The sequence below is a fragment of the Haliotis rufescens genome, unplaced genomic scaffold, assembly GCF_023055435.1.
Source record: "Haliotis rufescens isolate VD_foot unplaced genomic scaffold, xgHalRufe1.0.p SCAF_18, whole genome shotgun sequence".
NCBI classification, from domain to species: Eukaryota; Metazoa; Mollusca; class Gastropoda; order Lepetellida; family Haliotidae; genus Haliotis; species Haliotis rufescens.
The window spans coordinates 11,672,158-11,816,336 of record NW_025963868.1 but is presented as its reverse complement, the minus strand read 5'-3'; the positions used below and the strand labels follow the sequence as shown (position 1 = coordinate 11,816,336).

Here is a 144,179-nt window from a genome sequence, read left to right as displayed (position 1 = left end):
TGTTAAGATTGTTTTTGCATACTCCCCCATAAACGATGGAGCCATAATTCAGTTTTGAACGGATGAGAGTTCTATATAGTTGAAGGAGGGTCTTCTGATCACCTCCCCACTTTGAATTTGAAACGACTTTTTAGAAGTCAAGTGCCTTCAGGCATTTAGTTTTAAGGTATTTGATATGGGGTTTAAATGTAAAATGGCTACCAAAAATAAGTCCCAGGAATTTTGCTTCCTTTACAATTTTGATAGGTGTGCCATTGTAATATAGTACAGGGTCTTGATGTGGCCTATATTTGCGACAAAAATGTATACAATTTAAAAAAATAAAGCCATTTACCAGTGACTATTTTTTAATATTATTAAGACATAATTGTAGTTGTCTTTCAAATGAATGCATATTTTTACCACGACAAGATATGTTAAAATCATCCACGAAAGGTGATCCATCTGTAAAATCAGGCCAAGCGGACTTGAAATTGTCTGTCAGTTAAAAATTTGAATATTAAATGAGGCATACGGCCTGTTACGACGTAAATTGTAAAAAAAGGTAAATTGTAATACTTGCAGCAAATTGTAATAATTTTTACGTAAATTGTAATAACAACGTAAAATGTAATAAAATTTGACGTAAATTGTAATACGCAAATTGTAATAAAAATTGACGTAAATTGTAATAATCTCAACTTGCGGTAAAATGTAATAACTTTTTACGTAAATTGTAATAACCTTATAAGTTTAGTGTCAAAGGCGTTAAATGACTAGAACCTATCCTTGTCAGGGTTGCAGTGTTGGAGAAAGAAACCATCTGTCAGAGTGGATCAGCTACCTGGTTTGAGTACAGAATAGGACGTTTAACTGCCTCTAATTTTGGGAGTATTTGTCATTGGCAGTGTAAACCCAGTTAGGTTTCATTATTGAAAAAGATAATGCAATACGATCAAACTACTGACTCTGACAGTAATAGACATAACCAAGCTAGTGTGTATGCTCCCTGTGAGTGGGGTTTGGACCATGAAAAAGACGCTCTTGATCAATATAAAACTATTATGATTTCTGGTCATACCAACCTTGTCTTACAGAAATCTTGTTTTGTCATCAACCCAGATTTCCCCAACTTAGGTGCTACACCTGACTCATATGTGACATGTGACTGCTGTGGTAGGGGTCTTGTGGAGGTTAAGTGTCTCTTTAAATACAGAGACCAGCATCCTTGTGAAATTTGTGATAATCAGTTCTATCTAAAACCTCATGTAAAATATGATCCTGTTTGTATAAACTCTCTTCAAACTAGCCACAATTATTATCATCAGGTGCAAGGACAGTTACATGTCTGTGATATGAATTATTGTGACTTTGTTGTCTGGTCCAGAAAGGGTATCCATATTGAACGTGTCATAAAAGACACTACATTTTGGAACTCATTGAAAGTGAAATTAGATTTCTACTTTTTGAGAATGGTTTTACCTGAACTACTGACTAGAGCACATGACCATAAGATGAACCATGCTCACCCAGTATCCAGAGAAAGGCGTCACTGCATAAAGTACGAATAATACAATACAATGAATGTACATCAATGCTTGTCGACTAACGGGGATCGGGTGGTCAGGCATGCTGATGTGTTTGAACTATGTCATCGTATCCCAATTGCGTGGATAGATGCTCATGATGTCAATCACTGGATTCTCTGGTCCAGACTCAATTCTTTACAGATCCCCGTTATATGGCTGGAATATTCCTGATTGCAGAGTTAAACAACAAACAAACAAATGTACATAAATGCATTTTAATGTTGCTGTCAATTTATGGTACCCTACAAAGCCAAAGTACATTAAATTAAATCTAAAACTTCATCAATCAATTTTTTTTTCATTTGTCTGCCAATATCCCCAGTCTTCATCATGTTCAGTTGTTCATGAACTTATTGTTACACATCACACATCAATACTTGTGTTTGTAAGCACTTAAGTTGTAGCACCTGTGTGAAAAGAGTGATATGCAGCAGGTATATACATCTCATTTCTTAGTTTGTTTATATGTGATAAACAATTATAATAATAATATGCTATTTATATTGCACATATTCCACACCACTCAGGGGCATGCTCAAAGCGCTATTACCCCGGTCACTGGGTCAATGTGCACGCAAGAATCATTCTCAGCTCCTTGGGGAGTATACAACCCAAGCTGCCTTTTAGGCGATAGAAGGTAAACAACCACCATTGCCTTCTCATCGTACCGGGTAACCATTCACTGCTAGGTGAAGAGAGGAACATTTCAAACAAAGTCACTTGCCCAAGGAGACGCCACACATATTACATGTGCTTCAGTCGCTATATGGCTGGCTGGAATAATGCTGATGCGACGTTAAATTTTAACTCACTCACTCACATGTGCTTCAATGCGTATATAATTCACCTGTCATGATAAGTGAATTATGAAGACAAAAAGCTGAATATATCTGTACATCCATAAATCTAGATAACATCAACAGTTCCTTTTTTTATATCAAAAGGTGTTTACCATGTACCGGTAATTTAACATCTACTTGTTCAAAATTAACTTAGCAGAACAAGGATATAGAACATAGCAATAGTACTCGGATCAATTAAGTTTATCATGTCAACTGAAATTGATCCACTACTCAGCGCAACTTCATTACCAATTCTTATGTTATATACATCAGGTATACCATGTAGACCACTATTCTAGTATTGGAGGACACAGGTTCACAAGAGCTGCGCATACTTGGATCATCTTTCCAACAGTGGTCTCTGCTGTAGTGTTCGCTTTCTTGACAAACGTGTGATAGGGAGAGGACCTTTCATCACACCCCAGTCTTTCAAACGGTTAATCACTCGCTCTACAAGTATCCTCACATTTGAATATAATCTGGATGTTTCAACTTCTTGTCTAGACAGCTGGTTCTTGCCTTTTGTGTACGCTGGTATCATAAGCTGTGCCCCTCGAGTTGCTAATTCAGTGTCGATGAAAAAGCCCCTGTCAGCCAGAACAACATCACCTGTAGAAATGTATACCACTTTTAGTTATATAATAATTACTGCCTACATATATACATGTACAAATACACACCATATTTTAAAATATACTATGCCAAGAATGTAATCAAAATTTATTTAAGATTCCTTGGAACATTTGCATTAATTATTTTATGAAATCTTGCTAAAACCATCTATATGCAACATTGATTCAACGCTTTCCAATTGATAAAATTCCAACTTCCTCGCGAATAAAACTATATCAGGAAATAAAACATATATACAAATTATTTTACAAATACCATTGTTTCATGTGTACTTGTCAATGATGCCACTTATGAGAGTTATGATCTTGTCACTGGCTCGTCCACCCCATACAGGGGACAGAAAGATGATGGCTCCTGATGGACCGATACCAATAAGGAACTTCACTGTGTTGTGCTGCTTGTACCTTGAGTAAGTCTGGGATCTGGCTTTGTTGTTACTGGCTCTCTCGATGAAGATTTCTGTACAGTCAATGATGCATCTTACTCTTCTGAAAATCTTGTTGCGGAAACACTTGGGTAGGTGCATTTAAATAGTATCTGGCCACTTCACTAGACTTCCAAGTTGGATGTACAGTATATCAAGCAATGCGTGAAAGATCCTCGTAGCCGATGACTTCGATATACCAAACCTGTATGCCAAGTCCTGTATGCATAAATTCTTCCTCAATTTCATCAGAGTTAGGAGGAGTTCATCCTCAGCAGAAAGCTTGTTCTTCTTCCTATTGACGTGATGAGAAGTCTCGCTGCAAATGTCCATAAATACACTAACATTCTGTAGACCTGTATAAAATGATAACTGTTTGTCATTAGTTTTTTTAATGTTCTCCATGCAGCATACTCTGGTATTTTCAACTTCAAGTTCTGATACAGTTTTCTTCAATTTACATATGTCAGCTTGTAAGGACTGAACTAGGGTCTGTGTACTTCTCCTGGACACGGTTGGTCATCTCAAGTCGCAAGGCATATTCTTTCCAGGAAAGCAGGTCTTCCATCTCGCGGTTCTGTATGTTAGTCTGCGATGATGCAGGATAGCAAGATCGAGCTGTCATCATTGGATCAGTCTGGACACTCGCACTGACAGGGCTGTTATCATAAGCGATCTGCAGAACCAATATAAGTCTTTACAACTTAGCACAGACATGCTTTGTAATTATGCACATTATCAAACTCCTTTTTGATACACATACTGTCTTTTACAATCAAATATTTGTTGACAAAAACAACATACTTTACAATTACATTATTTTAACATAATATGTGTATTTCTAATTTAAACAGTACAAAATTATCTTCAACATGTTCAAGAAAACAAGTAACTGTGAGAAGATCAGGGTTCACTCTAGGGATTTTCTGACATGGGCCCGTATATGAAAATTTCAAATAACCAGAGGTACAACCACAGTGGCCCGTACAGCACAATGTTAAAATGTTCCATTATGTTTGGAAATGTGGGCTTTTTTTAAATTTAGGAGCTTAAAGCACAAGGCCCCACCCTAGAAGATTACTATAGTATGTAAAGTATAATTTTACTTACACTAAACTAAAAGGCATATGGTATTCCATGAAAGTAATACATCAGTGAGAACTTACGCTAGCAATAGACAGAAGAGCTGATGCAGCTACACTGCGCTGAACGTTCTCTTGCCTCTCTTTCAAACGGTTCTGTCTGTTTATTCTCTGTGTTGTGGTAGCAGCATTCTCTGTTTTGAAGGAAAACAGACTTGGCACATACATGTAGTCCACATCATTTGGATCCTTTGAGGGACGACCTTTGTAAGTAAAAGAAAATGCACAATTTATAAGAAAGTCTTAAGACAAACGTACTTTAATTCTAAAATACCAGGTAGATCAAAATAAAAATCCATTTACCCAACCTTGATCTATTAGGCAAGCAAAAACAGTAGGTCATTGTTGTTAGTGTTAATAAAAGAATTGATTATATGTAATTAAAGCTGCGTCATAACAAACATAATTAAATACAATTATACATACTGTTCTTCAGTTCCTAACACTCTACCGTAGCCACAGGCCCAGCTAACAAAGATGTTTATGAGATACCAACTAAGGAGTTACTTCCCTTCACGTCAGTTTGAACGCCATATGATCTAGGTCATGACAAAATAAATTTTGTAAGCAGACCTTCTTCATTTTATGAAAATATCTGCCTTTTAGATGACGAAAAGAATGTACCATCAAGTCAAAAGATAAAATATATATTGCCTTACCTCTCTGAAAATGCTCGTTGCAAATGCGGGAATATTCGGTTGGTATCCAGTCTTTGCGGCGAATGGAAAAAATTCATTTCTTACGAACATCTTCCATTTTCGGAATTCGAAAGAACTTATTGTGATTTTCCCCACCCCCACGATTACTGCAGTCGATAGCGCAGCAACTGGCAGGCATTTGGTACGGAGAAATGATACAATAGAATCGCTGGTTTGACGTTGATTTGTGGCGGAAAAAAACGTAGCGCACTTCCGTGTGTTTTTGCCGCAGAGCGAAGCACGCATGCTCGGAAGTTCCTGTTCTGCGCGTGGGTTACTATGGTTAATGCTGAGTCATTGCGGATCTGCAACTCATCTATAAAACGTGACAATGACAACCAAGCTAAAGCATTAAGGCATATCAAAACAGGTATAAACTGCCACGAAATCCTTAAAATCCTCTATAGATCTAGCCCAAGTTTCAGTAAGACAAATTATATTATGTTTAATAATATATCTATTAAAGTCATCAGTGTTTAGCTTGGAGTGTTGTCAATTGACATCCAACACAATAGAGATATCATATCTCGTCGGCCGAGGTGCACGTGTTTCTCGAGTCCGTGACTTGTTGATTCTGGATTCTGCTTACCTGGGTCACGGCAACCTCGCTATAACACACCCTCACTGAGCCCCGTAACTGAGGCATCCACGTTCTTTCCATAGTCTCTAGATGCAGTGACTGGAATCAACTTCCCTGTGATGTCATCCAAACACAAATTAGGACCATATATATATATATATATATATATATATATATATATATATATATATATATATATATATATATATATTGTTTGGTCCAACAAATGTACCACCAAATCCAAAGTCTCAAGCAATTACCATCATCCTTGATACAATAAACAATTACCTTCTTCATAATCACAGACAGTATTTGAGTAAGGTGGATTTAATATCATTAAGATTCTAAAAAAAACCTCATTGGATTTGCTTGATTTTTTACAATCTTAGAAAAGAACCAAGTTCAATTATGTCAAAACATTGGATTTTTCAACTGTACAAATACTATCCTATATGTCAAACTCAGGGAAAACCTTCAATCCAAGATCAATGGGGCTTTTGTTACAAAACGTGGTGACCATAGATACAGTTGCATATCTATCTTTAGAGGTTCAGGTCAATTTGTGAACAATTAAAGCAAATGCTATGTGCAGTATCCTGAGAAAATAATATATGAAATACTGAACTTACTCATTGATAACATCTACGTAACATTTGAGGGTAAGACATTTAGGCAAGAAGTAGGCGTCCCCATGTTGTGCTCCCCTTCTAGCTTCTTTTATACATATGAATCGGAATTTCGGCTCGTTTAACTTAAGATTCAGATACATCGACGATCAGAAATAGATTACCATCAAAAAGCCATTTCCTTTCTATCTGAACTAGAACTAGAAGCGACTCACCGACTCATCTGTTTCATGATTAGATCTATGCATAAAGGTTCAGATGATTCAAAAGTAAACATTCTCCGCAAGACTGTATGACAAGACAGACGACTTCAACTTCAAGCCATTGGTGTCTACATTTATAACTTTGGAGGTACAATCTAATATGATCTTTATACCAATTTCGAAGACTCTTACTCAAAAGTCTCTTGACCAAGGTTACAACTTTCAAGGCCTAAATTAAGCTTTCAAAGCTGCTCTTTGGAAAACGTGTCCAGGGCACTTCCAAATTTGACGCATCAGTGACAACAATGATGCTCGGTGCAATTCCCTTTTTTGACATGTTCCCGTGTGTTTATTCAGGCTCGCCTATTCCCGAGCGCCTGGTATCATCATATTCTTCTGATACAATCGGAATCGTACAATGGAATGAGAAATATTCGCCATCAAAAACAAATATGCAACTCTGATAACCAAAACACACTATGTACAAGGTTGTGGGCAGTTTGGAATGTAAACAATAAAGGCCGTATTGAATATGTTGCGAACATTTATGCATTAAACCTTTCCATAGCCATATGACATATACGCTATAATGAGAATGTGTGTTCTGCGTGGGTTTCATGAACCTAATCGTACTTTATTTTCACTGGGTTAGAGTTCACTCGGGTTTGTCAATTTTTGATGGAGGGGGTTATCGCATCACATAAAAGCAAAGCTAGCAAAGCTAGATACACTGATTTAACGTAAAAGTTTTTTTTCCACATGTTTGCATACAGAGTATGCAGAGTCCCTGTTGGAGGATGTCGATAGTTGGACAAGTGCATGCAAACATACCATAGGGGTCTATTATGTGTTTTGTTTCACACAGCATCCAAACAGACAAACTAGTATATGTCAATCTATTTTTGTATTTTCACATAACTCACTTTCCTATTTGTCATTGTGCCAAACAAAAATGGCCTTAGTTTTATCTACGTTAATCTAAAACAGCCGTGAGGCTTGATTCTGTTCCATCTAAAAACGATTCGGTATCATCAGCATACTGTCCAAGTGTATGTTCGGTATCGTTGATATTTGTCCCACATTTAAATTTGGTTATATCTCTAAAATATCAGGCATAAGCGAGTAAAGATGTGGAGAGAGAGGGTCACCCTGCCTGCAGCCTCTTTCGTTCTGAAAAAATGTGGATAAATGCTCATTGTGAATTACACATGAATTTGAGTTACTTATGTATATAAATAGTCATCCATTTTCGAAGAACTGGGCCAATACAATACTTTTCTAGGACTAACATTAAAATACATTTTTGATACAGTATCAAAAGCTTTTTCAAACAAAATTAAAATCAGAAACTCAGCCTTATTTGGTTTCCTTGTCTCATAGATAAAATCATTTAGTATACCCAATTTTATCGCTCATGCTCTTTTCGTGTATCAACGCGTGTTGTGTCTCCTTTGTTCTGTTAGTATTACATGTGCTAAATACTTTGTACAGCGTGTTTAAGCGAGATATTAAGCGAGATGTATTAGCCTTTGGAACACAAGTAATAGTCAACACCTCTACAGGTCGTAGTAGTAAGCAAATTCTTCAAAACTTTTACCTTAATAACCTGAAAATCCAAATTCCAATATCTTTGCAAAAGTATTTGAAAAATTCTACAGGGAAGCTATCAGTGCCGGGGCTCTTATTTAGTTTCACGGAAAATACAGCCTTTTGAATGTCACCCATTCCAATTGGTTCAGCTAAAATAGAAGGATATATATTATCGAGAATATCTCGACTCATTTCATCTTAGTGATCCTAAATAAAAATGTTTTTGCAAGAGTGTTAATTTGCCTGAGGCAGCCCTTGCTAATATATGTTTGATTGCAATGTGATAAGACGAAACTCCTAGGCATGAATAAGAATTTCAGTGAATTACGGCAACCATCTTAAAACATCGTATGTGAGTCAAGAATATGTTTCTTGATAAATATGTAGTGTTTCCGAAATCCATTCACAATTAATGCCAAAAATGAATTCGTCATGTTGGAGATAAACCTCCTGTGTTTATTTGAAATGTGGTGTTGTCCCACTGCAGAGAAAATTCCTCTTAGTTTAATTTAGAACCGATTGAGGTTGTAAATATCAATGACATTTTGTGCATTTCATTCGGCTAGGCTAGGCAAGGCTAACTAATTCAGTGTCAACACGTCACATTTCCATTTTTGGTTTCTTATAGACATAAGTTATAAGTATTATTACTGAATTTCTTTCTTTCTTACATTTGAATATCTTAAGTGTTTTTATTGGTGTTTTGTGCCTTCGAGTTTATCACTGTAGAGTTCATCTTATCAGTGTCGAGAGTCACTAGAAGAAGCTGACGTCATTTCCTCGCTAGCCAGAGGAGGGCCTTTCGCTTCTATCAGGGTATTGTCGGGACCTAATTTACAGTAAAAACGTTGTAGGTAAAGTTTACACATACCTGATATTCGTACAAAATATTGTCATGAATGACGTTTTTTTCTAACAAATGTATATTTGTATGCAAAAGATATTCCTTCTTTGAGTGTTGCCGACTCGTCCATTGTATCTCCTCATCAAACCTCTTGGATGTCAAAATCGTCGCAACACGTCCTTCCCAATCACGCAACATGCGAACGTCCAGAAAAGGACAACGCCCGCCCTCACACGGCAAGACTGACAACAACCATTTTCAGGAACGACAACGGCCAGGTCGCCATGGCCATCCTGGTCTCAATATTTACACCCGGTCGAAAATGTATTGGATGCACTGGATCAACGAGTGCGAGCGCGTCAGCAACAGCCACAGTTTCCAAGGGAAGACGATGTCAGTCAGTTTTGAACTCTAATGGTGGCCATACAAGATATTAGGAACAGATGACCTTCACCTTGAAAATATACTGTTCCATGTGTGCCGTGTGGAACCTGGGTCGTCAATGACAATGTGTGCCAATTTTGAACAATCGATTACCATCTGTTGAATATCTATTTGATGTATATTTGGCTAAGATAATGATATGTTTCTCAGGCATTAGCTTGTCACTTAAAATCCATCAAACGTATTTCTTCAATTTCCCGCGTCATATCGAGTAACTCACATCGCTACATTGGACGAAAGGCCACGTTTGCCGTCTCAGTACAAAGACATGTCGGTTGTGATGTTTCTTTGTTGTTTAACGCCGCACTCAGCAATACTCCAGCTATATGACGGCGGTCTGTGAAAAATCAAGTCTGGACCAGACAATCCAGTGATTGATAACATGAGCATCGATCCACGCAATTGGGATACGATGACATTCATCAACCAAGCCAGCGAGGCTGACCACCTGATCCCGTTAGTCGCCTCTTAGCATAATCGCCTTTTACGGCAAGCATGGGTTGTTGAAGACCTATTCTGCCCCGGATTTTCACGGGTCTATCGGTGTTGCTCCGAAGTGAAAACAAAAGTAGATACATTTGACGACATATTTCTACCGGGGAGAATCGGCAGTTTTTTTCCTACTACATATCACTTGTCAGTTCTCGTGCTGATAGTGACTCTTGTAACAATTCCAAGAAATGTGCATTTAGGTACACAATCTCGTAAGCGACGCTCTAATTGGTCGGATTAAAGGTCGTTCTGAGTAACGGTTGCAAGCACTAAATCTAATATTAGTGTACCAAATCGTGGCATTGAAAAACTGAAGAAGTTGAAATCCTTGAATCACAACACTGATTTAAATGATTCTTAAATGCGATGAACCATGTTGTCGCTTTCTTCATTTGTTTGGTGTCATTAACATCAAACGTATTGGACAGCAGTTTACAGGAGGGGCAGCATATCATTCTAAATTTCGTGCTATTTAGTCTCAAGGGTTGTTAACTACCGAATAGCTATCATTTCTAAAAAATATCATCCTTATGGAAATAGTTGAAATCCTTTCTCTTCATGTCAAAACAGTTTAACTTCAGATAGTTTGAACACTGGAACCCTAGTAATTGCGAGACACTTTGTAAGAAATGGACGTTGATCGATATGTACGTGATTTCATTAACGAAGAGCTGATTGATGAAAATGATATTATCTTGTCAATAAACAATAACCACGCCAGTAAATAACCAGTTTCAGTCATTCGACAAAACACATTCCGGTGAGCACAATAGGCAACACAACTAAAATTACACTCTTAAAAAAAAGAAACGCACAGGTAGATTTTTAGTAAATTGAATGTACCTTATAAAGTCGATATATTTAATTTAATATCATGGATACCAATATGAAGTTTTGGAGCTCTATAGTCACATGTTGCCGTTGTACAAAGACATTGAAAACTGTTCATTGTCATGTCACATAAGGCCACGAGGTTGCGCTGAACTCAGTTTCTCGTGTGACCGCCCCGGGCAGCAATCACGGCACTGAGTTGATAAGTGTACGAATTCTGTCCTAGGGGATTCTGCGCCATTCTGCTTGTCAGTTGTGGGAGTGTCTGCGGCGTTGGTCAGTTGTGGGAGTGTCTGCGGCGTGTCCTGACGTTGACGTACACGTTGAACGAGTACATCCGAGAGGTGTTCGATTGGGTTGAGATCTTGGGATCTCGACGGCCAGGACAGGGCGTTGATGTTGGCCTTAGTAAAGTAGTCTACCGTGACACGAGCTGTTTGCGGTGGAGCGTTGTCCTGTTGAAACAGTTCCCACTGGCGGTCAATGATTGGAAGAAGGTGAGGTTGAAGAATTTGATTCATGTAGCGATTTCCTGTCAAATTCCCCTGAACAACAACAAAGCCAGATTTCGTGGTGTAGGATATGGCCACACACCCATGACACTACCGCCACCGACATTGTCGAATTCACGTACATAATGTGGGCAAAACGCCCATTTCGACGACGATAAACACGTTGTCTTCCATCTCGCTGGTGAAGAAGAAATCGGGATTCATCGCCAAACCACACTCGTCTCCAGTTTCTCAAATTCCAAGTTTGTAAAGTATGGCACCAACGCAAGCGTCGCTGTCGATGGTTCTGTTGCAAAACAGGGATGATAACTGATTCGTTTGGGTCGGATTCCAGCTTCGCGAAAATGGTTCCTGACAGTCTGGCCCGATATCCTACTCAAACCAGGGATGCGTCCTGCAGTCTCCGTAGCTGTGGCATTGCGATGACGTAGGTGGAACAGTCGAATGTACCGATCCTGTGGAGGGATGGTAACTCTTGGTCGGCCGGTTCTCGGACGGTCTGCAGTGGAACTGAACTGTGTGTATTGGTCACAAAGGCGGCAAATGGTGCTGTGGTTGACGTTGAAGTGGCATGCAACAGAAGGCTGCGATACCCCTCTTTGGCATTTTCGAACTTGAAAAATTTTGACGATTAAATGACAAGTTATTGGCTCATGCTTGCCTTTTTATAGCCACTACCACGAGTTACGAATGCCATAACTTGCAGGTGCACAATGCCGTTTTCCTCCATGACATGTTTTAACAAGTGTGAAAACAATGGCATTTGAGCCATTGCCATTTGTCGAAAATATGGCCACGAACATTTTCCTTGAACATATATCCAATTTATATACCGGATTTGTTGTGTAGTCAGGTTCAATGAACTACATACTACATGTGCTTTTCTTTTTTTGAAATGTATATGGATGGATCGTCACAGAACTGAAGTACTCCTGCCATGCGACGGCGGCATGTAAACAAACCAGACAATCAAATGATGGACCAGAAATACGTGATACTACTGTTCATTTACCCGCGGGAAAGCGCTAGCTTAATTGCCATCACAACTAAGTTCTTTGAAAATGAACTAGCTAAACCTTTTTACATCTGTTTGTTTGTTGTTTAACGTCGCACTCAGCAATATTCCAGGTATATGACGGCGGTCTGTAAATAACGGAGTTGTGGACCAGACAATCTAGTGATTGCCATCATAAATATATATTTGTCATAACTTCTTGTCCTTTATTCGGTTATGGCCTGATGAGACTCATACGTGGTACGAGATGAAAGCGCTAACCAGGAGGTTGTGATAAGTCGCAGATAAATATTAACAACAAAAGGCAATTGATAACAACTAGCACAGATAATTGGATAAAATACATAAAGAATTAAGATGGTCAGACGTTGTTACAAGCATGGTTGGGTGCTATTTAAAAGTAGTTGCTATCTATAAAGTTGTACGTTTTCTTATTTACTCACCAACTTGTAGAATGCCAATCAAACATTTCATTTGTGATTCCGAACTTGCTTCGGCCACAGGCCTTTGCACAGAAGGGAATCATTTAGATGTCATCCTTTGGAAATATTAGAAATTATTCCTAGGAAAATGTAATTCGCAATTACATGAAAGCAAAGTGATTTTCTCTCGAAATTATCAATGCATATAGTATTGCTACATGTAAAATACGTTGTTCTAACCTTACAATGCTGATTGTACAGGGTATTCGATAGCCTAGATTAATTAGTCTGAGTGCAAAGCAGTACTGTGTGTAATCCGTAGAACTGGAACAGGGTAACATCCGATCTTTAAGATCATTTAAGAAAATACCTCTAACAGTAGGACCAGGACTTATACCCTTCGAGGAGTAAGTGAGTCAGTGGTTATGGTTTTACGCCGCTTTTAGCAATATTCTAGCAATATCACGGCGGGGGACACCAGTAATGGGCTTCCCACATTGTACCCATGTCGGGAATCGAACCCGGGTCTTTGGCGTGACGAGCGAACGCTTTAACCACTAGGCTACACAACCGCACCGCCCCTCGAGAAGTAAGTAGTTGACGATTGTAATATGACCGAAATACTGATCAAAGTTGCGTTAAAGCCCACTCGCTCATACACCATTACTCTCCCTCTACCTCTCCCTCCCACTCACTACCCCCCCCCCCCCCCCCCCCCACCCACACACACACACACACACACACACACACGCACTCCCTCTCTCTCTCCTCTCTCACTATCTATCCCTCAATGTGGCGCTAAAGCCCACTAGCGTCTACACCATCTTTCGTGAGAATCCAAGATAGTGGTAGCAGTATTGTTCTGTCTCCACGTATTTAGGTGCAAAACAAAGGCACATCTTTTCACACGTAATTTTTTTCTAACCTTAACAGCCGTTCTCTCATTGAATAAACGATGACATTTCGACGACAAAGATTGTCTAGTCTTTTAGTCATCAAAAATTAACATAAACTGTTTTATTTGTTTTGCTTGGCCTCACATCTATTTTTTTGAGAGGCATTTTCTTGCTTTGAAATCATATACATCTTCTTGATTTGAACGCACGGAGCTATAACGGGAATTGGTCATTGAGGCATCCAGTATCATTTGACACGAAAGTAATGGTACTTTCTGAAATATAAACTCCAAATCAAGAAACACACAAAGCCCTCTGGGCCCCGACTTATTTTTTTAGCTGGCGCAATATGTTAGGTTTACAATCATAAACAAGTGGGTGAAATTATTGTACCATCCCGTATATTTGAATTATTGTACCATCCCGTATATTTGCCAACAGCAACTATGGGCGGTAGCTCTAATTTACTCACTGCTACCCTCAACACTTCACCAGCGCTTCAATCAGCTTCTGCCACAGATACTCACTACAATTAATTTTACAAAATCTCTTTTGCCACGAAACCATAATATGTGTTTTCGAAAGGGTGAATGCATCCTGCCGCACTGGCGGCACCCGCCTCAAATACTTGAACAAGTCAACTGTTCATCTGAAAAACAACTCGGTAACACATGATACGAGTCAAAATACAGAATTGCATCATACATCAAGGGATCAATCGAGAAGAACGAATTAAGCGTAACGCGTTCCCTTTATGTTGAGCATAAAGCCTTCGATGTCGTCATTTGGCTAACCTTTAAGATGCTTCGTCTTTCCATGAAGAATAAAAAGGTCGGCACGTGCACACGCCTCTTACTCCAAAGCTCTTTGGTCAGGATTACAACATTCAATGTACATAATGTGGAAAGAGATTTCAAAATTTCCCTTTTTTTGACATGTCTCTTGATTATGGAAATAGCTTTTGTTACTTTTATTTTACAAGTGGTAAAATGATATTCGACCTCGTTATACCAGCTGACGATGTATGATGTAATGCTCCCAACGTTGTCAGTTGTGCACCCATTTGTGACCTATACTTCCGATTGTTATATTTGGTTCATTTTGTTCTCTAAAGAGTTAAACAGCAAAACGGTTGTTCAGTGACACCAGTCAACTAAGTCATCATGGTTATGTACTGGTTTTGAATGCAATGCTGTAACAACGAAAAGTTCATTCTTCTGAGGTAAAATCTAAGGTAAAAGACAGATGCATAGCGGTGCATTATCCACGTCAGTTGTCATCAATGTTGTCATCACGGTTGTTGTTATAAAGCTCCATCCTCCCGTAGGTTATTGTATAGAGTCTGTTGTCAAAAGCAACCATCCTCATGGTGAAGTAACTAAGATGTTTGAAGATTTTGCTGGTGTTCCTCGACAATGACCTCATCATAATGTCTATGGCTACGTTAAAGTAAAGTATATCTCTAACTGGGTCCACTGCTAAGGAATTCATGCCAGGTTCTTCAAGCAGTTTGTTAAGAAGCGTACCGTTGTAGGTAAGTGACATGAGTTTGGAAGAGAACAAAACATAAAGGATGCTCCGATAAGTGTCAACAGCAAGTTGAAGTTGATTTTTCCCCGAAATCGTATAAATCGTTACGAGATTGACGGGATTAAAGAAGCTTCTGCAGATGTCACTTTTACTGCTGATGAACAATAACGCTTCAACATCGTCTACCACAAAAAAGTCTATCCTGACACCTGTTTTGATCTCTGTAGATCCTTGTCCGTCCAAGCGTGCAGACAATAAACCTTGTCTTGTTCCTACCAGTATTTGCCTTAGGGAAGGGATGAAACAAAGATCATTGATTTTCTCTTGAGTCATCTTAGGAAAGGTTTGTATCGAGTTGTTGTATATGTTCAGCTGAGAAAAGTGGTCACTTGATCGGCGTGGTATTATGAAGATGTGTCCGCATCTGCAGTGTTCTTGATGTTGTCAACACCTTTCCTGTATCGTACATAAATGCCAAAGGGTAAAGAAATCAAACCAAGGTACAGAAAACACTATTTGAAATGGTATGATAATGTGTTTACAAATTGATTTATAATTTATAATTATGTTCAATCAATAACTTATCATTTGATAACAGGATCATAAACCGCTGGACAATTTATTCCATCTTGTAAAAGGTTCTCACCATTCTGAGTGGATTGATGACGTAGATCTGCCTTATCGGTAGGATCCTGTGTTCTTAATGCAGGCTCTTCATTCACAATGGTCATTACTGTTTTAAACATGAAAATGTTGATAAATTATATGTGTACGCGAATGGTTTGACCATTCCTTGAATCCGGTTATTTCATGTCTGTATACTGTGGGTAAGGTGAGGTGAAGTGGGGTTTAACGTCACTTTCAAGATTATTGCACTTTCTTAGCGACGTGCATGTGGCATTAATGTCTAGATAGGGTATTCATATTAAACTGCGGCATGGTATCTCTGTGGGCCAGCACTACAAATCAACATTAGTACTAGTACACTCAGACACACACACACACGTCGCTATATAAGTGCAATAATCGTGGACTTCAAGTTAAACCCCATTTCACCTCAACTCCAATCGACTGACTGTTATATTTACAAATCATTGACATGCCAAATAAACTGAGCCAAAAAAGAAACGTCTGATTTTTAAAATGACTTAACTGAACTATATCTTCAGCAACCTAGTTGATTGATAAAACAAGCGTGTTCGGGTATCAAACCTGCAATTAAACTGAGCATTATCAAATGTTACAACCACAATCCTAAAACCATACACGTGTGTAACATGTCGTATGCGTGAATCTTAGGGTGATTGGTTATCATTGACGGCAATTGTTTAGAACACACGTGAAAACACCGTGAACAGTCTCCTTTTTCACAAGACTATCTTTAAAATAAATGCCAGAAATCCCCAATAATGTCCGTGACAGAGTCATAGGATTGTTGCACTTAGGCTTGCGTACTGCAAAGTTACAAGGTGGTACCTAAGTAAGCACTGATCGTCCGAGTAGTGGACGTCTACGTGAAACAACACCATTTCAAGACTATTATATTATGACGTCATATTTATGCAATCTTTTTCTCTTAGGAACCGTTACTGCACAGAACACTCAACGAACTCACAACAACAGAATCAGTGCTACAACTGTTCGCAATCGGCTGCGACAATATGGTCTGAGAGCCAGGAGGCCATACGTTGGACCGAGTGTGGGCTCGTGTACTTCTACGTTGGATTCGACGCAAATGGCAGGGAGTGTTCTTCAGGGATGAATCCTGTTCTTCACTCTCCAGAGGTGACAGTCGACATCGGATCTATAGACGTAGGAATGCATGTCATGCTGGCTCTTGTGTTCCTGAGAGAGATAGGTTTGGAGGAGCTGGATCTGTAATGGTTTGGGATGGAATTGCACACGGCCATCGCACAGCTCTTGTTCCTATTCGAAGAAATCTGAATGTGATTCGCTACAGGAACGAGATTCTTGTTCAGCATGTTGTCCCTCACCTCAACGCCAACGCAAACATGACGTTTCAGCATGACAATGCCACAAGTCACACCGCACGCATCACAAGGGACTTCCTGCAGGTTCATCACGTGGATGTTTATGCCTTTGCCAGCCAAAAATCCAGACATGAATCCAACATGGATTGAACTTTTGTTGGACTCTTTGGAGATACGCCAGAGTCAGCCTCAGAACATCCGGGAGCTTGAAACTGTCTTGTTTGCAGAATGGAATTACATTCCACAATTAGAAATCCAGACATTAGTGACGTCAATGAGACGGCGATGCATAGCTCTAATTAATGCAGCCGGTGGCAAACAAGGTTTTGATGATGTGACTTTCACTTGTGATACCACTTCCACCGTAACGTCAGCCACATCGTTCTTCTGATATTTCAATAACTGGTTTCTGTTGATATGTACCCACAAGGCAGTGCATGTTATAGAATATTGTATCATAGTTTACATCATCAAGACGATGAGATATAATTTGGGTTAAAATAAAATCCGACGCTTCTTTTTTGTTCAGTATACGTTTTCACCCAGCTAAATTGTTTGGTTTTCTGTGTCATCCCTGCTTCATTTTAACTATCATGCATTTAGTATAGTGAGTATGTAATGGGGAGGTGTTTACTTTTCAGTTCTTCTGCAATCTTCAGAGGAATGCGTTGCAGAATTGGCAGATCTACTAATAACATCCATCGCAGCAGTGGTAGCAGCATTTATACTAAAAGTTGTATCCACACTGACAGCATGAGCGTAGTAGTAGCAATTAGCAACACTGACACCAATATGTTTTAAAGTAACATCTATAGCAGCAGAAATAGCAGTAGTAGAAGATGCTAACATTAACATCAGTATCAGCAATAGAAGCAATTGAAGCAGAAGTAGAAAATACCAGTATTTTCACCAATTAGTACAACGATGAAGTGATACTAGCAGTGGCAAAACTAGAAGCAAATATTCATGTACTCAAGAAGGTGCAATAATCGTAATATGGATAGCAGCAGTGGCAACGGGAGTAGAAACACAAAGCATTTACACCAACATCAGCATCTAGCGTATCATTGACAGCAGTAGCGGCAGTGCAATTGATAAGCCAAACTTACATTTCACGCACTTCATTTTCTTCGTTCTGCTGAGAATCAGTTTAGAGTTTTCTGCACATTCCATCAAAGGGGGTTGTTCCTTCAATGATAACCAATATGAAAACAGATAATTTATATCAAAATGAGTATTTAAAAAGAATTGATATTGAAAACTTGATCAACCCTAAGTTACCCCAAAAGCAATTGAACACTAAAACAGACAAACCCGTAGCCAAACCACCGAATCAGAAAAAAGACCGCAATTTGAAATTTGCACACAAGTGTTCCACAATATTTAAGACATCAGGAACCACCAAAAGTTCCAATATGAATGCCATTTTATCAAAGTTATTCAGACATAGGAAAGATGAGGAGCACGTGGAAGTGGCAGCTCTGGATGTAAACTCAACCACACACTTTTGGCTGGCAAGACTGTTGGTAGTGGTTCCTACAGAAAAAAATCCTTAAATAATATACTACTCAAAACAAATTATGAACCTTCCAATTCTTTCATATTACAATAGTAAATCTGTCATGGAATGACAGAGTTCTTCCTTTTGACTAGTATATAACCATTGTTAGTAACAAATAGTATAATAACTGTTTGATCAAAGTACTTGGTAAAGTGGTATATCAATTAATCGCCCAGTGAAGATTCCGGGGTAGAATAGGTCTTCAGCAACCCATGCTTGCCGTGAGAGGCGACTATGCTTGTCGTAAAAGGCGACTAACGGGATCGGGTGGTCAGGCTCGCTGACTTGGTTGATGCATGTCATCGATCCCAAATGCGGGGTTCGATGCTCATGATATTTATCACTGGATTGTCTGGTCCAAACTCGATTATTTACAGACCGCCGTCATATAGCTGGAATATTGCTGAGTGCGGCGTTAAACAACAAACCAACCAATCAATTAATAATTAATATTAATTAAAATATTATTCATAAGGCCAGTATGTTTATTGATGAAATCTGGCGAAAACACGCATCATTGCTGTCAGCGTTTGGCTTGACTCTAAAACCCGGCTTCGTTTGACTCTAAGATATGTCCACTCCTCTTCTGGACTGGGTTCCAAACTCCACACAGTTCCTTACATAGAGAGAATATTATTGACCCTTAATACAATCAAGGAAGGACATTCTTAAAGTATTTGATACAAGGGGAATAAATACAGTGTTGATTCTAAAATACTCCGTTCAGTTCTGTCAAAACACTATCTATGGAACCTTAGAAGGGACAGTGTCGTCGTTTACAAAACCAAGATGAAAAATTAATTTCACTCTAAGCACTATACATCAAGGAACCATTTAGAAATTTATCGCATCGTGGTGTTGTCGCCCTTTCAATAATATTGTTTATTTGCACCAAAGGGTGACAATGAGAGAACGCAACGTTTTTTAAGGTAAACATATGTCATGTTGTCACATTGCCGCCCCATCTAAAATGTGTGAAAAAGCCTATAAAATGCATGACAGCTTGACAATGCGACAATGCAAAGTAGTGATAATGTCGCATCGCCGCCCTTTACCATAAATGGTGCGCGTGTGAAGTCAGTGAACTAGTCTAGGCCTCATCAGGCAACCCTTTCAAATTTCATAGGTCGTGTTAAACCCAAATCATTCTGAAACCAAACCGCCAATGGCAATATGCATGTAGGGTTACGTTTCTCAAGACGAAAACAAATCGTTGATCATTTCTCCACCATCTATTTCTTGTATTGTTGGTGTCGTTTTATAAACACTTTGTGTTTTATTAAACTGCTTAATCCCAACTGCTTTTCAAATCAATGAGAGGGCACGGTTGGTCCAGTCACTGAGGCAGTGGAAAAAATGCAGTTGCGTCCCCTAGGCCTGCCAGAATCCTATGATCGTAGGTTGGAACGCTTTATATTTACTTGAACTGATGTTTCTGCTGGTGGACCGACGTCCCCGAGTTTCACCATACGCTCAGTAGCATTGATCAATACAACAGTCATTTGTCAAATACAACAGAAAAGTTGAAACTGCCCCAACTGTGCCCCAACTGTGTTGCAAAAAGATCATATTTCTCAAATGTGTTTTCTTTACTTTTAAGCTGCAGAATGTCTACACAACAGACCTGCTTCAAAATGAACATGTCGTTTTAGCTTTAACAACACCAGTATCAGTTTTTGGCTTCAGGCAACGAACGCATACCTTTTTATGCAAATTGTGTGAATTTCTTCGGCCAGCAGTATGACAAGACATGCTTACATTTTTCCTGAACACCTTGTGGCATCACTGATTTTCAGTGATCCGTTCATATAATTTTCACAGTTATATGCCTATTCCGCCCAATGGAATTTTTTTCGTCGGATTAACGTTTTATGTACCACAGGCGTGCTAGAAATTTAATCGTTATTTCGAGTTGTAAATCTGCAAGATACCCACTCTCGCTTGTTTTCACTGGTAACATAGAAAACGTTTAGAACCTGCATCAGTTCGCTTTTTCCCCTTACATTAAGCTGCCACGCCATTAACTGAAATACTGTTCAATGCAGCATTAAACCAAACTCACTCACTTAAATAAGTGATATCTCTTTTGCCGTCGAAACATTAAGACAGCTTGTTGAATTAAGAGCAATAATATGTTTAACATGTCCATACATAATAAGTGAACTTTCAGATAACCCACGACCTTTAACCCACTGAGTAAGCCCTTTCTTCACAGGGGTGCAAAGCACATGCAATTGCAGTCCTTCCTCGGAGTATATTGTGTTTGAGTGGGGTATCCATGTTAATATGCAACATTGTATCTCTGTGGGCTAGCACTATGAAACCATGATAAGTCTGAACTAGTATAAGCAGTATAAGCACACACACACACACACACACACACACACACACGTATACATAAATGGGGAATCGATGTTAATATGCGACATGGTATCTCTGTGGGCTAGCACTAAGAAATCATGATCCATCTGAACAAGCATAAGCAGACATACATGAACACACACACACACACACACACACACACACACACACACACACACACACACACATGTATATATGCACACTCATCTCATCTTGCGAATAAACATCTGCTTCCTCTCAGTCTTCACACTGTTGTTTGATCGAGGTTCGCAGGTCAGATAAGAAGAAGAGTACGTGTAAAACATGCATCCACCCATATGGCGACACAAGTCCTCATACATTTTTGGGCCAAATAGTCAGTTGGCCACCAGCGGAAAAGAGGCTTAGTTTAGATTTTCGTTCCCACATTTTCCTGTATACCTTAAACCTTTTCTATTGCATAAAGGAGGTATCTGTACACAATTTTCATTGGGTAGTAAGCTTGCAAGTGTGTGCGTGAATTTTCAGGGGGTCAAAATTGCATAAATTGAAGGAAAAATGCATAATTTGACAAAATTGGCTGTAACATTTTTATTAAGTCATTAAACTATCCAAATTATGTCTTTTATTACAGGTAATAAGTTCGGCTATCTGCATTTGGCAAACATTTTGTTTCATTTAACTGTTATTCTAATTCTCAGTGGAAACATTGGTAAAAATCATGTTTTTTTACTTCATTTTCAAATCTTGTGAGTAGGTAAAACACTAATTCCATTGAATTCTTACAATAAAACCACTATAACTGGGTATTAAAATCTGCCTTAACTATTGTACTATCCTATACAAAAATCAAAATGAAAATATATTACATAGGGGTTGAGATATTGTATACAATGTTACCCCACCCCCCAAAAAACAATTTTGACAAAAATTGCTTATTGAGATATGGTGGTATATGATGTTGCTGTAGTGGATGAGTGAGATAATTGCAACAATGCTTAAAAACAGCAAAATAGTAAACTCATAAAGAAAAATGATGTTTCAAGTTTTTCTGTGAGCATTTATGGTGGCCATCTTGAATTTCAAGATGGCCGCCATTTTGACCTGTTTTCAAAATCAAGATCTTATATAGTTCTTCAACATGGTCATGTAATATATCATATGAAAGCTTTTAAAATTGTCTTTTCAATGGTGTACATTATTCACTGACTCCTGTGGTAAATTGATTTCCAACAATGAAAAAAGGAAATATTGAAAGCTAATTTCTCTCACGACTTAAACCCATACCCAAATTTAGATTTAAATTAAAATGGACATATTTTCACTCAAAATTGTATTGTAGATATACAGCACTTTTGTCTGAGGATTTCACTAGTTTATAATTTGAGTGAAGAAACAAACATGAGAATATTTGTAGTATTATGAAGTATTAAAAATAAAATGTGAAATAATGTCATCTCTAGTCACCGTTAGAGTCCGTCTCATCTGGAGAGGTAGGTAAATAAAATTGTTTCTGTTTAGGCATGACATAGCACAACTGCATCCAAGGGAACATCCCATGATGTTCTTGGCGCAGCTACACCTGAATGAGGAGCATCTGCCTGTTGTGCATTTACAGGTGAGCAATTCTAGACACAGTGCTGGCATTCATTCCTGGGTCATTGGGATGGATTCTATGACATCGTCTGTAGACGTCCACCTATACCCTCCTGGTGGTGGAATGTCAGCCTTTCCTTTGTGTGCAGAACACCACGTGATGCAAATATGTTGACATCTGAGTAGAGGTCGTGTGGTGGGAGTTCCTCTAGGTCTCACACTCTGTGAAACATGTCAGCTGTAAGTGTATTAATGCTAGCTGCAGTCGATGCTGGATTGTACGCTTTGATGACAAGTGAGTCTGTCTCTTTCATGTTGAAGGCACCAGTTTCTTCTGTTGGTTGCAACAAATATGGTTGTGTGATAAATATGTTCCAGGTCCACAACCTGTGACTGCATGGAATCATGGTAGAGCTGCTACAACATCTGAGAGAATGAGAGATTGATGTATCATCAACTGATATGCACCCATTCATATCTGAGCAGAAAACCGATGTTTATGTTTCAACTGTACTAACACATCAGTGTCTCGGCTGTGAATGACAGTTGTATCCATTGCAGGAGGCATCCATGACACTAATCACCATTCGTGTAGCTGCCTCTTTTTGTGTTGACAGTAGATTTGGCATTGCTTCAGATTGATCTATGGAAGACACTGCTGTATGTGGGCTGCTTAATCCCCTTGCAATGGTGATGATTTGATGATTATGATAGAGATGATGTGCCTGTGTGTGCAATTCTGTGGTCAAGAATTGTATCAAATGTTGCTTGTTCCTTTCAATAAAACTGGACAATGAAGCCAGCAGAAGGATGTCTCATTTATCTATTTTTCTTCAAATTTTCTTTGATCATCTCTTTTTGTCCGAGTTGCAGATTTTACTGACTTTTTAACATATTGGTCAAAGACAACATCGACTTAAGTACAAGTTTCATTGAAGTTCTTCAGCACATTCCAATTGTTAACATCAGCCAAATCTCCAAAGGTCCTATCTTGCTTGGTTTTCCTATAGCCTGTACAAGAGCCATGCCAGAAATAACAATGCATGTCGTGTCATCAGTTGATGGTAGCATGAGAATCTGCAAGCAAATGTGATAATGCAGCTTTGTTGCAGGCCATCATCTGTTGTTGCCAGGGAAGGTGGGGTCTGGGACAGCTCATGTGTTAGAAGATGTGGTACGTTTACTTCTCTTCCACTGTGGGTGGTACTCAGCAACCCTCTGAAAAGTTTTCTTCCTTGCTTACAGGTATTGGTTTGAGTTGACTTCTTTGATACCTGCATGGTGTACAGTGCGGAACATGTACTGTTGGAAATATTTTCTGATATTTTGTCATGAATACTCTTAGCATTATCCGCCAATCGATTGTCAATGAACTCTGACAACAGCTTCTCACCTCTATTCATACCATATGATGTAATATCTTCCTTAGATCAATCTGCAGCAATACCAAATCTACCAAATTAGATATAGATGGGTGCAGGTACTGCAAAGGACCCTCTATTCACACAAGTTGATGATGTACATCAATCTCTCACTCCAGATGTTCTAGCAACTCTACCAGCATTCCATGCGGTCATGGTTGTGACACAACAAGCCAGTTCAGTGGTTATGGCAAGAAGTCGACCTGGAACATATTTATGGCACAACCAGATTTGTTGCAACCAACAGAGGAAACTTGTGCCTTCAACATGATAAGACAGAAACATTTGTCGTCAAAGTGTACAATCCAGCATCGACTGCATCTAGCACTAATTTTAATACACTTACAGCTGACATGTTCCACAGAGTTTGAGATCTAGAGGAACTACCACCACACAACCTCTACTCAGATGTCAGCACCAGGGGATCACGTGGTGTTCTGCACACAAAGGAAAGTCTGACATTCCACCACCAGAAGAGAATAGGTGGTCGTCTACTGAGGATGTCATAGAATCCACCCCAATGACCCAGAAACGAATGCCAGCACTGTGTCAAGAATTGCTCACCTGTAAATGCACAACAGGCAGATGCTTCTCATCCAGGTGTAGCTGCGCCAAGAACATCATGGGATGTTCCCTTGGATGCAGTTGTGCTATGTCATGCCTAAACAGAAACAACTTACCTACCCTTCCAGATGAGATGGACTCTGACGGTGACTAGAGGTGACATTATTTAACAGCCCGTGACTCTGTGATGTAATTTTTAATACATCATAATACTACAAGTATTTTCATGTTTTTTTCACTCAAACGATAAACTAGTGAAATGCTCCGACAAAAGTGCAGTAAATCTACAATTTTGAGTAAAACGATGTCCATTTTAATAAAATACGACTTTGGAGGTTGGTTGGTGTTGCTAGAGAAATTAGCTTTCGATATATCATTTGTTGTATTATTGGGGGATAAGATTACCACAGAAGTCAGTGAATAAGGTACATCATTGAAAAAACAATGTAAAAAAGCTTTCATATGATATATTACATGACCATATTGTAGAACTAAAGTGCAGTATATCTACAATTTTGAGTGCTAATATGTCCATTTCAATTTAAATCTAAATTTTGGTATGGATTGAAGTCGAGAAAGAAATTGGATTTCAATATTTCCTTTTTTCATTGTTGGGGGTCAATTTACCACAGGAGTCAGTGAATAATGTACACCATTGAAAAGACAATTTTAAAAGCTTTCATATGATATATTACATGACCATATTGAAGAACTATATAAGATCTTGATTTTGAAAACAGGTCAAAATGGCGGCCATCTTGAAATTCAAGATGGCCACCATAAATGCACACAGAAAAACTTGAAACATCATTTTTCTTTATGAGTTTACTATTTTGCTGTTTTTAAGCATTGTTGCAATTATCTCACTCATCCACTACAGCAACATCATCTACCCACATATCTCAATAAGCATTTTTTGTCAAAATTGTTTTTTGGGGGTGGGGTAACATTGTATACAATATCTCAACCCCTATGTAATATATTTTCATTTTGATTTTTGTATAGGATAGTAAAATGGTTAAGGCAGATTTTAATACCCAGTTATAGTTGTTTTATTGTCAGAATTCAATGGAATTAGTGTTTTACCTACTCACAAGATTTGAAAATGAAGTAAAAAAACATGATTTTTACCAATGTTTCCACTGATAATTAGAAAAAACATCTAAATGAAACAAAATGTTTGCCAAATTCAGATAGCCGAACTTATAACCTGTAATCAAAGACATAATTTGGATAGTTTAATGACTTAATAAAAATGTAACAGCCAATTTTGTCAAATTATGCATTTTTCCTTCAATTTATGCAATTTTGACCCCCTGAAAATTCACGCACACACTTGCAAGATTACTACCCAATGAAAATTGTGTACAGTTACCTCCTTTATGCAAAAGAAAAGGTTTAAGGTATACAGGAAAATGTGGGAACGAAAATCTTGTTTTTCACCCCTGGCCAACTGACTAAAATTGACTCCTTGCATGTTTTATCTGGTCAAAAGTTCTTAACTCAACAATTTGGATAAGAAATCCAAATTGCAATATTTTGAGAGCATGCATATCCTTCGTTCTGGAGGACAGGCTGTTTACTTGTGTATCTGGTGGTCATGACCAATTGCTGACAAAGCAATATAAGTAATTCCTATTTATTGTAGATGATGTGAAGAACGTGGGATGTATGAAAATCTATTGACATTTGACAATTGAAACTTTATAAAAAAAACCTGAAATAGAAAACTGAGCTTGAAAGACCATTAAGAGAAAAAATTGTAAGACGATCCAAAAGACGGGTTTTGCTTTCTTTATATGGACAATTAATCTTTATATCAATAAAAATATAACCATCCCTTTGGAAAGGTGCGACTATGTATTATTGAAGTTACCATTATGGATTCAAACGTACTCAGCAACCTATGCCTGTCTTAAGAGGCAATTAAATGTATCGGGTGGACAGGGAAGGTGACATGCTTTCTTGGAAAGAGGCAGTTAAAAGTATCGGGTGCACTGTTTCCAGTTTCGTGGATTGTTTGTTTGTTGTTTAACGCCGCACTAAGCAATACTTCATCTTAATGACGGTGGTCTATGAGCCTCACCACCCTATCCCGCCAGTCGACTCTTACGACAAGCACATTTGCATTTTACGACAAGCATGGGCTGCTGAAGACCTACTTTATTCCAAATCTTCTAGGGTGTTTTCGTGGATTGATGCTCATGATGATACTTACTACATAGTGCCCAGACTGAAAAATTGCTGAGAGCAATAATGAATTATTATTATTATTATTATTATTATTATTTACAGATTAAAATAAAAATGCATCAATGGGGGTTTGGGTGATCCTGGCACAGTGAAGCTGGTCAGGCTCATCATCAGTTCAGGGCCGTTGCCCCCTCTACAAGCAGCCCAGACAGCAAATGGGACTTCTCCCAGGAAGTGATGCCTAGTCAAACCCACCCAGAACTTTTCGGAGAATGTGAAGACTCCCCAACACTGCAACCTTCTGCATTACCCAGATTGTCAGAAGGGCTGTATTCCTGGTAGCAAACTCGGATACTCTCCTAATGTCAGTCAACAGATTGGGAGGTACCAAACCTAAGGCACCGAGAACAATGGGGAGTCGAACAACTTCGTACTTGGGATGCAAGCGTGACATTTCGAAAGTGAGGTCTGCATATTTGCCATGTTTCTCCTCAATCTTGTCAATCACATTACTGTCAAAAGGGACAGAAAATTCAATGATATAAATGATTTTATTGGATTTATCAAAAAGGACAATATCAGGTTTGTTGGTCTTGATATGTCTGAGGCTGTGAATGGGCCTATTCCAAAGAATGTTTTATCGATAGTTTTCCATGACGTCCTCTCGTATTTGGTGTCATGCCATAGACGGACCTCTGTGTCCAAACCACAAGCATGCCAAAGACGGTAATAAACTGATCGAAATACACCATCCTGTAAATCCCCTCCTGCCAAATCTTTAAGGTGGTGGTCTACAGAGGTGACAATGAACATCGATCACAAAAAGGTTTGCAAACAACATGATTTCATGAATAAAATTTCCACAAACACATTTCTAAAATGTTATATTTTTCTTTCATTGTCGGTTGTTGCAATGACGAATTAATCAAACATGTCCCTAACAGTTTCATAAACATTTCATCTGTTTGCTAAAGTTATGCCTTCGTAAAGTCATGTAATCTCATCATCGAAGAAGTCAGGGTTACGGCCTAGAGCAGTAAAACATTGTATCGTCGCCACAAACATCCGACAGCATACTGCCGTATTTCCTCTATTAGACGCCAAGCCGTCCATTAATTTCGCGAGAGCCGTTGACCCCGCATGGATTAGAGACCCGGCGTGCAATAGAGGAAATATTGATAAGTTTTACAGTTCCAATGGGTGATCGATCGGTTGCCATATTTGTATTAATCGATATGTAGGCCCTTGATGTATTCATGCGCACGTTTTTGTGTGTGTAAAAAGGCTTAATATATTTAAAAGGGGTTTCCGTAGCCAAAAGGAAATCCCTTTTTAACCAATCAGAATCAAGCCGACTTCGATGTCATGTTAGAAATATATTTAAAATTCAATAAGTAGAGTAATATTGACCACAGGGGGTTAATTGGCCAGCGCTTTCAACTCGTACCACGTATGAGTCTCATCAGGCCATAACTGAATAACCGACATGAAGTTGTAACATACAGTTACGTGACGTCATAACATTTAGGAGAACTATGACGTCACAATACCAAGGTAACAATGGACAAATAATTTACGCCTTTATATTTCACTTAGGCTCGTATTTGTGAATGAAACTCTTTTTTAATAATGTTCATGATCAAAATTTAGCTTATACAGCGGAAAAAAATTAAAAGTTTCCGCTTCCACATGTATGACTGTTCTGTGTGTGTGCAATGAAATGTATATTGGAAAGACAAAACTTAAATTATAAAAAAGAATGAATAATCACCATTCACAAAGAAAGCAGCCACACAACCACACGATTCCACGCCGTTAAGGTGGAAGTGGCAACATTTTAGTTTTCCTGCTATATAAGTTTTGGGTGCTATTTAAAAGTAGTTGTTATCAATAAAATTGCACGTTTTCTAATTTACTCACTAACTTGTAGAATGCCAGTCAGACATTTCATTAGGGATTCCAAACTCGCTTTGGCCACTGACGTCTTTTGCACAGAAGGAAAACACTTAGATGTCATCCTTTGGAAATATTGGAAATTATGCCTAGGAAAATGTAATTCGCAATTAGATTAAACCAAAGCAATCGTCTCTCGAGAGTGCCAATGCATATAGTATTGTTTATGTAAAATACGTTGTTTCTCACCCTAAAATGCTGATTGTAAAGGGTATTCGATAGTCCAGATTAATTAGCCTGAGTGAAAAGCAGGGGGTGTATTGGGTGTAATCCTTACAGCTAAAACAGGGTAACGTCCCATCTTTACCATGATTTATGAAAAGACATCTAACCGAAGGACCAGTATTTATACCCTTCAAGGAGTAAGTGGTTGTGGATTTTGATATGACCATAATACTCTTCAAAGTGGAGGTAAAGCCCATTAGCGCATACACCACTACTCTCCATCTACCTCTCCCCTCCCTATCTCTCCCTCTCCCAACCTCCCTCTCCCTCTCACCTCTCTCTCTATCTATCTATCCATCTATCCATCTATCTATCTATCTATCACTCAAAGTGGCGTTAAAGACCACTTGCGCCTACACCACTACTCTCTCTCTCTCTCTCTCTCTCTCTTCATGAAACTTGTCACCAGATATCCCATGCGTTTTTCTTGTTTCATTAGCATTCAAGATAATGGTAGCAGTATGGTTGTGTCTCCACGTATTCAGTTGCAAAACAAAGGCAATTTTTTTCACACATAATTGTATTTCTAACCTTAACAACAGCCGTTCTCTCAAGATTTTTCATTTAATAAACCTTGACATTTTGACGGGAAAGATTGTCTAGTCTTTTCGTCATCAAATATTAACATAAACTGTTTTATTTGTTTTGCTTGACCTTATATTTACTATTTTGAGAGGCACTTTCTTGCTAAAACATATACATCTTCTTGGCTTCAAGATATACATGGCCTGTACGTACAGAGCGTTAACGGGAATTGCTCGTTGAGGCATCCAACATCATTTGACACGAAGTCAATCGTACTTTCTGATATATAAACTCCAAATCAAAGTTGCTTAAGTGAGTGAGTATATGTGGCATATACTGAAGCCAACTGTATTAAAGCTTATAGCCTTTTTCCCATGACCATAAGGTACACCTGATGGGTTTTGGGATGCCTCTGATTTTGGTCAGCGTTTGGGAAGTTGGTCGGTTGTCTGAGTATGTTGGTTGGCACAGGGTCGCAAGTTAGCGCTGCACTTTGCTGTGCAGAATTACATCCTGCATTATGTATCTGTATGTGTAGCGGTACTTTATGCTAGAGTAACGCTTCTCCCACAGAGGAGACAATTCATAATTGTCAAGAGACAGTAATTAAGAGAGGGCGTAAATATACACACGTGCAATCGAACAGATTGATTACATTAAGGTGCATTGACAAAGATAAACCATCTGATGTTCAAACATTTATTAAAACGAGACATTGACAACCAAGCTAAAGCATTAAGGCTTATCAAAACAGGTATAAACTGCCACGACACCAGTCTATGTAGATTAACAGACATCGGATCAAATCACAGGTTATGTAGCCAGCTTCGATATGCACAGCTTGACAGCAAATCTAGCCTTTGAACTTCAGTCAGAGTCAGCGATGTTTCCGAACAATCTGAAGTCTCTCAGAGGATACAGGGCTCAGTAGTCTTTTACCCCTAGTGACCTGCCAATGTGTTTGATTGTGATTTTAACAAACTTAAATGCGATACCACTGATTAGCATTTTAACTAACGTAAGTATTAAGACCACCACATTAAGGAGCAGTGCTTTTAAAAGAGGTGAGATCCCTCAGTCTGAATCTTGTCACAGTCAGTACATGCCCAGGTACAAAGAGTAAAACGTCTAATGCCTGCATCACTTTGGGTTTTCCTCCGACATCAAAATTACACCCCGTGACATAACAAGCTCACTTGCAGACAAACAAACTAAATGCAGATTGGTCTGTGTTTAGAATGGTATCGAGGATGTCGGTAGATCTTGTGCATGTCGATGTTTGTTTGTTCTTTAACGCTGCACATAGCAATATTTCAGTTGTGTACACGTGTAGAAATTCCACTGCTAACAAGTGTAACCAGATAGGTATCCCATCCACACTTGGGACGTATATAACAGGCCGATCAGGTATACCTGATACCTCGAGCCGCCCTTATGTCTCTCTGTATATAGGTACAGGAATCCTGCTGTAAACTGTACCATCCTGTACATTTGTGAACACTACTAGGGGCGGTAACTCTGATTTACTCACTGCCGAGAGCCCTCGACACTTTACCAGCGCTTCAATCAGCTATGGCCATAGACACTCACTACAAATAATTTTTCAAAAATCTCTTTTGCCATAAAACCATAACAGGTGTTTTGCGAAAGGGTGAACGTATCCTGCCGCACTGGCGGCACCCGCCACAAACACTTGAAAAGGAAAGTCAACTGTTCATCTGAAAAAAACAATTGGTAACACATGATACAAGTCAAAATACAGAATTGCATCATACATCAAGGGATCAATCGAGAAGGACGACTTCAGCGTAACGCGTTCCCTTTTTGTTGAGCAATTAACCATCAGCTCCAGCCTTTGATGTCGTCATTTGGCTAACCTTTAAAATACATCGTCTTTCTACGAAGAATACAAAGATCGGCGCACGCCTCTTACTCCAAAGCTCTTTGGTCAGGATTACAACATTCAATGTCTGGATGTGGAAGAGATTTCCAAATTTGACGCATCATTTTGACTAAAATGATGCAATTCCTAATTTTGACATCAACCTATGTTCCCATTTTCTTTCACGTGAGAACTTGCCATCGCATGTGTTTGTGATTGGTTCACCTGGTAATAGTGATTATTTGCAGCATTGTACAATGGACTCTCCTTTTCTGAATGTCTTATGATTATAAAAATAGCTTTTGTCACTTTTATTTTACAAGTGGTAAAATGATATTCGACCTCCTTATACCAGCTTATGGTGTAGGATGGTAGTGCTCTTAACGTTGTCAGTTGTGCACCCATTTGTGACCTATACTTCCGATTGTTATATTTGGTTCATTTTGTTCTCTAAAGAGTTAAACAGCAAAAAGGTTGTTCAGTGACACCAGTCAACTAAGTCATCATGGTTATGTACTAGTTTTGAATGCAATGCTGTAACAACGAAATGTTCATTCCTCTGAGGTAAAATCTAAGGTAAAAGACAGATGCATAGCGGTGCATTATCCACGTCAGTTGTCATCAATGTATTCGAACGGTTGTTGTTATAAAGCTCCACCCTCATGTGGGTAATTGCATAGAGTCTGTTGTCATAAGCAACCATCCTTAAGATGTAGTTACTAACATGTTTGAAGATTTTGCTGGTGTTCCTCGACAATGACCTCATCATAATGTCTCTGTTTACGTTAAAGTAAAGTATATCTCTAATTGGGTCCACTGCTAAGGCATTAAGGCCATGTTCTTTAAGCAGTATGTTCAGAAGCGTACCGTTGTAGGTAAGTGACATGAGTCGAGAATAGGACCTAACATAAAGGATGCTCCGATAAGTGTCAACAGCAAGTTGAAGTATATTTTTCCCGGAAATCGTATAAATCGTTACTAGATTGACAGGATTTATGAAGCTTCTGCAGATGTCCTTTTTACTGCTGATAAACAATAATGCTTCAACATCGTCTACCACTAGAAAGTCTATCCTGACACCTGTTTTGATCTCTGTAGATCCTTGTCCGTCCAAGCGTGCAGACAATAAACTTTGTCTTGTTCCTACCAGTATTTGCCTTAGGGAAGGGATGAAACAAATATCATTGATTTTCTCTTGAGTCATCTTAGGAAAGGTTTGTATCGAGTTGTTGTATATGTTCAGCTGAGAAAAGTGGCCACTTGATCGGCGTGGTATTATCAGAAGATGTGTCCGCATCTGCAGTGTTCTTGATGTTGTCAACACCTTTCCTGTATCGGACATAAATGCCAAAGGGTAAATAAATCAAACCAAGGTACAGAAGACACTATTTGAAATGGTATGATAATGTGTTTGCAAATTGATTTATAATTTATAATTATGTTCAATTAATAACTTATCATTTGATAACAGGATTATAAACCGCCATCTTGTAAAAGGTTCTCACCATTCTGAGTGGATTGATGACGTAGATCTGCCTTGTCGGTAGGATCCTGTGTTCTTAATGCAGGCTCTTCATTCACGACGGTCATTGCTGTTTTAAACATGAAAATGTTTATTAATCATATGTGTACGCGAATGGTTTGACCATTCCTTGAATCCAGTTATTTCATGTCTGTATATTGTGGGTGAGGTGAGGTGAAGTGGGGTTTAACGTCACTTCCAAGATTATTGCACTTTTATAGCGTCTTGCAAGTGGCATTAATGGGTTAAAACAAGGACCGATCGGCTCGGTGTCAATATACTTTATCTAAGTGTGGTATTCATGTTAAACTGCGGCATGGTATCCCTGTGGACCAGCACTACAGATCAGCATTAGTACTGGTACAAGCAGCCACACACACACGTCGCTATATAAGTGCAATAATCTTGGGCATCAAGGTAAACCCCATTTCACCTCACCTCGAATCGCCTGACAGTGATTAGTGCTGTAATGCCAAATGTACGGAGCTAAAAAAGAAACGTCCGATTTTTAAAATGACTTAACTGAACTATATCTGCAGTAACCTAGTTGATAGATAGGACAAACGTGTTCTGGTTTGAAACCCGCAAGTAAATTGGGCATTATTCAACGTTGCAACCACATTCTTAAAAACATGCACGTGTAATACATGTCGTATGCGTGAATCTTAAGGTGATTGGTTATCACTGAAAGCTATTGAGAAAACACCGAGAACACAATTTTTTTCCCACGATTATCTTTAAAACAAATGCCAGGAATCCCCAATAATGTCCGTGACAGAATCATAGGAATGTTGCACATATCGTGCGTACTTCAGACGTTACCAGGTGGTGGATCCGTGAGGTCAGTACAATGCAACCTGAACAACCGTTACTGCACAGACCACTCCACGAACTCATAACAACAAAAGCAGTGCTAAAACTGTTTGCAATCCGCTGCGATAATATGGTCTGAAAGCAAGGAGGCCATACGTTGAGCCAGTTGTTACTCAACGTCATCGACGTTGACGTTGAGTGTGGGCTCGTTCACATCTACATTGGACTCTATGTGAATGGCAAGGCGTGATCTTTAGTGATGAATCCTGTTCTTCACTCTCCTGAGGTGACAGTCGACATCGGATGTATAGATGTAGGAATAAATGTTATGCTGACGCTTGTGTTCCAGAGAGAGATAGGTTTGGAGGAGCTTGATCTGTAATGGTTTAGGATGGAATTGTTCACGGCCATCGCACAGTTCCTTTTCATAGAAATTTGAATGCGATTTGCTAAAGGGACGAGATTCTTGCCAACATGACGTTTCAGCATGACAATGCCACAAGTCACACTGCACACATGACAAGGGACCTCCTGCAGGCAAACCTCCAGACAAACGTCCGGACATGAATTCAATATGATCTGGTTGTTGTTTAACGCCGCACTCATTAGTATTCCAGCTATATGACGGCGGTCTGTAAAGAATCGAGTCTGGACCAGACAATCAAGTGATTAATATCATGAGAATCGATCGAGACAATTTGGATCGACGACATGCATCAACCAAGTCACCCTATCCCGTTAGTCGCCTCTTACGACAAGCATAGTCGCCTTTTACAGGAAGCAGGGGTTGCTGAAGACCTATTCTACCCCGGATCTTCACGGGTCTGTTGATATGTACTCACTAGGCAGAGCATGTCTTAGAATATTATATCATAGTTTACACCATCATGACAATGAGATGTAATTTTGGTTAAAAAATAGTCCGACGTTTCTTTTTTTGTTCAGTACACTTTTTACCCAGCTAAATTGTTTGTTTTTCTGTGTCATCTAGTCTTTATTTTAACTGTTATGCATTTAGTATAGTGAGTATGTAATGGGGAGATGTTTGCTTTTCAGTTAGTCTGTAATCTACAGAGGATTGCGTTGCAGCAGAGGCAGATCTAAAAATAACATCCATCGCAGCAGTGGTAGCATTTACACCCAATCTCATTAAAATAAGATCTCAGTTTTCGCTATCGTTAAACGATCTGAGGAGATCCCATTACGGGTCACGTCAGAATGACCTTTCACCCGACCAATCAAAGCGTCGCTTACCAGATCATGAAAGTGACAGTCGGAATGTGTTTCCAAATCATGCAACCACAAAAACGTTAACACGGGGTAATCGGAACGACAGTAACGGCCTGTACGACAGATTCCGTCAAAATTATCGTCTGTCTCTCGCTTCTGTGCGATAAACATTTGAACGGAGGAGGCGTTGTACAGCACGGGGGAAGCACTGCCATACAATCTCAACCATATATTAGACATTCCAGAATGTTCGTTTGTTCAGTTTTCAAAATTTTAATCGAGACCTATGTCAACATATTTTTGAATCGTAGTCTGAATTAGAGTCGCCAGGTTGTAACGAGTGCCGTAGAGCTCGAGAAAGCTACTTTCTATTCGTTGATGTCGACTTCTTGTTAGTCATTTCAATGGTCGGTCAAAGTCAATCTCATTAAAATCAGATCTTAGTTCTCGCTTTCGCTAAACAAAGATCTGAGGACATCCCATTACGGGTCACGCCAGCTCGACCTTTCATCCAACCAATCAGAGCGTAGCTTACCAGATCCTGAAAGTGACAGTCGGAATGTGTTTTCTAGTCATGCAACCTCGATATATTTAACAGAGGGTATTCCGAACGACAGTTACGGGTTTAATGATTATATCTATACAATCTATGCCATCTATAAGCCATTCAAGAATGTTGTTTTGGTCATTTTTAAAAATATGTTTCGAAGCGTAGTCGCCAGTTTGAAACTAGTGCTGTAAAGCTCGAGATAGCTACCTTCTGATTGGCAAATGTCGATTTCCTGTCAGTCATTTCATTGGTCAGTCAATATTCGCGAAAGGTCGTTCTGACATGACCCGTAATGGGATGTCCTCAGATCTTGGGTAAGCGGTAGCGAAAACTAAGATCCAATTTTAATGAGATTGGGTCAAAGTTCGCGAAAGGTCGCTATGACGTGACCCGTAAAGTATGTTCTCAGAGAACTTAGATCTGATTTTAATGAGATTACATTTACACCAAATGGCGTATCCGCACCGATAGCATCAGTGTTAGCAGTAGTAGAAAGTAGCAGCAATGACGCCAATATCTGTTTTTAGAGTAACATTTACAGCAGTAGAGGTAGCAGTTGTAGAGATACTAACATTAACATCAGTATCTGAATCTATAGTAACAGCAATAGAAGCAATTGTAGCAGAAGTAGAAAATACCAGTATTTTCACCAATTTATGCAACAATGATACTAGCAGTTGCAAAACTAGAAGCAAATATTCATGTACTCAAGGCGCAATCATCGTAATATGGATAGCAGCAGTGGCAACGGGAGTCGAAACACAAGCATTTACACCAACATCAGCATCTTGCGTATCATTACGGCAGTACTTTCGATATACCAAACTTACATTTCACGCACTTCATTTTCTTCGTTCTGCTGAGAATCAGTTTGGAGTTGTCTGCACATTTCATCAAAGTGGGTTCGTCCTTCAATGATAAACGATGTAAAAACAAATGATTTGTATCAGAGTGACTATTTAAAAAAAGATTGATATTGAAAACTTGATCAACCCCTAAAGAAATTGAACACTAAAACAGCCAAACCAGAAGCTTACTGCGGTATTAGAAAAAGACCGCATGTTCTTGAATTTGAAATTTGCACACAAGAATTCCAAAATATTCAAAATACCACTAATTGCTTCTAACTGTATATGAGTTCAATTTTATAAAAATTGCTCATCCAAAGTCTGGCTACCCTACATGGGAAGTTTGTAGTGGTTCCTTAAATCCTTAAATAATATACTACTCAAAACAAGTTGAGAACCATCTAATTCTTTCATATTACTATAGGTAATCTGGCATGGCATGATAGAGTACATCGTTTGAGTAGAATATAACCATTGTGAGTAAGAAACAGTAAAATAACTATTTGATCAAAGAAAATGGTGCAAGGGGTATATCAAATAATTAATATTTATTAATATTATTCATAAGGCAAGTAGAAATCTGGTCAATACACGCATCATTGCTGTCAGCGTTTGGCTTGACTTTAAAACCTGGCATGGTTAGACTCTAAGATATATCCATTCCCCTTTTGTACTGGGTTCCAAACTCTATACAGTTCCGTACAATATTATTGACCCTTAACACAATCAAGTAAGGACATTCTAAAAGTATTTGAGACAAGTAGGATTAATACCATGTGGATTCTAAAATACTCCGTTCAGTTCTGTCAAAACACTATCTATGGAATCCTAGAAGAGACAGTGTCACCGTTACAAAACCAAGATGAAAGTGTCAATATTATTCTAAGCACATTACATCAAGGCAGTATTGTGACATTAATCGCATTTTGGTGCTGTCGCCCTTTCAATAATGTTGTTTATTTGTACCAAAGGATGACAATGCGAGAACGCAAAGTTTTTCAAGGTCAAAATATGTCATATCTTCGCATTGCCGCCCTATCTAAAATGTGTAAAAAATAGACATTAAAATGCACGACAGCTTGAAAATGCGACAATGCAACATACTGATATATCGCATTGATACCCTTTACCATAAATGGTGTGCATGTGTAGTCACTGAATGAATCTTGACATGCGCAGAAAAGGTTACAACCTTTTCAAACTTCATAGGTCGTGTTTAACTCAAATCCTGAAACCAAACCACCAATCGCAATATGCATGTAGGGTTACGTTTCTCAAAACGAAAACAAATCGTTTATCGTTTCGCTAACAACTACTTCTTGTATTATAGGTGTCGTTTTCATAAACACTTTGTATTTCATTCAACTGCTCATTGCCAACTGATTTTCAAATAGATGAGAGGGCACGGTTGGTCCAGTCACCTAAGGCGGCGGAAGGTTGCAATTCCGGCTCCTAGGCGTGACAGAATCCTCTGACCCTAGGATGGAATCCCAGATTCGCCTTAAACAAGCTTCTTCTTGCATGCATTGTGAGCACCATACTCCTGCCTGTGGGTTTCACGCTAACAATAATTGTTTCTACGGTATATCTGAAAAGGGGGTAAGTTAGGACCACCCATCCACAAACAAAAGGCACTAAAGTTGTAAAAAGATGAAAGAGCCTTTGTCGTAATGAGTTGAAGCATTTTATCATTTGCTTAACTTATTTGAATAATATATTGTAGAAATTTGCACCAGTGTTTAGAAGCTGCCTCAATTCATGCATAATTGTTTTAACCCATTAATGACGATCGCAAGCCAGGGTAAAAACAAGTACCATCTTTTTAAGTATTTTGGTATGAAGTGGCTGGGAATTAAACTGCCGACATTCCGCTCTCAAAGCAGACAACATATCTACTAGACCACGGAGACCAGATCCGGACAAACCACCAAGTCGAATAACTTCAACATTTTACTAGTTGCATTACTTGCATTACAAAAGTATAATAGATTACTGCAAATCCAGAATGCATGCAAGAGCGAGGTGGCCAATCAGGTCGGGTCGTGGTCAGAATATTGCGTTTGAGTGGGGAATCGATGTTAATATGCGACATGGTATCTCTGTGGGCTAGCACTAAGAAATCATGATCCATCTGAACAAGCATAAGCAGACATACATGAACACACACACACACACACACACACACACACACACACACACACACACACACACATTCACACACACACACACGTACACACACACACACACACACACACACACACACACACACATGTATATATGCACACTCATCTCACCTTGCGAATAAACATCTGCTTCCTCTCAGTCTTCACACTGTTGTTTGATCGAGGTTCGCAGGTCAGATCAGAAGAAGAGTACGTGTAAAACATGCATCCACCCATATGGCGACACAAGTCCTCACACATTTTTGGGCCAAATGGACTCCTTGCATGTTTTATCTGGTCAAAAGTTCTTAACTCAACAATTTGGAGAAGAAATCCAAATTGCAATATTTTGAGAGCATGCATATCCTTCGTTCTGGAGAACAGGCTATTTACTTGTGAATAGATTCAATCCTGTATCTGGTGGTCATGACCAATCGCTCACAAAGCAATGTGTATTTTTCCTATTTATCGTTAATGATGTGAAGAACGTGGATGTATGAAAAACTATTGACATTTGACAATTGAAACTTGATAAAATAACCTGAAATAGAAAACTGAGCTTGACAGACAATTCTGAGACAGGTTGTAAGACGATCCAAAAGACGGGTTTTGCTTTCTTTATATGGACAATTAATCTTTATATCAATAAAAATATAACCATCCCTTTGGAAAGGTGCGACTATGTATTATTGAAGTTACCATTTGGGATTCAAACGTACTCAGCAACCTATGCCTGTCTTAAGAGGCAATTAAATGTATCGGTTGGACAGGGAAGGTGACATGCTTTCTTGGAAAGAGGCAATTAAAAGTATCGGGTGCACTGTTTCCAGTTTCGTGGATTGTTTGTTTGTTGTTTATCTTTATGCCGGCGGTCTGTGAGCCTCACCACCCTATCCCGCCAGTCGACTCTTACGACAAGCACATTTGCATTTTACGACAAGCATGGGCTTCTACAGACCACCTTTATTCCAAATCTTCTAGGGTGTTTTCGTGGATTGATGCTCATGATGATACTTACTACATAGTGCCCAGACTGAAAAATTGCTGAGAGCAATAATGAAAGATATTATTATTATTATTATTATTATTATTATTATTATTTACAGATTAAAATAAAAATGCATCAATGGGGGTTTGGGTGATCCTGGCACAGTGAAGCTGGTCAGGCTCATCATCAGTTCAGGGCCGTTGCCCCCTCTACAAGCAGCCCAGACAGCAAATGGGACTTCTCCCAGGAAGTGATGCCTAGTCAAACCCACCCAGAACTTTTCGGAGAATGTGAAGACTCCCCAACACTGCACCCTTCTGCATTACCCAGATTGTCAGAAGGGCTGTATTCCTGGTAGCAAACCCGGGTACTCTCCCAATGTCAGTCAACAGATTGGGAGGTACCAAACCTAAGGCACCGAGAACAATGGGGAGTCGAACAACTTCGTACTTGGGATGCAAGCGTGATATTTCGAAAGTGAGGTCTGCATATTTGCCATGTTTCTCCTCAATCTTGTCAATCACATTACTGTCAAAAGGGACAGAATATTCAATGATACATATGATTAAATTGGATTTATCAAAAAGGACAATATCAGGTTTGTTGGTCTGGATATGTCCGAGGCTGTATACGGGCCTATTGAAAAGAATTTTGTATCTATCATTTTCCATGACGTCCTCTACATATTTGGTGTCATGCCATGGATGGACCTCTGTGTCCAAACCACAAGCATTGCAAAGACGGTAATAAAATGATCGAGCTACACCATCATGTAAATCCCCTCCTGCCAAATCTTTCAGGTGGTGGTCTACAGAGGTGACAATGAATATCGATCACAAAAAGGTTCGTAAACAACATGATTTCATGAAGAAAATTTCTACAAACACATTTCTAAAATGTTATATTTTACTTTCATTGTCGGTTGTTGCAATGACGAAATTGCCTGTTTTGTGTCTGTTCGTCATCTAACATGTCCCTAACAGTTTCATAAGCATTTCATTTGTTTGCAAAAGTTATGCCTTCGTAAAGTCTTGTAATCTCATCATCGAAGAAGTCAGGGTTACGGCCTAGAACAGTAGAACATTGTATCGTCGCCACAAACATCCGACAGCATTGTTACGACGTAAATTGTAATAAAAAGAAAAATTGTAATACTTGCAGCAAATTGTAAAATTTTTGACGTAAATTGTAAGAACAACGTAAATTTTAATAATATTTGACGTACATTGTAATAGGCAAATTGTAATAAAAATTGACTTAAATTGTAATAATCTCTACTTGCGGTAAAATGTAATAAATTCTTACGTAAATTGTAAATACTGTGTATGATGACAAACGTACAAAACTGTTAAGTAAGGGATGGTTGGTATAGGCTTTATCGTACAATCGTCATTAAAGGGTGGTGTCAACATCAATAAATTTAAATGACTGAAAGATCCATCCTCGGGTTCAAAATGACGGGTTATACAACCGTATATTCGAAAAATAACTTAATTGTGACATATTATTCAATACTCTTATGAGGCTATTCAAGATGTTTTTGCATGACTTGCTTCAACAGTACCTTGACCAGTTCGAAACTACTGAACGAGTGATCACGAAGGGTACAAACACAGGCTGGTCAACCAGTGTGTCGATTTGCAGTGGAAACGCTATACGAGTTGATAAGGAGTACATGATCCTTTTCTTGAAACAAATGAGGGAATTTAATCATATTGATACAATTCATTTTATTTTGACGAAGAATTCAAATACAACAAATGAGTTGACAGATCCCGTGCATACACAAATAACATCCGGTATCTTCGGATAACTCTTGTACAGTTTCAAAGAGTATACGAATTATCATAAATTTCTTGCAATCAATTGCTGAAATATATCTGCTTGTATCCAAATCGAAAGGAATTGAAAATTTATAATGAAAATATGTTTGTCACTAAAGTAAATGTTCTCTTTGACCTTGAAACTTACTTGAAGACAATTAAACTCGACAATCGTTGGTGGATTGTGCCAAGAAACCTTTATACGAAATATATACGTACATTAATCCCCTGAAAACATAACCTCCTCTGAAAGATTAAGAGGATTAAAGTAATTTGGGCTAACATCAAACACTGTAATAACATACTCTCTTAAAATTCCAATGAAATGACTGGTGACTTACCAAAAAGTCATATTATATTTTGCTCCGATTATTTTTACCTAGTTCTAATTGCCTACCCTTATCACCTTTTTCTGAAATTGAGTTAAAACTTCTAAATTTGAGACTGCAATATATGTCTTCAGAGGGTATTTCATACACTATGTAACAACTGTTTTACCCCATTTCAAATTTGGTTTCATGCTGAATCGCTCTTTTCAACTACTGCTAACACACTTTAAATGCAAGGAAAGCATCCCAAACATATATTTTTATATATAAATACATTGTGTTGATACCCACGTACTTAACCTACAGAAATAACACTCCAGTGGTTAATATATTAACAACAATGTTCGATATATCAAGTTTCAAAAAGCTCTCACACCCCACACTAAGTCATATTTAGTGACGATTGTACGATAAATGCTGTACCAAATTCCCTAAACAGCTTTGTACCTTTGTATATATATGTACTCCAAATGTTCGGAGTACAGTAAAACATTTATATATATATATATATACACGCCCCTCTTTTGATATTAATAAAAACATTGTATATAATGTTATGTATTAAGTATTCTCCTTTCCCATGCATGGGGAATCTATGCTGCATTTGCTGACGACTGTTTTTTTTCCTTTGACATTGCACAGAAGATCTGTCACTCATTTGTTGTATTTGATTTCTTCGTCAAAATATAATGTATAAATACGATTGAATTGTCTCGTTTGTTTCAAGGAAACGGTCATGTGCTCCTTATCAAATTAAGTAAACCTCCAATGCAAATCGACATAATTTTAGGGTCCGGTTGCACAGAACTCTCTTCTGTAACTCGTAACTCAATGTTTTTGCAAAGGACTCCTAGCTAAGCTACTATTGGATGATAAATCAATTAACCTATTTGTCGAATAGACGTACCTAATGTAATCCATCATTTTTAAACCGAGGATGGATCTTTCAGTCATAAATTTCGATATGTACAGTTGCTAGAGCATCATTCTATCAATACAGACATGACACAAGCTGCACGTAAAATAATTGATAAAGGTAGTCCTTGTGGGTTACATACCTACATGTACATCGCCCAGGACATTGTCATTATTTGCTTTACATCCTCCGAGCAACGTTAAAAAAATTGAAACTTGAACAATAATAAATTGATATTATGTATATGAACATGTATAAATCAGCTTGCACACAGACTACTGCAGAATGACATGTCATCCATTTGCTAGTTTAGTATAAAATATGTACAAATATACAGTTGCAAAATAAATAAATTTGCTTCAGTCAGTAAAAGTCAGACTTTCCACATTTACACATCAATATATTTGTGTAAGTTTGTTACGTTATAATTATTCCATTGTGTATATTACTACCTACTTTACCAATTGAAATATGATTCCATTAGGTTAAAATAATGGTGAAAATCGTCAATAGGATATATTACAATTAAGTACAAAACACATTTTCTAAAATAAAGAAGAAAACTAAGTTCATTCTAGTAATTAATCCTCTTCTGGACAACCATAGAAATTAAATTCCAATGCGTTTATATATACATATAATATAACAACAATGTACGATGACGACCTCAATCCTCCCCCACACCCATACTTTAATGATGATTGTACGATGAACCCTGTACCAACCCTGACAAGGATAGGTTCTAGTCATTCAATGCCTTTGACACTCAACTTATAAGGTTATTACAATTTACGTAAAAAGTTATTACATTTTACCGCAAGTTGAGATTATTACAATTTACGTCAATTTCTATTGCAATTTGCGTATTACAATTAACGTCAAATTTTATAACAATTTATGTAAAAAAAATTACAATTTGCTGCAAGTATTACAATTTACCTTTTTATTACAATTTACGTCGTAACACGGCCTCTCAATCCAAAAGCATGTAAATCCTTTAAAATACCATGTTTCCATGTTGTGTCGTAAGCTTTTACTGGATCGAAAAAGATAGACACTGCATGTTGATTGTTAATAATGGCATTCTTACCGAATGACTCCAATCTAACCAAATGGTCACCATTACTTCAGTTTTTACGAAAACCACATTGAATATTTGTGATTAAATTATTGGATTCCAAGTACCATGTCAGTCTATTGTTGACCATTCGGTCCATGTTTTTGCAATCGCAGCTGGTCAATGAAATACGTCGGTAGTTTGAGGGATCGGTTTGATCACGTCCAGGTTTTGGTATGGGAACAACGATGGCATCACGTCATGATGAAGGAAATGTATCAGAGGTCCAAATGTCATCAAATATATCCAACAAGGTTCCTAAACAAGGTTCTGATAAATGATTCAGGAGTTGATAATGTATATTATCAGCTCCTGAAGCAGTATCGTGAGCTTGCCCAAGGGCAGTATGGAGCTCATGAAGAGAAATTACTTCATTATAATCTTCCCCATTATCTGAATTTAAATGAATAGCTTTCTTTTCCCGCTGTTTTTGGTATTTTTGGAATTGAGGAACATAGTTAGATGAGGAAGAATGTTTAGCCAAAGTTTCACCAAGTTTATTAGCAATATCTGCTTTATCAGGTAACAATTCATTCCCATTTTGAAGATGGTGGATACCAGATTTAGATCCCTTACCTTTGGTTTTTTTCAATCATGTTCCATACCTTGGATATCGGCGTACGCGAATTTAGTTTCGAAACGTAAGCTTGTCAAGACATGCATTTATTTTATTTAAATGTACGTCGTGTTTTGGCATTTATGATTTTGAATTTATTTAAATCATGAACCATAGGATGACGACGGAAATAATTCTCAGCCTTCTTCCGCGCCTTCCTAGCCTGTTTGAAAGTATCATTAAACCATGGTTTACGGATGTGTGGATTTGTAGAGGACTTACATACATTCATCAGCTGTGTTATGATGTGCATCAGAGAAACATTTTATAGTGTTAGGAACATCAAGAAACAATTCAGGTTTAAGTTGGTTGCACAAATAGTTTCATACAAAGGCCAGTTAGCCTGATGGAAATTCCATCGTGATGATGGAGAAACGTCAGATGGGGTCACAGTCTTTAATATGGTAGTGAAATGGTCACTTCCACAGAGGTCGTTGTGGACTGACAACTCATCAAACAAATCTGAATCAGAAATTGACAAATCAATGGATGAGTATGTCCCAGTATCAGGATGAAGATATGTTTTGGAATTATTGTTAAAAATACATAAATAATTATTTGACATAAAATCTTCAAGCAGCTTTCCTTTAGTGTTGGTATGCGCACTGCCCCAAAAGGGATTATGCCCATTTAAGTCACCCATAATGACGCAGGGCTTTGGAAGTTGGTCATTGAGGGCTTGGAGATCGGTTTGCTGAAGAGAAGATGACGGAGGAACATGAAGAGAGCACAAAGTGAAGACAATGTGCAGAGTCACACGAACCGCAGTAGCTTGAAGAGGGGTATTAAGAGTAACTGGGCTGTAGAGAACATGCTGCTTTACCTACAATGAAGAACCTCCAGTAGCCTTTGCTCCCGGGGATGAAAAGAAATTGTAGGAAGTGTAACATCTGATGTCAATCTTATCGGTAGTTTTCAAACACGTTTCCTGAATACATAATGCTGATGGCTTCAAATCTTGTAGTAATAATTGAATATCATTATAATTGTTCCGTAGTCCTCTGCAATTCCATTGAATTATTTCACTTGAGCTGCTCATGGGGATCTTGAGCGAGAGGAATGTCCACTCCCATTGACAGGCTTTGTGGGAGTGACATCCATCTCCAGAGGTGCATAGGGGTTTTGAACCTCAACAGACGTTGTAATAGAAGGTATCTTCATGTGCTTGAGTGCCCTGGTTCTACGAAGTTTCTTATTTTCGCTTTTGGTTAAGTGAGCTCCACTGGTTGACTGTCGGATATTGTTTCTGGTATTGTCTGAGGGGAAGTTGTGGCAATCACTGGATCACTATTGGAGTTTTGAATCAAAGCGTCAAGGATAACCGTCCAGAAGGTTTAGGAACTGGAGTTGGGGAAGAAATTGCTGCTGTTGCTATTCTCTATTTATCATTATATATTGTATCTTCACTACATGGCTTCGATATTCCTGAGTCGATGTAAAGAAATTACTCACTCGTTTGTGTGAGTAATTTTATGTCATGTGCCTCACCTAATCAAAAAGTTGATGAAAAAACAAACAGTAGCCCCGAAATGTTGCATATTTATAATAATGAAGACATTTTGTCGTTATGACTAATACTGCCTTAATAATTAAACGCTACCTGTAGTCTATGGCATTCGCGAATGACGACCTCATTTGGACACCTGACACTTTGTCACTTGGCTAGTTGCCGGTTCTCGTGCCAATGGTTTAAGTTCCTTGATCACCTGGTCCTGATTCGATTACGGTCGTGATAGGCGTATATATTTGCGAAATTTGCCGAACAATAATGTTCATTCACTCGAGCACATTGTAGTCACTGTCCTGGGTGGAAGATAAAATGAGGACGAGATGTTTTGGACAAATGGTTAAAGAGACAGACAACAGAGCTGAAAAAACCCAGAATTTTCTGTTTGACTAAAGGGAATATCGGACGTAAGTGGGCGCATGCATACATACCGCATAGCTATTGGAAGTGTGCGCATGCATATATACCTCACAGCCATTGGTACTATCTCCAGTGAGACAATCTCATATTAATTGAATGTACCCAATCACCTATTACACATCAACAGCATTCAATTGTTGTTACTCTAATGGTGGTCATACATGATCGTGAGAACAGACGACCTTCTTCTTGAAGATCTCCTATTTTATGTGTGCTATATGAAACCTGGGCCAATGACAATGATGTGGACCAATTTTGAACAACCAATTACTTGATTATTTATATGATATATCATATATATATCGATAATCACTTTTCGTTTCATTTTTGCAGAGTAAATTATTTGAGGTTGTTACTTACAGGAAACAGATTCAAATGGACTCGTTCGTTTACTTACATTCAGGCAAAAACTAACCGACATCCTTTCTATTTCGCTAAAACACTACTTTACTCAGGAAAAATACATTCAATTTTGATTCTTTAGTGAAATTCGATGTAATTGTTTTCACTGAAATCAACCACTGTGTAGACAGATTTTTCATCTATTATCGGAACTAAAATCGTATGTATGAAATAATATTTTCCAAAACAAAATACGAAGAGCTGAGGATAAAGTGGTTGAATTGTATATGATATATACATTTAAACAACAAGATGTGAGAGAGATTCAATGCACAAAAAAAGAAGAAATAAAATTCAGAAACTTGCAGAGAGAATAATGTGGATCAATATCTTTTGAAGAAATTGTCCTGTGTATAAGCTAATATGGAATCTTTCTGGAGTGACACGAATCTCCGTTCGGCTTGTACCGGAGTGATACGAGTTGGGCACGAATGAACTCAATGATATGTGCCAACATACGACTAACCAATCAGAATTCGCGAAAAGAAATGCGTACATGTTGCGTACGAAGAAACCTATATCAGATTGACATTTTACTCTTCAATAATGAGTAAAACAGAGCTACTATTATTTATGCTGGTCATTTTCTCAAGCTAATCCCTTTATTGTATATCTCTCAAAATATACACAATTTATAATTGAAAGTCATCTCACAATCAGTTTTTGTTTGTTTGTATAACGCCGCGCTCGGTAATCTTGCTCCATGCAGCGTTAAAGAAAAAAAAACCCAGTAATATTCCAGCTATATGAAGACAGTCTGTGAAAAATCGAGTCTGTATCATTGACAACATAAGTATCGATCCACGCATCTGGGATACGATGACATGCATCGACCAAGTCAGTGAGCCTGACCACCTGACCCCGTTAGTTGCCTCTTACAACAAGCATATACAGTCGCCTGTTACAGCAAGCATTGGTTGCTGAAGACATATTCTAACCTTGATCTTCACGGGTTTCTTACACTCAGTCCATTGATGGAAATTAATTGGGTGGTACAGCACTGCAGCTCACTTGTGTAGCCAACAATGACAACCACTTAACACATGTTTAAGTAGTATTTATATCAACTATTTCCTGCTTGCTACCTAATAAATTGAACAAAAAATAATGCCATCCAAAGGAGAAACATACATGCCACAGTGCCGATTCCTATATCCGGCCACGAAAGAGTTTGATAACAACAAGGTCAAAACAAGAACAAAAGTATTACAGCATACCATAAAATACTACAGCATATATGTATATGTTGAGCTGCACAACTAATCGTCAACCATATGCCTGAGCATTTGCCATAAATATTTTGTTCAATATGGCTGCTGTGTCAGATTTGAATGCTTCACTGGTCCTGTTTGTGTTGCAAACGTCGCATGATCATTGACAATGTTGGTGATTCCTTTGAGCGTTTTTGCTCTAAGAAGACAATATGCGTCTCCTCACAACCGAGTCTGATTGAGACTGGTAAATTTGGCATACCACCCCTTGTACGTACTGTCCAAGGTCACGTGCTCCATGACTGTCACATTGGTGTATCCAGGAGCTTGATTACGTCGGAAATGTTCTTGTCACCTTAACGCATACTTTCCCCTCAAAACAAAATAATTCCCAACTTTTCTTACATTGAATACGTCAAAAACGGAACATAGTTTTGTCACGTCAATGTGGACCCTGTTCGTAGTTTGAGCTACCCTTATGGGAGTTCAATGGCAGTCGCAAGATCTGTTAAATACAAGCCTGGTATGAAATGTCCTGAAGATTTCTTGATTCCGATTGGTTAACAAGAGGTATCGTTTATGTTCCTGCTTGTGTGAAGACCATGGATTGGGATGGCATAAGGATGGCCCCTTCTCGGCCCGTCACCTTTACCTTGCGGATTAGACTGGAGGCAGATGATGGCACGGAGCATGCTACGAGGTTAACTTGAATGGCCTGTGCAGCAATGCAAGAGGCAACTTTTCTTTGTTGTCATTGGGCCCACTGAAGTGTACACAGATGAAAATAACTCCGGATTTATGATATACTGTCCGTTACTCACACGAGCTAATACTTTTGATTGTGTACTGCAAGACAGAAATGGCTTCGATTGCCAGATGAAGGTGTCATTATGGGAGTTCAATGGGGTTCCATGATCAGTTAAATGAAAGCCTGATATGAAATGTCATGAAGACTTCTTGATTCCGATTGGTTAACAAGAGGTATCTTTTTTCGAAATAAAACCTATTTTCTTATTGAACCATTTCACATAAGAGCGTATGAATACATCGATAACCTACATATCGATCCATAATAAATGGCTGCCAATAACCCATTAGAACGAGGCGCCCAGAACTGTATACCGTAATTCCTCAACTAGATGCTTTATATGCTATAGACGTCAGGTCTACGTTTGGCGCGAAACTAATAGACGCCTGGGCGTCTAATTGAGTAAATACGGTACATTTGATATCGGATGTTTATAACGTCGATTTTGAGGTTGTAGGCCATATCTCTGATTCATAAAACCCCAAGGTACAGGTCCGGTAATTTCCTCATTGACAAAACATTATTAAAAGCGTCTTAAAAGACTTTATTCATGACACCATTGTTTACAAACTTTTTGTGTGATCGATATTCATCTCCGTCAACCGCCAACGTTAGGATTTGGCATGAGGGGATTTCCAACACTGCTCTATCCCAAAGGCCACACAAACTCACGAACAAATATCCCGACATCTAGAAACCTAATCAGGGCGAGCCAGGATTCGAACCCATAATCATTGGTTTCTAGCGTACCCAAGGGACGCAACACTGCACACCGAATCGTGGCGCCTTATACGACTGGGGCACGGAAACTCGCAAATGACTGTCCTAAAGCCCTATGTTCCAAATTGGGAAAATAAGTATCTACTAAAACAGCGGGACTTCATCAAATTTCCAAAGTCAGTTGGTTTATCACCTAAGTTATCTTTGTGGAAGTATTACAAGTCTACATGTACATCACAGTGGTCGTTCGGGTCAGGCAAAACAGTGGCAATCCATCAATTAAAAAGGGCGAGACATTCTAGTTTGAAATCTCTTCTGAGTTAGAAGGCGGAGTGAAGTATTTCGTGAGTATGCCTGCTGCCAAACTGTCGTTATAAACGTTCACCATTGTCACCATGCGCATCCTAGAAATGAAATATAATCCATTAAGTCTGATGTCACAACAATATGTTTCATGATAAAAGCGCTCTTTAATATTGTAAGTTCTTCCATTTTAGTCAGCCGTCATATAGCTAGAATATTGCTGAGTGCGGCCTTAAACAACAAAACAACCAACCATCCTTTTTATTCATTATTAAAATTATGGATAAACTAGTGACATAGTTGATGTGTAGGTGTTATATTAAAAAAAAAAACTGTTGCGAATTTGTGAAGCATTTACAATAAACATCTAGAAAGACGCCATTTGATAATTTACTCAACATTACTCAACATATCATCTCGGAATAGATGTTAATATATATAAAACAATCATGAATAATTGTAATTTATATTTACATATTTCTGCTGATTTTGTAAATCATATTTGCAGGAGTGACCATGAGGTGAGGTGAGGTGAAATCAGGTTTAACGTCGCGTCCAAGATTATTGAACTTATATAGCGACGTGCATGCACGTGTATGTGTGTGTGTGTGGCTGCTTGTACTAGTCTGGACAGATGCTGATTTTTAGTGCTAGCACACTAAGATACCATGCTGCAGTTTAACATGAATACCCCACTCAGACACAGTATACTGACTCCGAGCCGACCAGTCCTTGTTTTAGCCCCTTAATGTCGAGCGCCAGACAGGGTAACAACAAGTACCATTTTTTAACATCTTTTAGTATGACGCGGCCGGGGTTCGAACCTCGGTCTTCCGCTCTCCGGTCGGGCGCTCTACCATTAGACCACGGAGGCGGTCAGGAGTGACCATGAACATACGTACATGAACCAGTCCACGGCAAGCACTATGTAAGCATCCTCTACGGGCAAACCCACAGCAGCCACAACCAGTAGCATGGTGATGAAGCCAGTTCCAGGGACTCCTGCAGCACCGATACTTGCCAGAGTTGCAGACAGGCTGGAGTACAAATAAAGTGAAATAAAATGTTTCTGGATCTGGTTGGAAGTCATTCATTGAACGCAAAATGCTTAAGTATAAACTGACATTCACAATTGTATTCATTGTCACTAATTTGAAATACTTCACAAATAAAATATTTTTTCCCAAAACCTTGATCAGTTATGTATTATAGTTAATATCAATATGACCGAATAGCTTTGGCAGATCCCTCTCCTTGAAATATTCTTAATGTTTATTATTATCTTTACCCTTTCTGGCGCTCGGCATTAGGGGTCTAAAACAAGAACTGGTCGGCTCGGAGTCAGTATACTGTGTCTGAGTGGGGTATTCATGATAAAACTGCGGCATGGTATCTCAGTGTGCTAGCACTTTAAATCGGCATCAGTCCGGACTAGTACAAGCAGCCACACACACACACATACACGTGCATGCACGTCGCTATATAAGTGCAATATTCTTGGACGCGACGTTAAACCCCATTTCACCTCACCTTATTATTATCTGACATTAAATGTTGAGCATAATACCTCGAGCGAAACGGTAAGAGCTGAGAAAACGGTGGTTATATTGACTTCTTTATACCTGATTGCTACTAAATCTGCAAATGTGAGCATCCTCTGGTTCATCTGAGCCAGGAAGATAGGTGTGAGAGCCTGAATGATGGCCAAACCGTCCATATTTATAGTTGCTCCTATGGGTAACACGAACCGACAGATGGGCTTACTGAATTTCAGCTTCTCCTCGCAGCAGCGTATAGTAAGAGGCAGAGCCGCTGCGCTGAAACAGAATATGATCACACTTAGCCAGAACTTACATGTTTCTGTACCTCATGTCTCTATATTAAAGAATCAGGTCAGAATATGTCGTCAGTGGTTTATGGTTGTTACGAGAACAGAACCATTGATGTCAGCTAAATGATGGAGGAAAGCCTGAAATGATGCAGGTCTTAGTCGTTTACCAGTTTGGCGAAATCCTGATAGGTTGGTATGGCGTTGATAAACCCAGAAAATATATCAGGGCAAACCAACGATCATAGGCTTCTGGCATGGCAAAGAGACACAACTCTGCACAGTGAATTACGGTGTCTAAAGATGGCTATCCCACCCTTACTACGTTTACATGAGCATGCTACACATGACTACCAGAGCATCTCATGTGTGACTGCTTCCATAAGCCACGAAAGCCCTGACAAAAGTGAGTGCTCCCAGGCAAAAAAATAGGCGATGAATAAAAACAGAGGACGGTCAGGTCTTCCCGTCCGAATCCTCAAGGTGCACACATGCTCTATGAAAGAAACTAATAATAAAATGTTAGGAGGAAAAAGTTAACAGTTTGTTTTTGAAGCCAAGACTTGGCAACACAGTTACAGGACTCATATATTTTAAAAACACGTAACTTTCAAAATCGTTCATAAAATAATAATGTTCACGAAAACGAAATTATGTCCGCTTCTTTACAAAGTACAATGTTCGAACCTGGAACTTGTACCCAGTCCAGTCAGCAGCGACTCTACCATGCCAAGGGACACCCGGAATGGATTTTGCCTGGTTAGTGTGAAGTAGATAGTTGGCAGCACAATCAGTGAATGAATAGCCAGACCAAGGAGACCAGTGACCATGTACATAGCCAGTTGTTGAGCTGATGTCTCTAAATCCGGTACTTCAATAATTTTTGTCATGATGATGAAAGGAATACCTATAGGACTGTACCTGAAAGCAAGAAAGTAATGATATATAAAGTTTTTTTAAGCTCAGTGAGTCAGCGTTTGGTTACGTGATGAGGCTACATTCTTTAAATTGTTTTTCCGTCAAACATTTAGCCCATTCCATTGACAATCAACAGTGTATTCTCTGGGCTGATCGCTTTGTTTCACTCTTTTACCATGCTCCCAAAGTCCAGTGTTGACTTTGAATTCCTTCACCACCATCTACATTCTTGAATATCTGATTTTCAATGTAGAATTAACGCCTCATCCCCGTGAATACTAGCTTTGGAGATATTCAAAGCAGTTGTAGGTTTTTTAGTGAAATGATGGTAAACGGTTATAATTACCACATAACCAATTTTGTCATGTTCATGGTTATTTCATTCAGAACGTGGAAGAAGTCCACCATAGCACGACCAGACTCGCCCAGCTTATTCAGCATCACACCAAACACCGCAAAAAACAACAGGATCCCTAGACAAATATATAAACCAGAAAAAGACAGTCATCGTTATATAACCAACAAGATATACATTCGTTAAATTGTGTGCATAAAGTGTACATATACCTTCAGACCTACTCTTTAGATGCAACCTCGTTAATTAATACAAAAGTTTCATTTGATGGACAGTTGATCTTTTCATATTATCAACTTCATTGACTCACAATCCTTATCGAGATTGTGTGTCAATGAAGATGATAATTATCGGGAGACCCATGAAGGTTCCGGGGTAGAATAGGTCTTCAGCAACCAATGCTTGCCGTAAAAGGCGACTCTGCTTGTCGTAAAAGACGACTAACGGGATCCGTTGGTCAGGCTCGTTGACTTGGTTGATGCATGTCATCGATCCCAATTGCGTGGATCGATGCTCATCATATTAATCACTGGATTGTCTGGTCCAGACACGATTATTTACAGACCGCCGTCATATAGCTGGAATATTGCTGAGTGCGGCGTTAAACAACCAACCAACCAACCAACCAACCAACCTTATCGGGATCGCTGGATATCGTACTGGTTGACCTCCACTTGTATCAACAACGGGTCTCTCACCAGCTGTCAGTTGTTTTGAGGATTTTCGATACGATCCCGAGGTTTTACTGCATATAGATGTAGATGTACATGCGTATCTTACCTTCGTCACTCGCTTACCTGTGACATTCATGCCATCTTGGTAGTTCACGGATTTCTGCCAAATATATCCACCATATTTCGTTGAACTGTGTTTTGTAAGTGTCGTTCCATTAGTGTTCACAGGCTCAGTCATGTACTTGGTGAATGTTGTTTTTGAGTGTTGAAATGCGGCTTGCATGATGTTTTCGGGGAAGATATTTCTGATACAGTAAAGTACAGCAAATAGTCGGGACCAAAACAGTTAGTTCGTTATATCCGTAAATTCGTTATAAGCGTGTTTGTTATAACCGTAGTTTACTGTATATGAACATTCATTAGTGTCATCGTACTCACATATTCTCACTTATGACAGAGCTAAAGGGGAACTTAAAAAAAATACAGTATAAATAAAGGACCATGAGGGTATTGTTATGGGTTAACATGCTAACTGAATTGGGTTTTTTTATGAAAGAAAGAGATTGTGATTAAACTTTAACAGAAGGCTCACCTCAAGAGGTCTAATATGGCGTCCGTCGTTACGGGCAATGGCATGTCATGGACTCTGTCAGAAAGTGGATCTGTTTTGGTGACTTCCCCTGGTCGTACAGTGATCGCCAGTACGATTCCGAGGACAGTGGCGATAACACTGGTGCAGAGATAATACGCCAACGTCATAATGCCTAACTTGCCACGTGACTTGTTTAGGTTTGCCACACCTGTGCAACATGGGTTAAATGTATCAGGCTCGGAAGAAGACCCCTAACAGCCTTCTTATTATTCTTCTTCTTCTTATTATTTCAATGCATTATCTTATCGAAACGGGATTCAAGGCCACGATATACATGGAGGTTTCTTGCGACCGCAGGCATGCCCAGGATGCAGCTCTGTCCAGTAAATTGTGGCTCCTGAGACAACTGGGCCATCGGTGTCTCCCAAGGAGTAAAAAGTGAAAATGTCGACTTTGTCAGGTTACCAGATGCAATAAATATGTCATTGCATATTTTTTAACAAGTCCTTACGTTCTTTAATCATGAATCCATGCATTTATTGAGACAGACTGAAAGTTCTGTCATAATGTTCTACTATTCACGAGTGAATTTATTATTTGAATTCGTTCGTGTGAGATATCATTGATCGTTTTCAAATAAATTCAGTATCTCCTCATTAATGCATATTACATTTTTGCTTGTACATAATAATGAATTGCATAGCGTTTGTACTCACCTGTGACCATGCTGGAGCTTACGAGGGGCAGCAGTAACAGCTTGAACATGCGCATCAGCAGGTCGCCGGGGACACTGATAAGACTGACAGTGTGTGGGCTGGGTTTCAGCCGACGAGTAAACATTCCGAGAATCACTCCAAGGACTACTGACGTGATGATGGCTATCAAGAGCACGTTGCGTTTTAGACAATGACGGAGCTGAAAACACCGACACATGTCAGAAGTGGTGCTGCCCCATTCGATCCAGGAAAGTTGTTGAGGATGTCCAACGTTTGTGGTTTGGGAACTGTTTAATTTTTTTTCTTTGAAATTAGGGTGTCAGAAGAACAGAAAACTTTACCTCCAACTTTCAACCTTTAGATTTTCAGGTGCTCAATTTAACACACCGCCTCTAGAATTAATCAAACAGTTGACAGTGTGCTGTTGATATGGTAGAAATGATGTCATTACCTTGCTTTTCCAAGTTGACATGTTTTGTGCTCTCAAGAGAGTGCCCGCTTCTGTGCTTGTCGTTGTGTCCATTTCTAAAGGTTTTCTTTGCCTTTCAATTAAAAGGGGTTAATAACTCAGTTTTATTCCGGTGAAGCACCGTCTCATGGAAATGGTAAGATGTTGCTGGTGAAGCCTATCTTGGAATAACTGATCATAAATGTTCTGTCAATAAAGGTAGTGGTTATCCAACAATGAAAAAGTGAGTGAGTTTAGTTCGACGCCACTTTATAGCCATGCTTGACAACAGCTCTGACAAGTAAGTTTATCTTTATGTTTGTAGAAATTGGATCTTAACAATGACCAAACATAATTATCAACTGGATGAAAACTGAGGGCCAAACAAAACCCTCAAAATCACCTGGTGTGCATTTTCAAAACAATATGATACGTGTGTGTCAGCTGATTTTTATTTGTCTGTTCGTTGTTTAACGCTTCACTTAGCAATACTCCAGTTATATGACGGCCGTCTGTAAATAATCTTTATCTGGACCAGATAATCCAGGGCTTGATTTAATGAGCATCGATCCACATAATTGGGATACGGTGACATACATCAACCAAATCAGCGAGCCTGGCCACCCGATTCCGTAGGTTGCCTCTCACAACAGTCAGAGTCGTCTCTTACGGGGAATATGGGTTGCTGAAGACCTATTCTAACACGGATTTTCACTGGTTAATCATTGGTAACCCAACAACATTAAAGAAATATCATTGCTGAGAGACGACATGCTTCTGATCAACATTCAGTGGCCATGTTGGTCTCTTTATGGCACTATAGACCGTCTTCCAGTGATTTCCCATGTGTGTTCTTGGAGTGAAGACTCGAGCTCTACGCCTACTTCATCTGACCATCAAAGTCACTCATCCCCGACGATGCCAGGGCTGTCTAATTGCTACTGTTTACCTGTTTTTGAAATTTAGACGAAGAAGGTTGAATCCAATGTCTTGAACAGTATCTTGTAAAATGTATTGAACGATTGAATACGTTAGAGGCGCCGACCAATTGATGTTAAGTCACAAACCTACAGATTACGGATTGAACACCATAACTGCGTGTCACATGAGCAGAGGAGAATAGTAAACACAACACGTTGACATCAGCAGAGGTGGATAGTAAACACGACACTTTGGCATCAGCAGAGGAGAATAGTTAACAACACGTTGACATCAACAGAGGAGAATAGTAAACACGACACGTTGACGTCAGCAGAGGAGAATAGTTTACACAACAAGGTGGCACAAGCAGAGGAGAATAGTTAACAACACGTTGACATCAGCAGAGGAGAATAGTTAACAACACATTGACATCAGCAGATAAATTGACACACCACGTTGACATCAGCAGATAAATTGACACACCACGTTGACATCAGCAGAAGAGAATCGTTAACAACACGTTGACATCAGCAGAAGAGAATAGTTAACAACACGGTGGCATCAGGAGAGGAGAATAGTAAACAACACTATGGCATCAGCAGAAATGAATAGTTAACAACACGTTTACCTGTTTTTGAAATTTAGACGAAGCAGGTTGAATCCAATGTCTTGAACAGTATCTTGTAAAATGAATTGAACGATTGAATACGTTAGAGGCGCCGACCAATTGATGTTAAGTCACAAACCTACAGATTACGGATTGAACATCATAACTTCGTGTCATGAGCAGAGGAGAATAGTAAACACAACACGTTGACATCAGCAGAGGTGGATAGTAAACACGACACTCTGACATCAGCAGAGGAGAATAGTTTAAACAACACGTTGACATCAGCAGAGGAGAATAGTAAACACGACACTCTGACATCAGCAGAGGAGGCGAGTTAACACAACTCATTGGTATCAGCAGAGGAAAATAGTTCACAACACACCAGACCTTAAGCGGGGAAGAATAATTATCATAACGTCATGACTACAAAAAAGAAGAATACTAACGAAGAAGCCGGTAATCTAATTAGTCTTACCTTTGGTATATCATCCAGAAGTATCTAATGTGTTTTGTAGTGAGAGCCGAAGAATATACGGTTTATATGAATTCGGTCCATACACAGTGCATGCATTGGGTATCAGTGTACTGCGAGTGATTGGATACTTGATCAGGTCATACAATAATAGCGTGCCCTTTTACGTAAATAGTGATCCCTGTGAAGTTAGCGTTAAGTTGTATCTCAGGTCGCGTACTGTACACAACCTCCTGCGCCCAGAAGCTTGGTTCTCTCACCAGCTCAAACTGCACGGTTGTCAATCACCCAGGCCCCTTGGGCTGACAAATATGAACTTGGAAATTGAGTACTACCAAGCATAGAGCATGGATTATGACGTGGCAAAAACAAACTCATATTACAAGGCAAGTCAGTCGCACATCACCTTAATCTTGGTGGGGAGAACATCAAAACTATGCCATATAATAAAAGGCCAACTCAATGACAAACACATCATGTAACCAAACATCCAACTACAAAAACTATGTTACAAACTGCAAAATAGAGGGCCATTCATCCTTGTCGCCGAAATGTCCAAAACGCTTGCTCATCAGCAAACGCAGAAGTAAAATGCCTACTCCACATCTATTCAAAACACAGAGGTTGAGAACACCAAGGCGACAACAAATTGCATATTTATAAGAAAAGACGCTCCAATGATCCACGAAACACACATTACTGGAAGTTGCAGGGAAAATATTTGCAAAACTTATCTGCTCTAGATTATCATTATGGGCTGATATTGACGATAAAATGATAAAGGGACAGGCGGGTTTTCGGAAACGATTTCAGACCCCAGAGAATATATTTATTTTGAATACTATAATCCAAAAGTTTTTATCTCAGAAACGTAGTCGTTTTTATTGTGCATTTATATATTTAAAGGCTGCATGTGACTCTGTTTTACAGAAGTGGCTCATTGTATAAACTTTGGCATGGTTAGGGTTAAAGGTAGACTATATAGATTAACAAAATATATGTACGAAGACAATAAAGCTTTTGTTTCAATAGATGCTGGCTATACAGATTTTTTTCACTGATTGAGGCAGGGGTGTCAAATGTCACCTCTTTTTTATCAATGATGTTATAGACTTTGTGAGTTATGATGGACAAAAAGGACTAATTTGAGTTGTTAAAATTGATGTTTGCTGACGACATTGTCATGTTTGATTTCACACCATTTGGCCTACAAAAGCGTTTAGATAAATTTGCTTTGTATTGTAACAAATATAAATTGAAGTAAAATTTAAAAAAAGTAAAATCATTGTTATTTTTATAAATGGTGGACCATTAGGGTTTCATGAAAAAAATTGCTTTAACAAAAAAATTCTTGAAATAGTATCTTGCTATAACTATCTGGGTGTTCGTTTTTCCTCATCTGCCTCGTGGTGCTTAACCCAAAAATTATTAGCGCAACAAGCTTGGAAATGTATCAATTTAATGCTTCAAAAACTTCCTGTAAGTATACAGCTTCGTATCTTTGATATTAAATCATGTCAATTTTATAATATGGATCTGAGGTATGGGCTTTCCACCCCATATGTAGATACAATTCATGACAGCTTTCGAACATAAGTATTGGGTCTTAAACGTCAAAACCCGAATAAAGCTGCGAGAGGGGAGGTTGAGAGATTTTCTGTAATGGTTTTTCAACAGAAGAGAAAAATCACTTATTGGTTACGACTGCTGAGCCAAACATCAAACATTATTCTTAAGCAAGTGTACCACTTGGAGTTCAGTAAGGCCGAAATGGGGACAACATGCTGGGCTCATGATGTTAAAAACTCGTTATATAAGTAAACTATGGGTCGGCCCAAACAAGGGGTTGGCTATGTTGATTTATTTATTGACCAATTTGTAAAACGTTGTAAAGATATTGATAATATTACAGCTTCTCCAAAGTTAGACTTTTACAGACATGTTAAAATAGAATATGGTTTATAAGTTTATATGTTTTGTATTCACATCTATCTATCTATCTATCTTAAAGCTTCAGCCAAATTAAGATGCCCTAGTCATACTTTAATAGTAGAAATATGTTGACAGTACAATATTAACAGAAGATTCTGTCCATTTTGCATAGTATTAATAGTATAGTCAGAATACCATTTCTGCCGGCAATGTCCATTCTATGCAGATTTAAGAGACAGCATCTTACCAAAGTATTATTGTGTCCATCTAAACCAGCAAAAACTTAAAATGATTTTCTCAAGCTCGAATCCGCCTTTACTTAACTGTCTAGGGCTATATATTTTCTTAAACCCTTAAGAAACGCAATGGATATTTTAAAGATATCACTAAGTAGTAATACTCGCCACTAATGTACATCATAAGGCAAACATTTTGGCGCTCTCTGTAAAAAACATGAGTGTGAGTATATATTTATCTAATGGACCGGTGACTTCAGTATGGAATAAGCAACTTATCACTCTACTGAGCAAACAATCGTATCTGTGAGCACTGATCTACCTGCTCACATACACAATGCCACAGCTTAACGCATGGAGAAGAAAACCCAAGCCCTCGAATCAAACCCCATACCTTCCAATACTCAAACTGAGGACCAGAAGCAACAAATCAGTCAAGCTCAAGGTCATTGACACGGCACTGATCCAGAATACAAGCAGGGAAATGAGAAGCCATCTGCATCCTCGAACTGGCTTCAAAATACTGAACTACAAAGGAACAAAGAAACAGTTCCAATATATATAGGACATGTCCTATGAGCGCACATCTAAAATCATGGACTTGCTTTTATTACAGTGGAATGCAAAGGGCCTTGAGAGACACGGCAACGAACTGCATGCACTCGTAAAATACATGTCATAACGCCGTATGTCATTCCAATACAGGAGACACAAGAAAGAGCCAAATTCTCACTATCTGGATGTAGTAATTATAGAAAAGACAGAAAAAGACTTATTCCCAGTAACAAGGGAGGAGGACTTATCACCCTTGTCCACGACAGCTCTACCTCCAAAATATCAAAACAAATGTAGGAAACCTTAAATCCCAAGTAATCTCCTAAAAAGTGGAAGATGTCAATTAATTAGGCATAGCTAACGTATACCACAGGGTAACCCATGATACAAACACAAAAGAGCTAAAGAGACTAGTTCAAATAATAGACAAAAATGGCACAATCCTTGCTGACATTAATGCACACAGTCCTTTTGGGGAAAATAAGAACGATTCATGCAAATACAGCAAAATCGTAGAGAAATGGGCTAAAGACGACAGTCTCACAACGTTATGACTTTTGAGCAACACATGGAGTTCAGTTCACCTCACAACTGCCAACAGCAACCTAGCCTCACATTGCCAATGGCAAGTCCTTGATGACACTTGGAAAAGTGACCACGTTTCTATACTCACCCACATATTCAGCCATCCCAATTAGAGGAACATCCCACTCCTAAGCCCACATGGGACTATGCGAAGGCTGATTGCCCCATATTCAGGACGGAATGTACATGACATCATTCAAATCCACAGAAATTGCCTCGTATAATCCTGATATTCTTTTGCCAAAATCTCACCTCAGCAAACTATTGCCGCAAATACAAAAATCAATTCCAAAAAGACCACACAACTGGCCAAAACTCCGTTGCCATGGTAGAATAGGGAAGGCGACCTCATAAACACAACAAGCAAAACAACAACAGTTAGCGTTCAAACGCTCTTAAAGGAAATTCATAGCAACATCTGCACAATATGCGCATAAGGATTCAGTGAGCTGATTTGATGCATACTAAACATGTGCATGCCTTTTTTAAATAGAAATGAATATCATACATATACAATTATCGCACGTAATGTACCTAGCTGCACTGTCTGACGCAATAACACTGGCAATAATTGTCATTGCATCATAACACCTGCTTCCGATTATGTATTCCATTACGAAAATGCTTTAACATGAAAAAGGCACCGCCAAGAGACGTCTGGTGATCGTAAATGGGAAGCAGTTGATAAATCACCTATTTGGACGGATTTTGATAGAATATGTCACGATTTTAAAGTTTTCAAGCTAGTTAATCACTTATTTTCACCAGTAGTAAGTACCAGCAGTAAGTGCGGCATGAGGGTTGATGGACTAACGAGGAAAGGCCTTGATGTCATCAGGCAGTTACCTTAGCAGATGAGCAGACTATTAGCCATTAATGGTCTGATCTTTCAGGAGGTAGTCCACCAGTAGCAGTCTATTGGAATGCTAGGTGATGTTCCGTCGTGTTAACTGTTGTTTAGTCTCAAGCTGATGAATCTTGGGTTCATAGTTACAAAATACGCTCCTCAAAATCAGCTGGGTATGCCAGTAAGCAAGGGAAGTTTACAACTTAATACGTACAAACTCTTAAGGATGTACTGTACATCCTTCTTTGGAAGGCTCAAAGCATATCATCTACCGATCGTACCTTCAACAAAAATAACCACGAGTCAGGTACAGCATGATGGCTCCTCAAACATGACGGACTTACCTTCACCAATAACATACCTATTCGAGGTCCAAAATGATAAATCCTCAAATAACGATGGACTTACTTCTACCATTTACACTTCGGGAGATACAAATATTATTCAACATTAACTTCGTGCAGAACATTCAGATTAAATAACAAGATCGTGCAATGAATATTAATATGATTTGTATATTAATATTTATTATATCAACACTTATTATGTGTTAAAATACACATAGATGGATATAGAAATAATAAATAGCACACACTCAAGTCAGCTATAGGAAAATGTTGGTGTGCTACAGAATAGTTAATAAAGATGAGCAATATCGCTCATGTCTTGTAAGTGAATTATATTGCTGCAACGGCGAAATAGTGTCCATTTGCGGCCATTCTGGATTTCTGACCAAAAAAGTATAATGGGCATTACTTTTGAACTTGACATGGCACATAAACATATGAGATCATTTCTTAAAAGGCGATTGGAAACTTTACTTGCATGATTAAAATATTATATATACAGGTTGGTTAAAACTAAACACACAAAAAACTTGAAAAGTCAGCATATGTTACTTAGAGATTTGCAAATATCTGTCAGCATTCAAAGCAAATTCATATGATTCCATGAAGTTTGGAAGGAATAACATTACGTTTACTTACATTGCTAGCTATTCACAAAATGACACACCTGTGTCTAGACTATTCACTGCTCAACGAGGATGGCATTATATGATGCACATTGGTGACTACTATATTCACTGTTCCATGATGTCGCCCTTGCAGATGCTCTGCGTTGCTTTGTTGATTCTGTATTCGTCAATATGATCAAATCGTGTTCACTGTCTGGCCCCAGTAGCTGGAATCAAGGCTAACTCTCAATCTCCAGCTGCATTTGCAGTGTACTTTCCAACACACAAGAAGAAACTGCTCGGTGTACATGTACATGTATTGACTGATCATCAGTCTCCTGTTCCCCGGATGGCTGCAACGTAATCCAACAAGGCCAGGCTATTCAAGTACCTAGTCTGTTCACTGCTACATGCGAGTATCCTGTAAATGACACATCGTGCCTATTTTATTTACAGCTTTAAAAAATACCCTCTAAATGACTTACATGTGCCCAGATTATTCAAACCTTACAATATCATCCTTTAAATAACATACCAGTGCTAAGTCTATTCACATTTTGTGACGACCGTATTTGACTATCTTGCAAAGATTATATTACAGTAAACTACGGTTATAACGAACACGCTTATAACGAACTAACTGATATAACGAACTAACTTTTTAGTCCCGACTATATGCTGTAGTTATGCTGTATATATGCTTATAACGAATAACGGTTATAACGAACTAAAATTAGTAGTCCCTTTGAGTTCGTTATAACCGTAGTTTACTGTATCATATTATATGCACATGTATTCATTGACCACATTCACAATATAAGAAGCAAAATAGATACACTGGTACTCATCACCAACAAAATGAACACAAAGCACCACTAGACATGCTCACGTTACGTACAAACAATTTCTTTGTTTCTTGGGAGGAGTGGACAACTGTAGTCCATCATCTGTGTGTCTCATAATCTGTTTTTTATTGTGTTTTATGTACTGTTAAGCCCCTCCCATAACCAAGATATATGTTATGTATACGGGGAAACAGATTACTAAAATGAAAAAGAATAGTTAATTTTTTATAAAAGAAGGTTGAATACGACAGCGGCATTAACTGGAACATTTAAACCCTATCTGTTCACTGATTTTTCAAGTTCATGTTTTCATGATCTGTTTCATGATTTCAAAAGTTTTCTTACGCCACAATTACAAACAAAAATAGTCTTATAAGTTTATGTACCATGATTAGATGTTGTTATGCAAACAACCCATACCGTGCCGCTTGTGATGCTCGTCCTTCCGTACAAGTTGTATTTTCGTGTGTTTGTTTCTGTGAGGTATTGAAACTCACGAAAGTGTGTTGATTTGCGAATAGCTATCAATGTAAGTAAATTTAATACTGTTCCTTTCAGTCTTCATGGAAATCACATGCATTTGTTTTGTATGTAGAAAGATATTTCAAATCTCTAAGTAACATATGCTGGTTTTTCAAGTTTTTTGGTGTTTAATTTTAACCAACTTGTTTATATATTAATATTATCATGCAAATAAAATTTCCAATCGCTTTCTCAGAAATGATCCCATATATTTATGTGCCATGCACAGTTCAAAAGTAATGCCCATGATACTTTACACATACATTATCTTTGAGCGAAATATGCGCACTTATTCTTTTTCGTGTTAAATGTTCCCAACTTGTTGAAATAATACTTTAGTCTTGAAAATAATCACTTCAAAAGCTTTCTTGTGCTCCGATTACTTCCCAAAATGTTATCTTATGTTTATGTCCCATGGCTAGTTCAATAGTTGTGCCGATAATATTGTTTTTGTCGAAAATCCAATATGACCGCCAAGCCAATGGATATCATTTGAAAATATTTTGCCTTGTTGTCATCAAAATTCATATACTAGACATTACAATAATGTAAGTTAAAAAATATATCTTTCGGGTGCATCGGGACCCCCATCTTCCGGCTGAATTAAACCCGCACTCATGATATCACACACGATCAATAGTTTGTCATTGTTTCTCAGAACCATATCAATAGATCCAGACACTGTACCGTTTCTCTTCCATGTCTGTCAGACGCGTTTCAGAGAAATGAAGAGATGAGTGATACCGTGAGTGAGATACCGGCGTCCTTGATGTCGGACACGATCTGGAGTCCATCTAATTAAGCCCGACATTTGCTTGAATATTCGAGTTCATAGACATGTCATTACATATAAATGATATTTACATGTTTTTCAAGGATGATAATTAGCCTTTTCCCTATTTAATACCAGCACATTTTGGACTTTTGGCTTGATCAAATTACAAAAGTATAGGTAATGTGAACGAAGGGACCGACAAATCGAATTTCGTGAGAAAATATAGGTACATGTATAAGCAAGTCGAGGACCTAAGATGAATTTACACGTCATTCAGCTGTTCTTATTTAACTGCATCTTCTGAGGAAAATTGGTATGGGCCTAAGAATGTTTCTTGTTCAAATATAAGAAGAACGCTTCATAAAATATTTTAAAATCAACCGTTTTGCCACATTTTAGCTTTACCTTTGCTTTTAGTGTTAATACAAGTTCCACACATGCAATTGTTGTAATGAATACAAGCTTGATGTTATTCATTTAACCAAATGTGATAACTTTCACAATATTTTGTGAAGGTTCTCTTGATTTCTTAAAATATCAAAATCCCGAAGGCGGAAAAGGACTCGGGTATGCATCCCAACTTGGGTATGTTGTTTGAAGCCGATGCTCTGTTTTCCCATCGAGTAATTGTTTGAATGTTTGCTAAAATCGTCGTAAAACCCTACTCGCTCATTTTCAGTATCACTTTGAGGGTTAAACAGCTGTCAACGTTGTTAATACGGGACCATCTTAATTTCCTGAAACCGTGACATGAAACGATATTACACATGAAATATGTGTTATTTATTTTTCAGATTGCAAAGAAGTTGGTAACAATGTTACACGCCTTGAGCACAAGGTGATCGCTTCCAATGATATCAAGGTTACCACTGGCTCTTCACCAGAGTCCTGCAAACAGTCCTGCATCGACAACCCGCTCAAATCTGAAAGCAAACTTTGGCAAGTGGGAAGATACCTTTCAGAACAAAAAAACATGAATTGTAAAGGTTTGTCTCAAAAACAGAGAAAAAGCCGGACTAAACATTATACGTGGTCAAATGGTCCGCCCCGCAAGAAATTGAGTAACCACTGGAGTTTGTGACCTGTCCATGTTCGCAAGTGTGGTTCCTGGCGCTTTCGCTGCAGCCGGGTCACCGGGTTTCAGCTGATCATGATCTACATGGACGCCTATGATGGACTTGTTATCACTCCTCTCTGGATCCTGTGCGTTGTTGAGGGCAGCTGTCTTACTAGCAAGTAGATAGTGCGCATGTACGCATGCGCACGTATACGTTTCATTGACTGTATTGATCATGAGTAGATAATTAAGTTTCACAACAAAGGGTACACCAAGCAACATTAATGTCATTCAAGGGTAGTTTACAGCCCATACCCCTCTCACTAATTTGATTGTTTCGCTTATTTTCTGACTATATCAGAGTAAAGCAGCTATAAAAGTTCAATTTTCCATGATGGGATTCGAACTACAGACCTTTTGATCAAAGGAGGGTGCCTTGTCCACATGCCTAAAGGGATTAACACCGTCAGCAGGCTGACAAGGTACGGATATCACGCGTGGGATGGCGTTGCGCGCTGCTACAAGTGTAAAGACATCAAGGGAGGCAACTCCTCAAGCCCTTGTGTACTTTTATCATCAAAGTTGCCACGATGTATCAATATAGGACTACAGATGAGGTTTGTTATTTCTTTGTGTTGATAATAGTTCTTTTGTTAAAACATATCTTACACAAATTTCGTTTATGCAAACCTTTAGGAAGAATAATATAAACATCGATAGATACACATTGGTACGATCGTTATAATGAATGAAAATCTGCCAGTGGGCATTATTGAATGCTCCTCTGAGAGGTAGCGGGGACGAAGGTAGGGGTGGCGGTCTTCACTGTAATCAGCGCTGTATTAACAAAGGTACAACAACACGACAATGAGTAACACTTCTTACAACTGGTATCAAACGTGTGTGTGAGATCGAATTCCAGGTCCGTGATAGGCTTCTTCACGGTGATGACCTAAAGGTCCGATTTTGAAGGACCACTTGATTGCAATTCATTCAAAGTTTTAATAATTTTATTTGTTTTGTCACATCAGGTTTGCATTTTCATCATCGCTTTGATAATCCACAGATATTTGCTGAAACGATTTTTGGAGTGTAACACTAAGTGTGAGTGGTCAGCAGTAAGCCGGATGACATCACTCATGGCCGTTATGTTATGTATTATGTATTAATTCGTCACTGCGATCTGAAGAATATCACATATCCATCGATCCATGCTGACATGGTCTCATTTTAGGGTCACGCCGAAGACTCGGGTTCGATTCCCGACATTGGTACAATGTGTGAAGCTAATTTCTGGTGTCCACCGCCGTGCTATTGCTGGAGTATTGCTAAAAGCGGCGTAAAACCATACTCACTCACTCACTCACTCATTTTAGAGTATGTAAGACACAGATTATTGCACTCGTGCCCGTCAAGTAAGATTTATCTTTCTCTCGTCAGTAACGTTTCGAAATAATTGTTGTAATACATAACTGGTATCTGCTAGACACTCTCTTGTAACCTCTTTATCTCACCGGAACCGTCATCTTGTCATTCGAATCCTGGCAATGTTTAATTTAAGAAGTAATATATTTACAATGATGTGCAATGCGCACAGGACAAAGTCGATATGGACGGGCGTCGTGAAAGCGTCCAAAAAAACTATTTTTTCCGTCCAATGACCATATACGGAAAAAAGCGACATTTTCGTGTTTGCAGTGCATGTTAACTATTCGGTTTCGAAAGGGACCTCGTCAGCAAAGTTTTTTGCTTGGAGCTTCTATATTTCTGTAGCACTTATTCTGTGTTCCATCGAAGAAACAACGTACCACTCCTGCGTGCGATGTGGTAATGCTCACATATGAGGCTTGATGACGTTGTCAGTTCCTTGAGTCTACCCTCTCTCATAAGCCTTTTACAACTAAAAACAGTTCGAATGAAGAAGCTTCTTTTTCTCAAAACTCGTTTCCTTTTATACTAGCCTAACTTTAGTTGCTGGCGACCTAGAGACCATTTTTATCTCCTATTGTCAAGATAATCCTCTTTTAAATGTTCCCAAATTGGCTTTTCATGTAAATATATGATACATTGCTTGCTATTGTACTGTCTGTCGCTAAGAGGGTTTAATATATTATTATTGATTAAAAATATATGTAACATTTTCCAGTCACAATATGGCTGAAATACTGCCGTCGTGACGATAAAGCTTATCTCATTCTGGTTTCCCCCGCTGTTTTATTGCTTGAATATTGCTAAACGCGGCGTAAAACTATTCTCATTCACCCACTCACGTTACGACTGCAGAGTAGTGCAAGCAGATGGTCGAAATTGGAAAGCAGAATGAGATTATAAGAATGTCAGTTCTGTAACCTTTCTGATGTGGATGACATTATTCTCTTGAAGCATTTACTGGCTTGCGAAAATAGTAGTGAGTGGGTGAGTTGGGTTTAACGCCGCTTTTAACAGTATTCCAGTTACATCACGGCGTGTCAGCTTAATGTGGGGGGAAAGCCCGAAGTGGTGCAGGTCTCAGACGTCTATCACTTCGGTGAAACCCACGAGCGCGGGTATGGTGCTGACAAACCTAGAAACATAATCGGGGCGAACCGGGATTCGAACCCACAATCATAGGCTTCTGGCGTGCCTAGGGGACGCAACTCTGCACAGCGAATCGCAGCGCCTTCGACGACTGGGCAACCCGTGCCCCCAGAGAGAATAATAGTGTCATGTAGATGACATTTTTTGTTTCAAGCAACCCCTTAAAGTACATATCTGCATTTATTTGTTGTTGTTGTTGTTGCAAAAGCATGTTTGAAATATGTCAATGCATTGTTTTGTATTACAGGCAAGAAGTTTACATACAAATAAACAAATCTACTTCTACAGTCTCAGAACAATACTGAATTATACCGAACATCACTGAAGAATATTGATGAATAGTGGGTAACACTGAGTAGTACTGACATGTTTATTTGTTTGTCGCTGAACACCGCCCTCAGCTACATACAATAGCTGTATGAAGATGGCCTGTAAATAATCGCCGCTGAGCCAGATAATCAAGTGATAACGATGACACACAACATCATGTTCACACAAACAACCAAGCCACCGAGCCTGACAACCCGATTCTTTCCCACCCACTGAATGGTGTAAGGCAATAGACAAAAACATTCAGCGCTTGTACTGTTTGGTTGCATGCCAGCATAGTACCTCTGCCACAGGCCAGCGCCATGCGACGATTCGTCAAATCTTACATAGTCCATTCAAGATATTGCATATGCTTTTCGTCCGTTTCATGTTTGACAAGTCTACACATTTTCATCAACAAATGTCAAAGAATGGTTACGGTTCATTAATACAGTTTTTGCGTAGTTATCCTTTGTTTACATTGGTTCTACGGCTCCACGTGCTGTCATTGAAGTCCAACGGAGAGCTAGCGATGCGGTCACTTTGATGTATAAATATAGATTGTCATGCAACTCACTGTCGCAGTTGTAGTAGCATATCTATATAATTATGCAAAACAATTTGTAAAGCGCCCTCAAATACTTGCATTGGTCCGTTTTATACTGATTTCTGAAAAAGCGCGTTTGTTTTCAAACAACAGAAAAATCCTGTCACGTGATATGCAAATTAGCCCGTGACAGTGGTGTTAAGCTGAGTCACCACTGGTGCCGGAGTGTGAGAACGCTTAATAAATTAACATAAATGTTACCAGGATCTACTGTGTCTGCTAACACGGATTAGGAACCTTGGTTTCTTAGCACGATGAACTAGTTTGGGAATTCAGTTTCTTTGTAAACTACGTTTATAACGAACACGCTTATAACGAACTGACGGATATAACGAACTTACTTTTTTGGTCCCCACTATTTGCTGTAGTTATGCTGTATATATGCTTATAACGAACTACGATTATACCGAACTAAAATTAGTAGTCCCTTTGAGTTCGTTATAACCGTAGTTTACTGTAGATGGAAATATGGAAGTTACGCATGTTAAGTTTAGACTGTTTTTAAGAGTATTAAATATTAGGTTTGCGAGTGAAAAGAACACAAATGTTCAGTTAAGGCATATTTTATTCGATGCGGAAAGCCAACACTTAAACTTGATCAATAGGTAGGACAACATAACAACGACTGTGCGACTACAGTGTGTGTGCAAATGTAAATTGAGCAATAGGAAAATACATTGTACATTGAAAATAAAATAAGTGTAATTTCTGCAGCTGGAATCAGGATGTAAAACATACGCAAAAATCCCAGTATGATACAGGGTGTCATGCAGAAATATAGTACATTCATAACTATGCATAATCATCATCAGCAAGAATCCTAATGTAAAAACGACAAAAATAATTGAAAATGTAAATGATTTATCACAAGGACAATACATTGTGAAAATAAAATAAGTGTAATTTCTGCACACATAAATCATTGTAAACATGATACAGGGGGCCATGCAGAAATAAAGTACATTTATAACTGTTTGCATCATCAGCTGGAATCAGGATGTAAAAACTACACAGAAATCCCAGTATGCTACGTGTATGACCTAAGTACCTAGTATACACGAGTCAACAATTAGTTCGATAGGAGCATGATCCAATCGAGTCATTTCAATATTACCGAGAGTTTGTGATAATCATCCCTGTGATATCTGGTATATATTCGCTTGAATTTAATGTTCATGCAGCAATGACAATCATCCTTTGTTGAGGCACTTTGTGCGAGGAAGCCTTAACTGCAAACTATGTTGCTGATAAGCGATACAATGTTACACAATACATGAATACCATAACGTTGGGCTGTGTTCCCCGAGATACGCAGCGGAGGAAAACCGCATTGAAACACTATCATATTCCTGCTGAAGTATTTTCCTGCCATACGTGAATCAACTGCTTCATTAACATTTGTTGAAATATTCTATCGCTATTTTCCTGGTATATTCATATTCGGTTTTGACAAATATTTCTACTGGTCGCTATTTTCCCTAAGTTTGACATTCGTGATACGATTGAAATCAACGACACTTACCGTAAATAGATATGTGCAATGTCGTTATTCAAACAGGCCCATGCGATACGACGTGAGTGGAAACATACAAAATAAATATGTGCTGCATTTAATAAGTATAAATGTAAAAACAAATGACAACCAATACGACCAATAAAGTAACAGAAAAACGTCCCAGAAGAACGCTTTCACAATACTAAAGTTTGAACAATGTGAAAAATAACGCACAGATATGTATTGAACATGTCATAATGTCCAAAACGAACTATACCACCAGTATCTTGAATGCTCAGAGATATTGGGATGAAGCTTTGAGACACGTTCGAATCCCGGTTCGCCCCGATTATGTTTCTAGGTTTGTCAGCACCATACCCGTTCTTGTGGGTTTTACCGAAGTGGTAAACGTCCGAGACCTGCATCACTTCGGGCTTTCCTCCTACATATTAAGCTGACACGCCGCGATATAACTGGAATAATGTTAAAAGCGGCGGTAAACCCAACTCACTAACTCACTCACTCAATATGAGACACGTTGTGGAACCATTCATTCAGCAACAGACACGTGGCATTGTCTTCAGACAATGTGAGACCGCATACGGTAAGGCTCACACAGAACTTTCTGAACAACGCGAACATTCACGTTTTACCCTTGCCGGGAAATTCTCCTGATATCAACTCCGTCGAACATTTATGGGATCACCCTGACCAGATCAGAAGATCACATGCAGCAACTGTCAACCGTCAAGAACTCGAACTTCGAGCTTTCCTCTCACATTAAGCTGACACGTCGTGATATAACTGGAATTCTGTTAAAAGCGGCCTAAAACCCAACTCACTCACTCACTAATTAATTCTATACTAGTATTACATCCTGTTATAAACAGTTTGTGTTGAGATGCATATACGTCACATCAACAGAGACGAGAGTAAGATCCTATTTACCATCCAGAATCATAACCCTAACTTTTTCAGTTATCACTCAGTAATAATCAATGTCTTGAGTGTAAGAAATACAGTTGCCTAGCAACAATGGCAGATAAAATTTATTAGTGATGTCATTTGATTGTGACATCATAGCAATGGTCTTCAAAGATTTTGAGACAAGTGCATTGAAGTGATGTTAGTTTTGGATGAAAATCCCAGCTTTACTGATGCATGTCATATACGTTTAGTGGGAACAATGACATAAATATTTGTTGCATTGAAATAAGTATAGATGCTAACAGAATAATGTGATAATAACCTAAAACATATATATGTGTTAATCAAAACAAATATTAAAGTTTGAACAATTTAAAACCACATAGAACCACAGTGTCAAACTACGTAACACATACAGAGGATAGTGTTGTTTTCTCAGTTTAAGAAGCAACCTTACATATAAAAAAAGGCATCTCATGATGTATGACAAATATAAAACAGCTAGACGACAGTATAAACATAACGGTTTTGAACTGCTCACGATGCTAACAGAATAATGTGACATATATGTGTCAACTTAAACCCACAGTGTTAAACTATACTTAACACATACGGGATAGTGTTCTTTTCTCTGCTACTTCACTTTAACAAGCAACCTTAATTGTGAAAAAAGGCATCTCATCATTTTCTCAAACATATGACTCTTACACGACAGTATAAAACGGTTTTGAACAGCTCACGATGTAAGCTAATACAAGATCGATTACTTTGAACTCATTACTAACAATGCGATTTTCTTCTTTAATTTGACATTAAACAGTAGCAATAATACTGAAATACAAATGGGCAATTCCGAAATAACAACATGATAATGTTGTTTTTGAAACTGCTCAAATATGTTCTCGTATTGACCATATTTCAGGCATGGATTGCTTACATTTGCGTATTGTCATTGTATTGGCAGGACAATTGAAATAAGTCGACGGCCATGTACATTATTGTATTCCATTGTTTAAAATATCATTTTCAGGAGACGGCTGTGACAAAATCAAAACTGAACGTTTTAAGTATTCTCCTAACCACCATCAGACTTTGAGGTCATGACAACCGATAGTACATCTGGATTACATTGTTGATCAGCTTACTCCAAAAAGTATGACGTACAGTACACTACGGTTATGACGAACTCAAAGGTACCTCTAGTTGTAGTTCGTTATAACCATATTTCGTTATAAGAATATATGCAGCAACTGGCTAGGGTCCAAAAAGAATAAGTTATATCCGTTAGTTCGTTATTTAAAAACGTGTTCGTTATAAAGGTAGTTTACTGTACATTTATATCAACTTAGACTTTTTATATTGAAATAATGTTTAAGTTCAACGCAGACCTAATCACAGTAGCGAGAGCTGTACACAACAAGGAGAACACCCAAGGAGCAGGGTCCCATTTGAATTTGTCTGTCGAACAAACGTGAGCGTTGTGTCGCCTAGAACATTGACAGGACCGAATTAGCTGACGTCTCTTCCTCTATTTAGATTTCACTGTACTCATTGTCAGCTTCGGACCAAGTACTATCTGCAACAACCAATGTGTTTATGTCATCCACACATATTCCATCCAAACATCAACATTTTCTTTCTGTCATAAATCCCTCAAGGGGTGTTACATTTTGTAGGTAAGTTGTTTTACGCTTCAGTTAAATATTCCCGATGACATCTTTTAAATAGTCGAGTCTGGACTAGACAAACTGACGGTTACTGTTATGGTAAATGTCCTACGTCGTTGGGCAAAGATGACACACAATGTACCAAGTTTGTTTGTTTGCTGTTTGCTGTTTAACCGCGAATATTACAGCTTTTTGATGGGGTCTGTAAATCATCGATTATGGACCAGACAACACAGTGACTGATATCATGAGCATCTTAAACATTCGGATACAATGACATGCATGGACCAAGTCGCCGATTCTAACCACCCGATGCCGCTAGTTGACTTATTAACTGAGTCATCGAGCCAGACCACCCGGCCCATTTAGAGCCACTTACGACAAACATGGATAAGGAGACGCATTCTAACCCGTTGTCCGGTCAATCACACTTCCGTGTATACTTACACGTTCCGTTCTTTGTTTTCATTGGCATATCCGGTACGGCATACAGATCACCAATGTTCACAGCACCGCCTTCAGCTGGCTGGTGTTTGGGTGTCTTGTCCGGGACGGCATACATATCATCAACGTTGATAGCACCACCTACAGCCGACAGGTGCTTGGGTGTTTTGTCTCGTACGTCATTCAGATCACAAACGTCGACAGCGCCGCCAAGAGCAAGTAGGTGTTCGGGTGCATTGTCTGGTACGGCAGTTGAATATAGAATTATGGTGTTCATATTTTAACAAGTAACATCATATTATTCTCCCTAGATATTCTTCCTGAAATTATTAAGCTTAATGTAGAAGGCAGCACTCAAACTATAATCACAATTTGAATACAATAGTCAGATGAAGTGAAGAAAACCACAATAGAAAAGACTTACCATTGAAGTGCACTTTGTTGTCAACAGGTTCAACTTGGTATCTGAAAAGAAATATCATATTGTTTTTAAGTTATTGCTCTTTTCAACACTGGGAAACATTTGCAGGAATAAGTTTCAACATTTTCATGAATAATAATTTTTTTTCACATTTGAGGCGATACCATTGATCTGTCGACTTCCCTAAAGGTGATTAGCGTTACCCGCAGTATCACTGGTTGGTTGGTGTGTTGTTTAACGCCACACTCAGCAATATCCCAGCTATAGGACGGCAGTCTGTAAATAATCCAGTATGGACCAGACAATCCAGTTCTTAATATCATCGGCATCGATCCGATCAATTGGGTTCGATAAGCGAGCCTGACCACCCGATCCCGTTAGTCGCCTCTTACGACAAGCGTGGTCACCTTTACGTAGCATCAAGATCTAATGTGTCTATTTATAGTCCATTGTCCTCCAACAACATGCAACAAACGATCACGCTTATTAATACAATACAAATTTGAAAATATTTTAGAACTACCTGCGGATACAAAAATGTGCGTTTTTAAAAAAAACCCAGTTGCATTATCATTATAAAAGAACAATTATGAAGAAAATATTTGAACGATGAATTACCCGTGATAAGGGTTGATGATGCGACCGTTGTTGTGTGTGTTAATTATATTAATGAATACATTTAAATGAAGGCGACAAGCTCACCCACATCTATGGAGAGTTTTATGATGAAAACAATTAATTAACGTATTATGTACTGCATAAATGCGACAAAACCCTTTCCATATTCCCGCGAAAAACACAGTCGATTGTTCGATTCGGACTATATCATTAGCATGTGTTTATGAATCACTATTAAATAGTGGTTATACCAGGTGTTCGCCCCATCAGCGGCACCCGTCACATGCAAACACAAGTCAAATAATCACATGAAAAAAAAAACGGGAACAAGTCTGAACAGGGAATGAAGCCTCAATGTTCCCCACGTGTCTACAGTTAACATTTTTAAAGCTTTTCTGAGGCCAGGAATGTTACCTCGAATGTTGTAACCTTGATCAAACAGCTTCTTAGCAAGGAATGTATTACGCTCTTTTTGAAATCTTGATTGAAAGTGCATGATCGAATGTTCTTTAAAAGTTGTGAAATGTAGACACCAATAGCTGTACCTTCTGGAATACTGCTTGACATAAAGGGAAAGTTGACTGTTGGAAAGTTTAAGCCATTCCACTTGTCATGTAGTCTAGTGTTTTATCCCTCTGAATCTTTGTGCATAGTTCTACATATGAAACATACGAAGTGGTTTCATTTGTCTTCTTTATTTCTAGTTCAGGTGGATAAATCAGTGGAAGGGAACTGTCTATTTGGTGGTTATTGAACGATTTCTGATACCTATAAAAACAATACACCTATGACGACTCATACGGGCATTGTGGTGAGGTGAGGTGAGGTGAGGTGAGGTGAGGTGAGGTGAGGTAAGGTGAGGCGAGGTGAGGTGAGGTGAAATCGAGTTTAACGTCGCGTCCAAGATTATTGCACTTACATAGCGACGCTCTACCACTAGACCACGGAGGCGGTCCCGGGCATTGCGTGATCATGAAATTCAATGGTGGTATACAGTGGAAATACTTGGCACTCTACTCACGTAACATAAAGTGGGTTTTCTGAGACCTCTGCACCATTGTCTGCATCGCTGGTAGCTGTGAACAGACTTGACGACCAATACAATTGTTCATTTATCCTATTTCTGTTATTATTACTCTTGTGATATGGGTTGATGTATATTCAAATAAGCTCTTTTATTACAAGTAGGGATAAGAAAATGATATGACAGATGAGAGCTGTATGTTATTACATTTTATGAAACTGACATTTAATCTTTACATCTGGAATGCTTTATAACGCTGTCAGCAATGTTCCAGTTTCATCTTCAATCACTTAACATCAAATTAGAATCTGATACCAAATAATAGTAATATGTTCTGACCGTCATCAAAGAGGTGTAGTTTACCTTCTGTGACGTTTCCTTTTCTTCTCGTACTTACAACACATACACAGATAACGATTATAATGAGGATGAAGATTCCTCCACCTGTCCCAGCAGCGATATACATGGCATCATCTTGAAGAGAAAACAAATACTGGGCAAGTAAGCATACTGTCCGTGAACTTGGCACATGGATAAGTCTATATAAGTACATTTATGAGTTCGTATATATAAGCAATGATATAAGTACTGAATAATCTAAGACTACATATCTTTTACATGAAGAGAGTCCATGCTGTATACACGCAGATAGAGATGGTGACGTCGGTCTATGAGGAGCAATGATACAAAGTTACTAGTATTTAATTGACAATGTTTCACCATATAATTTAGTTTGATTGGGAAGTTTTCGAAGCACAGTAAAGATCTAGCTCCCAGGGGGGGCGGTTGGGTAGCCTAGTGGTTAAAGTGTTCGCTCGTCACGCCGAAGACCCGGGTTCGATTCCCGACATGGGTACAATGTGTGAAGCCCATTTCTGGTGTCCCCCGCCGTGATATTGCTGGATTATTGCTGAAAGTGGCGTAAAACCATATTCACTCACTCACTCTAGCTCTCAGGCACACTATAGTAAAATTGGAATAAGCGGAGTAATATTAAACACAGTTGTAATTGGTTAGCGCTTTCAGCTCGTACAAAGTATGAGTCTCATCAGGCCTTAACAGAATAACGAACATGAAGTTGTGATACGCGTAACCCGATAGATACGAGTAACCTTTCCGCAGAACTGTACAAAACTAGGTTTTAGGCATACTAAGCTATGGAATACTGTAAGGGACATTCTCGCGATCTCGCATTCTCGCGATCTCGACCTTTGGAAACGAGGTAAATATGCCCAAAACACGAGAATGCGAGATCGCGAGAACGCGAGATTTGGCCAAAATCTCGCGTTCTCGCGATCTCGCATTCTCGTGTTTTTGGTACATAGCACTTTTTGTCAAAAGTCGACAACGCGAGAATGCGACATTTGGACATGATGCAAAATCTCGCAATCTCGCAATCTCGACTTGTCAAATTAGGCCACAAAAACACGAAATCGCGAGAACGCGAGAATGCGACATTTCATTTTCTCGCGATCTCGCGTTCTCGTGTTCTCGCGTTTTAGACGCTGTCCGTGCGCATGCGTAATATCATAAGGTCAAGCGCATGCGCACGTTAGTAGTCCTTTGGTCATGCTTCTTTCATGCTCTTCATTCTCCAAGTAGCATTTAGCAAACTTATGACTTGAGCTTGAAAATGCTATGTAATTTACATACACAAAGTCTGAGTCATCTCCCGTTGTTACAGTTTCCTATGTACTTTATGATAAAACCCTCAACATGCTCAATATAATTTAACAAAAGAAATTGTGTACATGAATGTCCAATGATAGTGAAAACATAAATGTGTCCGAAAGCTGGAAACAAAACTATTACCGTCAGTGAGTGAGTGAGTAATATTGCTTAAAGCCACACCAGCAGTACTACAGTTACAGAAATAATCACAGGCCAGTGAGTTTCTCCATGAGGCAATGTTATACACGGCTAGCATATTCATGAAAGGCAAAATTCTCATTGACCAATTTGAAATACAAAACTAATTATCATATTTTCATCCGCTCCAACCTGACTACAAAACATCCCGCTTTACATTATTTTATAGTTAAAATGGATAAAACTATCATTAAACCGCCCGCATGTTATCATAAATGAGCGGGCCACTGTTAAAGAAATAAACGACGAGTGGGAGTACAATAAAACACTGCAGGGAGAATAAACCATGAGGGGCTAGTGTTTTATTGTACAATAAACAACAACCACGAGTCGTTTAATGATTATATGAGATATCAACATTATGTACAGCCTCTTTAAGGATGTTGATAAAATGTACAAGGTTTAAAAATATTTACCCCTATTTAAGGCGGGTATTTCCCGCATATGCTCACACAATCCTCAGGTCGATTACACGTACCTTTTCTCCCAAAACCGATTGTCATATTGTAACCGGGGATTGTGAAGGAAAATACAATTTCAAACATAGGCTACGGGTGTGAGTGTTTATTGCCAGAGTAGATAATGACATCCTTTAATGTACAAAACAATAACATTATAAAAACAATACTGCATAGGTTTCATACACATACATATTCACACAATCATTCAGTTCATATAAACATACGTCTATATTCTGTACATGAACATGAACTTAATAATCAATGATATACAAAATCATTATCTTAACCCTATAATAAACAAACAATTCATCAAGGGCGATAACTCGATCCCGACATCACTCATAAGATACAATATAAACCTGGTCCATGTTGTAAAATACACTTAACATTATAAATACAATTATCACTTTCTTGAAACTGCTGTATTTATTCAGTAACTCACCATATATTTGGCACGATACACTATTTACAATTCATATTTCGAGACACGACAAACATGTAAATTACCCGTACCCTGTGGGTGACACTGGGATGTTTATCGTCTTCATGCAGCCGCCATTACGATAGAAGTGCCACAACATCAATGGAGAGCAAACTGACGGTCACTTCCCTCTCACAATTAACGTCGTCACTCACTGCGTTATAATGTTACAAGATCACAATCGAATCATCTGAAATGACGTCATGATTAATCGTATAATACATCCCGCTTCGTTCTTCGATGTTTTTAGCGATTAAACGCGTAGTCATCTATAGAGTAAGTGCGAGAGTTGGGTTTAACACTGCTTTTATCAGTATTCCAGTTATATCACAGCGTGTCAGCTTAATATGAGAGGAAAGCCCAAAGTGATGCAGGTCTCAGACGTTTACCTCTTCGATGAAGCCCACGAGAACGGGTATGGTGAAACAAGAAACATAATCAGGGCGAACCGGGATTCGAACCCACAATCATAGGTTTCGGGCGTGCCCAACTGACGCAACTCTGCACAGAGAATCGCGGCGCCTTAGACGACTGGGCCACCCAAATGAGTGTTTATATATTTGATGTCAGACCGCCGTCATATAGCTGGAATATTGCTGAGTGCGGCGTTAACAACAAACAAACAAACAAACAAACTCTTTCTGAAAAATACCATTTGGCATCCATGTTGGTTATTTGGCTGTTAGTTGTCAGACAATATTTGTCAAATTCAGTCAGTTCACAGGCAAGAAAGGGAGCGTGTTCTTGACTTTATTATGTTACCAGTCTACATTTATATTTCTGTATAATCAAAAGACTTGGAAAATGTGCATTCTGACATTGTCAAAAGTCACGTGATTTTGAGCAGCCAATTTGAAATAAACTGCATTAATTTGCAAAGCAGAAATTTCTATGAACCTTGTGGTTTATTTCGTCGTTTTGATGTCAAAAGACACGAGCGTGAGATTTTATTCATCATCCAACATCATTCTTCCAACTTTTTGGGTTTGTAGACAGTAATAAGCAGTGTCTTAAAGATGTTGGATACAATGGTTTGTGCGCACCTCAGTTCACGCCGTTGCACGCGAGTTTACCGTGACGAATTACCTTACAAAATAGTTACATACAACTGTATAGGCAATTAGCACAAAAACACGAGAACGCGAGATCGCGAGAATTGACCAATCTCGCAATCTCGCGTTCTCGCGTTCTCGTGTTTTTGAAAATAGTTACATACAACTGTATAGGCAATTAGCACAAAAACGCGAGAACGCGAGATCGCGAGATCGCGACACTTGACCAATGTCGCAATCTCGCGTTCTCGTGTTTTTGAAAATAGTTACATACAACTGTATAGGCTATAAGCACAAAAACACGAGAACGCGAGATCGCGACACTTGACCAATGTCGCAATCTCGCGTTCTCGCGTTCTCGCGTTTTTGTGCTAATTGCCTATACAGTTATATGTAACTATTTTCAAAAACACGAGAACGCCAGAACGCGAGATTGCGACATTGGACAAGTGTCGCGATCTCGCGTTCTCGTGTTTTTGTGCTGATTTCCTATACAGTCGCCTTTCCTTGTCGCAATTCGTTGTGTAGAGTTGCGTCCCTTGGATGTGCCAGAAACCTACAATGGAAGGTTTCCTCTCATTTTAAAGGGACACTGATCTACAGAAATGCCCCGAGACTGGTTGTTGCCTTAGTTATTGTCCCCCCTCCCCGCCCCCACCCAACCTCCCCCGTGAGTATCCGGATGATATAGCAGATATCAAGACTAGTTCGCGACCTGTGCTGCGCCATTCGTAAGCGCATGTATCGCTTTTATTGATAGTATTTCATTGTGGGTATATTGTTTAGCCAAAATGTATAAAGTTTCACGAAGGCAATTTTTGCAACGCCTAAATATTCAGTTATTTTACAAATTGACTGAAAATCGGTCAATTTCATCACCCTGTGACTGAAAATGATAGGATTAAAAGAAAACAAAATTCAAAGTACGTTTCTATAGTTTTGGCTTCTTATACTAGCGGGGCGGTCGGGTAGCCTAGTGGTTATTGCTGAAATAGTGCTAAAAGGGGGGTAAAAACAAACACACTCACTCACTCTAATACTAGGATAAATAGTCTATTTTTAAGCCCTTTTGAACCTCTTAAAAATTGTTAGTCAATCTGGACTTGGATTCAGTCAATTTTTTATATTACTGAAATATTTAGACATTTTATAAATTGCCTGAGTGAATCACTTTTTACACATTGAGTGTAATATACATGTATACACGCCTACAGGTACAAGAGAAACAAAACTGATTCTATCCAATGCAACAGCAAATGAATGAAAACAAAATGCAAATATCATAATTACGACCCACCGCAGTTTTATGTATACATTTGGGCAGCTTCCTTGTTCGAGGAATGTATCCGTGAATATTCACATACAGGAACAATATCCCATACGTCTGCAGCTGTACAAATAAACTTATTCGACGTCACATGGCTCTGTTACATTCAAATGTTAAAATATATACATAGAGCGTTTCTGGATATTATAACCCGTGTTCGTTTTGCAACTGATCACTAAGTTTCTTTCAGATGTTTTTACAAAGGTGGCAAGTCTCATCGGTCAGCTAAGATAGCACGTGTGACAATTATGTTCATGATGTCTATGGTGCTTTAAAAATATCCATGGAGTTAGAAAGCAATGAACAATCAATAAACGTATTATCGGCTAATCCTTTGAACGAAGTATGTTGTTTTTACATCGGCACTTCACGCCATGATATGAGTGTATTCTGTCTGCTTTAGTAAACCTACACATGTAAACACTTACAAATCCACTGTGCAAGATAACAGTGATTAATCAATGAACGTATTTTCTGTGGAACTTTTGATGGCGAGGAATGATCCGTGTACAAAAAAGTAAATGAACTGATCACTCCTCTTGCTTGGCTGCCACGTGAATATTACATAACATACATTTCACCTCAATTCAAACCTGGATTCAGATGAAATAATTGCCCCAGACACAAGACATGCCAAATGGGAACCGTTGTCAGGTAATCTGAGTAGTGCTACTACTAACTATACCTGTAATAGGTTCATTAACTGAGCTTCTAGTGAATGGCAACAAAGACACAGGTGTAGGGTTATGCCCCAAAACGTGGATGACAACAAGAGATAGCAATCGTATTATCCGCGCAATCCAAAATCCGAAAATGCTTTCACTGCTCGGATACTATAAAAATAAACTGACGGCCAAAAGAAACGTTACCAACGATATTTCTAGGATAAAATATGACCAAAACAAATTGAAGCAGCAATAACAATTGTATTGTAGAAATATATAATTTAGAACAGTAAAATGCGAATTTACTAATTCAACAACAAAGTCCTTGACCTCCAACAGGGACATTTCTTTACAAGGGGTCATTCGTCCAGTATTCGATCAACAACATTGGTTACAACTTTAATGTGACGACGGCCCAGACCGTTCAATACGGGATATGACCTCCATGAGCGGCAATGCATCTTCGAATGCGGCGTCGCACTGAGTAGACAAGCGTCCTCACATCGACTGCAGGTTTACGATTCCATTCCTCACGGAGGGCAACGATCAACGCTTGTCTCGTGAAGGGAGGATGTTGACGTTTCCGAAGACGACGCCCCAGCTGGTCCCAGAGATGTTCTGTGGGTGACAGATCTGGTGTTCGAGCTGGCCACGGCAGGACAGTCACGTTGTTGGCGTTGAGGAAGTCTCTAGTAATACGGGCTTTATGGGGTGTGGCGTTATCTTGTTGGAACACCGTCCGTTGTTGACGCTGGGTGAAAGGAAGAACCACTGGCCGTAAGATATTGTCAATGTAGCGTTGTGCTGTCAGATTGCCTTCGATGATGACAAGTTCCGTCTTCTCGTCTCCGCAAATGTCGCCCCAGACCATCACACTTCCGCCCCCTAAAGGTTCCACCTCCTGGACACAACAAGGAGCCGTACGTTCACCACGTCGTCGATACACTCGCGTCCGCTCATCAGGTTTGAAGAGTTGGAACCTGCTCTCGTCACTAAACAGCACTCGCCGCCATTCCCTTTGTTGCCATCGCTGAGTTGTCTGCACCACGTCAATCTGGCACGTCGATGTTGACGGGTCAAGGTCATGCCTTTGAAAGGGCGATAAGCCCGGAGACCATAATGTCGTAGTCGTCTGGTCACTGTTTGTCTGCTGGCCGGATGTCCTAAGCTGTTGGCATCTGATGACGTCACAGTAAGAAATCTGTTCCTCAGATGACGTACCCGTAAAAAGCGGTCATCCTGCGGGGTCGTGACCTATGGTCTGCCACTCCGTGGTCTGTCTGCGGTTCTGCCAGTCTGTCGGAGACGTGAGACCAGTCTGGTAATGGTCATCTTGGAGCAGTTCATGTTAATGGCAACCGCTCTCTGTGTCGCTCCCATCTGCAGCATACCTATGGCTCTCTCCTTCTGGACAGCGGTAAGTCTTGGCATGTTCGTTGGTGTTAATCATCGCAACCATTGATAGGGAACAGATCCCTACGTAATTTATACCCGGAAATTGCACGATAATTTGGGGAAGATTGTTTTAAAAAATTGCTGAAAAACACCAATATTTCCCCAAATCCGCAAAGCACGTGCAAAGAACGACAGAGAACATGAAGGCTGTATTCGTTAAATGTGTTCTTTACTGTTTTTGAACAGGTTGGCATCTTTGTTTCAAAGTGGCAAATCAGTTAATGTTGGTAACGTTTCTTTTGGCCCTCAGTTTATAACCATCTGGGGTATTCACAAATAACGACATCCGGTGAGCTTCCATCGTTCTTTTTGTCCGTTTGTTTAGGCTGAAGAAATTAATTAACATGCGCCCTTTGTCTGAGATTCAGAGATTACAGGTAACCAATCAATGTTCTTGAACACGGTAGTCCCGTCTCTTGTCACGCTCAGTTGCGTCAGTGAGCAAATCGGCAGATAGTGAGCCCAAGCTGGCAGTGTTAGACAGCCGAGAAGAAGATTAGTGCCCCTTTAAACCGACAAGCCGGGATATAACTAAAATAAACACACTGTTCAAAGCAGTGTTAAGCCAAACTCACTCACTTATTCAGAGTCATGCCGGTGCCCCAGGCTGGATATTGGGGGTACTTTTCCAGTATAAGCATGCCTGTCATTTGAATGTTAAGGCCGCAATAAAATTAATAGTTACAGTTTGATTGATTTTTTAAAAACATGGGAGACAGGAGGCATTTTAGTTTTAACGTTTTTATTTTGTTCTTATCGGCCTACTTTAGGCATATGTGTACAATTGCTGTCGGCGGATGCGATTCGCATGCATCATGTGTGCTCAGTAGGGCTACGTGTACGGAGTATTTTATCAGGTAAAGAAAGTAGGAACACTCATATTAACGATACTTCTATTTCTAGGAATTTGAGGGCATTAGAAAAATGTAAGGCAGGATGTTTTGTTGTCAGGCGGGAGCGGATGAAAATCTATTAATTAAAGTAGCGAATATGGTATCGTATAAAAAACAAAAAAAAACCAACATCGGACAATATCATTTTATCCGAATGCTACAAATTGGTCTGTGAGAATTTTATTTTAATGAATATTCTAGCCGTGTATAAAATTGCCTCATTGAGAAACTCACTGGCTTGTGATTATTTCTGTAACTGACAGTGTAGCCGCGAATAACTGCAATACTGCTGATGCGGCTTTAAGCAATATTACTCACTCACTCACTGACGGTAATAGTTTTGTTTCCAGCTTTCGGACACATTTATGTTTTCACCATCATTGGACATTCATAGACACAATTTCTTTTGTTAAATTATATTGAGCATGTTTATGGTTTTATTATAAAGTACATAGGAAACTGTAACAACGGGAGATGACTCAGACTTTGTGTATGTAAATTACATAGCATTTTCAAGCTCAAGTCATAAGTTTGCTAAATACTACTTGGAGAATGAAGGGCATGAAAGAAGCATGACCAAAGGACTACTAACGTGCGCATGCGCTTGACCTTATGATATTACGCATGCGCACGGACAGCGTCTAAAACGCGAGAACACGAGAACGCGAGATCGCGAGAAAATGAAATGTCGCATTCTCGCGTTCTCGCGATTTCGTTATTTTGTGGCCTAATTTGACAAGTCGAGATTGCGAGATTGCGAGATTTTGCATCATGTCCAAATGTCGCATTCTCGCGTTGTCGACTTTTGACAAAAAGTGCTATGTACCAAAAACACGAGAATGCGAGATCGCGAGAACGCGAGATTTTGGCCAAATCTCGCGTTCTCGCGATCTCGCATTCTCGTGTTTTGGGCATATTTACCTCGTTTCCAAAGGTCGAGATCGCGAGAATGCGAGATCGCGAGAATGTCCCTTACAGTATTCCATACTAAGCAGAGATAGAGATTATATATGAGTACTACATTCTTAAGTTTCTTAATATCAGTAATCTTTAATTGCCATCATGGCCAACTAACATTAGAATTCAGCTGATCCAACTTTTCTTCGGTTACCCGATGACGTTAATAAGCACGTCGTTAGTAATGGGTGTATGGTCCATGTTTTTTTCCGTGCCACTTATCGTGACGTGACAACAATATTGTTTACTCTGTTATTTATAATAGATCATTCGTTTACAATGACAAAGCTACGTCAATATAATAAGTTTAATAAAATGCCGCACCGAAATAATGGAGGGGATCTATCACAATATCATGTGAAAACCGCAATGTCTAGAGATATATCACAGTACTGTTTGTTTTAAATGTACATTCAGTGCACATTGTTGCTATGTCTTGCTATGTCCTGGGTCAGTATATGGTTTTGTTATCTATTCATGAATGTTTCTAAATATGATATATATCGTACCCAAAGGTTAGTATGACGACTAGTACACAACTACCTTGATAATCGTTGCTCGGGGCAGAAGTCATCTTGATAGTTGTAAGATTTTCCAACATTGTCAGCTGTGAACTTCTCTTATAAGTAGTCCCGTGAAAGCCTGACGACATAAATAATATATACAGATAATTATGAAATTTGCTCGCTCACAACAGAGGACATAAAATAACACACTTCTATAGTTTGAATATTCCGATAGACGAGCCACATCATGTTCATTTTAGTGTGTTTAGGAACGGGCGTTCGAACATTTTACATACAAAGTTACTAAATTTGTAGATAGCTGAAACATATATTAGGTTAATGACATACAGAGGATTATTAAAACAGATAAAAAGGCTTTTGCTGGCATTAGTGTCAACGGCATCACTGGTATCAATACAATGTTTCTCTAAATATATAATACATCGTTAGTTTAACTGATACAAATCTACCATGAGTATCGCTGTCTGTGGTGATCGTTGTTGCTGAATCAGTCAGTGGTGTAGTTGACTTATCAGTAGTCCCAGGAATGGCTGCATACATAAATAATAAATATTATTTGTGACATTTACTAGCTCAATATTGATACACATGAACAAGCGATTTTATGTTGACCGCCTCCATGGTCAACCGGTTAGAGCGTTTGTCCTGAGAGGGGAAGATCAGTGGCTTTGACAACAGGCCAGGTCATACGACAAGGCATAGTATTCCCCTTGGGGAAAAACACGGTTTTGTCTGTTCGGAGTTAGTCTACTGTTTCTGAATGGGGAATGCATTTAAACTGCGCCACGCTGTCTGAGGTATCACTTTGAAACAGGCATGTTTCCTGACCAATACAAGCAACCACACACACGCACACACACACACACACACACACACACACACACACACACACACACACACACACACACACACACACACACACACACACACACACACACACACACACACACACACACACACAAAAGCACGCACGCACGCACGCACGCACGCGCGCACACACACACTCACTCACACACACACACACACTCACACACACGTACATGGACGTCGCTATATAAGTGGAGTAATGATGGACGCGACGTAACAACTTCACCTCACTCTTGGATAGTGCTAATACCGTATGTATCTGTGGGTGACCGATTTAAAAGTTCTTAATTTGTAGATGGCGTGTTCATAGTTCTTAAACAGGTACGTATGATTCCCAGGTATATATTTCATGAATCAGTTACATCTGCATCCGTTCTTGCACAATGTGTCATAGCATGATGTATGGGATCAGAAAGGACACGTTGATGTAAATAAAGGAGTATGAGCGCATAACAAAAAGATCATACCCAACGTAAGGTTGTTACTGACTCTATTGCGTTGATCCTCACACCGCCACACTGCCCCAGCTTGGATGTATTTAGTTGTGGTTAGTGTCATGTTGTGCTGGTGGTCACCACAGCTTACACTGCCATCATTTGATGTGAATAGGTCGTAACGATATGCAGTATCATTATTGGGTGGGTTTCTGTTACAACCATGATGATGACCTACAAACACTGACGTGAGAACTCGCACCTCATCCAAATACCAATATCTGAATGACGTGCTGATAGTGGTGTTGATGGAACTGCAGACTAAGGTGATATTACCACCTGACTGGAACTGAGTGAGTTCTAGAGGGAGACCACCTGTAACATTCCAAGATACAACCAGCATGAGAAGCAATCAGAACACAAACATGCAATGGCATTCTTTGTCGTTCTTCAAGTACTTACAATACCCAAATAACAGTAACATGCAAACACGAAACAGATAGGATATAAAGTGGTACAATCACTATTACATTACACCTACGACATCCCGATGGTTCCATCCTTCGGGTGATTAGAAATTCAAACCTACTGTTATTTGTGTACGTAAACCATCCTATACACAGCAGAGTAATCAGGCGAATCCTTGTGTCCATGTTTCTCCTAAATCAAACTTCCTCTCGTCAATATTCGGTTGAAATAAGTTACTACACATGAAATACACACAGAGCAACGTGCAGCATTCCGCAATCTGTGAAATACATCCTTATGAAGGAGGAAATATTCCTACAATCAGCATTCGCTCACCTGCAGCTGTTTTTCCGGGTTTAGGTACTGATAAATACATACCTTTAGATATTTTCACAATGTACAACTTGCATTACTGCCAGTTTGTGGTTGCGTGCAGTTGTCGGTACATATACCAAAGGGATAATGTTTCATTGTCTATCCTGGCGTATTTGGATCATGTAATCACTTTGTTGGTGGGGGGTTTCCATTCTTCGTGTGATGTTAATGAGAACATACTAGACACTGCCGATTCATGAATACAAATCGCTCAGATCCGTATGGGCGAGCTCTCATTCACAAATAGATGGTCACGTGTATGTTCAATAAGTTTACACACATCCCTGCTTTTCCAATGTTTATAATTTAATCATAGTGTTTGGCCCAGTTGTGGAAAGAAATATTGCGGAAAATAATTGAAAATTATACCCGATCCTTTTATAGTCTTTATTTATGCTGTGAAAAAGTCTGCGTATGGCTGGACGCCGGATGTTGTGCGACGTGACGCCACACGTGTACGACTGGTCCGTGACAGGTCATGAGTGTTTCCCTGCTAGATAACCTCTTCAAAGAGATAATGTTCGTTTTAAGCTGTTCCTCTTTGCAGCATAACCGGCCATGTAGATGTTAATTTTCAGTATGCTGAGGCTTTGCATTAGCGTTGTTTATGTTCAAAGAAAAGAGTTTTTTTCATTTGGGATGTTCAGACTGAAATAACCACGTTGTGATAATCATATTCCATGCTAGCATGCAAGCATCCAAATTGTCTGCCACGGATTAAACATGCACGTCCAAACTGTGAATCACGACCTTAAAGTCAAGGATGTCTCCATGCCTATGCACTGTAAGATGTATTATTAAATTTAAAAAATTTCAATACTTTTCTTTTTATTAAAATTTATTAACCACAGTTATATATGCATATTTCCTTATCTAGAATAGTCATACAATATCATTGTCCCCGGCGTAATTGCGCTGAGTCATTTCGCACCAATTTTCCAGGTCCGTGTACCTTGTGTTGTAATCAAAAATGCATCTTACCAAAAAACTGTCCAATTGTCGATACTCGCTTACACATTCTGGTGGGTAGCTATAGGAGTTATATAAACACAATATGAATATAACTTTAATATATGTTTTTTTCCAGGTCGAAGTATATAACATGTTGTGGTGAAAGTAGTAATCTAGTTGTATTATACTGCAATGATTGATGGACCATACATGAGACACGAATTAATTGAAAACAAAGCCAGTAATCTGTCAGCCTATCAAGCCTTTATTTCTACAGGAAGAGGACAATAAACATTGAATAGATACTCAAATAAAGCCGAACCAGTACGTCACGCAAGCATTTTGCAGAAAAGTGATCAATGTAATAGATAATGTGATTTCAGGACATTCAATCATTGACTCTTCAGTCATTCACGCTTTCCTGTTAGAGATTCAGTGAACATGATATTTACACAACATATTACGGCGATACCGTTTGTGTAACTAACGATTCCAAAGTGACAAGTTACAGATACATTTGAAGTGACACAAACACGAAATATACAATACAGATGCTAGTAATCCCAGCTAAAATAATCACATATGTATGCTATATAGAGGTCCTAACAACTGTTCAGATGTTCAGGTGGAAATAGGTAATGAGACAATTTAAAACGTCAACACCATGGAACTAGTGTCTAATATCTGCCGAAAGGCAAAATAATTATGACAACCGCATGAATGCATCACTGAAAATCAGTTGTGACACCAGGTGTTACGAAAAAGGATAAGCATGTCTTGCCTGTTCCAGCCGTACCTCCTATGCACAATTTTCATAAAAAAATATGTGTTTGTGTTTTGCAACACCAAGCAATAATTCTGCTATATGACGATACATCAGTTTTGACAAAATGTTTTTTCGCAAAGATTTGCCTTTACACCTATTATACCAATGGCGTAATGTCATTATGATAATAGCTTAACATAGTGGCCGAAAATGCCACCAACACTGGGGGATGTATATATATTTGCTGGTCTGACAACTTAAAACAGTGGTTTTCACACTACTATGTTCTCAGTGGTGGATTTTCGTAGTCAGCATTCTCGGGCACAGTGTTGTAGTAAACATCGTTTGCATTTATGCTGGAGTGTCTGGAGGCTTCCTTCTTGATCTCGGAGTAACAGGGATCTGTATTGCCACTGTGAGCCAAAGTGTCGTAATGACGTGCGTCAACCTCAGCCAGTGATACATCTGTACAAAACACAGATACAAATAAGGAGTGTTGTAGACACGAGTCGTGTTTTACGTTACACACTGACAGACGTTGCTTCACAACAGTTTATTTGTGATACAAAGCTCCTCAGCATTAATATTGTTTATTATTTGTATGGAGATGATCTGTTATAACCAGCTGTCATCCAATGTATGGATGCCCTACTTGAGAAGCTTTAGATTGTTCCCACTGACAAGGCCTCAAATAATTAACATAACCATTTTGTGTAAGCATCACTACATTAATTGTTTGATTAAAGAATTTGGTATAAATGACATATCAAATAATGCCACATATTAGGTCAGTATGTTAATTGAGGATGAAATCTGCCGAATCAATGAATCAGTAACATCAACTTTTGACTTGACTGTAAAACCTGAGGACTTATCCATTCCTCTTTTGTACTGGATTCCAAAACCGTAAAAAGAGAGATATATTGCTGGGTTCAGCAAATGTACCACAAAAGCCCTGTATCTACGATTAACCATAATCATTCATACACTCAAGAAAGAAATTTCTTATTTCCACAGAAAATATTTGAGACAAATGGAATTATTACCATGTGGATTCTCAAAAAAATAAATGATTTGCTTGACTTTTTTACAAACTCTGAAAAGAACCAACTTCAATTCTGTCAAAACATTTGATTCTTCAACTTTGAACACCACAATACCATTTGGGAAACGTGAAGGAAAACTTCATGCCTTGTTCCATTTGGGCTTGTTTATAAAGATAGTGACCATATATAGCGTTATGTATCTATCATTAGAGGTTCTGGACAGTTTGCCAAATATGGAAGCAAATACCCAAAATGGGGATGACTTCAACTTTGCAGTGCTAAACGTTCACTTTGTGTGGAGCAGTATTCCATCAGCAAGAGCCCTTGGTGTCTTCATTTCACAACTTTTGAGGTATATTACTCTTTCTACCAAGATCTGAAAGAGGGTCACACTACCCTTGCTCCGAAGCTGATTGATCAGGGTCACAGCACTTTAGGCACTAATAATGCTTTCAAAAAGATTTATGGTAGACATGTAGGTGAGATGTTGAATCACTCAATGTTGACAATATTATGACACATGTATTAAAATCCATTCTTTAAATCAGTCACGGCAAAAGGTACAAGTACGACCTACAAATCACATGATATTTAATCAGTTTCTGATTACAAATAATTGTAAAGTATTGCTATCCTCCTTACAAGTGGTGTAGATTACCTTGCTTGACTTTTACATTTAGTCTCCTCACAACAACTACACAAATAACGATTACGATAAGGATCATCATGCAACATCCTGCCCCGCAGTGATGTACATGGTGTCATCTTGAACATAAAACGTATACTGGGCCACTGGGCGTCTGGTCCATAAACTTTGAAAACTTTAATGTGAAAAGCGGAGTATCTAGAAATAAAACATGAATGCTTTATAACGCTGTCATGGATGTTCTGGTTTGATCTTCAAATCACTTAACATCAAATTAGAATCTGATACCAAATAATTCTAATTTGTTCTGACTGTCATCAAAGAGGGGTAGTTTACCTTCTGTGACGTTTCCCTTTCTTCTCGTCCTTACAACACATACACAGATAACGATTATAATGAGGATGAAGATTCCTCGTCCTGTCCCAGCAGCGATATGCATGGCATCATCTTGAAGAAAAAACAAATACTTGGCTAGTAGGTATACTGTCCTTGAACTTGGCAGATGGAAAAGTTTATATAAGTACATTTATGAGTTCGTATATATATATATAAGCAATGAGTATAAGTACTGAATAATCTAAGACAACTTAACTTTTACATGAAGAGAGTCCATGCTGTATACACGCAGATAGAATTGTTGACTTCGGTCTATGAGGAGCAATGATATATACGAAGTTACTAGTATTTACTTGATAATGTTTCACCATATAATTTAGTTTGATTGGGAAGGTTTTGAAAGGGAAATGGGATATTGATAAAGCACAGTAAAGTTCTTCTCTCAGGCACAATATAGTAAAATTAGAATAAGTGGAGTAAGATTAAATACTGTTTGAATTGGCCAGTGCTTTCAACCTGTACCACGTATGAGTCTCATCAGGCCATAACTGAATAACGAACATGAAGTTATGTAACGTGTAACCTGATAGATACGAGTAACCTTTTATGCAGAACTGTACAAAACTAGGTTTTAGGCATACTAAGCAGAGATGGAGATTATATATGAGTGCTACATTCTTAAGTTTCTTAATATCAGTAACCTATAATTGCCATCATGGCCGACTCACATTAGAATTCAGCTGATCCAACTTTTCTTCGGTTACCCGATGACGTTAATAAGCACGTTGTGAGTAATGGGTGTATGGTCCATGTTTTTTTTTCCGTGCCACTTATCGTGGCGTGACGACAATATCGCTTACTGTGTTATTTATAATAGATCATTCGTTTACAATGACAAAGCTAAGTCAATATAAGAAGTTTAATAAAATGCCGCACCGAAATAATGGGGTTGATCTATCACAATATCATGTGAAAACCGCAATGTCTAGAGATATGTCTCAGTACTGTTTGTTTTAAATGTACATTCAGTGCACATTGTTGCTATGTCTTGCTATGTCCTGGGTCAGTATATGGTTTTGTTATATATTCATGAATGTTTCTAAATATGATATATATCGTACCCAAAGGTTAGTATGACGACTAGTACACAACTACCTTGATTATCGTTGCTCGGGGCAGAAGTTATGTTGATAGTTGTAAGATTTGCCAACGTTGTCAGCTGTGAACTTGTCTTATAAGTAGTCCCGTGAAAGCCTGACGACATAAATAATATATACAGATAATTATGAAATTTGCTCGCTCACCACAGAAGACATAAAATAACACACTTCTATAGTTTGAATATTCCGATAGACGAGCCAGATCATGTTCATTTTAGTGTGTTTAGGAACGGGCGTTCGAACATTTTACATACAAAGTTACTAAATTTGTGGATAGCTGAAACATATATTAGGTTAATGACATACAGAAGATTATTAAAACAGATAAAATGGCTTTCGCTGGCATTAGTGAGAATGACATCACTGGTATCAATACAATGTTTCTCTAAATATATAATACATCGTCAGTTTACCTGATACAAATCTACCATGAGTATCGCTGTCTGTGGTGATCGTTGTTGCTGAATCAGTCAGTGGTGTAGTTGACTTATCAGTAGTCCCAGGAATGACTGGATGCATAAATAATAATATTATTTGTGACATTTACTAGCTCAATATCGATACACATGAACAAGCGATTTTATATTGACCGCCTCCATGGTCAACCGGTTAGAGCGTTTGTCCTGAGAGGGGAAGATCGGTGGCTTTGACACCAGGCCAGGTCATACGACAAGGCATAGTATTCTCCTTGGGGAAATACACAGTTTTGTCTGATCGGAGTTAGTCTACTGTTTCTGAATGGGGAATGCATTTAAACTGCGCCACGCTGTCTGAGGTATCACTTTGAAACAGGCATGTGTCCTGACCAATACAAGCAACCACACACACGCACACACACACACACACACACACACACACACACACACACACACACACACACACACACACACACACACACACACACACACACACACACACACACACACACACACACACACACACACACACACACACAAGCACGCACGCACGCACACACACTCACTCACTCACACACACACACACTCACACACACTCACACACACGTACATGGACGTCGCTATATAAGTGGAGTAATGATGGACGCGACGTAACAACTTCACCTCACTCTCCGATAGTGCTAATACCGTATGTATCTGTGGGTGACCGATTTAAAAAGTTCTTAATTTGTAGATGGCGTGTTCATAGCTCTTAAACAGGTACGTATGGTTCCCAGGTATATATTTCATGAATCAGTTACATCTGCATCCGTTCTTGCACAATGTGTCATAGCATGATGTATGGGATCAGAAAGGACCCGTTGATAAAAACAAAGGAGTATGAGCGCATAACAAAAAGATCATACCCAACGTAAGGTTGTTACTGACTCTATTGCGTTGATCCTTACACCGCCACACAGCCCCAGCTTGGATGTATTTAGTTGTAGTTAGTGTCATGTTGTGCTGGTGGTCACCACAGCTTACACTGCCATCATTTGATGTGAATAGGTCGTAACGATATGCAGTATCATTGGCTGTATTATGGGGTGGGTTTCTGTTACAACCATGATGATGACCTGCAAACACTGACGTGAGAACTCGCTCCTCATCTAAATACCAATGTGTGAAGGACATGTTGATAGCGGTGTTGGTGTCACTGCAGACTAAGGTGATATTACCTCCTGACTGGAACTGAGTGAGTTCTAGAGGGAGACCACCTGCAACATTCCAAGATACAACCAGCATGAGAAGCATCCAGAACACAGACATGCAGTAACATTCTTCGTCGTTCTTCATGTACTTACATGAAACAGATAGGATATAAAGTGGTACAATCACTATTAAATTACACCTACGACATCCCGATGGTTCCATCTTTCGGGTGATTAGAAATTCAAACCTACTGTTATTTGTGTACGCAATCCATCCTATACACAGTAGTGTAATCAGGTGAATCCTGGTGTCCATGTTTTTCCTAAATCAAACATGCTCTCGTCAACATTCTTTAAGGTTTGGTTGAAATAATCCGACGGAAGTTACTACACATGACATACACACAGAGCAACGTGCAGCATTCTCCGCGAGCAAACACGAGCGCTCCACCAAATATGAAATACATCCTTATAAAGGAGGAACTATTCCTACAATCAGCATTCAGCTGTTTTTCCTGGTTTAGGTATGCACATACCTGTTATATTTGTATAAGTGGGTAACAAGGACAAATTCGACATGTACGTTCTGAAGGGTTGGTGTTCCCAAAAACTGACTCGCAAATGTGCATTTGTTCTTGTTCAAATAAAGCTAAATATCATAAACAATATCCGAGATGAAATAAGTTCTCATCGCCGGGTTGAAATGATGTTCAGGTTTCGTGATCGGATCTTGACACAACGAGGAGTGACAAACTAGCCTTCCTCATGGTAACTTGTCGACATTTATGCTAAGTAGGCAATAATAAGCTGGCTGCATAGCCAGTTGTCACGTCAGGGCGTGAACTTCTATTTTTCAGGAAAAAGACTGCCTCTGTGGGGACGTGGATAGAGCGTCTGCCCCGAGAGCTCGAGGTCAGTGGCTCGAACCCTGTCCGCATCATACCAAAAGAATACAACATTGTACTTCTTGTGATCCTGCTCGGCGCTTGGTAATAAGGGGGCTGAACAAGGATTTGTGAGCTGAAGTTATTATGTACCTAAGTGGGGTATGCATGTAAAACTGTGGCATGGTATCTCTGATGGGATTGTACTGTTTTATGCTGACTAGTACAAACAGCCACACACAACAGCTAACACTGTGATATATTCTTGAACGCAATGTTAAACTCCTTTTCATCATACACTGACATCCGTTGAAGTGAAAAGGTCGTAACTATATGCTTAACTATCGCCTGTGATGTTGGGTGTGTTTTTTGCACAGACATTCCCTGCAAACACTAACTTGAGAACTCGTACGTCATCCATATACCTTTGTGTAAACTCCATGTAGATAGTGGTGTCAGTAGTGCTGAAGACTAAGGTGACATCATCGCCTGACTGGAACTGAGTGAGTTCTAGAGGGAGACCACCTGCAATATTCCAAGGTACAACCAGCACATGCATGAAGGTACTAAGTATTGAGTTGTAGCCAGTGTCATGTTGTGCTGGAGGTAGCCACACCTTACGCTGTCATCCTTTTATGTGTACAGGTCGTCGCATTATCAGCTGTAATGTTGGGTAAGTGTTTGGTACAGACATTACCTGCCCACACTGACGTGAAAACTAGCTCCTCATCTTTATCAATATGTAAATTAAATGTCGATAGTGTTATTGGTCGTGATTTTCACTCTTCAACACCTGTCATGTTGGAATTCCCACGACGTGCACAAACAAAAGTGGTAAGGGAGTACTTTTCAATGCTTCGATCGCGATACAATTACACGACATACACCATATCTATACGTATATAGATAATTCAAAACTTTGTATAATGTTGGTTGGTTGGTTGGTTTGTTGTTTAACGCCGCACTCAGCAATATTCCAGCTATATGTAAATAATCGAGTCTGGACCAGACAATCCAGTGATTAATATCATGAGCACCGATCCATGCAATTTGTATCGATGACATGCATGAACCAAGTCAGCGAGCCTGACCACCCGATCCTGTTAGTCTTGACATAGGGAAACCTACGTGTGTCCGTAATCCGTCCTATCAACAACAGAGTAGTCAGGTATACGAGAAAGCCCATGCTGCCAACACATCGAATACACTCTCGTGAATGTACCTTGAAGGTTGCTAAAATACTGTAAAACTAGTCACTACACACCATGCCCTACACTGAGCCGCATACAGTGTGGCTGTTCAGTCAACAACCACTCTCAGGGAACTGTTATTTCCTTGTTTAGATAGAGTCGGAATCAAGATTTTTTTATGAATATGAAAAGGTTTTCGCTGCTTTTATTTAGATAATGATGAATAGATACCCGTTAGTGTGGATAAAATGGAACGAGTCGCTATTGAATTCAGCTGACCTGAGACAGTACATTTGCGAGGCAGGCTACAATAGGTTCGTTATCACAACCTATTAAAACTGCCCTAGCCAAATATAACTTAGCAGATTCTTACAATCGGCTTTTCGATTCATACCTCAATGAACCGAAAAAATTCACAGTCAATGCTTGTAATTAAATTCAATAACAAAAACATGTTTTATCTACAATAGTTTAACCAAAAACAGTTGTATATATCAAAGCGGACAAAAATGACGAGATTGATAAACATTCCGGGTGTAGGAATACATACTGTGGCGTGACATGAATCTGCTGACTGTTTAATTACGCACATAATTTGACACGCCTACAAAGTCAGTAGCCAATCAACTGAGAGTATGATTAAAACAAAAGTCTTAGGACCTGTCAATCAAGGCAAGGAGCGAGAAGAAGTGCAACACTCAGACTGTAACGAACTGGAACAAATATGCTCGGGAGATGGCGGCTGTTTCAAATGACATGGTCAGTTACCGCCAGATTCAAACATTATTTCTCTGAGAAGGGAAGATACTTTTTGAAAAATGCTGATTAATAAGAAATGAAACCAGAAGACATGAAAGTTGTGGAACCGAGGCGAACCGGAAAAAAACAGGCGAGCGAGCCTGCACGTTTGCTTTTTCATTCCTTCTCAACCTTCGGTTCTAAAGAGTTGTTTGGACAATGAATATGCTTAAGTTTTTACAAACCTTTAGGAAGAATAATATAAATATCGATAGATATTTATTGGTACGATCGTTATAATGAATGAATGCTCCTCTGAGAGGTAGCGGGGACGAAGGTAGGGGTGGCGGTCTACACTGTAGTCAGCGCTGTATTAACAAAGGTACAACAACACGAGAATGAGTAACACTTCTTACAACTGGTATCAAACGTGTGTGTGAGATCGAATTCCAGGTCCGTGATAGGCTTCTTCACGGTGATGACCTAAAGGTCAGATTTTGAAGGACCACTTGATTGCAATTCATTCAAATTTTCTCGTTTTTCTGTCGAATTCAGCTATGGTTAAGAAATTTTCTTTTAAGGATTTTTAATAATTTTATTTGTTTTGTCACATCAGGTTTGCATTTTCAGCATCGCTTTGATAATGCACAGATATTTGCTGAAACGATATTTGGAGTGTAACACTAAGTGTGAGTGGTCAGCAGTAAGCCGGATGACATCACTCATGGTCGTTATGTTATGTATTATGTATTAATTCGTCACTGCGATCTGAAGAATACCACATATCCATCGATCCATGCTGACATGGTCTCATTTTAGGGTCACGCCGAAGACCCGGGTTCGATTCCCGACATGGGTACAATGTGTGAAGCCCATTTCTGGTGCCCCCTGCCGTGATTTTGCTGGAATATTGCTAAAAGCGGCGTAAAACCATACTCACTCACTCACTCACTCATTTTAGGGTAATGTAAGACACAGATTATTGCACTCGTGCCCGTCAAATAAGATTTATCTTTCTCTCGTCAGTAACGTTTCGAAATAATTGTTGTAATACATAAATGGTATTTGCTAGACACTCTCTAGTAACCTCTATATCTTACCGGAACCGTCACTTGTCTTTCATAGTCTGGCAATGTTTAATTTAAGAAGTAATTTGTATAAAAGGATGCAGTGCGCGCAGGACAAAGTCGATGTGGACGGGCGTCGTGAAAGCGTCCAAAAAACGTTGTTTTTCCGTCCAATGACCATATACGGAAAAAGCGACATTTTTGTGCTTGCAATGCATGTTAACTATTTACTTTCGGAAGGGACCTCTTCAGCAAAGGTTTTTGCTTGGAGCTTCTATATTTCTGTAGCCCTTCATCTGTGTTCAATGGAAGAAACAATGTACCACCCCTGCGTGAGATGTGATAATGCTCACATGTGAGGCTTTATGACGCTATCAGTTCCTTGAGTCTACCCTCTCTCATAAGCCTTTTACAACTAAAAACAGTTCAAATGAAGAAGCTCTTTTTTTATCAAAACTCGTTTCCTTTTATACTAGCCTAACTTTGGTTGCTGGCGACCTAGAGACCATTTTTATCTCCTGTTGTCAAGAGAATCCTCTTTTAAATGTTTTATATGTAACATTTTCCAGTCACAATATGGCTGAGTTGGTGAGTTGGGTTTAATGCTGCTTTTAACAGTATTCCAGTTACATCACGGCGTGTCAGCTTAATGTGGGGGGAAAGCCCGAAGTGGTGCAGGTCACAGACTTTATCACTTCGGTGAAACCCACGAGTGCGGGTATGGTGCTGACAAATCTAGAAACATAATCGGGGCGAACTGGGATTCGAACCAACAATCATATGTTTCTGGCGTGCCAAAGGGACGCAACTCTGCACAGCGAATCGCAGCGCCTTCGACGACTGGGCAACCCGTGCCCCCAGAGAGAATAATAGTGTCATGTAGATGACATTTTTTGTTTCAAGGACCCCTTAAAGTACATATCTGCATTTATTTGTTTTTGTTGTTGTTGTTGTTGCAAAAATATGTCAATGCATTGTTTTGTATTACAGGCAAGAAGTTTACATACAAATAAAAGATTCTACTTCTACAGTCTCAGGGCAATACTGAATTATGCCGAACATCACTGAACAATATTGATGAATAGTGGGTAACACTGAGTAATACTGACATGTTTATTTGTTTGTCGCTGAACACCGCCCTCAGCTACATACAATACCTGTATGGGTCTCCTCCCATTAGTAAGACAGCCCAGTTGTGAGACACCTTAAAACAATAGTGTCATACCTGGTAGTACATGTTAATCAGGTAATTAACCCATATCATGAAAATGGACTTGTCTTATTATAGACAAAAGAAATGACTCAAGATGCTTGATACCCTCTTTTACTTTATTTCATTCAACATTTTAATTCATCCATCCCTTAAATCCATTGTTTTAACATATTCGCCACTTAGAGTTCAGTTAAAGTTAATATCACAGTTCACATCACAGTTCACATCGAGGTTGTCACACCGACACAACCTGTATAAAGATGGCCTGTAAATAATCGCGGCTGAGCCAGATAATCAAGTGATTACGATGACACACAACATCATGTTCAGTGTACAACACACAAACAACCAAGCCACCGAGCCTGACAACCCGATTCTCTCCCACACACTGACTGGTGTAAGGCAATAGACAAAAACATTCAGCGCTTGTACTGTTTGGTTGCTGCCGAGCGTTAATCAGTTATATTCCCTCTAGCTTCTGTGTTCATAATGTATAGTTCGTAAGTGTTTAGACGGTTGGGCAAATCATATATCTTAAATAGTTGTGATGAATAGAATGCTGCACTCTCCTACCCAGAGTTCCAAGCGGGCGGTATACGTAGCCAGCCAGCATAGTACCTCTGCCACAGGCCAGCGCCATGTGACGATTCGTCACATCTTACACCGTTCATTCAAGATATTGAATATGCTTTTCATCCGTTTCATGTTTGACAAGTCTACACATTTTCATAAACAAATGTCAAAGAATGGTTACGGTTCATTAAGAAAGTATCCTAAAACGTGAAAATCTACTTGTTTTAGCGTACTTATCCTTTGTTTACATTGGTTCTACGGCTCCAGGTGCTGTCATTGAAGTCCAACGGAGAGCTAGTGATACGGTCACTTTGATGTATAAATATATATTGTCACTGTCGCAGTTTTAGTAGCATATCTATATAATTATGAAAAACAATTTGTAAAACGCCCTCAAATACTTGCATAAGTCCGTTCTATACGAATTTCTGAAAAAGCGCGTTTGTTTTCAAACAAGAGTTTCTAAGAGTATTAAATATTAGGTTTGCGAGTGAAAAGAACACAAATGTTCAGTTAAGGCATATTTTATTCGATGCGGAAAGCCAACACTTACAATTGAGCAATAGGTAGGACAACATAACAACGACTGTGCGACTACAGTATGTGTGCAAATGTAAATTGAGCAATAGGAAAATACATAGTACATTGAAAATAAAATAAGTGTAATTTCTGCACACGTAAGTCATTGAAAACAAGTTACAGGGGCCATGCAGAAATAAAGTACATTCATAACTTTGCATATTCATCATCAGCAAGAATCCTCATGTAAAAACGACAAAAATAATTGAAAATGTAAATGATTTAACACAAGGACAATACATTGTGAAAATAAAATAAGTGTAATTTTTGCACACGTAAATCATTTTATTACTTGCCCGTGAAGAGATCACCCGTCTAATAAACATACAGCTGTATTACAGGTGTCTAGCCGGGAGAGCCACATTTCAGAAATGGCTATTGCCGGTAGAGCCACATTTTCAGCTGAGTGCATTTCACCTATTCTAGCTGGTAATTAATTAATCCGATTACCGATACCTTTAAATGAGTGTCCCACATTTAAATTACTAAGCGTGGTGTTCTTTAGAGATACCTTTTAATGAGTGTCCCACATTTAAATTACTAAGCGTGGTGTTACTTACTTACTTACTTATATTGGAGATTTAACGTGCGCTTTCCGACTGCAAGCGTATGTCGCACACGGGCCCGGCCAGGCCATTTAATGTGTTTCCGAAAAGGGGAAAGCGAGTTTGTGCAACCCAGGAGGGGGGCTTTAGGGGTTGCTTATATAGTAATTTTGAAATTTGGAAAGAATGCAAGGAGTGGGTGGGGGACGAACTAAGGGAGCTGTGTGTGTTGGTAGGTTGTTAGATAAGGTAGATTTGGTTTTAATATTTTATTTGGGGTTTAAATGCGACTAATTAGTCCTGTCTTAATTAGGCTTTGAATTTTTCTAATTTATTTTGTGGATTTAGGATTGATTCTAGTGTAAATCCCGGTAAGTTCGGTGTGTTTGGTAGTGTGTGCAGTGAATGAGTACGTGTTCTGGTGTTTCTTGTTGTTTGCAATACGAGCAGTTTCCTGTTGTGTGTAGATTAGCTATTTTACGGTGATTATTTAGTTTAGTGTGGCCTGTTTGTAGTTTAGTAATTATTCTGTCGATTTTTTTGGATGGGTGTAGTATTTTTGGTTTATTTAGGTTTTTTTGAGTACTTTCCTGATTTGGCTATTTGAGTTTTGGTATATATATTTTGCCATTTTTTGTTGATTTTTTGTTTAGTGACACTTTTGATTTCTGATTTTGAGCTGGGTAATTGGTTATTCTTTGGGAAATTGGAGTAAGTAGTGGATGTTTCCGGGCTAGGGCTTGGTTTCTAGGGCTAATATTGTTTTTTATTAAGTTTTCGATTAGAGGGTTTGATTGGGACGCGGAAAGAAAGAAAATAATAAAATATAAATACTGGAACAAACGTGTTGCAAAGTGTAAGACAACGTCACTGTACTTTGTTTGGATGCATCAATGTAGTATTAATGGACATATTTTGTATTTGAACAAATATCATTAACACCGGGCATTAAGCATTATGCTACTCATATGCTATTCATATTCATCAATGTAAAGTTTTGATGAATATGTTACTGTTATCCTTGTTGAATAAAAAATGAGAAAACAAGACTTGTTTTGTTATATACGGTAACCTGATAGAATCACAAAGCATGTTTTGACAGCATAGCCGCGAGAGCCACATTATACAATCACGCAACCATAACCATTGCCGCGAGAGCCACATCAATTTGGGCTATCTATTTTCGAAATGTGGCTTTGCCGGCCTGTAACCGTATTACACATTGTGTAATACCAAAACGCGTGCTAATGTACTCTCGGAACACGTTTCACGAACAAATATTGAAAGCTCTCAACATCCCTTGGCTTATTCAACGATATGCGTGTGGAGATGATAGATCACTGAGAGGAGCTAATGCACACTCGATGACCCCAGCAACCTTGTTGCTAGGCTGACGTCACATGGCATTGTTTCGCCGATGGATCTTGCATCAATATTCCACAATTTACGTCATCGGGTATTGTGACGTGATTGTAAACTTTGAGGTGCAAGGCCCGTTCCACAAGGCGATCGTATTGTAGCGCAACGACAGTCGTTAGTCTAAGTTAAAGTATGTGAGTTGCGATTAGCCCTACGATAATTTTGTGGAACGGACGCCTGAATTCTAAAGGTGGACCGTTGTATGGTATTAAATTCATACGTTTCAACTTTTGACGTGTTTGAAGTATTATTCTGTTAAACTCAATTGGACTATACCGTGGATCGTGTAGGTGTCAGCCTATTCATACTCATCAGTATAATTCTAAAAACGTTATAAATGGCAAGTAATAAATAAAATACTAAACGCGCTCCCGTGTAAAACCAATTTAATGAAACGAGTGAATAGTTGTGGTATCTGAATCGCTTTCGCTCGTCAGATACCACAACTATTCACTCGTTTCATAAAATTGGTATTACACGGGAGCTCGTGTAGTATTCTATATGTAAACATGATACAAGGGGGCCATACAGAAATGAAATACATTTATAACTGTTTGCATCATCAGCTGGAATCAGGATATAAAAACTACACAAAAATCCCAGTATGCTACGTGTATGACGTAAGTACCTAGTATACACGATTCAACAATTAGTTCGATAGGAGCATGATCCAATGGAGTCATTTCAATATTTTTGACATTTTGTGATATTCATCCCGGTTATATCTGGTATATATTCGCTTGAACTGAATGTTCCTGCAGCAGTGACAATCATCCTTTGTTGAGGCACTTTGTGCGAGGAAGCCTTAACTACAAACTATGTTGCTGATAAGCGATACAATGTTACACAATACATGAATACCATAATGTTGGGTCTGTGTTCCCAGAGATACGCAGCGGAGGAAAACCGCATTGGAACACTATCACATGCCTGCTGTAGTATTTTCCTGCCATACGTGAATCAACTGTTCCATTAAAATTTGTTGAAATATTCAGTCACGATTTTCCTGGTATATTCATATTCGGTTTTGACAAATATTTCTACTAGTCGCTATTTTCCCTAAGTTTGACATTCGTGATACGATTGAAAACAACGACACTTACCGTAAACAGATATGTACAATGTCGTTATTCAAACAGGCCCATGCGGTACGACGTGAGTGAAAACATACAAAATAATTATGTGCTGCATTTATTAAATGTAAAATAAATGTAAAAAATCACAACCAATAAGACCAATAAAATAACAGAAAAACGTCCAAGAAGAACGCTTTCACAATACTAAAGTTTGAACAATGTGAAAAAATAACTCACAGATATGTATTGAACATGTCATATAAACTAATGGCCAAAACAAGGTACACCACCAGTATCGTTAATGCTCAGAGATATTGGGATGAAGCTTTGAGACACGTTGTGGAACCATTCATTCAGCAACAGACACGTGACATTGTCTTCAGACAATGTGAGACCGCATACGGCAAGGCTCACACAGAACTTTATGAAGAACGCGAACATTCACGTTTTACCCTGGTCGGGATGTTCTCCTGATATCAACTCCGTCGAACATTTATGGGATCACCCTGAACAGCAGATCAGAAGATTACATGCGTAACAGTAAACCGTCAAGAACTGGAACAATGTCTCCTCGAAGAATAGCAGCGGATTACCCCAAACGTCATCCAACGTTTGACGTCATCCGTGCGTCGTCGTTTTCAGGCGTCCATTAAAACACAATGTGGACATACTCGGTATCAAGTTGGCTTTGAATGTGCTTTCAGAGATGTTCAAGTCATGTTGAACAAGTGTTGTGACAGTGCTATTGTGAAACGTGTCATTGTTGACCACCATGTGTCTTTGTGTCTCAGTCGATCGTAAAGTGATTGTTTGAATAACATGAGCAGTTATGCACAGTATGTTAAAACTATGCTCTATATACATATTGACTTTCTACATGCTTTTTTTTTATTTCAAAGTCTTTCAAACTCTTGTTATACTTTCTTTTGGGCATTAATTGAAATAACACATCTCCTTTAATACTTAATAACGGCTGCTGAAAGTGGTTGATATTGATTGAGTTATATTTACCAACAATGTGTAATTAATTATGTGGGGGCACGGGTGGCCCAGTCGTCTATGGCGCCGCAATTCGCTGTGCAGAGTTTTGTCCCTTGGGCGAGCCAGAAACCTATGATTGTGGGTTCGAATCCCGGTTCGCCCCGATTATGTTTCTAGGTTTGTCAGCACCATACCCATGCTCGAGGGTTTCACCAAAGTGGTAAACGTCTAAGGCATGCCCCACTTCGAGATTTCCTCCCACATTAAGCTGACACGTCGTGATATAACTGGAATACTGTTAAAAACGGCGTAAAACCCAACTCACACACTCACTCACTAATTAATTATATACTAGTATTACATCCTGGTATAAACAGAGACGAGACTAAGATTCTATTTACCATCTACAATAATAACCCTAACTTTCACTCAGTAATAACCAATGTCTTGAGTGTAAGAATTACAGCTTTCTAGCTACAATGGCAGATAAAATGTATCAGTGATGTCATTTGATTGTGGTGTGATGTTAGGTTTAGATGAAAATCCCAGCTTTACTGATGCATGTCATATATGTTTAGTGGAAACAATGACATAAATATATGTTGCAATTGAAATAAGTATAGATGCTAACAGAATTATATGATAATAACCTAAAACATATATGTGTCCATCAAAACAAATATTAAAGTTTGAACAATTTAAAACAACATAAAACCACAGTGGTAAACTACTTAACACATACAGAGGAGAGTGTTAGTTTTCTCAGTTTAAGAAGCAATCTTACATATGAAAAAAGGCATCTCATGACTTTCTCATATGTATGACACATATAAAACAGTTACACGATAGTATAAACATAACGGTTTTGAACAGCTCACGATGTGAGCTAACACCAGAGCGTTTACTCTGGACTCAGTACTGATAATGCTATTTTCTTCTTTAACTTGACATTTAACAGTAACAATAGTCCTAAAATATATGTACAGATGGGCAATTCCAAAGTAACTACATGATAATGTTGTTTTTCAAACTGTTCAAACAGGTTCACGTATTGACCATATTTCAGGCATGGATTGCTTACATCTGCATATTGTCATTGTATTTGTCATGGCAATTCCTAACCGCCATCAGTCTTTGAGGCCATGACAACCAGTACAGGCCAGTACATCTGGATTACATTGTTGACCAGTACAGTACACTGCGGTTATGACGAACTCAAAGGGACCTCTAATTTTAGTTCGTTACAACCATATTTCGTTATAAGTATATATGCGGCAACTGGCCGGGGTCCAAAAAGAATAAGTTTTATCTGTTAGTTCGTTATTAATTAGCATGTTCGTTATAAAGGTAGTTTACTGTACATTTATATCAACTTACCCTATTTACATTGAAATAATGTCTAAGTTCAACGCAGAACTAATCATAGTAGAGGGAGAGCTGTACACAACAATGAGAACACCCAGAGGAGCAGAGCCCCATTTGAATTTGTCTGTCGAACACACGTGAGCGTTGTGTCGCCTAGAACATCGGCTGCACCGAATTAGCTGACGTCGCTTCCTCTATTTAGACTTCACTATACTCATTGTCGGCTTCGGACCAAGTACTATCTGCAACAACCAATGTGTTTATGTCATCCACACATATTCCATCCAAACATCAACGTTGTCTTTCTGTCATAAATCCCGCAAGGGATGTTACATTTTGTAGGTAAGTTGTTTTACGCCTCAGTTAAATATTCCTGATGACATCCTTTAAATAGTCGAGTCTGGAGTAGACAAACCGACGGTTACTGTTATAGTAAATGTTCCACATCGTTGGGCAAAGATGACACACTATGCACCAAGTTTGTTTGTTTGCTGTTTGCTGTTTAACCGCGAATATTCCGGCTTTGTGATGGGGTCTGTAAATCATCGATTATGGACCAGACAACACAGTGACTGATATCATGAGCATCTAAAACATTCGGATCCAATGACATGCATGGACCAAGTCGCCGATTCTAACCACCCGATGACGTTAGTTGACTAATCATCCAAGTCACCGAGCCAGACCACCCGACCCATTTAGAGCCTCTTACGACAGACATGGATAAGGAGACGCATTCTAACCCGTTGTCCGGTCAATCGCACTTCCGTGTATACTTACACGTTCCGTTCTTTGTTTTCATGGACATGTCCGGTACGGCATACAGATCACCAATGTTCACAGCACCGCCTACAGCTGACTGGTGTTTGGGTGTCTTGTCCGGGACGGCGTAGTTGTCACCATCATTGACAGCACCGCCTACAACTGACTGGTGTTTGGGTGTCTTGTCTGGTACGGCATACAGATCACCAACGTCGACAGCGCCGCCAAGAGCAGGTATGTGTTCGGGTGTATTGTCTGGTACGGCAGTTGAATATAGAATTATGGTGTTCATATTTCAACAAGTAACAACATATTATTCTCCCTAGATATTCTTCCTGAAATTATTAAGCTTAATTTAGAAGGCAACACTCAAACTATAATCACAATTTGAATACAATAGTCAGATATGTGATGAAGTGAAGAAAACCACAATAGAAAAGACTTACAAGTGAAGTGCACTTTGTTGTCAACAGGTTCAACTTGGTATCTGAAAAGAAATATCATATTGTTTTTAAGTTGTTGCTCGTTTCAACACTGGGAACAATTTGCAGGAATAAGTTTCAACATTTTCATAAATAATAAATTTTTTTCACATTTGAGGCGATACCATTGATCTGTAGACATTGATCATCGTATCCCTAAAGGTGATGGGCGTTACCCGCAGTATCATTGGTTGGTTGGTGTGTTGTTTAACGCCACACTCAGCAATATCCCAGCTGTAAGACGGCGGTCTGTAAATAATCCAGTATGGACCAGACAATCCAGTGTTTAATATCATGAGCAGCGATCCGATCAGTTGGGATCGATGACATGCATCAACCAAGTCAGCGAGCCTGACGACCCGATCCCGTTACTCGCCTCTTACGACAAGCATGGCCGCCTTTACGCAACAACAAGATCGAATGTGTCTATTTGTAGTCCCTTGTCCTCCAACAACATACAATCAACGACCACGCTTTACAATAAAAAAAATGAAAATATTTTAGAACTACATGCGGATACAAAAATGTGCGGGTTTTTGTAAAAATCAGTTGCATCATCATTATAAAAGAACAATTATGAAGAAAATATTTGAACGATGAATTACCCGTGATCAGGGTTGATGATGCGACCGTTGTTGTGTGTGTTGATTATATTAATGAATACATTTAAATGAAGGCGACAAAGTCACCTACCCCTATGGAGAGTTTTATGATGAAAACACATAATTAACGTATTATGTACTGCACAAATGCGACAAAACCCTTTCCATATCTCCGAGAAAAACACAGTCGATTGTTCGATTCGGACTATATCACGAGCATGCGTTTATGAATCACTATTAAATAGTGGTTATACCAGGTGTTCGCCCCATCAGCGGCACCCGTCACATGCAAACACAAGTCAAATAATCACATGAAAAAACCCCACGGGAACATGTGGTACAAGTATGAATAGGGACTGAAGCTTCAATGTTCCCCACGTGTCTACAGTTAACCTTATTAAAGCTTTTCTGAGGCCAGGAATGTTTCCTCGAATGTTGTAACCTTGATCAAATAGCTTTTTAGCAAGGAATGTATTAAAATTACGCTCTTTTTGAAATCTTGATTGAAAGTGCATGCTCGAATGTTCTTCAAAAGTTGTGAAATGTAGACACCAATAGCTGTACCTACTGGAATACTGCTTGACATAAAGGGAAAGTTGACTGTTGGAAAGTTGAAGTCATTCCACTTGTCATGCAGTCTAGTGCTTTATCCCTCTGAATCTTTGTGCATAGTTCTACATAAGAAACAGGCGAAGTGGTTTCATTTGTCTTCTTTTTTTCTAGTTCAGGTGGGTAAATCAGTGGAAGGGAACTGTCTATTTGGTGGTTATTGAACGATTTCCGATACCTATGACAACAATATACCTATGACGGGCATTGAGGTGAGGTGAGGTGAGGTGAGGTGAGATGAGATGAGGTGAGGTGAGGTGAGGTGAGGTGAGGTGAGGTGAGGTAAAATCGGGTTTAACGTCGCGTCCAAGATTATTGCACTTATATAGCGACGCTCTACCACTAGACCACGGAGGCGGTCCCGGGGATTGAGTGATGAAATTCAATGGTGGTATACAGTGGAAATACTTGGCACTCTACTCACGTAACATAAAGTGGGTTTTCTGAGACCTCTGCACCATTGTCTGCATCGCTGATAGCTGTGAACAGACATGACGACCAACACCTTTGTTCATTTATGATATTTCTTTAATTATTACTCTTGTGAAATGGGTTGATGTATATTCAAATAAGCTATTTTATTACAAGGAGGGATAAGGAAATGATTTGACAGATGAGAGCTGTATGTTATTACTTTTCATGAAACTGACATTTAATCTTTACATCTGAAATGCTTTATGACACTTTCACCAATGTTCCATTTTCATCTTCAAATCACTTAAAGGGCAAGTTCACACGGAAATGAACCTATTTTTCTTGTACTTTTTCCACATTAAAAGTGTTAACCTAGTAGTGTCATAGACAAAAATATAAAAATATCACAATTAATTAACATATGTTTTGCATTAAAACGATTTATATTTTTCACATTTACCAAGTGTTCTATTTTCATAACAAAAACACCATGGCTTATGCCCCTTGCAATATGACGTCATTGGTGCCAATTGATAAACATTATGACGTCATCATGCTATGTTAGAGCCGCTTCACGTGGTGTAGGTACAGCTGTGTGATTCTAGCGTCTCAGATGCCAGCCAGCATAGTGTTATACTGAGTCACCACTGCGCCGGAGTGTGTCGTAGGCCATGTTGTTTTACCGAAAACTGGTACTTGATATCTTTTGCGTTGAGAATAGACAGGGATCCAGTTGAATTGGCACCAATTACGTCATAATCTAAGGGGGATAACTCAGGCCTGATTAGCTCGAAAAACGAAGGCCTCATAACGGCATATCATTTTCACACTATTGTGAGCTTCCTACTTTCACTGTGAAAAAAATGAGTTTACATTTTCAATCACAGATATTAACTAATTCTAAAATTGCGTTTTGTTTAGAAAAAGAAAGAAAGTGATTTTTGCGTGTACACTTCCCCTTTAACATCAAATTAGAATCTGATACCAAATAATAGTAATATGTTCTGACCGTCATCAAAGAGGTGTAGTTTACCTTGCGTGACGTTTCCCTTTCTTCTCGTCCTTACAACACACACACAGATAACGATTATAATGAGGATGAAGATTCCTCCTCCTGTCCCAGCAGCGATGTACATGGTGTCATCTGGAAGAGAAAACAAATATTGGGCTAGTAAGTATACTGTCCTTGAACTTGGCACATGGATAAGTCTATATAAGTACATTTATGAGTTCGTATATATAAGCAATGAGTATAAGTACTGAATAATCTAAGACAAGATAACTTTTACATGAAGAGAGTCCATGCTGTATACACGCAGATGGAGTTGGTGACGTCAGTCTATGAGGAGCAATCACACGAAGTTACTAGTATTTACTTGATAACGTTTCACCATAAAATTTAGTTATTTGGCTAGGGTTTTCAACTGGTACCACGTATCAGGCCCTGAATAACGAACATGAAGCTATGTAACGTGTAACCTGATAGATACGAGTCACCTTTTATGCAGAGCTGTACAAAACTAGGCATACTAAGCAGAGATTGAGATTATATATGTGTACTACATTCCTAAGTTTCTGTATATCAGTAACCCGTAATTGCCATCATTGCCAACTAACATTAGAATTCAGTGGATCCAAATTTTCTTCGGTTACCCGTTGACGTTAATAAGCACGTCGTTAGTAATGGGTTTATGGTCCACGTTTTTTCCATGCCACTTTCCATGACGACAATATTGCTTACTCTGTTATTCATATACGTTCATTCATTTACAATGACAAAGATAAGTCAATATACGAATTTTCATAAAATGCCGCACCGAAATAATGGGGTTGATCTATCAGAATATCATGTGAAAACCGCAGTGTCTAGAGAGCTATCACAGTACTGTCTGTATCACATTCAGTGCACATTGTTGGTATGTCTTGGATCCTGGGTAAGTATATGGTTTTGTTATATATTCATGAATGTTTCTAAATATCCTATATATCGTACACAAAGGTTAGTATGACGACTAGTACACAACTACCTTGATTATCGTTGCTCGGGGCAGAAGTTATCTTGATAGTTGTAAGATTTGCCAACGTTGTCAGCTGTGAACTTGTCTTATAAGTAGTCCCTGACGACATAAATAATACATACAAATAATTATGAAATTTGCTTACTCACCACAGAGGACATAAAATAACACGCTTCTATAGTTTGAATAATCCGATAGACGAGCCACATCATGTTCAATTGATGTTTAGTGTTTTTAGGAACGCACGTTCGAACATTTTACATACAAAGTTACTAAATGTGTGGATAGCTGATACATATAGTAGGTTAATAAAATACAGAGGATTATTAAAACAGATAAAACGGCTTTCGCCGGCATTAGTGTAAATGACATCACTGGTATCAATACAATATTTCTCTAAATATATAATACATCGTCAGTTTACCTGATACAAATCTACCATGAGTATCGCTGTCTGTGGTGATCGTTGTTGCCGAATCAGTCAGTGGTGTAGTTGACTTATCAGTAGTCCCTGGAATGGCTGCATACATAAATAATATATATTAGTTGTGACATTTACTAGCTTAATATCGATACACATGAACAAGCGATTTTATATTGACCGCCTCCATGGTCAACCGGTTAGAACGTTTGTCCTAAGAGGGTAAGATCGGTGGGTTTGACACCAGGCCAGGTCATACGGAAAGTCGTAGTTTTCCCTGTCCGGTATCAAGGGGAAAAAACGCGATGTTGTCTGTTCGGAGGTAGTGTACTGTGTCTGAATGGGGCATGCATGTTAAACTGCGCCACGGTATCTGAGTGGGCAAACACTATGAAACGGGAATTGTATACGGAATAATACAAGCAACCACACACAAACACACACTCACTCACTACACACATACACACACAGACACGTGCATGTACGTAGCTATATAAGGCGAGTAATCATGGACGCGACGAAAAACATTTCAACTCACTTCCGATAGTGTTTACACCCGATGTATCTCTGGGTGACCGTTTTATAAAGTGCCTCATCTGTAGATATCGTGTTCATAGTTCTTGAACATTTACGTATGGCTCCCGGGTATATATTTCATTAATCAGTTACATCTGCATTCGTTCTTGCACAATGTGTCATAGTATGATGTATGAAATCAGAAAGGACACGTAGATGTAAACAAAGGAGTATGAGCGCATGACAAAAAGATCATACCCAACGTAAGGTTGTTACTGACTCTTAAGCGTTGATCCTCACACCGCCACACAGTCCCAGCTTGAGTGTATTGAGTTGTGGTTAGTGTCATGTTGTGCTGGTAGTCACTACAGCTTACACTGCCATCATTTGATGGGAATAGGTCGTAACGATATGCAAGATTATTGGTTGTACCATTGGGTGAGTATCTGAAACAACAATGACCTGCAAACACTGACGTGAGAACTCGCTGCTCATCTAAATACCAATGTGTGAAGGACATGTTGATAGTAGTGTTGATGGCACTGCAGACTAAGGTGACATTATCGCCTGACTGGAACTGAGTGAGTTGTAGAAGAAGACCACCTGTAACATTCCAAGATACAACCAGCATGAGAAGCAATCAGAAAACAAACATGCAGTGGCATTCTTTTTCGTTCTTCATGTACTTACAATACCCAAATAACTGTAACATGCAAACACGAAACAGATCGGATATAAAGTGCTACAATCACTATTAAATTACACCTACGTCATCCTAATTGTTATACCTTTCGCTTTTGATTAGAAACTCAAACCTACTGTTATTTGTGTACGCAAACCAGCCAAACCACAGCAGAGTAATCAGATGAATCCTGGTGTCCATGTTTCTCCTAAATCAAACATGCTCTCGTCAACATTCTTTCAGGTTTGGTTGAAATAACCCGACGGAAGTTACTACACATGACATACCCACAAAGCAACTTGCATCATTCTCCGCGAGCAAACACGAGCGTTCCACCAAATATGAAATACATCCTTATAAAGGAGGAAATATTCCTACAATCAGCATTCAGCTGTTTTTCCTGGTTTAGGTATTCACGAAAACATACCTGTTATATTTGTATAAGTGGGTAACAAGGACAAATTCGACATGTACGTTCTGAAGGGTTTGGTGTTCGCCAAAACTGACTCGCAAATGTGCATTTGTTCTTGTTCAGATAGAGCTTAATATCATAAACAATATCCCAGATGAAATAAGTCGTGATTTTCGTACTTTGTCACTCTTCAACACCTGTCATGTTGGAATTCCCACGACGTGCACAAACAAAAGTGGTAAAGGAGTACTTTTCAATGCTTCGATCGCGATACAATTACACGACATACACCATATCTATACGTATATAGATATTTCAATACTTTGTATAATGTTGGTTGATTGGTTGGTTTGTTGTTTGACGCCGCACTCAGCAATATTCCAGCTATATGTAAAAAATCGAGTCTGGACCAGACAATCCAGTGATTAATATCATGAGCATCGATCCATGCAATTTGTATCGATGACATGCATGAACCAAGTCAGCGAGCCTGACCACCCGATCCGGACATAGGGAAACCTACGTGTGTCCGTAATCCGTCCTATCAACAACAGAGTAGTCAGGTATACGAGAAAGCCCATGCTGCCAACACATCGAATACACTCTCGTGAATGCCCCTTGAACGTTTCTTAAATACTGTAAAATTAGTCACTTCACACCATGCCCTACACCGAGCCGCATAAAGTGTGGCTGTGCAGTCAACAACCACTCTAATGGAACTGTTATTTCCTGGTTGAGATAGAGTCGGAATCAAGATTTTTTATGAATATGAAAAGGTTTTCGTTGCTCTATTTAGATAATGATGAATACATACCCGTTAGTGTGGATAAAATGGGACGAGTCGCTATTGAATTCAACTGACCGGAGACAGTACATTTGCCATTTAAAATACATTTGGTTTGCAAAGAAATAATAACTTGAAATATACTTTCACAGAAAAAAAATATGTTCAGATAGTCGCGCGTTGAGTCTTTTTGGTGGTATTGATACTTGTTAATTTAAGTTTGACTGTCGGATCGTGACACAGTGGCAGTTTTCACAAAGCAGCCCCGGGTAACCTGCCGATGTATGATATGTGTGCGAGGCAGGCTACAATAGGTTCGTTATCACAACCTATTAAAACTGCCCTAGCCAAATATAACTTAGCAGATTCTTACAAAAGTTTGCACATCGGCTTTTCGATTCAAACCTCAATGAACCGAAAAAATACACAGTCAATGCTTGTAATTAAATTCAATAACAAAAACATGTTTTATCTACAATAGTTTAACCAAAAACAGTTGTATATATCAAAGCGGGCAAAAATGACGAGATTGATAAACATTCCGGGTGTAGGAATACATACTGTGGCGTGACATGAATCTGCTGACTGTTTAATTACGCACATAATTTGACACGCCTACAAAGTCAGTAGCCAATCAACTGAGAGTATGATAAAAACAAAAGTCTTAGGACCTGTCAATCAAGGCAAGAGGCGAGAAGAAGTGCAACACTCAGACTGTAACGAACTGGAACAAATATGTTCGGGAGATGGCGGCTGTTTCAAATGACATGGTCAGTTACCGCCAGATTCAAACATTATTTCCCTGAGAAGGGAAGATACTTTTGGAAAAATGCTGATTAATTAGAAATGAAACCAGAAGACATGAAAGTTGTGGAACCGAGGCGAACCGGAAAAAAAACAGGCGAGCGAGCCTGCACGTTTGCTGTTTCATTCCTTCTCAGCCTTCGGTTCTAAAGAGTTTTTTGGACAATGAATATTCTTTTTTACAAACCTTTAGGAAGAATAATATAAATATCGATCGATACACATTGGTACGATCGTTATAATGAATGAATGCTCCTCTGAGAGGTAGCGGGGACGGAGGTAGGGGTGGCGGTCTACACTGTAGTCAGCGCTGTATTAGCAAAGGTACAATAACACGAGAGTGAGTAACATTTCTTACAACTGGTATCAAACGTGTGTGTGAGATCGAATTCCAGGTCCGTGATAGGCTTCTTCACGGTGATGACCTAAAGGTCAGATTTTGAAGGTCCACTTGATTGCAATTCATTCACATTTTCTCGTTTTTCTGTCGAATTCCGCTATGGTTAAGAATTTTTTTTTAAGGATTTTTAATAATTTTATTTGTTTTGTCACATCAGGTTTGCATTTTCATCATCGCTTTGATAATCCACAGATATTTGCTGAAACGATTTTTGGAGTGTCACACTAAGTGTGAGTGGTCAGCAGTAAGCCGGATGACATCACTCATGGCCGTTATGTTATGTATTATGTATTAATTTGTCACTGCGATCTGAAGAATACCACATATCCATCGATCCATGCTGACATGGTCTCATTTTAGGGTCACGCCGAAGACCCGCGTTCGATTCCCGGCATGGGTACAATGTGTGAAGCCCATTTCTGGTGCCCCCTGCCGTGATATTGCTGGAATATTGCTAAAAGCGGCGTAAAACCATACTCACTCACTCACTCACGGGCGTCGTGAAAGCGTCCAAAAAAAACCGTCGTTTTTCCGTCTAATGAGCATATACGGAAAAAGCGACATTTTCGTGTTTGCAGTTCATGTTGACTATTTAGTTTCGAAAGGGACCTCGTCAGCAAAGGTTATTGCTTGGAGCTTCTATATTTCTGAAGCACTTCATCTGTGTTCAATGGAAGAAACAATGTACCACCCCTGCGTGAGATGTGGTAATGCTCACATGTGAGGCTTTATGACGCTGTCAGTTCCTTGAGTCTACCCTCTCTCATAAGCCTTTTACAACTAAAAAAAGTTTGAATAAAGAAGCTGCTTTTTTTTATCAAAACTCGTTTCCTTTAATACTAGCCTAACTTTGGTTGCTGGCGACCTAGAGACCATTTTTATCTCCTGTTGTCAAGAGAATCCTCTTTTAAATGTTCCCAAATTGGCTTTTCATGTAAATATATGATACATTGCTAGCTATTGTACTGTCTATCGCTAAGAGGGTTTACTATATTATTATTAATAAAAAATTTATATTACATTTTCCAGTCACAATATGGCTGAAATACTGCCGTCGTGACAATAAAGCTTATCTCATTCTGATTTTCCCCGCTGTTTTATTGCTTGAATATTGCTAAACGCGGCGTTAAACTATTCTGATTCACCCACTCGCGTTATGACTGCAGAGTAGTGCAAGCAGATGGTCGAAAATGGAAAGCAGAATGAGATTACAAGAATGTCAGTTCTGTAACCTTTCTGATGTGGATGACATTATTCTCTTGAAGCATTTACTGGCTTGCGAAAATAATAGTGAGTGGGATAGTTGGGTTTAACGCCGTTTTTAAAAGTATTCTAGTTACATCACGGCGTGTCAGCTTAATGTGGGGGGAAAGCCCGAAGAGGTGCAGGTCTCAGACGTTTATCACTTCGGTGAAACCCACAAGCGCGGGTATGGTGCTGACAAACCTAGAAACATAATCGGGGCGAACCGGGGTTCGAACCCACAATCATAGGTTTCTGGCGTGCCTAAGGGACGCAACTCTGCACAGCGATTGGCGCCTTCGACGACTGGGCCACCCGTGCCCCCAGAGAGAATAATAGCGTCATGTAGATGACATTTTTGTTTCAAGCAACCCCTTAAAATACATATCTGCATTTATTTGTTTTTTTTGTATTTGTTGCAAAAGCACGTTTGAAATATGTCATGCATTCTTTTGTATTACAGGCAAGAAGTTTACATACAAATAAAAAATTCTACTTCTACAGTCTCAGAGCAATACTGAATTATACCGAACATCACTGAACAATATTGATGAATAGTGGGTAACACTGAGTAATACTGACATGTTGATTTGTTTGTCGCTGAACACCTCCCTCAGCTACATACAATGGCTGTATGAAGATGGCCTGTAAATAATCGCGGCTGAGCCAGATAATCAAGTGATTACGATAACACACACTATCAGTGTGCAACACACAAACAACCAATCCACCGAGCCTGACAACCCGATTCTCTCCCACCCACTGACTGGTGTAAGGCAATAGATAAAAACATTCAGCGCTTGTACTGTTTGGTTGCTGCCGAGCGTTAATCAGTTATATTCACCCTAGCTTCTGTGTACATAATGTAAAGTTCGTAAGTGTTTAGACGGTTGGGCAAATCATATATCTTAAATAGTTGTGATGAATAGAACGCTTCACTCTCCTACCCAGAGTTCCAAGCGGGCGGTAGCATGCCAGCATAGTACCTCTGCCACAGGCCAGCGCCATGTGACGATTCGTCACATCTTACACAGTCCATTCAAAATATTGCATATGCTTTTCGTCCGTTTCATGTTTGACAAGTCTACACATTTTCATCAACAAATGTCAAAGAATGGTTACGGTTCATTATGAAAGTATCCTAAAACGTGAAAATCTACTTGTTTTGGCGTAGTTGTCCTTTGTTTACATTGGTTCTACGGCTCAACGTGCTGACATTGAAGTCCAACGGAGAGCTAGCGATTCGGTCACTTTGATGTATAAATATATATTGTCATACAACTCACTGTCGCAGTTGTAGTAGCATATCTATATAATTGTGCAAAACAATTTGTAAAGCACCCTCAAATACTTGCATTAGTCCGTTTTATACTGATTTCTGAAAAAGCGCGTTTGTTTTCAGACAAGAGAAAAATTCCTGTCACGTGATATGCTAATTAGCCTGTGGCAGTGGAGTCACCACTGGTGCCGGAGTGTGAGAACGCCTTATAAATTAACATAAATGTTACCAGGATCTACTGTGTCTGCTAAGACGGATTAGGCACCTTGGTTTCTTAGCACGATGAACTAGTTTGGGAATTCAGTTACTTTGTGGCATTTCAGTTCAATGTAGGTGGAAATATGGAAGTTACGCATGTGAAGTTTAGACTGTTTTTAAGAGTATTAAATATTAGGTTTGCGAGTGAAAAGAATACAGATGTTCAGTTAAGGCATATTTTATTCGATGCGGAAAGCCAACACTTAAACTTGATCAATAGGCAGGACAACATAACAACGACTGTGCAAATACAGTATGTGTGCAAATGTAAATTGAGCAATAGGAAAATACATTGTACATTGAAAATAAAATAAGTGTAATTTCTGCATGCGGAAATCATTGCAAACATGATACAGGGGGCAATGCAGAAATAAAGTACATTCATAACTTTGCATCATCATCATCAGCAAGAATCCTAATGTAAAAACGACAAAAATAATTGAAAATGTAAATGATTTAACACAAGGACAATACATTGTGAAAATAAAATAAGTGTAATTTCTGCACACATAAATCATTGTAAACATGATACAGGGGGCCATGCAGAAATTAAGTACATTTATAACTGTTTGCATCATCAGCTGGAATCAGGATATATAAACTACACAAAAATCCCAGTATGCTACGTGTATAACCTAAGTACCTAGTATACACGAGTCAACAATTAGATCGATAGGAGCATTATCCAATGGAGTCATTTCAATATTATCGACATTTTGTGATATTCAACCCGGTTATATCTGGTATATATTCGCTTGAACTTAATGTTCATGCAGCAGTGACAATCATCCTTTGTTGAGGCACTTTGTGCGAGGAAGCCTTAACTGCAAACTATGTTGCTGATAAGCGATACATTGTTACACAATACATGAATACCATAATGTTGGGTCTGTGTTCCCCGAGATACGCAGTGGAGGAAAACCGCATTGAAACACTTTCATATTCCTGCTGTAGTATTTTCCTGCCATACGTGAATCAACTGCTTCATTAACATTTGTTGAAATATTCTATCGCTATTTTCCTGGTATATTCATATTCGGGTTTGAGAAATATTTCTACTGATCGCTATTTTCCCTAAGTTTGACATTCGTGATACGATTGAAAACCACGACACTTACCGTAAATAGATATGTGCAATGTCGTTATTCAAACAGGCCCATGCGATACGACGTGAGTGGAAATATACAAAATAAACATGTGTTGCATTTAATAAGTATAAATGTAAAAACAAATGACAACCAATAAGACCAATAAAATAACAGAAAAACGTCCCAGAAGAACGCTTTCACAATACTAAAGTTTGAACAATGTTAAAAATAACGCACAGATATGTATTGAACATGTCATAATATCCAAAACGAACTATACCAGCAGTATCTTGAATGCTCAGAGATATTGGGATGAAGCTTTGAGACACGTTCGAATCCCGGTTCGCCCCGATTTTGTTTCTAGGTTTGTCAGCACCATACCCGTGCTTGTGGGTTTCACCGAAGTGGTAAACGTCAAAGACCTGCATCACATCGGGCTTTCCTCCTACATATTAAGCTGACACGCCGCGATATAACTGAAATAATGTTAAAAGCGGCGTTAAACCCAACTCACTAACTCTCTCACTCACTATGAGACACGTTGTGGAACCATTCATTCAGCAACAGACACGTGGCATTGTCTTCAGACAATGCGAGACCGCATACGGTAAGGCTCACACAGAACTTTCTGAACAACGCGAACATCCACGTTTTACCCTGGCCGGGAAATTCTCCTGATATCAACTCCGTCGAACATTTATGGGATCACCCTGACCAGATCAGAAGATCACATGCAGCAACTGTCAACCGTCAAGAACTCGAACTTCGAGCTTTCCTCTCACATTAAGCTGACACGTCGTGATATAACTGGAATTCTATTTAAAGCGGCCTAAAACCCAACTCACTCACTCACTAATTAATTCTATAATAGTATTACATCCTGTTATAAACAGTTTGTGTTGATATCAAATATATCAACACCGGCAGATTAATGTCGGAAACATCGAGAGATGCATATACATCAGATAAAATTTATTAGTGATGTCATTTGATTGTGACATCATAGCAATGGTCTTCAAAGATTTTGAGACAGGTGCATTGAAGTGATGTTAGTTCTGGATGAAAATCCCAGCTTTACTGATGCATGTCATATATGTTTAGTGGGAACAATGACATAAATATATGTTGCATTTGAAATAAGTATAGATGCTAACAGAGTAATGGGATAATAACTTCAAACATATAGATGTGTCAATCAAAACAAATATTAAAGTTTGAACAATTTAAAACCACATAAAACCACAGTGTTAAACTACTTAAAACATACAGAGGATAGTGTTGTTTTCTCAGTTTAAGAAGCAACCTTACATATGAAAAAAGGCATCTCATGATTTTGTCATATGTATGACAAATATAAAACAGTTACACGACAGTATAAACATAACGGTTTTAGACAGCTCACGATGCTAACAGAATAATGTGATAATAACCTAAGACATATATGTGTCAGAATGAACCCACAGTGTTAAACTACTTAACACATACGGGATAGTGTTGTTTTCTCTGCTACTGCACTTTAAGAAGCAACCTTAATTATGAAAAAAAGGCATCTCATGATTTTCTCATATATATGACAAATATAAAACAGATACACGACATAAACATAAAGGTTTTGAACAGCTCACGATGTAAACTAACACAAGAGCGATTACTTTGAACTCCTTACTGACAAAGCTGTTATCTTCTTTAATTTGACATTAAACAGTAGCAATGATATTGAAATATAAATGGGCAATTCCACAATAACAACATGATAATGTTGTTTTTTCAAACTGCTCAAATAGGTTCTTGTATTGACCATATTTCAGGCATGGATTGCTTACATTTGCGTATTGTCATTGTGTTGGCATAACAATTGAAATAAGTCGACGGCCATGTACATTATTGTATTCCATCGTTTAAAATATCATCTTCAGGAGACGGCTGTGACAAAATCAAAACTGAGCGTTTTCAGTATTCTCCTAACCGCCATCAGTCTTGGAGGTCATGACAATCGATAGTACATCTGGATTACATTGTTGATCAGCTTACTCCAAAAGGTATGACGTACAGTACACTACGGTTGTGACGAACTCAAAAGGACCTCTAATTGTAGTTCGTTATAACCATATTTCGTTATAAGAATATATGCAGCAACTGGCTGGGGTCCAAAAAGAATAAGTTATATCCGTTAGTTCGTTATTTAAAAACGTTTTCGTTAGAAAGGTAGTTTACTGTACATTTATATCAACTTACCCTATTTACATTGAAATAATGTTTAAGTTCAACGCAGACCTAGACACAGTAGCGAGAGCTGTACACAACAAGGAGAACACCCAGAGGAGCAGGGTCCCATTTGAATTTGTTTGTCGAACAAACGTAAGCGTTGTGTCGCCTAGAACATTGACAGGACCGAATTAGCTGACGTCTCTTCCTCTATTTAGATTTCACTGTACTCATTGTCAGCTTCGGACCAAGTACTATCTGCAACAACCAATGTGTTTATGTCATCCACACATATTCCATCCAAACATCAACATTTTCTTTCTGTCATAAATCCCTCAAGGGATGTTACATTTTGTAGGTAAGTTGTTTTACGCTTCAGTTAAATATTCCCGATGACATCTTTTAAATAGTCGAGTCTGGACTAGACAAACTGACGGTTACTGTTATGGTAAATGTTCTACGTCGTTGGGCAAAGATGACACACTATGTACCAAGTTTGTTTGTTTGCTGTTTGCTGTTTAACCGCGAATATTACAGCTTTTTGATGGGGTCTGTAAATCATCGATTATGGACCAGACAACACAGTGACTGATTTCATGAGCATCTAAAACATTCGGATCCAATGACATGCATGGACCAAGTCGCCGATTCTAACCACCCGATGCCGTTCGTTGATTAATCAACCACGTCACCGAGCCAGAGCACCCGGCCCATTTAGAGCCACTTACGACAAACATGGATAAGGAGACATATTCTAACCCGTTGTCCGGTCAATCACACTTCCGTGTATACTTACACGTTCCGTTCTTTGTTTTCATTGGCATATCCGGTACGGCATACAGATCACCAATGTTCACAGCACCGCCTTCAGCTGGCTGGTGTTTGGGTGTCTTGTCCGGGACGGCGTACTTGTCACCATCGTTGACAGCACCGCCCACAGCTAGCTGGTGTTTGGGTGTCTTGTCCGGGACGGCATACAGATCATCAACGTTGATAGCACCACCTACAGCCGACTGGTGCTTGGGTGTTTTGTCTCGTACGTCATTCAGATCACCAACGTCGACAGCGCCGCCAAGAGCAAGTATGTGTTCGGGTGCATTGTCTGGTACGGCAGTTGAATATATAATTATGGTGTTCATATTTTAACAAGTAACATCATATTATTCTCCCTAGATATTCTTCCTGAAATTTTTAAGCTTAATGTAGAAGGCAACACTCAAACTATAATCACAATTTGAATACAATAGTCAGATGAAGTGAAGAAAACCACAATAGAAAAGACTTACCATTGAAGTGTACTTTGTTGTCAACAGGTTCAACTTGGTATCTGAAAAAAAATATCATATTGTTTTTAAGTTATTGCTCGTTTCAACACTGGGAAAAAATTGCAGGAATGAGTTTCAACATTTTCATGAATAATAAAAAAATTTCACATTTGAGGCGATACCAATGATCTGTCGACTTGTGTCATCGTATCCCTAAAGGTGATTGGCGTTACCAGCAGTGTCACTGGTTGGTTGGTGTGTTGTTTAACGCCACACTCAGCAATATCCCAGCTATATGACGGCAGTCTGTAAATAATCCAGTATGGACCAGGCAATCCAGTTCTTAATATCATCGGCATCGATCCGATCAATTGGGTTCGATGAGCGAGCCTGACCACCCGATCCCGTTAGTCGCCTCTTACGACAAGCGTGGTCGCCTTTACGCAGCATCAAGATCTAATGTGTCTATTTATAGTCCATTGTCCTCCAACAACATACAAACAACTATCACGCATATTAATACAATACAAATTTGATAATATTTTAGAACTACCTGCAGATACAAAAATGTGCGTTTTTTAAAAAAAACAAACACTTGCATTATCATTATAAAAGAACAATTATGAAGAAAATATTTGAACGATGAATTACCCGTGATAAGGGTTGATGATGCGACGGTTGTTGTGTGTGTTAATTATATTAATGAATACATTTAAATGAAGGCGACAAGGTCACCCACATCTTCGAGAGTTTTATGATGAAAACAAATAATTTACGTACTATGTACTGCATAAATGCGACAAAACCCTTTCCATATCTTCGCGAAAAACAGAGTCGATTGTTTGATTCGGACTATATCATGAGCATGTGTTTATGAATCACTATTAAATAGTGGTTATGCCAGGTGTTCGCCCCATCAGCGGCACCCGTCAAAAACACATGCAAACACAAGTCAAATAATCACATGAAAAAAACCCACGGGAACATGTGGTACAAGTCTGAATAGGGACTGAAGCCTCAATGTTCCCCACGTGTCTACAGTTAACCTTTTTAAAGCTTTTCTGAGGCCAGGAATGTTTCCTCTAATGTTGTAACCTTGACCAAACAGCTTCTTAGCAAGGAATGTATTGCGCTCTTTTCGAAATCTTGATTGAAAGTGCATGCTCGAATGTTCTTCAAAAGTTGTGAAATGTAGACACCATTAGCTGTACCTACTGGAATACTGTTTGACATAAAGGGAAAGTTGACTGTTGGAAAGGTGAAGTCATTCCACTTGTCATGCAGTCTAGTGCTTTATCCCTCTGAATCTTTGTGCATAGTTCTACATATGAAACAGACGAAGTGGTTCCATTTGTCTTCTTTATTTCTAGTTCAGGTGGGTAAATCAGTGGAAGGGAACTGTCTATTTGGTGGTTATTGAACAATTTCCGATACCTTTAACAACAATATACCTATGACGACTCATACGGGCATTGTGGTGAGGTGAGGTGAGGTGAGGTGAGGTGAGGTGAGGTGAGGTGAGGTGAGGTGATGTGAGGTGAGGTGAGGTGAGGTGAGGTGAGGTGAGGTGAGGTGATGTGATGTGATGTGAGGTGAGGTGAGGTGAGGTGAAGTGAGGTGAGGTGAGGTGAGGTGAGGTGAAAGTGGGTTTAACGTCGCGTCCAAGATTATTGCACTTACATAGCGACGCTCTACCACTAGACCACGGAGGCGGTCCCGGGCATTGCGTGATGATGAAATTCAAAGGTGGTATACAGTGGAAATACTTGGCACTCTACTCACGTAACATAAAGTGGGTTTTCTGAGACCTCTGCATCATTGTCTGCATCGCTGAAAGCTGTGAACAGACATGACAACCAATAACTTTGTTCATTTATCATTTTTCTGTTCTTATTACTCTTGTGATATGTGTTGATGTATATTCAAAAAAGCTATTTTATTACAAGGAGGGATAAGGAAATGATTTGACAGATGAGAGCTGTATATTATTATGTTTTATGAAACTGACATTTAATCTTTACATCTGAAATGCTTTATAACGCTGTCATGAATGTTCTGGTTTCATCTTCAAATCACTTAACATCAAATTATAATCTGATATCAAATAATAGTAATTTGTTCTGACCGTCATCAAAGTGGTGTAGTGTTTACCTTCTGTGACGTTTCCCTTTCTTCTCGTCCTTACAACACATACACAGATAACGATTATAATGAGGATGACGATTCCTCCACCTGTCCCAGCAGCGATATACATTGTGTCATCTGGAAGAGAAAACAAATACTAGGCAAGTAAGTATACTGTCCTTGATCTTGGCACATGGATAAGTCTATATAAGTACATTTATGAGTTCGCATATATAAGCAATGAGTATAAGTACTGAAAAATCTAAGACAACATAACTTTTACATGAAGAGAGTCCATGCTGTTTACACGCAGATAAAGTTGGTGACGTCGGTCTATGAGAAGCAATGATACGAAGTTACTGGTATTTAGTTGATAATATTTCACCAATTTAGTTTGATTGGGAAGTTTTCGAAAGGGAAATGTATATATAAAGCACAGTAAAGTTCTAACTCTGAGGCACAATATAGTAAAATTGGAATAAGTGGATTAAGATTAAACACACTTTTAATTGGCTAGCGCTTTCAGCTCGTACAAAGATGAGTCTCATCGATCAGGCCATAACTGAATAACGAACATAAAGGTGTGTAACGCGTAACCCGATAGATACGAGTAACCTTTTATGTAGAACTGTACAAAACTAGGTTTTAGGCATACTTAGCAGAGATGGAGATCACATATGACTACTACATTCTAAAGTTTCTTTATATCCGTAGCCTATAATTGCCATCATGGCCGACTAACATTAGGATTCAGTGGATCCAACTTTTCTTCGGTTACCCGATGACGTTAATACGCACGTCGTTAGTAATGGGTGTATGGTCCATGTTTTTTTCCGTGCCACTTATCGTGGCCTGACGACAATATCGCTTACTCTGTTATTTATAATACTTCATTCGTTTACAATGACAAAGCTAAGTCAATATGAGAAGTTTAATAAAATGCCGCACCGAAATAATGGGGTTGATGTATCACAATATCATGTAAAAACCGCAATGTCTAGAGAGCTATCACAGTACTGTTTGTTTTAAATGTACATTCAGTGCACATTGTTGCTATGTCTTGCTATGTCCTGGGTCAGTATATGGTTTTGTAATATATTCGTGAATGTTTCTAAATATCACGGGTTACCCAAGGGTTAGTATGACAACTAGTACACACCTACCTTGATTATCGTTGCGCGGGGCAGGAGTTATCTTGATAGTTGTAAGATTTGCCAACGTCGTCAGCTGTGAACTTCTCTTATAAGTAGTTTTGTGAAAGCCTGACGACATAAATAATATATACAGATAAATATGAAATTTGCTCGCTCACCACAGGGGACATAAAATAACACACTTCTATAGTTTGAATATTCCGATAGACGAGCCACATCATGTTCAATTTAGTGTGTTTAGGAACGGGCGTTCGAACATTTGACTTACAAAGTTACTAAATTTGTGGATAGCTGAAACATATATTAGGTTAATGGCATACAGAGGATTATTAAAACAGATAAAATGGCTTTCGCTGGCATTAGTGTGAATGACATAACTGGTATCAATACAATGTATCTCTAAATATATAATACATCATTAGTTTAACTGATACAAATCTACCATGAGTATCGCTGTCTGTGGTGATCGTTGTTGCTGAATCAGTCAGTGGTGTAGTTGATTTATCAGTAGTCCCAGGAATGACTGCATACATAAATAATATATATTATTTGTGACATTTACTAGCTTAATATCGATACACATGAACAAGCGATTTTATATTGACCGCCTCCATGGTCAACCGGTTAGAGCGTTTGTCCTGAGAGGGGGAAATCGGTGGCTTTGACACCAGGCCAGGACATACGACGAGGCATAGTATTCTCCTTGGGGAAAAACACGGTTTTGTCTGTTCGGAGTTAGTCTACTGTTTCTGAATGGGGAATGCATTAAAACTGCGGCTCGCTGTCTGAGGTATCACTTTGAAACAGGCATGTGTCCTGACCAATACAAGCAACCACAAACACACGCACACAAACACACACACACACACACACACACACACACACACACACACACTCACACACACACTCACACAAACGTACATGGACGTCGCTATATAAGTGGAGTAATGATGGACGCGACGTAACAATTTCACCTTACTCTCCGATAGTGCTAATACCGTATGTATCTTTGGGTGACCGATTTATAGAGTTCTTAATTTGTAGATGGCGTGTTCATAGTCCTTGAACATTTACGTATGGTTCCCAGGTATATATTTCATGAATCAGTTACATCTGCATCCGTTCTTGCACAATGTGTCATAGCATGATGTATGGGATCAGAAAGGACACGTTGATGTAAACAAAGGAGTATGAGCGCATAACAAAAAGATCATACCCAACGTAAGGTTGTTACTGACTCTATTGCGTTGATCCTCACACCGCCACACAGTCTCAGCTTGGATGTATTGAGTTGTAGTTAGTGTCATGTTGTGCTGGTTGTCACCACAGCTTACACTACCATCATTTGATGTGAATAGGTCGTAACGATATGCAGTATCATTATTGGGTGAGTTTCTGTTACAACCATGATCATGACCTACAAACACTGACGTGAGAACTCGCACCTCATCCATATACCAATATCTGAAGGACGTGTTGATAGTGGTGTTGATGGAACTGCAGACTAAGGTGATATTACCTCCTGACTGGAACTGAGTGAGTTCTAGAGGGAGACCACCTACAACATTCCAAGATACAACCAGCATGAGAAGCAATCAGAACACAAACATGCAATGGCATTCTTTGTCGTTCTTTATGTACTTACAATACCCAAATAACTGTAACATGCAAACACGAAACAGATAGGATATAAAGTGGTACAATCACTATTAAATTACACCTACGACATCCTGATGCTTCCATCCTTCGGGTGATTAGAAATTCAAACCTACTGTTATTTGTGTACGAAAACCATCCTATACACAGCATGATTAGAAATTCAAACCTACTGTTATTTGTGTACGTAAACCATCCTATACACAGCAGAGTAATCAGGCGAATCCTTGTGTCCATGTTTCTCCTAAATCAAACTTCCTCTCGTCAATATTCGGTTGAAATAAGTTACTACACGTGAAATACACACAGAGCAACGTGCAACATTCTTCGTGAACAAACATTAGAGCTCCGCTATCTGTGAAATACATCCTTATGAAGGAGGAAATATTCCTACAATCAGCATTCGCTCACCTGCAGATGTTTTTCCGGGTTTAGGTATTGATAGATACATACCTTTAGATATTTTCACAATGTACAACTTGCATTACTGCCAGTTTGTGGTTGCGTGCAGTTGTCGGTACATATACCAAAGGGATAATGTTTCATTGTCTATCCTGGCGTATTTGGATCATGTAATCACTTTGTTGGTGGGGGGTTTCCATTCTTCGTGTGATGTTAATGAGAACATACTAGACACTGCCGATTCATGAATACAAATCGCTGAGATCCGTATGGGCGAGCTCTCATTCACAAATAGATGGTCACGTGTATGTTCAATAAGTTAACACACATCCCTGCTTTTCGAAAGGTTTATAATTTAATCCTAGTGTTTGACCCTGTTGTGGAAAGAAATATTGCGGAAAATAATTGAAAATTATACCATATCCTTTTATAGTCTTTGTTTATGCTGTGAAAAAGTGTGCGTATGGTTTGACGCCGGATGTTGTGCGGCGTGACGTCACACGTGTACGACTGGTCCGTGACAGGTCATGAGTGTTGCCCTGCTAGATAACCTCTTCAAAGAGATAATGTTCGTTTTAAGCTGTTCCTCTTTGCAGCATATCCAGGCCACGTAGATGTTAATTTTCATTTTGCCGAGGCTTTGCATAAGCGTTGTTATAAGAATAGAGTGTTTTTTTCTGAGCACCTGAAAGATAAACAATCATTTGGGATGTTCACATTGAAATAACCACGTGTGTGATAATCATATTCCATGCTAGCATGCAAGCATCCAAATTGTCTGCCACGGATTAAACATGCACGTCCAAACTGTGAATCACGACCTTCAAGTCAAGGATGTCTCCATGCATATGCACTGTAAGATGTATTATTAAATTTAAAAACATTCAATACTTTTCTTTTTATTAAAATTTATTAACCACAGTTATATATGCATATTTCCTTATCTAGAATAGTCATACAATATCAATGTCCCCAGTTTCCAGGTCCGTGTACCTTGTGTTGTAATCAAAAATGCATCTTACCAAAAAACTGTCCAATTGTCGATACTCGCTTACACATTCTGGTGGGTAGGAGTTATATAAACACAATTTGAATATAACTTTCATGTGTGTTTTTTTCCAGGTCGTAGTATATATCATGTTGTGGTGAAAGTAGTAATCTAGTTGTATTATACTGCAATGCTTGATGGAACATGCATGAGACTCGAATTAATTGAAAACATAGCCAGTAATCTGTCAGCCTATCAAGCCTTTATTTCTACAGGAAGAGGACAATAAACATTGAATAGATACTCAAATAAAGCCGAACCAGTACGTCACACAATGTAATAGATAATGTGAATTCAGGACATTCAACTATTGACTTTCAGTCATTCACGCTTTCCTGTTAGAGATTCAGTGAACATGATATTTACACAACATATTACGTGGATACCGTTTGCGTAACTAATGATTCCAAAGGGATAAGGTACAGATACTTTTGAAGTGACACAAACACGAAATATACATTACAGATGCTAGTAAACCCCAGCTAAAATAATCACATATGTATGCTATATACAGGTCCTAACAACTGTTCAGATGTTTAGATGAAAATAGGTTATGATACAATTTAAAACGTCAACACCATGGAACTAGTGTCGAATAACTGCCGAAAGGCAAAATAATGATGACAACCGCATGAATGCATCACTGAAAATCAGTTGTGACACCAGGTGTTACGAAACAGGTTAAGCATGTCTTGCCTTTTACAGCGGTAACTCCTATGCACAATTTTCATAAAACATGGTGTTTGTTTTTGCAACACCCAGGAATAATCCTGCTATACGACGATACATCAGTAGTGACAAAATGTTTTTATTATACCAATGGCGTAATGTCATTATGATAATAGCTTAACATATTGGCCGAAAATGCCACAAACACTGGAGGATGTATATATATTTGCTGGTCTGACAACTTAAAACAGTGGTTTTCACACTTCTAAGTTATCATTTGTGGATTTTCGTAGTCAGCATTCTCGGGCACAGTGTTGTAGTAAACACAGTTTGCATTTATGCTGGAGTGTCTGGAGGCTTCCTTCTTGATCTCGGAGTAACAGGGATCTGTATTGCCATTGTGAGCCAAAGTGTCGTATTGAGGTGCGTCAACCCCAGCCAGTGATACATCTGTACAAAACACAGATACAAATAAGGAGTGTTGTAGACACGAGTCATGTTTTACGTTACACACTGACACACGATGCTTCACAACAGTTTATTTGTGATACAAAGCTCCTCAGCATTAATATTGTTTATTATTTGTATTGAGATGATCTGTCATAACCAGCTGTCATCCAATGTTTGGCTGCCCTTCTTGAAAAGTTTTAGATTGTTCTCACTGACAAGGCCTCAAATAACATAACCATTTTGCGTAAGCATCACTACATTAATTGTTTGATTAAAGAATTTGGTATAAATGACATAATGATATCAAATAACGCCACATGTGAGGGCAGTATGTTAATTGATGATGAAATCTGCTGAATCAATGAATCAGTACCATCAACTTTTGACTTGACTGTAAAACCTGAAGACATATCCATTCCTCTTTTGTACTGGATTCCAAAGCTCTATAACAATCCGTACAAAGAGAGATATATTGCTGGGTTCAGCAAATGTACCACAAAATCCCTGTCTCTACGATTAACCATAATCATTCATACAATCAAGAAAGAACTTTATATTTTAACAAAAAATATTTGAGACAAATGGAATTATTACCATGTGGATTCTCAAAAAAATATATGATTTGCTTGACTTTTTTACAAACTCTGAAAAGAACCAACTTCAATTCTGTCAAAACATTTGATTTTTCAACTTTGTACACCACAATACCATTTGGGAAACGTGAAGGAAAACTTCATGCCTTGTTCCATGAGGCTTGTTTATAAAGATGGTGACCATAGATAGCGTTACTTATCTATCATCAGAGGTTCAGGTCAATTTGTCAAACATGGAAGCAAATGCCCAAAATAGGGATGACTTCAACTTTGCAGTGCTCAACGTTCACTTTGTGTGGAGCAGTATTCCATCAGCAAGAGCCCTTGGTGTCTTCATTTCACAACTTTTGAGGTATATTGCTCTTTCTACCAAGATTTCAAAGATCGTCACACTGCTCTTGCTTCGAAGCTGATTGATCAGGGTCACAGCATTTAAGGCACTAATAATGCTTTCAAAAAGATTTATGGTAGACATGTAGGTGAGATGTGGAATCACTTTATATTGACAATATTATGACACATGTATTAAAATCCGTTTTTTAAATCAGTAACGGCAAAAGGTACAAGTACGACCTACAAATCACATGATATTAAATCAGTTTCTGAATACATATAATTGTAAAATATTGCTACCCTCCTTACAAGTGGTGTAGATTACCTTGTTTGACGTTTACATTTAGTCTCCTCACAACACCTACACAGATACGATTACGATGAGGATCATGATGCCAACCCTTGCCCCAGCAGCGATGTACATGGTGTCATCTTGAACATAAAACTTATACTGGGCCACTGGGCGTCTGGTCCATGATCTTTGAAAACTTTAATGTGAAAAACGGATTATCTAGAAATATAGCATGAATGCTTTATAACGCTGTCATGAATGTTCTGGTTTCATCTTCAAATCACTTAACATCAAATTAGAATCCGATACCAAATAATTCTAATTTGTTCTGACCGTCATCAAAGAGGTGTAGTTTACCTTGTGTGACGTTTCCCTTTCTTCTCGTCCTTACAACACATACACAGATAACGATTATAATGAGGATGAAGATTCCTCCACCTGTCCCCGCAGCGATATACATGGCATCATCTTGAAGAGAAAACAAATACTGGGATAGTAAGTATACTGTCCTTGAACTTGGCACATGGAAAAGTTTATATAAGTACATCTATGAGTTCGTATATATATAAGCAATGAGTATAAGTACTGAATAATCTAAGACAACATAACTTTTACATAAAGAGAGTCCATGCTGTATACACGCAGATAGAATTGGTGACTTCGGTCTATGAGGAGCAATGATACGAAGTTACTAGTATTTACTTGATAATGTTTCACCATATAATTTAGTTTGATTGGGACGGTTTTGAAAGGGAAATGGGATACATATAAAGCACAGTAAAGTTCTTGTCTCAGGCACAATATAGTAAAATTAGAATAAGTGGAGTAAGATTAAACACTGTTTTAATTGGCTAGTGCTTTCAACTCGTACCACGTATGAGTCTCATCAAGCCATAACTGAATAACGAACATGAAGTTATGTAACGCGTAACCTGATAGATACGAGTAACCTTTTACGCAGAACTGTACAAAACTAGGTTTTAGGCATACTTAGCAGAGATTGAGATTATATATGAGTACTACATTCTTAAGTTTCTGAATATCAGTAACCTTTAATTTCCATCATGGCCAACTAATATTAGAATTCAGCTGATCCAACTTTTCTTCGGTTACCCGATGACGTTAATACGCACGTCGTTAGTAATGGGTGTATGGTCCATGTTTTTTTCCGTGCCACTTATCGTGGCCTGACGACAATATCGCTTACTCTGTTATTTATAATACTTCATTCGTTTACAATGACAAAGCTAAGTCAATATGAGAAGTTTAATAAAATGCCGCACCGAAATAATGGGGTTGATGTATCACAATATCATGTAAAAACCGCAATGTCTAGAGAGCTATCACAGTACTGTTTGTTTTAAATGTACATTCAGTGCACATTGTTGCTATGTCTTGCTATGCCCTAGGTCAGTATAGGTATTGTTATATATTCATGAATGTTTCTAAATATCATATATATCGTACACAAAGGTTAGTATGACGACTAGTACACAACTACCTTGATTATCGTTGCTCGGGGCAGAAGTTAACTTGATAGTTGTAAGATTTGCCAACGTTGTCAGCTGTGAACTTCTCTTATAAGTAGTCCCATGAAAGCCTGACGACATAAATAATATATACAGATAATTATGAAATTTGCTCGCTCACCACAGAGGACATAAAATAACACACTTCTATAGTTTGAATATTCCGTTAGACGAGCCACATTATGTTCATTTTAGTGTGTTTAGGAACGGGCGTTCGAACATTTTACATACAAAGTTACTCAATTTGTGGATAGCTGAAACATATATTAGGTTAATGACATACAGAGGATTATTAAAACAGATAAAATGGCTTTCGCTGGCATTAGTGTGAATGACATCACTGGTATCAATACAATGTATCCCTAAATATATAATACATCGTTAGTTTAACTGATACAAATCTACCATGAGTATCGCTGTCTGTGGTGATCGTTGTTGCTGAATCAGTCAGTGGTGTAGTTGATTTATCAGTAGTCCCAGGAATGACTGCATACATAAATAATATATATTAGTTGTGACATTTACTAGCTTAATATCGATACACATGAACAAGCGATTTTATATTGACCGCCTCCATGATCAACCGGTTAGAGCGTTTATCCTGAGAAGGGAAGATCAGTGGCTTTGACACCAGGCCAGGTCATACGACAAGGCATAGTATTCTCCTTGGGGAAATACACGGTTTTGTCTGTTCGGAGTTAGTCTACTGTTTCTGAATGGGGAATGCATTTAAACTGCGCCATGCTATCTGAGTTATCACTTTGAAACAGGCATGTGTCCTGACCAATACAAGCAACCACACACACACACACACGCACGCACGCACGCACGCACGCACGCACGCACGCACGCACGCACGGACGCACGCACACACACACACACACACACTCACACACACTTTCACACACACACACTCACACACGTACATGTACGTCGCTATATAAGTGGAGAAATGATGGACGCGACGTCACAAATTTCACCTCACTCTCCGATAGTGCTAATTCCGTATGTATCTGTTGGTGACCGATTTATAAAGTTCTTAATTTGTAGATGGCGTGTTCATAGTCCTTGAACATTTACGTACGGTTCCCAGGTATATATTTCATGAATCAGTTACATCTGCATCCGTTCTTGTACAATGTGTCATAGCATGATGTATGAGATCAGAAAGGACACGTTGATGTAAACAAAGGAGTATGAGCGCATAACAAAAAGATCATACCCAACGTAAGGTTGTTACTGACTCTATGGCGTTGATCATCACACCGCCACACTGCCCCAGCTTGGATGTATTGAGTTGTAGTTAGTGTCATGTTGTGCTGGTTGCCACCACAGCTTACACTACCATCATTTGATGTGAATAGGTCGTAACGATATGCAGTATCATTATTGGGTGGGTTTCTGTTACAACCATGATCATGACCTACAAACACTGACGTGAGAACTCGCACCTCATCCATATACCAATATCTGAAGGACGTGCTGATAGTGGTGTTGATGGAACTGCAGACTAAGGTGATATTACCTCCTGACTGGAACTGAGTGAGTTCTAGAGGGAGACCACCTGTAACATTCCAAAATACAACCAGCATGAGAAGCAATCAGAACACAAACATGAAGTGACATTCTTCGTCGTTCTTCATGTACTTACAATACCCAAATAACTGTAACATGCACACACGACACAGATCGGATATAAAGTTGTACAATCACTATTAAATTACACCTACGACATCCCATTGGTTCTATCCTTCATGATTAGAAATTGAAACCTACTGTTATTTGTGTAAACAATCCATCCTATACACAGTAGTGTAATCAGATGAATCCAGGTGTCCATGTTTTTCCTAAAGCAAGCATCCTCTCGTCAACATTCTTGAAGGTTTGGTTGAAATAACCCGACTGAAGTCCCTACACATGACATACACACAGAGCAACATGCAGCATTCTCCACCAGCAAACACGAGCGCTCCACCAAATATGAAATATATCCTTATAAAGGAGGAAATATTCCTACAATCAGCATTCAGCTGTTTTTCCTGGTTTAGGTATGCACGAATACATACCTGTTATATTTGTATAAGTGGGTAACAAGGACAAATTCGACACGTACGTTCTGAAGGGTTGGTGTTCGCCAACACTGACTCGCAAATGTGCATTTGTTCTTGTTCAGATAAAGCTAAATATCATAAACAATATCCGAGATGAAATAAGTTCTCATCGCCGGGTTAAATAAACAATTTGGGTTGAACTTGAAATGACGTTCAGGTTTCGTGATCCGATCTTGACACAACGAGGAGTGACAAACCAGCCTTCCTCATGGTGACCTGTCGACATTTATGCTAAGAAGGCAATCATAAGCTCGCTGCATAACCAGTTGTAACGTCAGGGCGTGAACTTCTATTTTTCAGGAAAAAAATGCCTCTGTGGGGACGTGGATAGAGCGTCTGCCCCGAGAACCCGAGGTCAGTGGCTCGAACCCTGTCCACGTTATATCAGGGGCGGTCGGGTAGCCTAGTGGTTAAAGCGTTCGCTCGTCACGCCGAAGACCCAGATTCGATTCCCGACATGGGTACAATGTGTGAAGCCCATTTCTGGTGTCCCCCGCTGTGATATTGCTGGGATATTGATAAAAGCGGCGTAAAACCATACTCGATTACACGTCATATCAAAAGAATATAACATTGTGCTTGTTGTGATCCTGCGCGGCGCTTGGTAATAAGGGGGCTGAACAAGGATTGGTGAGCTTGGGTTATTATGTACCTATGCGGGGTATTCATGTAAAACTGTGGCATGGTATCTCTGATGGGATTATTCTATTTTATCCTGACCAGTACAAACAGCCACACACAACAGCTAACTCTGTGATATAATCTTGAACGCAATTTCATCATACACTGATATCCGTTGAAGTGAAAAGGTCGTAACTATTTGCATAACTATCGCCTGTGATGTTGAGAACTCGTACGTCATCCATATACCTTTGTGTAAACTCCATGTAGATAGTGGTGTCAGTAGTGCTGCAGACTAAGGTGACATGTACGCCTGACTGGAACTGAGTGAGTGATAGGAGGAGACCACCTGCAATACGGACCTGTCAATCAAGGCAAGAGGCGACAAGAACTGCAACAGTCAGACTGTAACTAACTGGAACAAATATGTTCGAGAAAAGGCGGCTGTTTGAAATGACATGGTCAGTTACCGCCAAATTCAAACATTCAACACTTTTGGAAAAATGCTGTTTAGAAATGAAACCAGAAGACATGAAAGTTGTGGAACCGAGGCGAGCGGGAAAAAAACAGGCGAGCGAGCCTGCACGTTTGCTGTGTCATTCCAACGTATGTCATCGTATCCCAATTGCGTAAATCGATGCTCATGATGTCAATCACTGGATTGTCATGTCCAGACTCAATTATTTACAGACCGCCATCATACAGCTGGAATAAAGTGCGGCGTTAAACAACACACAAACAAACACAAAATAAATAAAAACTAATTAAAAAGGAGATCGGATGGACCGTAACCTGGCTGGTTGTGTGTTGTTCCCGGTGACTTGGGACTTTGAGTATGGTATCAAGCACTGTTTCCTTTTCCTTTTCCCACCCTCTGACTTGTGTAATGCAACAGACAAAACATTCAACGTTTGTACTGTCGGGTTGCTGCAGGCCGAGCGTACAGTCATATTTCCTCGAGCTAATGTTCTCATCGTACAAATGCTATCTTTTATTGATATATTTATGATGTGTAATTCGTTCGTATTTAGATGGTTTGGCAAATCACGTATGTATAATCACAAGTATTGATTATTAGGTTTCAGAGAGAAAAGAACACAGTTCGTCAGGCGAGGCATATTTTTTTCATGCCGAAAGCAGATAAGGAAGTAAAATCCACATGTCAAAATAAAACACTTAAACTTGACCAACATGTAGGACAACATGAAACCGACTGTGCGACTAACCTGTGAGTGGAAATGTAAATGATTGAACAATAGGACAATACATTGTGAAAATCAAATAAGTGTTATTTCTGCACACATAAATCATTGTAAACATGATACAGGGGACCATGCAGTAATAAAGTACATTTATAACTTTGCATAAACATCATCAGCAAGAATACTTATGTAAAAACGACAAAAAGAATTCCGAGTATGCTGTTTTGTACCTAAGTACATGTATATACGAGACTACAATCAGTTCGTTATTAACATGATCCAATGGAGTTCAAATATATTTTATAATAAGCAACATTTTGTTATATTCAACCCCGTTATGTCTGACATATATTCTATTCGCATGATTTGAATGTTCCTGTTGTAGTGACAATCAGCCTTTGGTGAGGTACTTTGTGCGACGAATCTTTTAATTCAAAATATATAACTTGCTGATAAGCGACAGAATGTTACACAATACACGAATAAGATAATATTGATTTGAGTTGCCCGAGATACGCGGTGGAGGAAAACCGCATTGAAACTCTATCAAATCCCTGTTGTAGTATTTCCCTGCCATAAATGAATCAGCTGCCCCATTGAAATTTGTTGAAATATTCTGTAACGACTTTCCTGGTATATTCATATTCGGTTTTCATAAATATTTTAACTGATCGCTATTTTCCGCTAGTTAGACATTTGTGATACGACTGAAAACACTGACACATAATGTAGCCAAATATATACAATGGCGTTATAAAATCAGACCTATGCGATACGACCGGAGTGAGAACATCCAAAATATATATTTTTTGCACTGAAATAAGTATAAATGTCAAAAACATGACAACCAAGACTAACAATAACATGTCCTTGCAAAAAGCTTTAACAATATTAAAGTTTGGACAATGTGCAAAAAATAAAAACACAAATATTCGTCAAATATGTGATATGAACTAGTGTCCAAAAGAAGGTATACAACTTAAAAAGTTTTCACCATTTTGATAACTTGACAAAATCAATATAAATTAAGAATTAAATATGTCGGAGGACAACTCAATGTATTCGGTGAGAAAAAGTGGAAAAAATGACATTATTTGTAAAAATCGTGTATTTTACCGAAACGACTTTGGGCTATGAAGAGCGAAATGCACGTGTACAAGAGGTGTATAAAACTGAGGATACGGCATGATATGACGACATCAACAAACAGAACGTTTAACATCTATACAGGGGGAGAGAGCCGTTGGTGGGAGCAACATGGAGCCACCCACGCCACCATTGCAAGAACGTTTCAGTGCACCCGTGCCACCTTCAACAGATTAATGCAACGCTTGCAACAGACAGGACAGACATCAGACAGTCGTAGAAGCGAGTGACCACGCCCAATTATCGGTCCAATCATCTCCGAAATCGCCTTATTACAGCGACGGTAACGGCAGCGACGGCACTGGGACACAGGGTGAGTCGAGGGATAGTGTGGAGATTAAGAGAACGTGGTATCAGAGCAGGTCGACCCTACTGCGGAGTGATATTAACACGTCAACATCAACGTAACAGATTGACATAGGTCAGAGCAAGAGTCTTGGGGACGCGTCATGTTCTCCGATGAGAACAGATATTCCTTGTACAGCGAGTATACAGACGATCGCGAGTATCTGAACGTTTAGCGCCAAATTGTGTTCCATGTAACGAACTTTTCATCACTCAAGTACGTACGTGTCTGTGACATGGCTATTTACAAATACCGCTCGGTCAGATACCATAGAAAGTCAACTCGTTTCATAAAAAAATGTTATCTGACGAGAATGATTGCAGTACTCTTTATTGCCAACTTACATATGTCATGATATTACCTTTTACAGAACATGAATTATTTGGTATACCATGTATAAGCAATTGTTCACGAATTCGCATTGACAATCCTGAGCGTGTCGCATTCCCGTCTAAACGTTATGTAATTTCTGAAATTAAACACGTGTACAGGAATTCATTGTTGTCTACATTCATAGCCCTTAGTTTCATGTTAGAGGGACGCGAACATGTGCAAAACTGTACCTACAGCACTGAGTTAAACTCCTCGATTCCCTTTTGCTTAATGCTGAAGGCAGTTTAGCACATGGAAATGGGAGAGTGAGCTGAAAAGAGAAGCGGTAGCGTCACGGTCTGGGGAGGTGTCTGCGGTGATGTCCTTGTTCGTTATTATTCAGGGAAACCTGAATGCTTAGAGATATAGGGATGAAGTTTTGAGACCCGTTGTGGAATCATTCATTCAGCAACAGTAACGTGGCATTGTCTTCAGCAAGACAAGGCGAGACCGCATACGACAAGGCTCACACAGAACTTTCTGAATAACGCGAACATTCACGTGTTAACCTGGTCGTTAATCACGTGTTAATCATGTCACAATGGCCTGCACATATTTTGAGGCAGGTTAATTGAAGTGAAGTTAGTTTTAGATGAAAATCCCGGCGTCACTGATGCATGTCAGCTGTGTTCAGTGGAAACAACGAAATAAATATTTGTTGCAATTGAAATAAGTATAGATGCTAACAAAATAATACAATAATAAATGTGTCATTCAAAAAGGTTATTAGATTAAATATATTATAATAAAGCTTGAACAATTTAAAACAGCATAAAGCCATAAAAATGTAAATTCAAAATGTCCTACTTGAGCAAAAAATATTCCGACACATTTGTTGAAGGTGAATGTGTTACGTCAGTTCGTAATTTATAAGTGTGTTTGTTATAAAGGCAGTTTACTGTACATTTATATCAACTTAACAGTTACACTCTTTACGTTGAAATAATGTCTAAGTTCCACACGGGATTAATCACAGGAGGGGGATTGAGACATACCAAACAAGGAGAACATCCAAAGGAGCAGGGCCCCATTTGAATTTGTTTGTCTGGCAAATGTGAGCGTTGTGTCGCCAAGAACCATGACTGCACCGATTAAGTTGACGTCACTTCCTCCATTTAGATTTCACTGTCGGCTTCGGACCGAGAATTATCTGCAACAACCAACAATATATATTCAGTCCAAACATCAACATTGTCTTGCTGTCATAAATCCCTAGGGGGCGGTATCCCAGTGGTTAAAGCGTTCGCTCGTCACGCCGAAGACCCAGGTTCGATTTCCGACATGGGTACAATGTGTGAAGCCCATTTATGGTGTCCCCCGCCGTGATATTGATGGAATATTGCTAAAAGCGGTTTAGAACCATACTCACTCAGTCAGTCAGTCATAAATCCCTAAAAGGATGTGACATTTTGTATGTACGTTGTTTTGCGCCACAGTCAGTAATCGTCCTTTAAAAGTCGAGTCTGGACCAGGCAAACCAACGGTTAATGTTATGAAAAACGTTCCACGTCGTTCGGCTACGATGACACATTAACTACCAAGTTTTTTTTGTTTGTTTGTTGATTAACCGCGCATCCAGTAATGTTCCACCTTTGTGACGGATGTCTGTAAATCACCGGGACCAGTTGGACCAGTCAACCCAGTGACTGACATCATAAGCATCGATCTACGAAATTGGGATACGATGCAATGCATGAACCATGCCACCGATTCTGAGCACCCGATGCCGTTAGTCGAATAATCAACCGAGCCAAATCATCCAACCCTTTCAGAGCCTCTTACGACAAACATATAAGGAGACTCATTATAACTCCTAGTCCGGTCACACTTCCGTGTATACTTACATGTTCCGTTCTTTGTTTTCATTGACATATCCGGTACGGCATACAGATCATCAACGTTGACAGCACCGCCAACAGCTGGCTGGTGTGTGGGTCTCTTGTCCGGGACGGCATACATGTCACCATCGTTGACAACACCACGTGCAGCCGACTGGTGCTTGGGTGTTTTGTCTGGTACAGCATACAGATCGACAACGTTGACAGCACTACGTACAGCCGACTGGTGCTTGGGTGTTTTGTCTGGTACAGCATACAGATCGACAACGTTGACAGCACTACGTACAGCCGACTGGTGCTTGGGTGTTTTGTCTGGTACAGGATACACATCGTCAACGTTGACAGCACCAACTACAGCAGGCTGGTGTACGGTTGTCGTGCCTGGTGCGGCAGTTAGAAATGGAATGATGGTGTTTATATTCCAACAACTAACAACATAATAATCACCCTAAATTCTTCCCGAAATTATTCAGCTTCATCGAGAAGGCAACACTCTAACTATAATCACCACTCAAATACAGTAGTCAGATATGTGAGGAAGTGAAGAACACCACAACTGTGAAGACTTACTAGTTAAGAGCTCTTTGTTGTCAGCTGCTTCATCTTGATTTCTGAAAAGGATTTTTGTTTTAAATTATTGATCGTTTCAACACTGGAATAAATTATTGCAAATAATAATAACCATAACTACATAGAAACCTACACGTAAATGTGATCATAGCAAAGTGGCATACAAAAGTTTCATGAATAATGTTTGTTTATCACATTTGAGATGATACTATTGATCCCATTGACTTGTGTAAAAGCTCCAATCAGAGATACTCGTTCACACATAAGCTGAGGCGCTGTTTCACTGTCACAGCTTGGAGAGAACAGAATCACACACAATATTGTGTAGGCCAATATAACCTTCAGGAAAGCTCACAACAAACTAAAGTTTAGTACATGTCTAGTATTCCATAATGTTTCGTGTTTCATTGTGAATATAACGCAAACTTTTCTGGACTAAATCGTTTGTGATTAAAGTTTTCCTATGATAAAGGAAATCGTTAAACCAATATTACATGGTTAGGTGTTTGTATTACACAGTGAATGGTTCCTGAATATAAAGAGTATTAACATTGTAAACAGTACGTTTTGTGAGATGCAAATAAAACTAACAAAACCATTTCCATAATTGTAAGAAATCTGTGCCGAAAGCAGAGTCCATTTTCCGTTCTGACTATATCTAAAGCATGTGTTTATGAATCTTACTCAATAAAAATGACACAAGGTTTAGATCGTATCCGTCACAATCCAATGCAAAGGCTAGAAAAGACATACAGTTGACCACATTGAAATAACATAACTCTATACTGAAGACGACCCATACGGGCGTTGCGTGACGGAATTCAAAGGTGACATACAGTGGAAGCACTTGACACTCTACTCACCTAACATAAGTTGGGTTTTCTGAAAGCTCTGCACCATTGTCTGCATCGCTGATAGCTGTGAACAGACATGACGACCAATACCATTGTTCACTGCATAATTTATTATATTTCTGTTGTTAATACTCTTGCGATATGTGTTGATGTATGCTCAAATAAGCGATTTTATGATAAGGATGGATAAGTAAATGAATTGACAGATGAGAGCTGTAGCTTTTATATTTGATGAAACTTTAATATTTACATCTGAAATGCTTAACGTTGTCCTGAATGTTCTGGTTTGATCTTCAAATCACTTTACATCAAATCGGAATCTGATACCAAATAATAGTAATATGTTCCGACTGCAGAAGTGCAGTTTACCTTGCGTGACGTTTACCGTTCTTCTCCTTCTAACAACACATACACAGATAACGATTATGATGAGGATCATGATGCCACCTCCTGCCCCAGCAGCAATGTACATGGTGTCATCTTGAACATAAAACATATACTGGGTGTCTGGGCCATGGTTAGTGATGTCAATGAAGTTGATGTTGATCTTTAAAAAATATAATGCATATGGTGTTATCTTGAGGAGAAAACAAATACTGGGCTTATATACTGGCCGTTAAATTGGTCCATGTATAAGTCTATGTAGGTTCAGGTATGAGTCCGTGTACATAAGCAATGAGTGTAAGTATTGAATGATCTGAGACAATAATAGCGAGAGGAGAGACCATGCTGTATACACGCAGATGGATTTGATGACATCAATCTATATGCTGGGGTTGTTAAGGATTTATGACCTGAAGTTTTTAACTTGATAATGTTTCACCACAAATGACTTAGGTTGATTTGGGAAGTTTTCTTTTCGAAAAGGGACTGTGATTTTTTATGTATGTATATTACAGATTAGAGCTACCTGTTCTGTTTCAATACTGTACAAAACCTAGGTTTTAAGCATGGTATGCAGAGACGGAGATTACATGTAACTACTAGATTCTGGAGTTGTCTGTATGTCCGTATCCGTTGATTGTGATGATGGCCGAATAACACTAGAATCAAGTGAATCCAATTTGTCCCGAGTACTCGAAGGCGTGAAACAGCACGTCGTCAGTAATGGGTTTATGATCAATGTTTTTTTCCATGCTATTTGTCTGGAGGTGAGAACATTATATTTTACTTTGTTGTTCATAATCGTTCATTCATTCACAGTAACTAAGCTAAGACAGTATCCTATTCGAGTAAACTGCAGCCATGAAATATCGTGTAAAACCGCAATATCAAGAGCTTTGATACACCGAAATTTATCACAATACCGTCTGTTCAAATACATGCCGTTCAATGCAAAAAGGGGGTATGTCTTGGATCATGGGTCCGTATACGGTTGTGTTATACATTCCTGACTGTTTCTAAATATCGTACACATCGTAGCCAAAGGTAATTTTGACGACTAATACATAACTACCTTGATTTTCGTTGCTCAGGGGAGTAGTTATCTTGATAGTTGTAAGTTTTGCCAACGTTGTTGCTGAATCAGTCAGTTGTGATCTTGTGTTATTGGTAGTCACTGCAAAGCCTGCCGACACAAATAATAAAAACAAATAATTATGAAATTTGCTAGCCCATCATAGAGGACATAGAATTACACAATACTATTGTTTGAAAAATCTTTTAGATGAGCCAACATCAGTTATGCTCAGTGTGATTGTGAAACGACGTTCGAACATTTTACATATAAAAGTACAAACTATAATATACAGAGGATTATTAAAACTATCTGATATTGTATCTGACCTACGATTGTTAAGATGATTTTACCAGCATTAATGTGAATGGCATAACAGGTCTCATTGTTTCTCTAAATGTAATATACAAAACTACCTAGAGTACCTTGAATATCTGCATACATAAATAATATAAATTAATTGTGGCATTTACCAGCTCAATATCGACGCTCTAGAAGAATAAATTTTATTTTATCGCCTCTGTGGTCAGATGGTTGGAGCGTCTATCTGACACGATGTGTGAGATCAAAAGAACACGTAGATGTAAGTAAAGGAATGTGAGCTCATGGCCAAAAAAAGATCATACCTGAAGTAAGGTTGTTACTGACTCTATTGCGTTGATCCTCACACCGCCACACAGTCCCATCGTGGAGGTAGTGAGTTGTCGTTAGTGTCATGTTGTGTTGGGTGTTACCACAGCTTACACTGACATCCGTTGAAGTGTATAGGTCGTAACGATATGCATGAGTATCGCCTGGGCTGTTGGGTGGGTGTTTTTGACAGACATTCCCTGCAAACACTGACGTGAGAACTCGTACGTCATCCATGTACCATTTTGTAAACTCTATGTTGAAAGTTGTGTTAGCATCGGTGCAGACTAAAGTGACATCATCGCCTGACTTGAACTGAGTGAGTTCCAGAGGGAAACCACCTGCAACATTCCAACATACAACCAGCATGAGAAGCAATCAGAACACAAACATGCAGTGACATTCTTTGTCGTTCTTCGTGTACTTACAATGCCGACCCAGCTGTAACATGCAAATACGAAATATAACGGATATAAACTGCTACAATCACTATTAAATTACATCAATGAAATCCAAATGGTTCAACCTTTCGCATTATTTAATATTCAAACCTACTGTTATGTGTGTACGCAATCCATCCTATGCACAGCAGAGTAATCAGGCGAATCCCGATGTCCATGTTTCTCCTAAATCAAACATCCTCTCATCAACATTTTTTAAGGTTTTGTTGAAATAACCCGACGTAAGTCACAACACATTTTAAACACACTGTGCAACATGAAGCATTCTTCGTAAGCAAACATGAGTGCTCCACTATATGTGCATTACATCCTTATAACGGAGGAAACAGTCCAACAATCAGCATCCA

The 144,179-nt window shown here is 38.9% G+C and overlaps 7 protein-coding genes and 2 long non-coding RNA genes across 9 annotated transcripts; all 9 read right to left on the bottom strand.

The window, feature by feature from the left end:
- Positions 1-49,369: 49,369 nt before the first annotated feature.
- Positions 49,370-61,040, bottom strand: LOC124117987 (excitatory amino acid transporter 3-like). Its single transcript, XM_046480021.2, has 10 exons — positions 60,759-61,040; positions 55,363-55,453; positions 54,912-55,110; positions 54,196-54,403; positions 53,727-53,908; positions 52,921-53,047; positions 52,344-52,577; positions 51,451-51,645; positions 50,731-50,865; positions 49,370-49,929 (listed from the first exon to the last, which is right to left on the bottom strand). The coding sequence occupies exons 2-10, from the start codon at positions 55,432-55,434 to the stop codon at positions 49,824-49,826; spliced, it is 1,458 nt and encodes a 485-aa protein (XP_046335977.2). The 5' UTR covers positions 55,435-55,453; positions 60,759-61,040; the 3' UTR covers positions 49,370-49,823.
- Positions 61,041-69,711: 8,671 nt separating this feature from the next.
- Positions 69,712-87,423, bottom strand: LOC124117995. The gene is made up of 9 exons (XM_048398219.1): positions 87,338-87,423; positions 86,782-87,123; positions 85,897-85,977; positions 85,464-85,562; positions 76,124-76,234; positions 75,758-75,812; positions 74,122-74,162; positions 73,701-73,937; positions 69,712-73,162 (listed from the first exon to the last, which is right to left on the bottom strand). Exons 1-9 carry the CDS (start codon positions 87,399-87,401, stop codon positions 73,119-73,121), a joined length of 1,074 nt encoding a protein of 357 aa, XP_048254176.1. The 5' UTR covers positions 87,402-87,423; the 3' UTR covers positions 69,712-73,118.
- A 4,978-nt stretch (positions 87,424-92,401) lies between these two features.
- Positions 92,402-93,862, bottom strand: LOC124118002. Its single transcript, XR_007221838.1, has 3 exons — positions 93,818-93,862; positions 92,925-93,005; positions 92,402-92,590 (listed from the first exon to the last, which is right to left on the bottom strand). It is a non-coding gene; the product is annotated as an uncharacterized LOC124118002 (long non-coding RNA).
- Positions 93,863-104,992: 11,130 nt separating this feature from the next.
- LOC124117992 lies at positions 104,993-111,134 on the bottom strand. Its single transcript, XM_048398220.1, has 6 exons — positions 111,059-111,134; positions 110,629-110,718; positions 109,635-109,745; positions 108,612-108,666; positions 106,941-106,981; positions 104,993-106,749 (listed from the first exon to the last, which is right to left on the bottom strand). The coding sequence occupies exons 3-6, from the start codon at positions 109,735-109,737 to the stop codon at positions 106,487-106,489; spliced, it is 462 nt and encodes a 153-aa protein (XP_048254177.1). The 5' UTR covers positions 109,738-109,745; positions 110,629-110,718; positions 111,059-111,134; the 3' UTR covers positions 104,993-106,486.
- A 7,871-nt stretch (positions 111,135-119,005) lies between these two features.
- Positions 119,006-125,371, bottom strand: LOC124117991. Its single transcript, XM_048398670.1, has 5 exons — positions 125,263-125,371; positions 123,758-123,812; positions 121,997-122,037; positions 121,507-121,812; positions 119,006-120,968 (listed from the first exon to the last, which is right to left on the bottom strand). Exons 1-5 carry the CDS (start codon positions 125,369-125,371, stop codon positions 120,925-120,927), a joined length of 555 nt encoding a protein of 184 aa, XP_048254627.1. The 3' UTR covers positions 119,006-120,924.
- Positions 125,372-125,514: 143 nt separating this feature from the next.
- LOC125381483 lies at positions 125,515-127,272 on the bottom strand. Its single transcript, XM_048398052.1, has 3 exons — positions 127,083-127,272; positions 126,470-126,811; positions 125,515-125,776 (listed from the first exon to the last, which is right to left on the bottom strand). Exons 1-3 carry the CDS (start codon positions 127,144-127,146, stop codon positions 125,637-125,639), a joined length of 546 nt encoding a protein of 181 aa, XP_048254009.1. The 5' UTR covers positions 127,147-127,272; the 3' UTR covers positions 125,515-125,636.
- A 1,294-nt stretch (positions 127,273-128,566) lies between these two features.
- On the bottom strand, positions 128,567-134,164 carry LOC125381482. The gene is made up of 6 exons (XM_048398051.1): positions 134,002-134,164; positions 133,448-133,789; positions 132,631-132,711; positions 132,198-132,296; positions 131,054-131,164; positions 128,567-129,478 (listed from the first exon to the last, which is right to left on the bottom strand). The coding sequence occupies exons 1-6, from the start codon at positions 134,063-134,065 to the stop codon at positions 129,294-129,296; spliced, it is 882 nt and encodes a 293-aa protein (XP_048254008.1). The 5' UTR covers positions 134,066-134,164; the 3' UTR covers positions 128,567-129,293.
- A 4,708-nt stretch (positions 134,165-138,872) lies between these two features.
- On the bottom strand, positions 138,873-140,340 carry LOC124117994. The gene is made up of 3 exons (XM_048398669.1): positions 140,336-140,340; positions 139,868-140,289; positions 138,873-139,173 (listed from the first exon to the last, which is right to left on the bottom strand). Exons 1-3 carry the CDS (start codon positions 140,338-140,340, stop codon positions 139,139-139,141), a joined length of 462 nt encoding a protein of 153 aa, XP_048254626.1. The 3' UTR covers positions 138,873-139,138.
- Positions 140,341-140,360: 20 nt separating this feature from the next.
- On the bottom strand, positions 140,361-141,789 carry LOC124118001. The gene is made up of 3 exons (XR_007221796.1): positions 141,655-141,789; positions 141,295-141,349; positions 140,361-140,472 (listed from the first exon to the last, which is right to left on the bottom strand). It is a non-coding gene; the product is annotated as an uncharacterized LOC124118001 (long non-coding RNA).
- Positions 141,790-144,179: the final 2,390 nt, after the last annotated feature.

Coding starts and splice junctions, on each gene's coding strand:
- LOC124117991 (XM_048398670.1), bottom strand. CDS start 125,371: ATGTCGTCAGGCTTTCACAAAACTACTTATAAGAGAAGTTCACAGCTG. Junction 123,813..125,262: donor CCCGCGCAACGATAATCAAG/GTAGGTGTGTAC, acceptor GTCTGTTCACAG/CTTTCAGCGATGCAGACAAT. Junction 121,813..121,996: donor CAACAAAGTACACTTCAATG/GTAAGTCTTTTC, acceptor CTGCCGTACCAG/ACAATGCACCCGAACACATA.
- LOC124117994 (XM_048398669.1), bottom strand. Junction 139,174..139,867: donor GAAAACAAAGAACGGAACAT/GTAAGTATACAC, acceptor TGGTTGTTGCAG/ATAATTCTCGGTCCGAAGCC.
- LOC124117992 (XM_048398220.1), bottom strand. CDS start 109,737: ATGTACATCGCTGCTGGGACAGGAGGAGGAATCTTCATCCTCATTATA. Junction 108,667..109,634: donor AAAGGGAAACGTCACGCAAG/GTAAACTACACC, acceptor GTCTGTTCACAG/CTATCAGCGATGCAGACAAT. Junction 106,750..106,940: donor CAACAAAGTGCACTTCACTT/GTAAGTCTTTTC, acceptor CTGCCGTACCAG/ACAATACACCCGAACACATA.
- LOC124117987 (XM_046480021.2), bottom strand. CDS start 55,434: ATGGACACAACGACAAGCACAGAAGCGGGCACTCTCTTGAGAGCACAA. Junction 51,646..52,343: donor GGACTGGGTACAAGTTCCAG/GTTCGAACATTG, acceptor ATTCTGTTTCAG/CGCAGCGGCTCTGCCTCTTA. Junction 49,930..50,730: donor CTTGCCGTGGACTGGTTCAT/GTACGTATGTTC, acceptor TTTCATTTCTAG/GATGCGCATGGTGACAATGG.
- LOC125381483 (XM_048398052.1), bottom strand. CDS start 127,146: ATGGACACAAGGATTCGCCTGATTACTCTGCTGTGTATAGGATGGTTT. Junction 126,812..127,082: donor GTTTACGTACACAAATAACA/GTAGGTTTGAAT, acceptor GGAATGTTGTAG/GTGGTCTCCCTCTAGAACTC. Junction 125,777..126,469: donor CAGTAACAACCTTACGTTGG/GTATGATCTTTT, acceptor TTATGTATGCAG/TCATTCCTGGGACTACTGAT.
- LOC125381482 (XM_048398051.1), bottom strand. CDS start 134,065: ATGGACACCTGGATTCATCTGATTACACTACTGTGTATAGGATGGATT. Junction 133,790..134,001: donor GATTGTTTACACAAATAACA/GTAGGTTTCAAT, acceptor GGAATGTTACAG/GTGGTCTCCCTCTAGAACTC. Junction 131,165..132,197: donor CCCGAGCAACGATAATCAAG/GTAGTTGTGTAC, acceptor TTTCTCTTCAAG/ATGATGCCATGTATATCGCT.
- LOC124117995 (XM_048398219.1), bottom strand. CDS start 87,401: ATGGACACAAGGATTCGCCTGATTACTCTGCTGTGTATAGGATGGTTT. Junction 85,563..85,896: donor CACAGACAGCGATACTCATG/GTAGATTTGTAT, acceptor TTATGTCGTCAG/GCTTTCACGGGACTACTTAT. Junction 74,163..75,757: donor GAAAACCCACTTTATGTTAC/GTGAGTAGAGTG, acceptor ATTTCTTTTCAG/ATACCAAGTTGAACCTGTTG.